General features: G+C 36.7%; 1 protein-coding gene across 1 annotated transcript; it reads right to left on the reverse strand.

Moving 5' to 3' along the window:
* Positions 1-7,192: 7,192 nt before the first annotated feature.
* On the reverse strand, positions 7,193-104,108 carry LOC145663958 (uncharacterized). The gene is made up of 3 exons (XM_081730189.1): positions 103,796-104,108; positions 15,903-15,992; positions 7,193-8,279 (listed from the first exon to the last, which is right to left on the reverse strand). The coding sequence occupies exons 2-3, from the start codon at positions 15,931-15,933 to the stop codon at positions 7,714-7,716; spliced, it is 597 nt and encodes a 198-aa protein (XP_081586315.1). The 5' UTR covers positions 15,934-15,992; positions 103,796-104,108; the 3' UTR covers positions 7,193-7,713.
* Positions 104,109-118,008: the final 13,900 nt, after the last annotated feature.

Here is a 118,008-nt window from a genome sequence, read left to right on the forward strand (position 1 = left end):
GTAGATGGGTCTCTCCCGATATTTGATACGGAAATGCCGTTGCACTCTAACCACAGACATGGTTACATGCTAACCAAGCACACAGAAAGTTCTCCAGTCAACGCCATTTTCCTTAATTGCTCGCTGCTGATTCTAACGGTAGAAACTGGAAACATTGCATGAAAACTAAACTCTGAAAGCTAACCTTTCGAAGCGCATGTCTCACAATAACATACGTTGATTAGATTTCAACGGGTCCATTATTTTGACTTGCCCTGTATAACATTATCATTATTGAATTATCGTTAGCATTTTCAAATCATTAATTTCAGTGTTGCCAATACTACTATTAGTAATTAACTTAAAGGAGCTGTTCCAAAAGTGCCCAATTTTCCCGTTTGAGTCGCATGCATACAATTTGGTGTGGGAAGAGGTCGTGGCCTAAGACCTTTATATATAAATAATGGTGGCCATAGCTCAGCGGGAACATGGCCAAAAATGGGTCAACCATACAATGGAAATACCCATAAAGCGCGCATATTTTTGACATGTTTTGTATATCGCCCAAAAGAAGGCGCGCGCTCCGTTGAGGTTTTAGTATAGGAGTGAGACTGTACATTGAGCTCTACAAGCACTATGAGCTTCATCGCAATCGAGCCTGCGTAACAAGGAAATAAATCGGGTCAAAATCAGGGGACATACCATCTCCGATGCTCCCATGGCTTGATATGAGACAAACACCTTACCTTATTCCTGCATATATCCACTCAAGGCACAGTAATCGGTAAAGTACTGCACTTTCGTTTTATACGATCTTGCTTGGGAAGGGGATGATTGCATTATAGGATATTTTTGTCAATGTGCAAATGGAGCATGGACAGTTGGATGTTGTGCACATGTCATGCTCATTATTTGGTACTTAGGAATAGACGAAGCAATTGCACCACGTCCGAAGTCATCTGCATTCTTGGATGATTTATTTTATTCACAAGAAGACGTATTTAGGCTTTTGAGTGATAACGACGAACTATTCCTGTCAGAGGATGAGAAAATTGACAATTGGAACCTTTTGCATACTTATGTATAACACATTCCATCGTTCATAATAATCACCCCAACTGCTGAGCGGTAATAAGAGTAAGAGAAACCTTGTAGTTCAGCTCAGGTAACACATCAATTATTTTATACCTTTCAATACTACGTGTTATGTTAGTGCCATGATCAGTTTTTTCTGCGAACATTCCTGTTTTTATGTATGTATTTATTTATTTTTTTTAGATATGGTCCACAATGTGCTAAATCCTAACTACCATTCAATTCCACTTATTTCATCTATAGCAATGCTACTCAGCGGAAATACGACACACGGTTACGGCATTCTCTTCCGAGAGAGTTGCCTCATATCAAGCTAGTCTGAGCATCGGAGATGGTACGTCCCCTGATTTTGACCCGATTCAATTCTATGTTCCGCAAGTTCGAGTGCGTTGAAACTCATAGTGCTTGTAGAGCTCAATGTATAGTCTCACTTCCATAAAACCTCAACAGAGCGCGTCCCCCTCTTTTGGGCGATATACAAAAATACGTCAAATACATGCGCGCCTTATGGGCATTTTCATTGTATTGTTGACTCATTTTTGGCCATGTTCCCACTGAGCTATGGCCACCATTGTTTATATATGAAGGTCTTAGGCCACTACCTCTTCCCACACCGAATTGTATGCGCGCGACTCAAACGGGAAAATTGGGTACTTTCAGAACAACTTTTTTTTTTTTTTTTTTTTTTGGTATCCTTTTCATGTTGAAAATGACAGAAAACTAAACTTGATAGAAAAGTAGTACAGATTAAACCCTGTTTGGATAGCAATAGCATGATAACCGACAGTATATTAAGTATAAACTGTATTTTTTCATGAGGCTCTTGTTCTTTATTTAGCATGGTTTCATACAATTAAATTTGACTGGGTAGGTTTTTCTGACGATTCAACTACTAACCTGTATTTTATCTTCACTGTTTTCTTTCATGTTCTGAAATAAATTCTTATAATTCGCATTATTTCTCACAATTATTGTTTAACTTATATTCCAGAAATCTATAATTGTGATGAAATTCGGTTCTTCTTATATAAAGTCTGAAAATTAACTTGCTCTATTACTGTTGAGATTAACAGTTAAAATACTGTAGACTATCAACATAAATCAAGAAAGGATGTAGATTTGTTATGTACTTTTCTCATAACTCCTATAAATCTGAATACTTATTTCTTAAAAATAAACAGATTCTCTCATATCTTTCCACATCATCTAATTACATCTTTCAAAATCATATTAGCGGAACACTTTGCTATTTATGATACAACACTTTGCTGTTTGTGATACAATATACCATATTTGCACAATATACTCGTAAGAGTATTCAACCTGTCCTCATTTTTATTTGAACGTCTAATTATTATTTGTATAACAATAATAATAAATGTTCAGATATTTATAACCGAATAACGAATACTCGAGCAGTTGTTTACATGATTTTAACAGCTCTTATTTATGACTTCAAATTACAAATCATGTTTTGCTTTGCTCATCGAGATGTATATTCAGTCGGTTTATGTTCTTAATTTATATATAATATCCTATTACTAGACCAAAGTCGTACTTCCGTAAATGGCCAATTGCGCATACGTGCACTCGACTGACTAATTATTAACTCCAGAATGAAATACTTTATTATTGGTCTATGGAATTGAATTTGTTTCGTACGTTATATGTCGTACAAGTACTTCGTGGAGAGCAGAAAATGTTAGTTTACATAAATTACGAGTTTCAAATTCTTACGAGTAAATAATAATAATACAAAGTCCAGTCAAAATTAGCATTAGATTTCACAGACAAAATTGCTTTCAGCATGTAATAACACTCTGGGAACAGAAGAACGTGAAAATAAAATTTGTACTTAAAACGAGTCATTTGCAGCAATATTTTTCCTTTATTCTTCAAAAAAAAAAAAAAAAAAAAAAATTACTATGAAACGGATTAGTGGTATGAGTTTTGGACATATTTTCAGCTGAAAAGTACAGGATAATATTACGATATAATGAGCTTAACATGTATTTGTCAGTTGAAAATGCAGCCAAAATTCTAGGTGCTCTGGTCTATCGAGCCCTTTTCACACGGGGTCCCCATCCAGGGTTGACCCGAATCAGCACACTTTCGTCAGTGCAAAGTCAGCGCTGATTCGTGCTGAATAAGATTTGAAACATGCCGAGTCAAAGCATGTTTGGCTCAGATAATTTGTGTGTACTAAGCTGTACCGTAAATGTCACAGTAATGTTATATAATATTTGGTCTGTGGTCGATGTTCGAGAATCTATATGTTTCTGCTGTGGTGGCTTGTTTTGGCTGATGGTTTTCATTCATTATACGGATAAAACACACAGCAAAGCAGGAATAACATATATTATGGCATGTCAACAGTATGGTAATGAAATGAAAGCTTTGATAGGAGTTTGGAAGGAGAAAAACAATCAAGATATGCTGAATAATTGTGTCCAAGGCCAAAGAATGTTTATTGCTATTTGTGTTTCGAACAGATTACGAGCACAAAACATTGAAAAGACTCCAGTGCAATATCGGAAGAATATAAAGAAGTTGAGTCAAGAATGGAGAACAGCGAAGGATCTTAGTAAGAAATTCAGAAACAATCATCCAACCTTTGTGTGGAAATAGATTGTATTTTTTCTGCCCCTGTTGCATTTTTCTTGAAGCTGGAAAGCCAGTACGAAAGATCGGTGCTTAGTCGTATTCGGGCAGTGTGCTCCGACCCGAGTCAAGTAATACGGAAACACCTTTGGTTTGTGAAGTCAGGCAGTGTTGGCTTTGCATGGTTGACACTAGAGAAAAGCAGATGGCGTCGTCAGTGTAATATCGACCTGAGTAAAACTGATGAGTCAAGCATAACATATTTCCAGGTCATTTGTTTCCGACGAGTTTCAAAGAAATGTGCTACACTTGGGACTTGTAAAGGTTATGGTTGTAATGCGAGAGAATAATAACTTTGATTTAAATTTCCTAAACAAGAAAACTTTAAGAAATAAATAGGCTCAGAGAAGTGCCCATTCCCCAGTCTTGGTGCTTCTCCCTTAAATTTACCGTTCTCTAACCCCCCCCCCAAATTCTTTGAAAAATGTAGTGGAGGAAACAGAAATTGGTTTTGACAAAACCACGAAAACTTGCTTGTTAGATTAGATTTTATTCCATTTTGTGGAATATTTTCAGTTTTTGAAAGCATCTTTATGATATAATTAGAAGTTCGATTTCCCATTTTCAATGAAAAGTTCTCCGGACGTATCCTATGCCCTGTAACCTGCCTATAAGCACTCTTAAATAGGTAATAATAATAATAATAATAATAATAATAATAATAATAATAATAATAATAATAATAATAATAATAATAATATGAAAGGTATTGCATGAAAATAATTGTTAATCATGTACCAGCCTGTGTTTTCTTTACGTAACAGCTACACTGTTTGGAACCGAAATTGCAATTTTCGGAATCTTTATACCTTTCGTTGTCACCGGAAGTAACTATATTACCTGGCTAATTACTTGGAGAATGGTCTCAAATACAATTGTAACGAACTGTAGTAAATATATATATCGCATATTTTTAGTATATGATAAGAAATATCCATATCCAAGGTTGCATATTTATATCAGACTCATTATATAGCAACAGAAATTTACAATTAATTATTAATACGGATAAAAGACGGGAGTAATATGAAAATCTACAAACTTTAAATTCACAATGAGTAGAAAATTGTTATAACAAGTGTATAAATTAAGGCAACAGCACCGAAATAACGTCCAGCTTAAATTAATCAGCTGAATTGAAGAAACTGGTTCACAAAAAAAAAGTACCTGCTTATGTGAGCATTGATATCATACCGAAAGACAAACATTCGAGTTAATATATTATGTTATATTATGTAGGACTGAAATGGGACTTCTTGAAATCGGAAGCCCTATCAACTTTGAAATACCGAGTACGTTAAAGAGTATAAGAAATCTGGAACTCCGATTTCTTTCAGACAAGGATGAAAAGCAACGTAAATGAAGGAAATTTGGATTTAATCAAATCCCATTGAGTAATCTTATTTTTTCCCTTTCCTTTGGTATTTTGTAAAAATATTTTCATATTATTATACTGTTATAATTTAGTTACACTTTCCAAGTATCTATATCTATATATATATATATATATCTATATATATATAAAGGCGCGGATCCAAGGGGGGCCTATAGGAGATATAGCCCCCTTGATGCTCAGGTATACACTGGATAAAATGGGCTTCAATCCTGCCATACACTGGATAAAGCTGCAAACTATGGTTTAGCCCCTCCCTTGATCATATCCTGGATCCGCCACTATATACATATATACTTCTGTACATCTGGGATTTCCAATATATTATGTTTATTGTAATTTTTCTTTCAATAAACTTTCAAATTATGTCGTCATTAAATTATCACAACCTATTTCTCAGTTATAAGCATGATTTGAGAAAATCTTACTATATTTTTCAGTATTCCTTGTGCTGTTGTTTTGTAACTAAGAAGCTAACGCACGTGGTCCCATGATTTCGGGGGTTCCTGGTGAGATGTGCACGGATAATATATAGAATAGTCGTTCGGATTCACTTTAAGCTGCATGTTTAAACCACATTCTGTAACAGTTTGGTCAACGCAACAAAAATCTGTGTTGTAGTTTGCAGTAATAATCGTCTCAGTTATTATGGATATTTTGGGTATGATTTGCGTTTCGTTACGCTGCAAAATTTTTGCGAAGACTGATATGGAATGAGACCCTTAGTCTTCTCTAGCTTTGGAGTTAGAAAAGAGACGTTAACTTTTATAAATTAATCGTAGTATTTTATAGTTTCTTGGAATTTATATTCTCCACATTTGTCTGAATTATTATTTAAAATAAATGAAATGGCACAAATTTTATTTAAAATTTTTAACATAGCATCCCTGGCAGCACACTTGGTAGACCCTATTAGGTTAATGGTTTTCTTGGTTGAGAATTGGTAACTTTGAAAATAAAGATCAAAACTATATTGGTCCAATGTAGTTTAAAGTATATGTTGGTCAATCTGTAACTTACCGTGATTTCTCCAATATTTTCATCATCACATTCCCAATTGCATTGTTCTTCCCTTCCCCTTAGGTATTACGTCAGTAATTGAGTTGGTAAAGCGGCCGACGTCGGAGGTTCAATAGATTACCGTTTCCCATTGCTGGGCCCACTGTCTACCACTGCTAGGGAGGATACTAGAAAACAATTTAACAAAGAATTTGTCGCGTTAGAGTGATAAAGTTATATAAAATATTGTTTTTTCTTAATTTTATTTGTAATTGCATAGATAAGAGTACTATCCTTTGTACTCCACAAACGGAAAGCAAAATATGATTATACAATCATAAGATTTATGCCTTCTACTACGTAACTCCTATTAAGATATTTACATAAAACAAAATTTGCATACTCTTTCAGCACTTGAACGCTTTCCACACATAGGCCTGTTTTATCATATGCACTATTATTACTTCTATTTCTGCTACATCGTACGAGAAACACGTAGGCTACCTAATCTTTTATTTAAATCCTAACATTTTATTTTTGTACTCATGTTTGCCTATAATGCTCTTGTTGAAACAAAATAATGGCGTACTTCTAATTTTAAAGTTGAGTTAGTTACTATTGACCAGCCTGATATGTCGGGAGAGTTCTTTGGGTCTTTAAAAAAGATATCCTGAGATCTAATTAAAATAAACGGGAAAAAACGGTTAAAGAAAACGTTTATCCGTAATTTTATTGTTCAATGTATTGATTTGAGCAACAACGCTTTCTCTGGCTTATTCCTCTGGCATAGTATAATCAAATCAGCTACGACCACAACCATCACAAAACACTACAATATAACAACACCAGCTTCTCGTTTGGTCCATCAACTTAATTTTCTTTTAAAACTCACTTTTTTTTTAAAGTTTATATTATTTAGTTTCAAAGTCTTTACAATCGAAGTATCGTGTGAGATTCTTATTATCTTCCCTTTCACCTTTAGGATTAAATCATCTCCAAATTAGCTACTTATCTGAAAGCTGCCTGGCAACTATGATTATTGCTATACCCGTAGTTTTTATTATCTCATTCTTCTCTTCTGTAATCCACGAATTCTCTACTTAAACAATTTACATCATATATCTGTGGATAATGTGTGCCACTAAAAAGTGGGTGAAAAGGAGAAGTTACAAATAACTCTCTGTTTAATTGAAGTATTGCGTCTCACTGGTTTTGAGCAAGTATATGATTTAATTGAAAGTGAACGTAAGTTACAGTTACAGTTTTAAAAATATTTAAAACGAAAAGCAATAACTGGCTATTTATTTCCCATTCAATTGGCGCGTTTACAACTGTAGCGAACTGGAAGAAATGAGAGATGTAGTAATTTGTTTCTAAGACAATCAGCACTGCGAGAAATAGGTTCAGGCTTATCTTCCATTATTACAGAGTGTAGCTTTTGAAAATATGTTTTTACTTTATTTTCGCTCTCAAAAGAAAATAAATATCACATCAAACTCTGGTACGGTTCAGGTAACTTTATTCACTAAGTCAATTATTCATTAGTGTTGTTAAGGAGATTTTTTTCTCCATTAAACACTTGTGCATCACACACGGCTTTCGCGTATCTCGCCGATATTGTCTTCTTCTTCTATTTCAAGAATAACAGGGGGAGCTGCATTGTGAGTATTCTGTTGTAGTAGAATTTCGTCATAGGATGGGGGCAGATCATCCCCTGGACCAAATATTGATTCGTATGACGGTGGAGGGATAATAGGGGATTCGCAACCCTCTTTATTTGTTTCAGAGTCCACCGTACTGTCCACTGGACTCGGGATCGGAGGCAGGGCTGGGGGTGAATTTCCCCCTGCGCGGCCTCCGCCTTGAAGGACGGTCTCACCGAGTTCCACAAGGTCAAGCCCACTCTCGGCCTGCAGCTGAGCGAACACGTTGCTGTCAACCACCACCATGCGGCCGTAGGGGAGCAAGATGATGGTCGGCTGCGACAGACCGAAAGGCGAATCTGGGAACTGAGATTCTAAGTCGTCACCTCGTCGACAGAAGGCTCGGCAACATGCGCCCCAGCAACAGTAGGCCACAATGAAACAGAGTACCAGGATCATTACCAGGAGAGCCACCAGGCCTTGGCCTCCTGACGAAGAGCTCATCTTCCCTGAAAATAAACATCAAGAAATTAGTGCCCTTGTAACAAGGAGTTAACATTTTATATACTATTAAATACGGCTTCTAAAAGCGTGACTTACTCAAATGTAACACGTAGTTTTGGTGATGTGAACAACGTAAAGCAATGTTAACAACGGTAGGTTACCTTCTTTAGTGTTGGTAATTGGTGATTGCTAAAAGTGGCTCGCATAAAATTCAAAATCTTTCTACGCGTAGGGTTTTAGAACACGTTCCATATTAGCTTGGTTAGTTAGAAAGCCTATGCAGTTTTATGCCTATTATATAGCAATAAGAAACCATACTTTCCAGTAACTTTTCTTAGGCTAGTTTTAGGCGGAAGCATTTATCGTAGCATTTCTCGTAGCAGATGTGCTGCCAAAAATCTCGTATAATATTCTATGGCATCAAAAGTATATGGTGCTTTTACAACGTAGCATTTTGATAAGCATCTTGTCGTGACGTAGCAAACAAATCACTGGAGAAGAGCGCAATTATGGTTCCGAAACTAAAGCATGAGGTAGCTCAGGGATTTATTTGTAGCCAGGGAAACCTGGGAATTTCCCCCCTTCTAAGTCTTGACTTCCCTGCCTCTAAGTTCAATCCAGTCTTCCTAGCCTGGAAAGATATTTTCCCCCTTTCATAGGCTACATAATCTGTTATAAAGTACAATAATTCAACTTCATGTTTTAGTAGCAATTCATTACAAATATTCCCCCCTTCTACTAAATTCACAAATAAATCACTGAGGTAGCTAAAGCTGTATTGGTTATAACAACAGTTCTCGCCGGTTATATTAAAAACCGAAAACCACAAAGAAGTATATGGGCAAAGAGCATCCCTACTCCAACTCATTTTTCTTTACTGCAATTCATTTTCCCACACAAAACAAAGAGCGTGGATATTTGGCACAAAATCTTTCGCTTCCTTTTAACACACCACGGTACTGCAATCGGACCAGAAATGCTGGTGAAAATGCTACGAAATAGAGCAGGTTCTATCGACAAGAAATGGCATAGGATATTCCATGGCATGGGAAATTCTATAGCATTTGCTACTTTACACGGTATGATATCGATGATAAGATTTTTGCTACGAGAAATGTTACGATAAATGCTTCCGTCTAAAATAGCCTTAGCCAGATCTTGAGATTTATGAAAATTCCTTACTGTAATTTTTTACTTTTTTTGGTACATAAGAGGAAATTACCAGGAAATATCAGAAAGTTCGTGCAATCACCCAGGAGGCGAAATACAACCCCTCCCCCTTCAGACATGTGTATTATATCTTGTTTGTTTTGAAATAAGCACAAAATATTAATTTGTAGGATATTTTTTTCTTATTTACCGGAAATAACTCAAATGTAGTGGTTGGAAAACTCCAGGCACAGTCGTTGTCAAATTCCTGAATCTCAAGGAGAAATTAGCAAAACAAATTCACGAGAATATGTAGCAGTTTAGGGAACGAAAACCTGCCATATGAAATGGTATCCAAGTGGAAATGACAATTTTAAACTGGACACATGATCACTTCAGATGCCCCTAGATCTGGAAAAGTATCTTTCACAGACGATGCTGTCCTGACGGAGAAAGAGATCATATTGGATGGTTGAAATAGATGTTAGTTATTGAATATAATTCCGTCTAGAATATATTTCATAACCAGTTACATCTTCAGAAAATGGAACTTTAGATATACCACGTGATTATCTCCATTTCGAAACAAGTCGAGACAAGACCGAGACTAGAGGGGCAGGCAGGAATTTAGTATATGAAATTTTGGTGCATTCTCCATTTTCAACGGACCTAGCACCAAGTGATTTATTTCTTTTTCCAGAAATGAGGTGTTCATTCAAAGGACACCGTTTTGACAGCAGGGAAGACGTCATTTTGTAAAGTACAAATGTAGTTTCAATCTCAAAATACTGACTTATTCAAGAACGGCATACATAGAGTGAAGGATTGCTGGCAAAAATGTGTCACGAAGCACGGCAAGTGCCTAAGGACTAATGCCATTTCAAAAGTGTGTACAATTGTTTTCTTTCAGGCGATTGCAAGGACTTTTTGATACGTTTTCGTATATCCTTATATCTTGAAATTGTAAATAAGTTTACGAACTAAAAATTATTTAATAATAACTATATTAAAAGTTTATCAAAACTTCAATATCGAAATGAATATACTCCGATAAGAGGACATATCCTAGAGAGAATACACAGAAAAACAAATCGAGCCTCTGTCAACATTAATATCACTCCATCGTTTCTGAAATTACATAGAAATTTTGAAATAAACTTATCTCCATTCGTGGTTTGAAACTACAGAACCTTCACATTACTGTTTCGAGTATTATATTATTCTTACTATAAAGCTGACAAATCATTCGTAAAAGCTGTATACGACGACTGTGGAAACATTAAATAATAATCAGCTGTGAACTCTGCAACACGAAACTAATTTCAGGACATACACCTATTCCTGCCCCTCCCACATACACATATACAGAGGAGAGAAAGATTAAATGGCGTTAAAAAGGAAAATAATGTTTCCCATTTATCAACTGAAATAGAAAACAAAAACAAAAAATGAACTCCATGAATGTTTTGCCTGTAGGGCCGTGATAATACTATTTTATTTTATTACTTAGGTATATAAACATTAAACAACCATTTTTAGGAAGACAGACGGGATAAATTATTACTAAAATTAACCATCTACAATTATGACAAAATGATGCCGTACTAGTGAACAGTAGTGACACTATTTGATTTGACTACCTATTTCTTATCCTTGTCATGAGGGACGTACGCAGGAATTTATTTTCGGGGGTCTAATTTAAATATAAGAATAAAAATTATATTAAAACTTGTAAAGTTACTCCTAAAATTAGACTAAATTTACAGAAAAGTCGGGATTTCGGGGGTCTGGACCTTCAGAATCTACCTCCTGCGTACATCACTGCTTGCTGTAATCCTTAATAATGAAATTAATAGAAATATTTTACTGCAAAGAACTTGTCATTGTATGTTTAATAAAACCTTATGAGCATATTTATAGATAATTATTGGTTTTGTTTTTTTTTCGTTCGGTTGATCGGAAAGCCGAGGGGAGAGACTTTGGAGGCTAAAAGGCCTTGTTACCTGATAGAACCCACAAAATATGCAGTGTTGCCAACATGAATAATATCTTTTAAATACAGGGTTTGTCCGAAAAGTGATAAGACTGGGTTCAGGAAATAAAAATTATTGATTCGATTGGTACAACTTGTTAAAATTCTTCGATATACTCTCCTTGGCTATCGACATACCGCTGCCAGAGCAATTTCATTGAAGCATCCGCTTCCTGGAAGTTAGCTTCCGACACTCGTTGTTACTGCTTGGGTGTCCAAAACATCATCAAAACGGCGACCTTTTAAGCTTCTTTTGAGATTGGGAAATAAAAATAAGTTCACTGGGCTCATATCGGGACTGTATGATGGCTGCAGCAACGTGACAACACAGATTCTAACCGTAATGATGTCACAATGGATGCAGTATGGTTTGGCGCGTAATTGTGATGGAGCCTGCAGCATTTGGCAATCTGGTAGGTTCCGATTGACTTGGCTTGCAGGAGTTTGAGGACTTCCACGTAGTAAGCTGCATTGATAGAAATTCTTTGTGTTTCGCTCCTTTCTTATCAAAGAAAGCAACGAGGATTATCTTGATCCTAGACTTGGACATCCTTATTGCCTTTTTGGGGTGCTGGAACGCTTGGTACGCCACTCAGAACTTTGTCGCTTGCTTTCAGGGAGGTATTGTAACATCCATGTTTCGTCGTCTGTTATTACGTTGTCTAAAAAGTCCGATTCACTCGTCACTTGCTCCAACACTTGACGGAAAATGCCAAATCACTTTTCCTTTCCCCGTCATCCAGTTCTTTTAGCTCCAATTTTGCAGAAATCTTGCACATATTCAATTTTTCACTAGTAATAATCTCGTGCACCACTGGCTTGGGTAGATACAGTTCTTCGGCCATCAAATGATGGTCTTGGTCTAAGAATACCGTCACTTTGACGTAATTTTCGTCGACACGACTAGTCGAAGGGCGTCCAGAACGTTCGTCGTCCTCCACATTTTCCCGTTTGAAGCTGGTGGAATTGTAGGTGGATGATTTCTGAAGTGCATGCTGTATTCTATATTAATGCCTTACATGACTGGTCATTATGGGCTTTAACACCCGCTTTGAGTGAATGACTCGCTATTTTTGTTTTATGGATGTCCTGCACGTGTTGTATTGCCTATCTTCAATCTGTTAAACCCCCGTTTTGTACCGTTCACTATTACCAAAACTATACTCAAGGCCACATTTTTACGTTTTTGCAGCTCAGGGCCGTACAAAATGCCGTATATGTCGTATAAATACAAAAATGCCGTATAAATACACGTAAATAACGATATAGAAAATTTGGGAGCATCTGTATCATTTTTAGCAACTTGGAAAAAGTGTCGTATTTTGAGTAGCAGCATAATTTCAGATTTTTTAAAAAAAGGGGATGGAGTCAAATGTATTGATATACTACTACTTGACTGAAACCGTTACGGAATGAGGCCCACTACTCTCACTGACGTTACTAGTATATTTATTATAACCGTAGCAAACGCAACCAGCATGATACAATAGGAAACACTCACTAACAACATATTACCTTCCCTTTTCCACCCTAATAGAACTTAACATCGATATTATGTAATTATTTTGGGTACAGTGTATTTTTATTGTAAGGAACATGAGTAATAAAATTGGTCTAGCAAGACAATGTTATGGGTTTTATTTTACAGTAGGAAATTTTGTATTGTAAAAGATTTTTTTCTTCTAACCTCTCAGATACTGCAGGGAAGTCAAAGGTGTTTTATATCAGAAGAATATTAACTGAGTGTGAAGTAACTATCTGTGAATTGAAACTGTAATTACTCAGTTTTGCTTCTCTTGGTACAAATTATCCTAATTCCCAATCCCTAATTTATTTCTGCTCCCAACTTCTAGCTTTTCATCACTGTTAAATCGTTAACAGAAATAAATTGGAAACCTTATCCCTATTCTACTGGGTTAGTTGCTACATTAGCGAAGTTCGGTAAGTGGACGAGCGAAAATACCCAGAAAAGGCGGTTTCTTTTTACTGCACAGTTCGTTTCTGTTTATTAATAATATGTACAGAGAATTATTATACATAGTACGGTCAGAAAGTTCCTGGACTGATTTCATAAATAAATATTACCTGGAGGAAGGTTATATCTTTTCAGTTTTCTACGTAGTTACCTCCTAGCTAGGTACACAACTTTGTCTTGTTGGTACAGTAACTGGAAGCGGTTAGAGAAGTAATTTTTTTGTATGCTATTTAGTTCCCCCGTTACGACCGTCTAATGTTCTCCATTTTCACAAACCTGTTGCCCATCAGGTGGAGTTTCAACTTTAAAAACAGGGATTTATCCTCTGGAGACAAATTTGACAAGTACAGTGAATGAACGATGATAGACATATTTTTGGGGGGGTCAAAACTGCCTGGCTATGTTGCATTTGTGTGAAAGTGTACTACTGTTGAGAAGGTTCCAATTGCTGGAGATGATGAACTATAGCCTGACATAGGCCATTTGATGTAGAAGTGGTTTCATGACTTCTACAGAGAACCTGCCATTGGTGGTCTGACTTCTGGAACAAACTTGTGGTGGATGAGACTCTTGACATCAAGAAAGCAACCAAGACTTGGCTAGTAACTTCCACAAGAGATTCTAGGTTAGTCTTGACTATCCTGGACTGACTGATAAGAATTTGGAATATCATGTTTTAGCCTGGGTAACAATGCTTTTGAGGAAATCTTGCGAAGAGTCGCTGTCGCGACAAAGTCTTTGCAATTTGAGTCTCGCCGCCTTTCAACATTTTGTTCCATGCCGAAATGACAGTTACTGTGCAGTGCTTAATACTGTTAAACTGCACTACTCGATTCCTGGTAGGAGCATGTTGAAAATTACTCCAGTTATTCGACAGATATGAGGTCTTGTGTGGCTGATGTTGTCCCTTTGATCGACCGATCTTTCAGTTAAAAAAAAAAATGAAAAGTGTATGCCGCCCTGTGTATCACTCGAAGTTTAAAATCGTGGACACTGTTCCTCGCGACATACCTAACATACTTGGGTCAACCAAATGCACACTCATAATTTAGCCTCTCTGAAAGGTCTCCCATTGTGTATCACCACCTTCTGTCCGCTTCAATACACGCTTCTCGCAGGCACGTAACCAGGATTTCGTAATAAGGGGGTCTGTGACGAAATGTTGTGGTTATCACACCAGGGGCTCGGTCGTTCTAAACTATTTTAATGGTAACATAATAATGGTTCGTTTAGCTAGGATTTCGTAATGGAGGGGGTGAGGTGACATGAAATACAGTGGTTGCACACCGGGGACTCGATACCAATGTAAACTATTTTACTGGTTACATTTCCATGTTGGTTTGTTAGGACAATAAAATGGGGATATGTTAGTAAGTATTTTAATAACAAACTATGAAGAAGTCTCGACTAAAACAATATTTTTAAAAAAGTATTGAAAAAGATATAGTCTTCCGAAGTCATTCGAACTCGGTTCTTCTTGTCTTCTTTCTTCTTCTTTTCCTTATATTCATCTAATGCTGTCAAGGATAGCAACGAGATCAATTTTGACAGTAAAGACATCATATAAAATGGATTAATGTTGCCGCGAAAATGAAAATCTCTTTAACAAGTGCAACTGGAATCTATGTTGCCAGGCTCACATTATTGGTTATTGTGGGCATTTCTTAAGTTCTACCTGAGAGACTATTTGATCGAACAGGTTTATTGATCGTCATTTGTATCCATAGGATTAGCATGGAGCTAGATATAACTCGGAATGCTTAGTTACAATGATATCCACTTTTAACTTGACCCCCACCTTTCCTGCGCACAGAATTTCTAATAAGAAAGATAACCAAACGCTTGTTGTAGATTTTTATTTTTAACGTTGATTCTTCTTTTTCTCGTTTCTTTTTGTTTTATCCTCCCTTAATTTGTTTTCATTTCTGGTTTCGAAGGGGGGCGGACCCGCCCCTTTTCTACGTGCCTGCCTACCGCCGTTCTACCCTACTTGCCGTACTACAGAGCTAACAAATCATTAACAAGGTCCTGCACTCAACAAATATCCTTACTGGTACAATTTCACACCTCTTACGTATTGTAAACTGGAGGTTCTTCCATTATTTTGATAACATCTGTATATATGGTGCGTGAGTGCAAACAGATTTGACTACCTTCTTTTTTTTTTTTTCATATTTATAATGTTTACAAAATTACAATTTTGAAAAATTATTTCAGTTTCATGCACGAACACTGACTATTAACTGAAGCATTAGTTTCAATTTTCCAAATTAATTTATGTCTTAAATAGAAACTATTAAAATTAAGATTAGAAAAGGTGCGAAATGATTTTCTTAATTTTTTCAAGGTTTTATTTTTTTCTTTTTTCATTTCATCATTCATTATGCAGCATCCTTGCTGATAAACTTTTTATTTTGCTGTCATGAATACATTTGTTGAGAGAAATTAACTTGAAAAACCAGAAGTACCCACCGTGCGAGTTGTTTTTCCTCAGAGCCTCCATATTCGAGAGTTTCCGGTGTTCGTGCTTCCGCCGGTTGCCTCACTCACCTCACATGACTCCTGCGGGAAGGAAGGAAGGAAACGATTTACAACTTCATTTAACATTCATAAGGAATCCAGGGAATGATGTAACATTCACGAAATTCATGCGGAGAAAAAAAAAATATTTTATTTTCCATATTTAATGTAAAGAGTTAACTTAAGTAGAACTTATTTTTAATGAGACCTGTTTTAAAAATGTCACCTTGCTGAAGATAAAACAATTTGATTACAGTAAACCTAATTACCAAATAGAACTAAAACTGTAACTTCACATTATTCGGGTTTACATTTTACATTAGCGGCATCATGAAGCCTGACTGGATTTTTCAAAGTTAGAAATAGTTCCTTTGTGAGTGTAAAATATTGATTTTGTGAATTTGCAATGTGATATCAGGAACAAATTTTGCGTTTTAGATAATCTAACACCTATCCTTCGCAACTTTTCTCATAGACTCACCATCACAATTCTTAGGTTAATTTTAGACGGAAGAATTTACCGTAGCATTTTTCGTAGCAAAAATCGTATCATCGATATCATACCGTGTAAAGTAGCAAATGCTATAGAATTTCCTATGCCATGGCATATCCTATGCCATTTCTTGTCGATAGAATCAGCTCTATTTCGTAGCATTTTCACCAGCATTTCTGGTCCGATTGCAGCGCCGTGGTGTGTTAAAAGGAAGCGAAAGATTTTGTGTCAAACATCCATGCTCTTTGTTTTGTGTGAGAAATTGAATTATAGTAAAGAAATATGAGTTGGAATAGGGGTCCTCTTTGCCCATATACTTCTTTGTGGTTTTCGTTTTTTAATATAACGGGCAAGAACTGTTGTTACTACCAATATAGCTTTAGCTACCTCACGCTTTAGTTTCGGAGCCATAATCGCGCTCTTCTCCAGTGATTTGTTTGCTACGTCACGACAAGATGCTTATCAAAATGCTACCGTGTAAAAGCACCATATAGTTTTGATGTCATAGAATATCATACGAGATTTTTGGCAGCACATCTGCTACGAGAAATGCTACGATAAATGCTTCCGTCTAATAGCCTTAAGCCTTCAGTCCAGCATTTAAATCCGTACTTCCCTACCCTACTAATGGTATTTAAGTAAAGTCTTGCTAGTAATGTCTTTAAAACTTCTTTCTAGAGTTTTTTTTTTAACTTTATGGATGGCAGAGCAGTGCCAATTTTTTTAAAAGACAGTTTAACGAGTGGACACTCAAGGTCCTATCCATAAGATAAGGTAGCCAATACTCGGGTTCCCGGTCGAAGGATTAAGAAATATTTCGCGTTGCGTTGCAATCTTGCTTTTTTTATTTTTATTTTTATTTTTATTTTTTTTTAAGCCTGGCAGCATGGTGATGTTAACATAAACATGTAAAATCCATACTTACAGTTCTAGTTCTGTTTCAGCAAGTTGAAGTGCAAATTTTGCGTTGTGATTGCAAAGTTTGCGAGACTCATATAAAATTATCTCCTAGATAACTGATCGCCAAACTTACCCCATCAGGATCCTGCTGCCTATAGTCCGACCATTTGTTCATGCCGACCAGATGCCGCGGTCGGATTGCCGGCGCCGAACACCGGCGTCTTTCCGCGCGATTTTCAACCGCGACTAATAGTTGCCTTGCTGAGCAGTCGGCAAACAGCCGGAAATGAGCATTAAATGCGCCGGCGCCGCCATCGGAAAGTTGCGTTGCCGAGCAATCGGCCAACAGCCGTAAAGGTGCAGTAAATGCGCGGGCGCCGCCGTCGAAAACAGGCCGGCATAAGGAGTCGGAAGAGGGTCGGAAAGAGACCTTTCCGACAGTTTTGCCGACTCTGACGGCAAAAGGCATTTTATTTTACGATTTTCGACCGCTTGCCGCCTCGGCAGAAGGTCGGCAACTTTGAACAAGTAGATCGTCGTGCCGCCGTGGACGGGTGCCGCCTCCTCCGGCGGCCCGCCACCGTCGACGGCGGCAATCCCTCTTTCCGACCGTGACTTCCTGATGGGGTATGAAGTTTCTGAGCTACCATATCGTTTTTAAACCCTACTGTGAGCTACAAACCAAAAGAATTACCAACTTCTCTTTTTTTTTTTAAATCTATATTTGTTTATTGCCTATAAGCTTACATTTCTAGCACATATGGAATCGAACTATCCAAGGTAGCAAAATTCTAATATACAGACGAAAAACATAACGTCCACAATCCCACGCATATACAATCAACTGTGAGATCAGGCTGACAATGGTAGTTGCGCGGGAGGTACAAGCAGTTGATGTCAGCGACTCCTGTAGTTAGCGTCAGCTAAGTGGAGAGAATCAAGGTTAGCCAACCAGAGCGTTAACGTGATCTACTGAAAATGTCCCCGCGAGCTACTAGTAGCTCGCGATCGACGATTTCGTGATCACTGTTCTAGATGACACTGTGTAGAAGTCCTGTACAATAATATCTGATGATAAGCCTGTGCAAAATGGCGGTGGGTCAAAATGTAAGCTTACAAGCGTCACTGAAAAGTCTATGGTCACTTCTGTTAATCGGAAACGGTGAGAGAGGTGTTAAAAAAAGAGAGAGAAAAAACTAGAATGTATCAAAGTAAAAAAAGAAATGTCCCAGGGTCACTTGCAGAATCCTAGACGGGGTCCAACTCAAAAGTTTCAAATGCCAAGGGGAGCAAATAAGCACATCATGTGAAAGTTCGTGTTAAATGATACAGAATTGGACTTTGGACAAGTCTCGACTGTCGATAAGCATCGCAAAATAGCTGCGGGTCAAAATATAGTCAGAGAAACGTCTATAGCCACCCCTGTAAATCTGAAACAGTAAGAGAGACTTGAAAAGAGGAAAATATTTGTTCCGTTATTCCATAAGTAGAGCACACTGAAGGATTTTGTTTTGTCAGAGACCCAGATTAGGTCCATTTCAAAAAGTGTAAGTAGGAAGAGGGTTTATCTGGCATATCGCTTAAAAAGTGTTGTTAAACACGAGATGAAAGTATCGACTTTCTACGAAACCCTTTGCAAAATGGTAGGGGGTCAAAATGGCAACACAGGTTTTATGAAAATGTGCATGGCCAGGCCTAAATATGTGAAGCGCCTTACATCCTACGGGAGGGGGGGATTGGAACCGTTTGTTTACTTTGATACGTTGTATAATACTTTTGCAATGATGAATGATTCGTTTTGTGACCTGTGGTTTTGGCGATGTGAGGGCCATATAATGCACCAAGGATCTTCGCTCATTCGATTGCATGATAGTGAGGTTTAGAGTTTCATGCAACGGGTGTTCCATGTCGTTGTTCAAGAAGAAGTAGTAGAAACACAAGGTTTCTAAACACCAACTACACTGGATGGAAATCTTTTTCATACAATGCTGATCACCGGATTTCGGGCGCAGGGTCATGTTTAGCAAAGCTAAAGGACAAGTCTTTGACTGGTAGGTGAATGCATCTGGCAAATCTGTGTATCCGCATTTCCCAAATGCATACTTCATCATGTCGCGGAACCTTTCAGACTGTAACTGGTTCCGAGTGACTCCGAGGAGATGCGCACTTGAAAAGCGGTTGGTCATTACTGTCTCACTGTTTCCGATTAATAGGAGTGGTCATAGACTTTTCAATGACGCTTTTGTTGACATTTTGACCCACCGCCATTTTGCACAGGCTTATCACCAGGAATCGAAACTTATTTCATTTCCTTTCACTTAAGATCAGCTTTCATACGATAATCAACTTGAGCCTCTTTCCCATTTCAACATTTTGAGTTGGACCTCGTCTGGGACCCGGGAACATTTTCCTTTACTTTGATTCATTATACTTTTGCAATAATGACATATCCGTGTTTTTGTTTTTACACCTATCCTACCGTTTCAGATTCATACGAGTGGCCATAGATTTTGCAATGAAGATTGTGTTGATATTTTAACCCACCACTGTTTTGCACAGGCTTATCGTAGAGAGTCAAGATTTGATTAATGTTCTTTCATTTAACACCAACTTTCATACGACATGCAACTTGACCCCCTTTTCCATTTAAAAAATTTTGAGTTGGACCCCGTCTGGGATCCTGCGGGGAACCCTGGGACAATTTATTTGACTTTGATACGTTGTACTTTCGAAATGATGAAAGACATATTTTTCTGTTTTCGTACCTATCTCACCGTTTCAGATTTTTCTGGGTTACAACGGACTTTATGGACACACTTAAAGATTTTAATTTAAAAAAAAAATGAGCAAAGTGCTGCCCCCACGCGGAATGCATGAGACCTCTCCAATTTAGGTAACCGGTTTTCATCTTACCTTGACCCAAGCTTTCAGGAAATATATAAATCAACCCCACTTTGGGGGTTCAGGTTCAAGTATATTCCTAGTAAGATAAATACAGAATCCTTTAGGTAGTTATCATAAGTAGGTGTCCCAAGGCAAGGGATGGATTAACCCAGCTGGAGACCCGTGGCTAGAAAAAATATGTGGCCCCTGTTGACTTCACCTAATATGTTTCTGTGAAAGTATAATACGAAAGTTAAGGGAATATGTTTAATATTTCTGGTCATATTTTATTTTATGATGATGATTGTATCTTTAGAATTCTTGATAGCCAGTTGAGATTTTGATCAAAGAGGAGACTCCTGTCCACCTGCAGGTCCGGTGCTATAGCCTCCTAAACTTTCCCCTTAATCCAGCCCTGTCCAAGGCCCAGAAAGCCAAGAGAATGATTCTCACAAAGCTCCATACAAGCTGACTGAGGTAGCCTAGGTTTCTCAGTGCTTCACAGCAAACAAAATGAGTTTGGAATCCCGCAAAGCTCCACAACAAGCTAAATGGGAAGGAACACCGTGAAGCTCCACAGCAAGCTGGTTGATGTGTGGTTAGGAATCTTTCAGAGCTCCACATCAATCTACGGGAGGAATTAAGTTCCCAACAGTGCTCTACAGCAAGCTAAGAGGTTTGGATGAGGTTGGGATTTCATCAGGGTTCCAGAGCAAGCTAAGAGGCTTGGGTTAGGTTAGAGTTACCTCAAAACTCCAGAGCAAGCTAAGAGAATATGAATTCTTTATGAAATTTTTACGTTTTATGTAACACAGTTATGCTGGCTAGGCTAAAGGAGAGACAAATGAATGAAATGGTGGAATCAAGAATGTGGGAGGAAACGGGAGAACCTAAAAAAAACACAGGGTGTTTGTCCACCATGAAGCTCAAAGCTGGGATCGAACCAAGGACCCCGTGCACCAGAGGCCCCTAAGAGAGTACGAGTGCCCACCAGAGACTGATGTCAGTTGTGGTTATTCTTGGAATTTTGTACCTCCTACTAGGTAGCGATCGTGCTGGTATTCTTCTTCCATCACATGATCAGTGGTGACGATGATTCCTGCAGTCAGCTTCGTGTAGTAGCTTGTAGTAAAACACATGTGGTGTTATTTACAAATAAAAGCACATGTTGATGTTTATTAATAAAACCATGTGCGGGATATTACAATGTATTAAGGGTCCAAAGGAACAATCTGCTGAACTGCCAACGTTGCTTTTCATTTAATATATGGAGCCTTGCTAGTGTGGAGGCCAAACAAATGTTGCAATTAGAAAAATACTACCATGTTAAGTTGAAAGCCACCTGTTTCCAATAACTTCCCTCTCTTTCTATTTTTTCGTATCTTTGCTCATAAAGGAGTTGGTCTATAAGTTTTGATACAACCTGTATTGTTTCCTATTACCATGTTATTCACGATTTCTAAAAAAAAAAAAAGAAAAAGAAAAAGAAAAAAGAAAAAAGCAGTTTGTCACCCTTTACTTCAAGTAGCTATCCAACTACTTCATGATAAATATCCAAAAATCTGTATCCCATCGTTAATTCAATCCAAAATATTGCCCCTAGAACATACATTGGAGATTTATTTATTTAAATTCAGAAAATTCTTTTTAGTGACAAATAATTCACTGTGTAATTTTGGGAAGTTCTAAATTATATATTTCTTAAATTCTGATGCTTTTTGGAGAAGTAAATGAAATAAAATAATGTATTTTACTTTCTTTTAAACACATATAAGAGCAGCTATTAATTATAAATCGTAAGTTTCTAATTAATGAATTATGAGTTGATTAATTCGGACTAATAATACCTGATTAGCAACCAGAGAATGACAGCAGTAAAGTTGAACGTCAATCCGAAACCCTTTTCGAACTAGAGAGTTCATATGAGTGCAGGGACAGATTTAGAGAGACGCTTTGGTTATTATTATTTATTTCACTTAGTCGTCTACTTAACGACCGACTTTGGTTCTGACTGCCCGGTCGTAAGTCGGCCACGTGGTAGCCTATTATTCTGTACAATAAGAACATTTTAATGAACCGTCAAGTCAACTGTTGTTAACAGTTGGTTGCTTGCAGGCCGGTAGCCAGCCCAAAAATGTAGGGGTGGGGGGCGGCTGAAGTTAGGGGGGCGATCCAACCATATTATAGTTCATTTGCAAGCCTACCGTGGAAATTTTAGGGGAGCAGCAAAAATTTAGGGGGGCCCAGCCCCCTAGACCCCCTGGATACGGGCCTGGTTGCTTGTATATTGTTTCCAATTATGCAACCATATTTATTTCCATAATCACAATAGAAACGTATAATGTTTTCTTATACAACATTGTTTACATTTCTATAATTCTACATAGTAACAGTAACTTTTCTATGTTAGTGATATACCTATTACTATTATTGTTGTTACTTCTTCTTCTTCTTCTTCTTCTTCTTCTTCTTCTTCTTCTTCTTCTTATTATTATTATTATTATTATTATTATTATTATTATTATTATTATTATATTTGATTTTTAGTTTAGAGCGCCTTTTTGCAGCGAGGATATATGAGACCTGAACCTACAGCTTAACATGGGATCCGAACCACATGTGCTCCAACCGGACGAAGGAGATTCTTCTTCTCCTTCTCCTTCTCCTTCTCCTTCTCCTTCTCTTTCTCCTCTTCCTCCTCCTCCTCCTCCTCCTTCTTCTTCTTCTTATTATTATTATAGGATGCTGATAATAACAACCAGCTAACTTAACCTTTCCAACCTATCGTAAGTGCCAGTGGTTTGACGATTAACTGTATTATTTTAATAATTAGCAACTGCATCATATTAAGAAGCAATTTCATCCAGCTTTTGTGGTGAGTTATAACTATTCATACTATAAAGAAATAGAAATCGATAACTTATTCAATGATTTGTCCTATCCAGATGAATCGTTCAAAGAACCAGTCACCGTTTGATCGCAAACTCGGATTTTTTTTTTCGTGGTTCGTTAGTCTTATCATCATGTCAATCAAAGTTAGTCATTACACGGCCTAAAATAGATTTTGTCGCAAACTGGATTGATCCCAAACTGCACAGAATCCCAAGAATAGGGCGGTTAGAAGCAGGGTAGTCATCTAGGAGGCAGGGGGCAATTGCCCCCTTGAATTTGAGGTTTATATAGATTTTATCAATAGAATGTTCCCCCCAAGGAAAATCTGAAATGACGCTCCTGGTTAGAAGCGGTGGCGTAACTACGTTTTATGCCCCCCCCGCAGAGAATACCCAGGGCCCCCGGCCCCCGCCTTATAACATTTTCTATGGAATGATAACTAACATAATAAATAACCATACTTCCCTGTATCTGTGAATAGTGAGTTAAATGCATGCAACTACTAGGCTTACATATTCATAAATGGAAACCATTTTGCTATAGGCCTACATATAATTTATTCAATAAACTTCACAATGAAAGATGGACTTTCCTTCTTGCGTCAGTGACGCTCGTCGTCATGAAGAGTAGGAATTAATTGAAGGTTTCCTTCTTGCTTTGCTGTCAGCAAAATCCTTTAGTAACTCTCGTATATCCATTTTTTTTCCAGCCTCGTCCGCATTTATTGAGAGCAGTGCTAGATTATTAAAGCTATTATGGCTCATTGTGCTTCAAAAATAGTTTTATATTAATTTCAATTTTGAGAACAATCTCTCCGCAGAACTAACAGAGACATGGGGTGTCATAAACAACAAATACACAGCAATAAGTTCTGAAAAGCTAGATCCCAATAACGTATATTTCAAAATTAAGAGCCTTGTAGGCAAGGGCGCCCATGTTGTGGTTTCCAAGGGGGGGGGGACAAGTATAACGACGTTTCAAATATACTTTCAAATTTTGCTGTAACTAATGCAAACATTCTATTGGGTTTTCGATATTCTGAAGAACAATTTCCTCTAGGGCGGGTGAGCGCCCCTTGCCCTCCCCCCCTGATGGGCGCCCTTTCTTGTAGGTCAAACAGAATTCTGAACACTTATTTCAGATTTCAGCTGTTTCACAAAGTGAATTACTTCCATCGTAAACGAAGAACCAATATCACAACTATAAGTTGTTTGAAGTATCTGTGCCTTCTTAGAATTTCATCATCAGTGAGATGAATTATATTGACAGAAAACAAAAAGGAAAATTTGGATACTGTATCACGCAAAGATGTAAAACGAAAATGGAACTGTGAATATAGTATATCAAATAGTTGTTAATTCTAAAGCTGGATTCAATATTTCCCGCTGAAGAAAAATATAAGAAGCTATAAAAGCCGACCGAATCGAATTTCCCCCCTTTTTTGTTCGCGGTGCTTGACCTACACGTCAAGCCTCCCAAAGATAGCCGGAAAAAAAGGGGAGGGTGAAAGAATATTGCCGAGTAATACAAAGTTCAAAAGCATGTTGATTCGACCTATTATTAAGCTAGGGCGAAGGGCTCCCTTGAAAGTGTCGACTCCCCACACACACACATTTCGGGGTTTCGCGCCATAGTAGTTACGCCACTGGTTAGAAGGGGACAAAATCAACCCGAAGTTGCAAGCAATATGGTGTATATTTATCTTTAGAGTTTTTTAAAACATCCTGATTGTTTTGTTGGGGGGTGGCTCAGTGGTAGAGCGCATACGTGGGGTTCCTGGTTCGATCTCCGGCTAAGCAAGTTTGTGGTGGACAACGTCATACTCATGGGTTTTCTCGGGATACTCCCGTTTCCTCTCACTTTCTCATGCTACCAATTCTTCCATCATTATTCACTTGCTTTAATCATCGTCTTCCTTCTAACAGACATAATCGTCGGACGTTAAACTCAAAGGGCCTTATGCAGAGTCATTCTGACGCGTGATTATTGCCATACTAAAGAGTTCAACTAACATTGTTTCCTGCAGTAGTCAGGCTTTTAGTATGACGCTAATCGTACGTTAAAGCGACTCTGCATAAGGCCCAAAGATTTCAATTTTTTACAATTGTTTTGTGGTTGAGGTTGGTCAAGAATAGCGGGGTGTTAAAAGGTGCAAATCGTTCACTTTTTTACATGCACTATGACTTATTAATGTGTGAATGTTTTTATTGGCAGCACTCAGTACACTCACGTCAAACTAAGTTGTTCATTACTTTGAGTATCTCCGACAGACATGCAGAATTTAAGGGAGATTATATGCTTTGCTAGCTTGACTTTTTTCAAAGTTTAACACTGAGAATAGACGCAGGAAACACACGCATCTAAGACGAGCGTGCAGGTTATTTAGCAATTCGTGCTCTCTGAGGAAAGATAATATCGCGGAAGTACAAATAAGAAAAAGTGTTAAGTTAAGCAAAACAGAGAATAACCACATATGAAAGAAAATAATAAATAGGACAGAGATTCGCTCTATTGTTTACATACAACGAAGGAGCTTCATACAATTCACACAAAAGGACACTCTTAACTAAGGAGTTATGGTAGATCTGATTAACTCTGTCGGTTGTTTTGAGTGGGTTGTTGTGTACAGAGTACATTGCATGACGGGAGCTAGTAGTTACCATGGTAACCAGTATTGTGTATTTAGGAAGCTGAATGTAAAACGCTACATACTGCAGATAAAATAAAGAGCTCCTCAATATACCTCAGTCATAAAGTGATTCTTCTTATCCATGACAGGCATTGCAGAACGAAAGAAAAAAAAATAAATCGCATTACGCATGAAGAAGATTAAACATTCTCTGCAAAGGATCAAGTTCTTTCTTTATCTGCGCATTATCTTTCTTCTTTGCAAAGATAATCCTAATGTATCTTGTATGAGGTTAAAATGTATTCAACCGCATAATTTTACATTTTAATTCTACTCTTGGCGATGATAAATCGCAATTGTATGTCAATCCTCCAGTTTGAAACAGTTCTTCTTCATGCAGAGATAAAATGAAGTTAGTTTTCAACCCTCTTTTTTTCCCCTGATTTTCTTTCTCGCAGATTATTCAAATACAAATGCTTATCGCTATAGAACATCGCAAAATGTCTGCAACTTGATGTTTTAGCAAGGTTCAGGAACAGTTAGTTTCTCCTTTAAATGCATACTATTTTAGATTGTAAAATTGACAGAAGTAATCATTGAGTCGTTACAAGATATCGCTGTAGTCAAATTACTGCCCTACTTATTAATGAGAAAGGTTTCAGTATGTCACGCTAATTCCTAATCATGAACCCTCACGCTAATCGGTGTCCCTACCTGCGCTGCCTGAAACACCAATAAATGTCGCTAGCACAATGACTACTCTGACAATTTAATTTGAAGTAATGCTTCAAGTTAATTATTTCAAAATAGAAACCATGGCCATAACCAAATTTAGATAAGAGTACTCATATTTGTGTATTTCTACATAAAGAGTTCGCCTCCTGTATTTGCAGGGGGCGCTCTGTGAGTTGTAGAGGTGATACGGTAGCGGAGGGGGCGGGAGTATCGAGATAGTGGTATTTATAGTTATTTTCAGTAGTCACAATGGCGTGGCGCGGTGAGTATCGTACGTTTGTTTTGGAGGAGTATATTCGTAATGGTGGTTCTGTGATTACAACTCAGCATTCGGCATTTTGCATTCGGTTCGGACTTGGCCGACATGATTCTGTTCCGGATAGAAAAACTATTCGAGTTTGAGTATCAACCGTTTGAGCAACAGGGTCTGCACTAAGAAAAGAATCGCTGGGCGACCTGTTTAAGTGCTGATCGCTTTGGAGATTGCTGGATGGACGCTCTCACACGCGCCACATTTTTCGGCGTTGTTACGGTCCGAGTCAGCCAGATGATTTTTTTTCTCACTGCAGAACATGTTGATCTAAAGTTTGATACCAAACCTTGGATAGTTTTTCTATCCGAAATAGAATCATGTCGGTCAAGTCCGAACCGAATGCGAGATGCCCGCTGAGTAGTAATCACAGAACCATCATTTCGAATATACTTTTCCATAACAAACACATGATGCTAACCGCGCGACGCCATTGCAACTACTGAAAATGGCACGTACAGCTCACAGATGACGAGAAGAACCCTAGCAGTAGTAGTGTGACGTAGGTATGGGCTCGCCCACTTTTCGCACGGGGGTTTCAAATGACACCACAGAATAGCACACAGATAACTACCCGGAGTAGCAGACGACATCTAAGTATAAACCACACCTCAAAAACCGAAAATAGACTTGACCGTGTCATTGATCTTTCCCAGCTTCCCCTGTTTTAGGGTTCTTCTCGTCATCTGTGAGCTGTACACCGCTATCGATCGATTATTCGATAGCATCTCCGCCTCCGTATCCCTACCACAATTCCCACAGCACCCTGTCCAAATACGGTAAGTCTTTTCGCCGGACCCTGTACTAATGCTTTAATTGCAAAATAAACTGTATTGTTTCAAAATGAATAGCAATGACAATATGAACTTGCTTTGCTATATTATTAAGACAAGCCAGTAACACATTTACGTTGATTTGAACATCATTATTTGTCTAATAGCATATTGGTTGGTCCGAAAATAAAATGTAGACAATTATAATTTTTAATAAGCACAATTTTAACCTATCGAGCCTAACTAGCAGTCTGGACAAATGCAAGAAGTACAAATAATGACAAAAAACGCAGCCATTTCGTGGGTTAGAAGTCTTTTCTATATAGATGTACGTGGAGCAGTATTGTTTTATATAGAAATCATGCACCCGGACCCTGGATTGGAACTGTTGAATGCCTATCAGTTACTTGATCACAACGGCATGATAGACTTGCCCATATGGAAAATTATGAAATCTGAGCTGTATGTTGTGAAAATGTGACACTTGATTCACCTTCAGAAGGCATAACTCTGATATGTAACTACGTATCACACTCGAGTAAGTTATGAATTTCAGTCAATTTGTTCTCAAAGCATAGAACCATGCAGCAAGTATAGCGCCCACTTCTGCTGCTAGGTTTCTGGTTCGATCCTAGGCAAAGTTATTTTGTTGTGGACAATATTGTGTCCTAGAGTTTTCTCGAGGTTGTCTCGTCTCCTCCTACACTCCCATTTCATCAATTATTTCATATTAATTCACTTTCATTAATTATTCACTTCTTTAGCCTATGGTGTAGAAGAGACGGATATTAAGCCATTTCATTATCTGCTGTATGCAGCAAAATCATGATGTCGATATACTAATACCTAATATTTATTTCTCTGAAGTATTTTAGTCACGTTAACTTCAAAATAGTACTCGCCATTGCACCTTTGGTACCCTAAACCTGTGTGCTACTCTACTATCTTCGCTCATTCAGGATCCCACACTGATTGACAATCCCTGAAAAAAGACATACTCGCTTGAAATAGGAAGAATACACTCGTAGTAGTGATAAATAGAATTCAATTCTTTAGCTATTGTTTACTAATATCGGTAGAGGGATTTCCAGTTTTTTTTTTAAACTTTTAAACTCAAGTTAACAAGCAATTTTTAACTATGTTTGAAAATAAATAGTAAATGAGTATTTAGAGTCAATAATGAAGATAATGAAAGTAATAAGTATGAACAGAGCGAAATAAGATATCTTTATGCCCTATTTTCTAAATATTTAAACAACACTCAGAAACAGAAAGCTCTTTTGTGCATTTGCAAATATCATTGATATTACAACCACTGCTTTCACAAATCACCAATCACTACTGCAATTTATTATTTTAGTGTGCAATAAGTATAAAATTGGTTGCAGCTTACAGAATGATACGCTTCTGTATTTTCTTCTTCTGCAGCCTTGATATAGCAATATGCATCGAATCTTTTTCCTAAAAATCACTATATAAAACAACGTTCATGAATTCACTGACGGATGGGATCTTCAAAAATTAAATAGATTTATTCCTGAGCTGCCGTAGATTTACTCTCGTGCTAAATGGGTTATTAAAAGAATATACTCCGGAGCAGTAAAAGATAACAGCAGAAATAACGAATTATGTAGGACTCTTTAACACGGAAGCACTGCGTGCAATTCGTCTAATTAAAGTGAGCGTAGCGAATTTCTAACGTTCAACACGACTTCCATTTCTCTTTGTGTGTATATGTGTGTGTGTGTTCTGCGATAACTGTCATAAAGTATATCCGATTTTAATGTAAATTGGCGTGTTTCCCTTTTAAGTCTTTCCAAATAGGTTTATTGCTTGGAGCTGAAATCGGCGAAGTAAAACTGGGATAAAAGTGGAGAGAACTTTGAAAATTTACACGATGTGTCAGGTCAAGAATTGCCATAGCAAAAGAAGCATTCGACAGGAAAAGATCACTCTTAACTGGCAGTCTTAGTACTGTGTTAAGGAAGAAGTTGATCAAGTGTTATATTGGAGCATTGGAATGTATGGTTCAGAGACTTGGACATTACGGAAGTTAGAGAAGAAATCCTTGGAGAGAACTTCGACATGTGGTGTTAGAGAAAAATGGAGAAGACAAAAGAGACAGAGAAAGAGAGTAACAAACGAAGATGTTTTAAAACGGATAGGAGAGAAGAGGACGTTTCTTGCCAGCATCCTTCGTAGGAAGGCTACTTGCATTGGACACATCTTGCAAAGAAATTGTCTTCTTCATACCAGAAGATAAGATAAGAAAAGAAGAAAAGATGGAAGAAAAGCGAGGAGTAGGAAGACCACAAGTGATCGATGATTTGAAGAATAGAATAAAATATTGGAAGGGAAATTAAAAGAGGAAGCTGAAGATCGAGAAACGTGGAAGAGACATTTCCAGGCCCAAGTCTTAAAAAAAAATCGTTAGTACCAGGTACTGTCAAAAGGCAGCATACTTAATAATAATAATAATAATAATAATAATAATAATAATAATAATAATAATAATAATAATAATAATAATAATAATAATAATAATAATAATAACTTTCGTAAAAGTCCAATTTTAGTCTCTTATGTTTTTTCTTAAAGTTTTCAATTATTTCTACTGCTTGGGGTTGAAATCATCAATAATAGGGTGTAAATTCACCCCCATCTTAAAAATACCCTTTTACGATAAATTTCGTACAACAAAATCTCCAGTTTCCAAGAAACGTAGCGTGCATTTGTTTAAATATTTAAGAATTAATCCTACTGATTGAGATCGAAATCAATCTGAAACAAAGGGGTGAATGTATCCTATTTTTTAAAAAATATTTAAGGGAAAGTTCCCTAAATATTTTAAAGAAATGTGGTGTTAACTTTCTTTGACGCTTCCCAACAAGTTACTTTGAGGTTAAAATTGGTAAAACGTGAAGTTTAAGAAAAAGCTCCCCTGCTTCTACAGCACACGGCACCACAAGTAATAATTTGAAGTGCTGTCGTGTGAACTGTCAACCCACAAGCATTGGCAACCCTGCAGTACAGATGCTACCAACCCAAGCAGATAGTGCAACCGCAGAAGAAAATCTCTTTGGATCTCTCAACACGCTTGGCTTTCCGAGACGGCTGCTTGCGAGTGTGGAATAACAATGAAAGCTTTGGATACATTACGCTGGTCTGGCAGATCGAGAGTTAGCATTGTAGAGGGCCGTGTGCCCCCATCATTCTTGATTCCATTATGCGTTTAGAATATGCTTTAGCAGAGTAAGCACTGAGGGATTCATGTGAGGATTTTTTGACTAAGCTTTCTAGGCTTACAACAGCAATAATACATCACAAGAAACGATTCAGATCGTTAGCTTCAGCTCTGGACGTGAGTTGAGTTGCAACCAATAGAACTAACTATATATAAGTTCAACGGAACACAACAAGGTGCTCTAATATCAACAACGTAAATTTTTAAAAATATATCTGTTAGATATGAACTGTGGATCTTCTACTCTGCAACTTTTGCACATGCTGGAAATGTGTGTGAGAGAGAGAGGGTAGTGCGAGACGAGAGGGTTTTGATGAGCTGCCAACTAAGGAACTGAACTGAATATTGCATTTTCTCTCAATCAGAAAGCTAACAAGTTCTAGTAACATTGTTTTATTTATACTTTAGGTGTCAATTCACAACATATTTCCCTAACTTAAGTTCTCATTTGTATAAGCTGTACTTTTTCCTCACAAATATAATAATAATTAAGGATGTGTCGTTGTTCATGATAAGAGATACGTACTTCTGACAACATAGTAGCACTTACTTCATCCATGTGTACTTGAAGCAAGGGTCAATACTGTCATTCAATTAAGTGGTGGGATAGTTACTATAGTAGTTTGGTTAACGTTGTCTGCCATTTCAATTAAATGGTGGAATAGTTACTATAGTCGTTTGGTTAACTTTTTGTCTGCCATTTTAACTAAGTGGTAGGATAGTTACTATAGTCGTTTGGTTAACGTTGTCTGCCGTTTCAATTAAATGGTGGGATAATTACTATAGTCGTTCGGTTGACGTTTTGTCTGCCATTTCAATTAAATGGTGGGATAGTTACTATAGTCGTTTGGTTAGCGTTTTGTCTGCTATTTCAACTAAGTGGTGGGATAGTCACTATAGTCGTTTGGTTAATGTTTTGTTTGCATTTCAATTAAGTGGTGGGATAGTTACTATAGTCGTTTGGTTAACGTTGTCTCCCATTTCAGTTAAGTGTGAGTGTGGAGCTTCTTGCAACTATAAAAGCATTGTTTTTCAGCTATTTTCGCTTAAAATGCTTAAGAATATTTGAGAATTACACATGCGAACACTTTTTCCGGAAAGAATAAACAAAACTTGAGGCTTCTACACGTGAAAACAAGGTAGATATACCTCAAAAACGAAGTTGATTCGCAGACACTATTGTAACGATAACTATGTCTTGGAAGTGATTTCAATAATGTTGTTTGTGAATAGATTAACGTACTGTCTCACCTCTCTCTTTGTAAAGCTTTCTAATCTCGTCTATGTATAGAATTACATCAAACCAAGATGAAACTTGTTCGATCAATTCGGATCTCTATTTCAAGACAAAGCATAACATTCCTCACGTACGATTGGAATAATATGGTCCTTAAAAGAGAATTGTATGAACCAGTTCTTTCTTTAAACACAACTGTACTTCAAGAAACTTGATTTTGAAGACGTATAAACTTCGAAGCTGTGTGTTCAGCGCAGTAGCGTCATTTCAAATTTTTCCGGTGGGGAAGGGGGAGCAAGATTGCTTATTGACATGAGTTTCAGATATTTGTTACGATAATAGTGTTCAATTTATATAAAAGAAACATGTTTCTCAATCACAGGAGAAAATTATCCCCCTGCTCTGCTCTTCCCAAATGACGGCCCTAGATTCAATGTTGGAGTGGTTTTGCATTGATTCTGATAGTCTCAATCAACGTGCATTCTTATTCTCATCAATCGACTAGTTTCCTGTATCATTGTTAACTGTGTTTAGTACCTACCTTCGCCATAGGGTTGCCAACTATCCGTTATTTTACCGGACAATTCGGTTTTTTTACCTCCTTGTCCGGTGTTTGGTACGACCTCAAAATCGGACGTTAAATGTCCGGTAATTTTTCATCTTACTAGTCCTATTCTCTGTTTTATTTAGGTTATTTTCGGAGCGACGAAAGGAATCGTTGTCGATGAACATGGTTAACCTAGAGCTTATAATTCGCTTTGATATCGACCTGTCGTGAGTGGAATTTGTGGAAGAGTTGAAGACAAAAACATTTACTGAACTTATCAGAAGTGCTAAAAGTCAACAAAAGTACATTTTCAAGAGCGCAGCTAACATTGCTTCATCCTCAGCTACATCTTCCAATTAAATAACGCATCCAGATCCAGTAGGCATTATGAGGCCTTACCAGCCCCAGTAAAGCCCGTAAGACTTATTTTTCCAAGTATATTTTGTGTATGCCATAATTATATTGTCAATTATATTTGCTTTTCTGTTCTAAATACCATGTATTATTGATGGTAGACTACAAAAATTACGTGTGCCGACTGAACCAAAACTGGAATAAGTTGGCCATATGCAGAGTCGTTTCGTCGTCTGATTAACACCATACTACGAGTTTGACTAACGGATGGATATCAAAATTGTATTCAGAGTCTCTGATTAGGACGTTGTATTTGACGAAGTTAATTAAATATGACTAATTAATCTAAAGCAGAGCCTAATCTTTTACCCATGGTTTAGCGTGCGACACAATATTTCGTATTTCGTATTTCGTATTTCATGTATTTTCATTTTTACAGACTACGCATGCGCTGATCTACTTTTCCGTAGTTGCCACATTTATTTTTCTCACCCGATGCATTGGGGTTCTATAAGTTAATCATACCCAAATCAACTTTTTAGCTGTACTCAAAGTAGACTGTGAATACCACACAGTGCACCTTCCTTAGTAAAGAGCTAGTATGCCTCTAACCAGTCTGCGACTAACTCTCGATTAACGAATTCTCTCTGAATATCGACCAGTAAGTTTAATGAATGCTTCGAAAGTAACTAGTTATTAAATTCGAACTCCGAATCGCTCAATTTTATGTGAAGTAACCACTTTCAGGTTGTCCACTTTTTGACGAGAAATGATGTCAAAATATTAACAGTGCACGTGCTTCAGGAGAGTGTCCGGTATTTCAATTTTGAAAAGTTGGCAACCCTACTTCGCCATATTTGGCCTATTGACTCACGAATTATTTTTTAATTTTTTTTTAAATTAGCTACAAATTTGATGGTTATTTCTCCTCCTTCAACATTAAATATTTCTTGATTTCCTCAGAATGAATTTTTACTATACATACACACATTTAACACTACGTAATTATTAAATATATAACAAACTCTAATTTTCAAAATTAAGGAACCATTTTAACAGATTTGAATAAGAAATCAGCATTGTCAAACATTAAAGTTACAATTTATTTCCAAGAAAACACAAAAAGTAATTCCCCTTATAAATAACTGAATTTAAAGACAAGGAATGTGTTGATAAGACTCCATAAGTACACTGTACTCCTCTGTTCATTGTATCACAAGAGAGATGAAACTTCAGATTCAGTATGAGAAGACAAACTTCAGACATTTCTTATGGTTATAGATGTTAAGACAAATTGCCATAAAATGTAAAGAGCAAAATGCGGTTATTATTTTCAGGCCACTATATCGTCACGTTATACGATTGATCACGATCACGTCACGTTACGTCACGTTATTGTTCGATCGTTACAATTTTTTAACTTCTCAAAGAAAATTGAATTGTCGAAATTCATTGTTTTTTTTTTTTATTTTGCAGCTTATTTTTTTAGAATAAAATAAAATGTAAAATTCAATAGCTTTAAATAAAGGAACACATTTTTATAACGTACTTAAGTGTTTCTTTTTTGTTACTCCTTTTACATTTAGATATTTGTTGCAATGATACTTTATAGTCATATACATAACTTTGCAGCATTGGAATAGCTAATGATTTAGGAATTGACCTTTTACCGCCTTCATGATATGCAACCATCATTACCGAGTTGCAACGCGCTATAGCAAACATCAAACCAACGTCGAAACGCAGAGATTTATATATCCAGCCTGAGAGTTATTAAGGCTATTGCACATAGGTTTATGTCGGACAGTGAACTGTTTTGTAAATAATATTATCTTTCATTGAATAAAAATTGTGAAGGTCCTAATGCAGTAGTACTAATCTTAGATTTCATTTCGAGTTAAATCTAATTTTCATTTTAGTGGCATAATTTTTATGAAATATCAGAAAATACGGAACAGTTTACTTGCAAACAATTATACGTGAAGAATTGAATCATGATGTAAACTCTCTGTTATACAATCATGTTCTGTGAGTTCGTCTTATGCGCTGATGATAACATCACTTATATAATTAGAACTCATTACAGAAATTTGGCACAGACATATTTCTTACTTCCTAAATTCCGAAATTTGTTGTGGAACTTCTGGAACCCGGACTCGGAAAAGTTTTTATTACTTCATGTGGCTTTACGTCACGTCCACGAGCTTTTAGATTATCAACCTCAGCAAAGATCCTGATATAAAATCTTTTTTTTTTTTTTTTTTTTTTTTAAGTAATTTTAAAGAGGGTTCAGTTCAGTCCAGTGGTACTCAGAAAGTAAATGACGCAAGATCTATGTTCGTTGTCATGATGAATATAACTAACAGTTCTGTACTCTTCATTTATCAGACTTCGATTTAAAGAGGCATTTCAAGTTTAACACCGCCGAAACGGGGGTGTTCGGCATAATCGTTACAGGACTATGATTAATTCGTCTCTGAGGTAATAATCCGCCGCCAATGAAGACCATATCAGAAATGGAGTTGAATAACAATCGAAAGCACGGAACTGCAATATTCATAATCAGAATCTACCAGGTATGTGTCAGGAAAATCTGTTTGTGTTAGGCTTTTCCCAGTGCATAAGTCAATTCACTAACATACACTTAAAGTCACATTCTAAATTAAACTCTATTAAAACTCTTTTAACTTTGATTTATGAGACTTCATTGTTATACCTCTCGCAAACATCCAAACTTAGAATCCACAATTAGGATAAATCTTATATATCAGCAATACGTTGCAAAGTTAATCCGGAAGAGCTCAAAGGCGCATCCGAGGTACAATCGCTACTTCTAACGTCATATCATTTACTGTGCGTATAGTATTTTTTTCTTTGTTTGTTTGTTCTTGAATTTTCCTGTGTTATTGAAATTCACATTTTGATTATCTGTTCTTCCTAAGCATCTTTCTTTCTTTCTTTTTTCTCCCTGAAAAAGTAGGCTATTTTGAGTAGTATGAAACAGACGAAAGGGAGCCTGTGAGGTCCTATTAAATCGAGGAATTCATGATTTTGGGGGGTACGATAGTTTAGAGGCAGAGCTGACTTCTGGTGGGAGGAGTCCCTGTTTCGACCCCAGACCATGTGAGTTTAAATTGGACAACATCATGTTCGTGGGTTTTTATCGGAATTCTTCCGTTTCCTCTTCTACATTTTCATTTCACCAATTCTGTCATAATCATTCATTTTCATTTATCATACGTTTCGTTAAAGTTTAAAGGGCGGTATTCATAACGAATTCGTTAATCAGGCGTTAATCACGTGTTTAGTTAGTATCGTATTAGCTCTGTACTAAGGATGCTATCCTTTTTGCCTGCTTGGAGCCTGCTTGGAGAACGTCTGTGAAGTTGTCCCGCCCACCTAACGAATTTTTCATTTTTTTTATCTACATCGTTAGTTTATCGTTAGTTTACGTTAGTTTTGCTAAAATTATCGTTAGTTTTGCAATAATAACGATTTTATTCGAGAAATAAATGGGCAGGCCAACTTCACGGTTCCCCACCCACAAACCAATTTCAAAAGTTTTTCATATCACATCGTTAGTTTATCGTTAGTTTACGTTAGTTTTGCTAAAACTATCATTAGTTTCGCAAAAATAACGATTTTATTCGAGAAATAAAGTTTCCCGCCAAATGTGAATTAGCCCGCCCATATTGAATTCTCATAAAATTCCAACTCATACCGTGAGCTCCTCCGTGGCTAAGCGGTTAGCGTACGCGCCTTTGGCGTGGGAGACCCGGGTTCGATTCCCGGCGGGAGCTCATGTGGTTCGGATTCCACGTTAATCAGTAGGTCCACGTCTCATATAGCCTCGCTGCTGAAAGGACGCTAAACTAAAATCAACTCAACTCAACCAACTCATACCGTTAGTTTATCGTTAGTTTCGTTAGTTTTGCTAAAACTATCGTTAGTTTCGCCAAAATAACGATTTTATTCAAGAAATAAAGTTTCCCGCCAAATGTGAATTAGCCCGCCCATATTGAATTCTCATAAAATTCCAACTCACATCGTTAGTTTATCGTTAGTTTACGTTAGTTTTACTAAAACTATCGTTAATTTCGCAAAAATAACGATTTTATTCGAGAAATAAATGAGCAGGCCAACTTCACGGTTCCCCGCCCACAAACGAATTTCAAAAGTTTTTCATATCACATCGTTAGTTTATCGTTAGTTTACGTTAGTTTTTCTAAAACTATCGTTAGTTTCGCAAAAACAACGATTTTATTCGAGAAATAATTGGGCAGGCCAACTTCACGGTTCCCCGTCCACAAACGAATTTCAAAAGTTTTTCATATCACATCGTTAGTTTATCGTTAGTTTACGTTAGTTTTACTAAAACTATCGTTAGTTTTGCAAAAATAACGATTTTATTTGAGAAATAAATGGGCAGGCCAACTTCACGGTTCCCTACCCGCAAATGAATTTCAAAACTTTTTTCTATCACATCGTTAGTTTACCGTTAGTTTACGTTAGTTTTACTAAAACTATCGCTAGTTTCGCAAAAATAATGATTTTATTCGAGAAATAAACTTTCCCTCCAACTGTGAATTAGTCAATCCATATTGAATTCTCATAAAATTCCTACTCATATCGTTAGTTTAACGTTAGTTTACATTAGTTCTGCTAAAATTAATGTTTGTTTTCGAAAAATAACGATTTTATTCGAGTTCCCGCCAAATGTAAACCCTAACAGCACATTTACATAACAGGCATACGTAAGATGTATATAAGGCACATACTGGACACATTCTCATGTACTGTACCTGAGGGAACATGATAGGCGTATGCCTGCTATGTAATTGTGTTTACATTTGGCGGGAACTTTTATTTCTCGAATAAAATCGTTATTTTTGCGAAACTAACGATAGTTTTAGTAAAACAAACGTAAACTAACGATAAACTAACGATATGAGTTGGAAGTTTATGAGAATTCAATATGGGCGGGCTAATTCACAGTTGGCGGGAAGCTATATTTCTCGAATAAAATCGTTATTTTTGCGAAACTAACGATAGTTTTAGCAAAACTAACGTAAACTAACGATAAACTAACGATGTGATTTGAAAAACTTTTGAATTTCGTTTGTGGGCGGGGAACCGTGAAGTTGGCCTGCCCATTTATTTCTCGAATAAAATCGTTATTTTTGCAAAAGTACCGATAGTTTTAGTAAAACTAACGTAAACTAACGATGTGAGTTGGAATTTTATGAGACTTCAATATGAGCGGCTAATTCAAAGTTGGCGGGAAACATTATTTCTTGAATAAAATCGTTATTTTTGCAAAAGTAACGATAGTTTCAGTAAAACTAACGTAAACTAACGATAAACTAACGATATGAGTTGGAATTTTATGAGATTTCAATATGGGCGGGCTAATTCACAGTTGGCGGGAAACTTTATTTCTCGAATAAAATAATTATTTTTGCGAAACTAACGATAGTTTTAGCAAAAGTAACGTAAACTAACGATAAACTAACGATGTGATATGAAAAACTTTTGAAATTCGTTTGTGGGCGGGGAACCGTGAAGTTGGCCTGCTCATTTATTTCTCGAATAAAATCGTTATTTTGGCGAAACTAACGATAGTTTTAGTAAAACTAACGTAAACTAACGATAAACTAACGATGTGAGTTGGAATTTTATGAGAATTCAATATGGGCGGGGTAATTCAAATTTGGCGGGAAACTTTATTTCTTGAATAAAATCGTTATTTTGGCGAAAGTAACGACAGTTTTAGCAAAACTAACGTAAACTAACGATAAACTAACGATATGAGTTGGAATTTTATGAGAATTCAATATGGGCGGGCTAATTCACAGTTGGCGGGAAACTTTATTTCTCGAATAAAATCGTTATTTTTGCGAAACTAACGATAGTTTTAGCAAAACTAACGTAAACTAACGATAAACTAACGATGTGAGTTGGAATTTTATGAGAATTCAATATGGGCGGGCTAATTCACATTTGGCGGGAAACTTTATTTCTCGAATAAAATCGTTATTTTGGCGAAACTAACGATAGTTTTAGCAAAACTAACGTAAACTAACGATAAACTAACGATATGAGTTGGAATTTTATGAGAATTCAATATGGGCGGGCTAATTCACATTTGGCGGGAAACTTTATTTCTCGAATAAAATCGTTATTTTTGCGAAACTAACGATAGTTTTAGCAAAACTAACGTAAACTAACGATAAACTAACGATGTGATATGAAAAACTTTTGAAATTGGTTTGTGGGCGGGGAACCGTGAAGTTGGCCTGCCCATTTATTTCTCGAATAAAATCGTTATTTTTGCAAAACTAACGATAATTTTAGCAAAACTAACGTAAACTAACGATAAACTAACGATGTAGATAAGAAAAAGAAAAATTCATTAGGTGGGCGGGACAACTTCACAGACGTGCTTGGAGATGAGCTAATAAGTTGATTTGGGTATGGTTAACTAATATAACCTCTGGGGGCCGCGGTGGCTCAGTGGTAGAGCGTTCACCCCTGGTGCTTGGGGTCCCGGGTTCGATCCCAGCCCCCGCCAAGTGAACTTTGTGGTGGCCAAACACCGTGTGCGTGGGTTTCCTCGGGGTTCCCCCGTTTCCTCCCACTTTTTTCATTCCACCATTTCATTCATTACTCATCATCACCGGCATAACCGTGGGACGTAAAACTCAAAGATTTCATTTCATTTTAATATAACCTCAATACTTCAAATGAGAGAAATAAATGTGGCAACTGCGGAAATCTAGACGTGTGCATGTGTAGTCTGTAAAAATGAAAATATATGAAATATGATATTCGAAATGTTTTCTTTGTGGTTTGACATCAAAACAACTTATAAATAGTTACGAAATAGGATTGTAATTAACTTGTTTATTTCTAAGTGATATATTTATGGCAGGAGTAAGTAGAAGTCAATTAATATTAGCGAACATAGAAGGATTATGTTGTAATTATAAGGGAAGATAATTTATAGATCAGTTGTATGTATCCCTCAGAAAACTCGAAATTTTCTACTCCTCTTTCACTATTCACTTTAAGAAGCAGTTCTGCTATTGTAGAGGACTCAGCTTAATAGTTGTTCCATTGTTGATTCGCCCGGTGAGATGAAAGGAAAGACAGGTAATTAATTGCCTTTGTATTCTCATAATGTAAGTTTGTTGTACCTAAACCAAGGTATCCCTTTCTTTAAAATGAATCAGATACATGTGATGAACTTAGTCAATACTACGTTCTAATCAGAGATTATTAATATATTTCTGATAACCATGCGTTAGTCAAACCCTTACTATGGAGCTAATCGTATGCCAAAACTACTCTGCGTAAGGCTCAAAGGGTTTAACCATGACGCTGAATTGAAGATTTCATTTCTATTTCAAATCATTCTCTTGGGTACCCACATATCGTTCACGATACCTCATACTCTCTCATCATAACAGCATTTTATTAGATTGTTATCCTTTTATTAGAATAATAATTACATCTATTGTAAAGAAATTCTGCATTAAGTACTCTTGTGGAAACACACTATCAATTTTACACGTCTGTGTAGTGTTTCATCAAGAGATGTAACACTGCAACACATTTGTTTTATTTTCTTTTTACATATTTATTTCAGTTCAAAACCAGATAATGTATGTTCAAAGAGTTAATGGATAGGGTCATATAGTGAAGCCTATATGTACGCATGTGCGACAGGGCTTCGGGCCCAGGACGGAAAATTTCCAAGGGCGGCAAATTTTCGCAAACTAAGGTGCACTTGAAATCCCGGCTATATTAGTAATAGAAAATTCCGCTGTGATGCTGGATTTTTAAATTGTAATTAGTGTGTGTTTGCTAGTAACAAAACAAGAAAATAATTTTCCTAATGGAATTAAAGGTATTGAGCTTGAATCCTAGAGACACTATAATATTTTGTTTTATCAATTTTGCATTGTTTTTGAATCAAAAGCTCCAATATATCTCAATCAAAAATTTTCTTGTACGCCTTATATCTGGAGAACTACATATAGTGTAGTGAAACCCAAACTATCACTTAACTCAGTATGATGTGCTTATTCCGTGGAAAATAGGAAAACCTCGATTTAGGGGTCATTCAAACATTTTGTGGCCCCTGATCGAAAAACTAATCTTTTGATCCATTTTTGATTTTTCTAATTTTCTTGTTGCTTACATACATATAACTGAACGGAGATAAAATTCTCTTGGGCTCCGGCGGGTTAAATACTTAAATACGGACGTGGATATAGTACATAACAAAAAAATAAATTATACATTGTCTTACTTTTAGCATTTTGCATTATAAAACATAATTTTGGTTCACTAGTTAAGAATTCTCCGTATTTACGTGACAACGAAGCATTCTTCCTTTGATGAATATTCCTTCTGCTAAACTATCTTACAAACTGTATTACATTATGTAATCGTTACATACAATATGTAGCAACAGCGTCTCGACTTATCGGATTGCATGTAATTCAACACGAAAAATATGCATGTTTTCTAAATTTTTTCGAGATAGAATAGATGCTATGGCATCTTAATCTATATTAGACCTCAATGTATCTAGCAATTTGTCTCTATTACTATCTGATCCATCTACATTGCATGTAATTTCAAATAAACGATTGCACAATGTAGTCCAGCTATTAGTTACCCTGTTCATGACCTACAATAGCTTGAATTTATTTCCTATGTATTTTCACTGCAGAATTATGAGAGTAATCATCCAACTAATGTTCTTTGTATGTTTGTAAGTATTTTTTTTACACCAGAAGCTTAGCATTTGTAAGGTTAACATTATTGATTTAAAAAATAAACATGAAACATTATGAACAAACGAAGTACTTATCCGTAACTGGAAAACTATGTATATCATAATGAGCACAGGTGCACATCCAGAATTTTTTTTTAGGAGAGATCCAAGCTTTTAGGGCGGGAGGTTCAATATTACAAGCCACTACATCTATGTAGTATTAAACGTTTGTTATTCTGCATCAGAAAAGACGATAAGTAATTGTAAAATACTTTCACCTATATTTTAAGTAATAAATGCTAGAACTAGATAGTTTTTTTATAAGAGAAATAATACAGATAAAGTGTAAGATTACATTTTCACGCTACATAAATTACTTCCTCGTTAAGCAAGTATAGTTTTATTGAGAAAGTCTACAAACGTATGTTGTTATAAATTTCTTTTGAAGGGGGTTGTGATCCGGTGGACCCCTCCCGCAGATGCGCCTCTGAATGAACTACTCAACGTGCCATCAGAACAATGTTACTCAATACAATATAATAATTATAAAACTTTTCCAAAGAATAAAGTCTTAACCGTCTTCAATATAGCATCTGTTGAGATGCTTTAAGGTCTAACTCCAAAGATTACCATTAGATCCTAAAGAAAATTATGTATAAGTATCAGCAAGGTACCGTAATTGCGGGCTACTTGGACCCTTAAGGGGCTACTTGGACCCATATCAAAAACTCGTTTAAAGTCCCATATACAATGCAATATTGAGTGAGTTCAGAGTAGATCCATTAGATGGGATTATAATGCAGGCGTACACACATTGAAACTAGTTCTGTGGTAGGCTATGAACGAGCAGCATTGGTGAGAAAGGTCGTTGACGAAAAGAGTGTATTTATTGGCCTCCAAACTTTTATGTGTGGACACTATTTTCAAGGAAATGGAATCAATGCTAAGTAAACACATAAGTGGTTATATATAGGTTAATGAAACTGAAATGGTAAACTTTCTCATATACAGTAAGATGCGTGCGTAAATGCATTATTTATGAAGTGTGTGCACATGACCTGGAAAACATGGATATTTTGTCCCACCTCATAATTTGTTATCTTTTATAAATGAAAAATAGAGGTCTGTTGTCACGTGTCACACAAGTAAGGACTTTTCATTTTTTCCTTAAGGATACCGGTACAAAACGGTGCATCAATATAAAAGATTGCTAGAGGTCGAAAATATGCTGATTTTTCATAACAGCCTGAAGAATGTTTAGCAGCAATTCAGTCGGGGAAAATGTCGCAAAAAGAAACAGAAGCTCACTTCAAAATAAGTCGTTCCACCATAGAAAGAACATTAAAAAAACAGATCAAGGCAGAATCCGGGCCATCTGAAAGTGTTCACTGTAGAAGAAGAATTAGCCTACGCTAGTCATCTTGATAAAGTTTCTGATTTAGGATTCCTCGTTGATAAACTTGATTTCAGATTTATTGTGAAGTCCTATTTAGCCATGCATGGCAGAACTGTCATTGCTTTCTAAGACAAACTTCCCAGTCAAGATTGGGTGAAATTATTTTAGAAACTGCACCTCCAGTCAACGACTAGATTCGCTGCTAATATAGATAGGGCTCGTGCAGCTGTAGAAGAAAACATAATCAGTCATTATATTTGATAGTACCTCTTAACATGTTCTCTTTGTGGTTTGCAGTAAATAAAAAGTGTAGTTCTTGGAACACCTACGTCCTTCTTAGTCTCAGAGCAGATTTCAATGGTTTTCTGTAGGAAAATATGGGGTGGGTTCAAGTAGCCCGAACGCGATTCTTACTTGGACCCGTTTTTTTTTTTTTTTAACAATAATCGCCTGTACTTTGTTTTCAATATATGTAACTAAAACTGTCCTCGATATGTTCAATAAAGCCTATAGTTGCACTTAATATGGGTTATGACAATAACTTTCGAGCTTTCGTGGATGAAAACAGGCCGAAAGAACGAATTTATTGCAAAATTGGGTCCAAGTAGCCCTCATCTACGGTATATTCTTTCCAAAAAAAAAAAAAAAGAATAATCAAAACTTGTGTGCCAAAGTCAAAGTTAGGCGTAAACACACCCACAGCATCAAATTGAATTAAAAACCTTTTCCTTTTTCTATTTTAAATTCAGTTTCTTTTTTAAAAAGTACATTCTTAATTGCTTACTGGTCTAATAATGTCCATTTTCCACCGAAGCACTTTTTATTTTTTTAGTTTCCATTCTACATTCACACACGTAGGTTCCACTGTATAATTAACTTTCATTAGAAATTTTATAGCATTCTATTGGATGGGACGTGATTTGTATGAATAAGTTCTAGAGAGTACGGTGGACTTATCAAAAATACATAAAATCAGACCAAAGCACTATTAACATTCACTTCTCGACAGAGATACTGTCTCTCGCCTACATTATTTCATATCTATCTAGAAGAGATAGTGGAAAATTGCTTAGGTAATGATACGGCATTTCGGTAGGAGGTAGAATGATTAGATGTATACGGTTTGCAGATGATATGGCGCTCGTTGCAGAATCTGAAGAAAAAAATCAACAAGATGTTTGAAAACTTAAGGGAGGGCTTTGAAGAATGTGGGATGAAAATAAATGTTAGAAAGACAAAAACCATAATGTTTAGAACGAGGGGGTTGGTGTCAAATATAGAAGTAGGAGGGGAGAAAGTAGAACAGGTGACTATTTTTCGATACCTGGGTAGTATTAAGTAGTGATGATATGAAATGTGAACGTGAAATAAAAGCAAGGATAGGAATAGTGAATGAAGCCTTTAGGAGTTAGTTATTTTGAATAAACACAAAATTCTTCGTATGGAACATTGTACTGTATCGCTCAGAAACATGGACGTTACGCAAAAATGATGAAAAAGACTGGAAGATTTCGAAATGTGGGGGTGGAGAAGAATGGAGAGAATTTGCTGAGTGGAGCAGAAAAAGAACGAGAGGGTGTTAAAAATGGTTGGGGAGAAAATAACAATTTTAAATATTAATAAGAAGAGGAAGAGAAACTGGTTGGGACATTGGCTAAGAAGGAACTGTATCATAAGGGACATCCTAGAGGGTATGGTGGCAGGAAAGAGAGGGAGAGGACAAACGACATTATAATTAATGGACGATATCAAAACAGAAAAATCGTACGTTAAAACGAAGAGGTTAGCGGACGATCTTGGAGCATGGAAGCTTTTCAGTTGTAGCAAGTGACCTGCCAATAAATCAAAATACCTACGATGATGATGATGTATACTATCTGATGACGATAATAATTATTAATATGTAGTTAGTACTTCGGTCAGGATTTTGTATTGGTTAGTTACTCCGAAATCGAAAGCTGTTATGAACAGCATATAATATACAAATAGCTACCAAAATAAGGGGAACACTAATTCTCAGTGTGAATAATTTATTTCTACTTACTATAACTTTCTCCTTCTCCAAGACTTCACAGTAAGTTACGAAAGCTATTCCTTATAGATAAAAAGAATTCGTTAATATAATAGCAATTCTTCAATGTTACTATATGGTTGTCTCAATCATACTGGATTTTGGGTGTTGCGAAAATAATAGTAACTTATTATAGCTGGGACAACCGTATAAGGATTCTTATATATATATAGGGCCAGATCCAGGATTTTTTGAGGGGGTGCACTAAATAACTGCCAGTACATTTGAATTAAATTGAAATTTTAAAATGCCTTTAGGCATCTATGGTATAAGTGAAGAATTGCCCTGGAAATGCAGTCTGCTTTCGATAAATCCTTTTCCTTCAACCTTCAGAAAATTGACTGACATTATTGATTTTTGCAAAACTTTCCGCCAGCTTCTCACTTTAGGTGGTGTGTATTTACAACGAAAGGGGGGTGCACGTGCATCTTTGTACCCCCTAAATCCGGCCCGATATATATATATCGGTGACACTAATTTTTCAGTGTATATGTGCAAAATTTTCTAGTAAAGGTGTAAATTCGCTATTAGAATACAACTGTTTTAGATATGTAGTTGAAATATGAGAGTTAGATATGTTGTTGTGTTGCAAAAAAATTACTATATTTGTAGTCACAATATGCATGCCAAGTTGTTTTCAATCTGCGCTCAATTCTCTATTAGAATAAAATTTGCTGCTATGTTTTGGCAGCGGGGGCGGTAAATATTGATGATGAGAGGGAGCTGTAAGGAAACCGCTCATGCAAACAAATTTAATGACACTCAGAGAACGATGGATGGTCCTATTTACAACTACGCTTACTGGGAATTTTCATATACTACATCTCGTTGGGAGCTTGTTAAGCTGAGGGAGATTTTTTTCAGTTTGTCACGCGTTAACATGTTTCTTAGAGCGTGAAAACCAGAGTTAAATTAGTTGGAAACATTGTGAAAATCAATTGCACAGGAATTTCTGTTTCAGCAGAACTCGCCAGGAACTTTAGCACCCGTTTTAGGCTATGAATTCCCATTCAAGACATGGTTTAGATCATCATCATTAATAATAATAATAATAATAATAATAATAATAATAATAATAAGTTTTGTGAAAAATTGTGAAGCAGAAATATATGATAGCACTTCATGCAATTACATTATGAATTACTATGAAGAAAAAAAAATATAGTCAAGTTTAAATTCACACAACTATAATAAGGAATATTGATAGATATATAGCCTGCTAACAAAATCTGTAGGCAAATATAGTGTTGTCTCAAGAGTTAAAATGTCTCAAAATTCGAACAACTTGGAATTTGAACGAAAAATTCGAGAATTTTTTTCCTCAAAATACAAACGCTGCTTTGCATTTCGAACGCCTACCACGTATTATGTATGTATTTTGTATGCGTATTTCCCTTGCGTTTTGTCGTCCTGCTCCTTGTTGGAAGCTGGAGTGAAAGCATCTTGATGTGAGTTTCTCTGCTAATTGTATGCTTCTGTACATGTCTCGGGTTATTATTATTATTATTATTATTATTATTATTATTATTATTATTATTATTATTATTATTTTTATTATTATTATTATTATTATTATTATTATTATTATTATTATTATTATTATTATTATTATTATTATTATTTTAAAATATAATAACAACTTAGTGTGTGTCATGGATCCTAAAATGTTTATTTTTAGACTTCCAGTCTATGCTATGCATATGTGAAGGGAACTTTGGTTATAGAACGGCATGTCCGTCCGTCCGTCTGTAGACAAGTATCGGAACAAAAATGGTAAGAGATATCGACAAGAGTTTTTTTTTTTCGAATCGATTCAGCATCCCAAGAATAGGTTCTATCTCTGTTAATTTTCTATTGAAATCAGAAGTGGTAGAAATCAGCCATTTCCGGTTTCAACCTTGATCGACATATAACAGAACTGGTAATAAAACCCACAAGCGGTTTTTTTTTGTTTTTCAATCTATTTAGCGTGTTAAGAGAACATACCATCATCACCCACAAATGCTCTATTTGAACCGAAAGTGGTTAAAATTTACTAGTACTTCCGGTTTCAATACTCACTTTCATAGACCAAAAATCGGTAAGAGACATCGGAAAGCAGTTTATTGTCACATATTCAGTGTCCCAAGAATGAGTTCTTCTACTGTGCCGTAATTATTAGGTGAAGGATAAATTTATGAAGCGTAACATACTGTAGTCTTACGCCACAATATTATGTTTCATTAAAATAATACGGAAACAAGTTTGTTGTATATATATATAACCCAGTGGGAAGGGGAACAATTGCCTCTACCCAAAGTGGCTTGCCCGTTAATACATGGGAAAAAGATAATGCATCTATACCAACCGTTTTATTTCTCTGTCTAATACAGAAGACCCGGACCGAACTTCTGATAAGATTGCGCGTGGTGTTCAGGATAAACTGTAGATCCATGTCTTAACAATTGGTGCTGAAAAGGGTATGTAAAATCCAGTCAATCAACCAATCAATCATAGATCAGATCCGCATTCTATTCAAGTCTTAATCAATCTTTTCATTCATCTAATTTAACTTTGGATTGCGTAAAGTATGAATAACATCTATCAAGGTGAGTCTCGTTCTTTAGAAATTTGAGGAAAATTGATTTCAATCAACTCATTACTTAAATTTACAGCTCAACTTCGAAAATAACTTATTGCAATCAATTCGCACAATTTCTTCTATGCGTAATAGCAAATTTGTAGTTGGTATGTTATCACGTTGAACAATCGAAAAAAAGAAATATTTCGTGTAACAAGGTTAACTTTTCCCTCCCACACTTGTTTATCCACGAATATTTTTGTCTTGTATGCATGCAAGGACATTTCCTAGTTGCATTTGCTTGTTTAGAATCAGTCATGCCATTAATAATAGAATGGCAACATTGTACGGATCGAATGAAGCCAACAATTGGTTTTATTCTCCTCTTGAATCATTTAGTAACTGGACTGAAAGCAAATATAACATTCAGCCCTCAGCCAGGTACGTATACAGGAATTTGTTTCGGGGGGGGATCCAAAGCTTTTGAGATGGGCTTAAATTCAACTTGAAGATAAATTTAAAATTTGTAAAATTGCTTCTAAAACTAGATTAAAATTACAGAAAATTCAATAATTCGAGAGATCCGGGCCCCCAGGATCCACCCCCTGTGTACGTCGCTGGCCCTAGCTACTGTACATGGACTTCAACCTAAACCTTTTAAGGGGAGCATGGTGGCTCAGTGGTTGAGCGCTTACCTCTGGTGCATGGAGTCCTTAGTTCGATCCCCGATGAAGTAAGTTTGTTTGGGCAATGTGTTCATGGGTTTTCTTGGGGCATTTCTGTTTCCTCCCACATTTTTATTCCATCATGATTCATGCCTTAATCACCCATCTCCCTTAGCCTAACAGACATAATCGTGAAACATTAAACTGAAAGATTTCATTTCATTTCATTCTTCAAAACATTTTAAACGTTATGATGCATACAAATAATTTGTTTGTTTACAACTAACGGTAAGAGAAGTGCACATTCTCTTGCACGGAGTAGATAACCCGAAACACAGTAAGGATGTTTGGGTTGCCTACCTAATAGGCAACGTGGCTCACTGTTCGTAAGTATAGGGTGTATGGTGCATACAAATAATTTGTGTATTTACAACAGAGCTGGATTAACCCATCTGTAGGCCCGAGGCTAGAAATATGTGGCCCCTACTGATTTCGCCTAATTCATTTCTGTGAAAATATAAGTTAAGGGAATATTTCATATTTTTGGTTATATTTTATTTTATGATGGTGATTGTATGTTTATGATTTTTTTAAATAGCTAGTTGAGATTTTGATCAGAGTGGAGGCCCGGGGTTACAGACCCAGCCCCCTCATCCCCCCTTGATCCTACCCTGATTTCTAAAAAAAACTGCACATTCATTGCACAGAGTAGATAACCTGAAACACAGTAAGGACTTTTGGGTTGCCGACCTAATAGGCAAATTGGCACACCTTTTATAAGTATAGATGTATTACAGCTACGTTCTCTTTACTGCAGTTAGCTAAAAATATGCCAAAGTAAAGGTATGGATTTGTATATAAATATAAACTGATAGAGACAAATATTGAAATATTGTAATTTTGTTACGAATGCAGTTAAGTACAGATAAAGAATAGCTATGCAACAGTTTGAAAATTTTCCGAATAAAATTCTCTTACTTCATAAAGAAAGACTATCCTCTGTAATACTCTGTAATACTTCCGCACACTGTCACATAAATTTTGTGCGCGACTATTAGATGGAAATCGAATCAGTTAGAAGTCTTCTTACAAACAATTGAATTCACGAGATTCCTTCAAGAAAATCTGATTTCCATTCTAAATAACGTATCTTCATTCAAGCTCCTTCAACCATCTCCAGTCAAATAATAACAGAGAAAGCAAACCGTGGTGAGTTCAGAGAGGTGACTTGGACTATTTTACATATATATATTAGATTTATTATTTGTATTATTAAAAAAAATAATTATTTAAGAAAAGATTATCGATAGTGTTTGAGATAAATTTATGTGGCAACCACATCCAATAAGTTAATTTAGTTTTGATTTCAAATGTCACGAAAAGGTTTTGTATTACACAATACTATATTGGTTTTGGTATTTTAATTACAGAATATCTGAATTTTAAAAACTAATAAAATGAGCAAACGTTCTGAAAGTGTCAATATTAGTAGAAAAAAAAAAACTTCCTACACCCTGGATGTGGTCTCTCATTTGCCTTTTATGAAACGCCGCTCCCAGATTTGGGCCAGAAGGCCCATCGATCCATCAGGAAGTGAGTAAGAGGGGGAGTTGGAAAGAAGAGAACCCTCGACGGCAGGCGTCACGTGAGTCAACGGACGATCGAGCGAGCGTTGAACCCTGGAGAGAATATGCTGCCTTTTGGTATATAAACATCTCTATCTCTTGACCTTGAAATACTTACAGACTCTCTTTTGAATATGCATATGTGTGTATGGATGGAGATTGCATGTGACACAAAAAACTGACCAGTTTTGCTTTACACGGGTTATTTTTTTCTCCTTTGAATTGAATGGATAACATCGTTGTTTCTCATTGAATGTGTATGCGTCGCGAAAGAAATTTTTGACTTAATTTGCAAAAGAGGGCATTAATTTACACAAAGTAGATGGAGAGTACTTTGTCGTTCAGTATCATTCTGAACAAAGTGAAGAAATGCACAATTAAATTTAACTGGTACCAGGGGCGGATCCAGGACCGACTTCTGGGGGAGGGGGCGGTGGGTTGTCATACTGCTACTTTTAAGGGCTCCAAACTTTGGGATGGGTTTTATTTATATATATAAAATAAGAAAGTTTCCTCTTCTGGGGAGGGGCAACCGCCCCGATCGCCCCCCTGAATCCGCCCCTGACTGGTACTCAATTACAAGTAAAATTAAGATAGTGCTGAATCGTTGTTTGTGTTAATACACAATCCTGCATAACAATAAATATATATCCCCAATCTATCAAAAACCTAATTTACATAAAATAATGACAATACGTACTATGGGGCTTATACATGCAGTGATGCCAACCTGAATCAATATGAAATCCCATGTCGAGAGGCAAAAAATCCTATTTTACGCGTGAATTTCCCACGTTATACTAATTAAAACTATGCTATAATATTCAAAATTAAATTTCTCTCTGTTAGTCACTTTTTACAATATCTAAATGAATAAGTCGTAAATTTCGATCTTCTCGAAAAATCCCATATATGCTGCTTATTATCCCTTTCCGAGAAAATAAGGTTAAAAACTCCCACGATATGGGATTTTTTTGACAATTTCTCGAATAGGGATAAAGGGAATTTTTGTAGAAATTGGTATTATATATGGGATTTTTCATACATTTAGTTCATTGACGCCACAAAATTTTCTATAGACGGGAATTAGACTAACGACTCTTCAATAAATGTGAAGTTAGTACTAATTGTCCAATTTTGTTCCTGTAAAATGAATGCTAATATGGAAGTGATTTATACAGTGACTTAAGAATCTCAAAAAATAGCGGTATGGAAGTTAACTACAACTCTGGTATTATATATATATATATATATATATATATATATATATATATATATATATATATATATATATATATATATATATATATATATATATCAAACAAGAAATAACCATCTTCCAAAACGTTCTACACAAAATTATTGGAGAATGAAGCTTGTCTTATTTAGATTCTTTACGTTCCATCGAAAACTACGACACAAATGTGTGATGCAAATACTAATTTCTAACAACAAAATGTGTTCGTGAACATTGTCAATTTTCTCTTAATTACTTATTCATAAACTGTTTGATTTAACATAAAAAGTCTAAATTCACTCGTACATTGAAGAAAGTGAATGACATACAGTAGTTTCACTTTTCATACTTTATACATTTTGTAGAGTGTGGGAAATTCAAGAGCAAACTGGGAAGTTCTCTCTCGAAATTACGAGATTTTATAACGTTTCAAGGTTGGCACCAGTGGCATTGAAAGTTATAAATGAAGCATTTTCTGAGGATCCCCCACATTATTAAATGAATGCATTTAGTTGTAATTTTGATCCTGTTTAGCAAAATGATCAAAAGTGTGTTCTTTCAAATTTTATAGCATGCTAAATGGTTTCTAAAATTAATATTGTTTTTCAATATTTGAAGCTGAAGTTCAATCTCGACAACTTTCGTATTTTTTTCAGTTCTAATTAAACTTGGCATCAATTTTCTTTGGGGAATTTCCAATCAAGCCTACTGTTTAGAGCTGAAACCGGTTTAAGTTAAGAGGATGAAATACTGTCTCCCGCAAATAAAAATGTTCTATAACACCTTCATACAAACATACAAAAAATATATACCATATTTCAAAAAAATATGGCAGGTTATTATTATTATTTAAAAAACATATTGTAGAACTTTGTCCCATATAGGTTATAGGTAGAGCGTTAATAAAAAAAGTGTCCGGAATCGACTCCCACTACCGGCTTTTATTATAAGGTTCCACTATAAAAAGTATTTTTACAAAATACTATACAATTAATCTCTCCAAATTTACAAGGTTAGTTATAGGTAGTCTTTGACCGTAAGGTTGCAGACAGGATCTCTGCAAAGCCCCGAAGCAAGCTAGGTAGAGTGGTGATAGGGATCCCAAAGCTCCGAAGCAAGCAGTGGGTTGGTTAGATGTTCACAGAGCCCCGAAGCAGGCTAAGCTGCTGAGATTGGGATTTCCGACAAAGCCCCGAAGCAGGCTAAGCCAGGAGAAAGGATAGGCGTAGTCCCGAAACAGACTAAAGGCCTGGGGTTAGGTTACTCCTAATGTTCCGAAGCAAACAATAGGAGGGGCACCAGTGAACTGGTACAGAATTGCCGTCGTCCAGCCAATGTATAGAGGTCCTTGGGTGGCGGTGGCGCTGCTGCTTCGTTGTTATTGTCAACTCCATGGGAGGGGCCAGAAGCCCGTCGTCTGCAGGTGATAGTAGATCCATCTGGCGTGTGGAATCCTCTTGTTAAACCACGTGGTGGTGTTTGTAAACACTGGCATGTAGAATTGTTTATACACAACACCATGTGGGACATTACAATATACAATCATCATTATTGTTGGGGGTTGAAATTTACCTAAGATTAGGGGAACGAATTGATTCCTAAACTTTAGGGCCACGTTGACTCAGTGGTAGAGCGTTCACCTCTGGTACTTGGGGTCCCGGGTTCGATCCCAGTCCCGCCAAGTGAACTTTGTGGTGGACAAATATCGTGTGCGTGGGTTCCCTCGGGGTTCTCCCGTTTCCTCCCACTTTCTTCATTCCACCATTTTTCATTCATTACTCATCATCACCGTCTCCGTTAGCCTAACCGCCATAACCGTGGGACGTAAAACTCAAATATTTCATTTCATTTCATTTTCATTTCTAAACTTAAAAATCAATTTTTCCATAATTGGTAAACTAAGGTTGCCACTTCTTTCCTCGCTAAATCCAGAATATTTTGAGAGTGAAACACTGCCGTTTTCTTAAAGGAAAATAACTTTCCTGAATGTAGCTTAGATTATTTCGCTTCAATTTGCTAAACCAGTTTAAATTCTATATTGGAACATATATAAGGCTATATCGATTATCGTCTGAAGTTGTTTACAGCCAGCACGCGGTGTTGGGAGCACACGTGTAGAACATTGAAATATGCTCTGTGTATCGACTTTACTTTCCACCATGTGCAAATTAGGAAACCTTTACAAAAGGAAAAAGAAAAAAGAAACGAAATATTTAAGAAGAAAATGACATGTTATGATCCTTCCAAATCAGACTCGCAGCCACAATAATGACAGGACTGGAGGGGTTAACCTGAGTTCATCTTACATTCATATAATTTCTTAATACGTAAACTATTGTTATGAAATACGATCTTCCTTGATGAATAACGTAGAAACAAAAACATTTGAAACGAGTTTAATGTGGTTTTAACAGCTTTCTGAAAGCTGAAAATTGATTACGAAATAAATACATAATTCTGTCAAATGAATATAAAGCACGCCTGCATGGAGAAGACAAGATCATCTGGAAATTTCATGAAAAGAAATACGGGAAATATTACATCAGTCAGATTAGCATTTAAAAAATGAAATATTGCTCCCGACAAAACAATTGTATTTTTGAAAACAAGTAGCGTTTGTGTTTGGAGGGTATGTTAGAACCAGATATAGAGACCCTGTAATAATAATAATAATAATAATAATAATAATAATAATAATAATAATAATAATAATAATAATAATAATAATAATAATAATAATAATACAGTAAAACCTGCCTTCAACGGACCCTTTATTAAACGGAAAACTGTCTTAAAGGGAAATATTTCATGGTCCCATGGATTTTGGAGTAAAAGACATGTAAAAGTCCCTTCATTAAGCGGAAACTGTGTTATGCGGACAACGGAAAGCAAAATAAACCTTTAACGGAAAATTCTGAGTTTCAGACTACATCGTTTAGAAAATTTTTAAACATCCTGTGAGAAGGTAAACATATACTGTCTGCGATAAATACTTCTTTCTTTTGTTAAATCTTTATGGGCAGTGTTGACCTTCGTCAATCACTACTCATATTCAGCTCCCACAATTTTTCGCTAGTCCTACGTAGCATGCCAGCTGTCAGTCTTCTTTGTAGGCGTACTTCTGTTCCGCTTGTGTAGCAACTAGCGACAGCCAACAAAAATGAGAAGAAACCTGATAAAACAAAGTTCTGGAAAAAAGGAATTGAGGTAAAGCAGAAGTTATATATCTCCATCACGTGTCGTGAAAACAAGGAGGAAAGAGTTCAGAGGACTTTCAAAATTCCAGAGAAAGCTTTTCTATGTGCTGAAGTATACCGCAGCCAAGTAGTAGCAATGTATGCAAAAACTCCTGCTTGACTATTGGGAAAAATAAAGGAAAGTGTGCACAGTATATTTTGTGTTTATTTTAAGTTTTTTTGGATATTAATCCGTAGAAGGAAAAAGTACTGTAATTGAACAAGTTGCGTACATCAATATATTTTCTCATTATGTCCGTTATAAGCATATATATATATATTTTTTAACGGAAAGGTCTATCTCCATTAAGCGGAAACTTGTCTTTAACGGAAATTTTTGCGAGTCCCGCTCGATTCCGCTGAAGACAGGTTTCACTGTAATAATAATAATAATAATAATAATAATAATAATAATAATAATAATAATAATAGGTAAAATTTAATATAAAACACTAGAATTAACTACCTGCTTCTTTGGGTTAAAATAAGAAAAATAATAATATGTTTCGTTAGTCAGTCACTTTTCCTATTACCGAAGCGCTCTCTGATATCGGTCATTTTCGATAATTATATATATACAGTTTCGGATTTAGGGGGGTGTACCGGAGCACGTGCATCCCCCTCCGTTCTGAATATACACTATCTAAAGTGAGAAACTGGCAGTGGAAATAGCAATACTTTCCTAAAATTTCATGTCATGTTTCCGTTTCGGGCTTAAAAGAAAGCGGTTTTGCTAAACACAATTGTTCATTTTTTCTCCGCGTTGCATTCACTTTGTTTGTGCCCCCTGGCGCCGCCCTGTTTCGCCATCACTTATGCATAACTGAATTCTTTGGATGGGGTTTCCTTTGATATCTTTCGACTCGACATTCCTATTTCTTTCCGTCACAAAAATACTGTATTCCTACATTCCGCCTCCCATAGTGTCCCTACAGCGTAGCCATTGTTGCCTTTGTTCATTAACATTTGTTGCTGCATGTTCCAAGTAATATCCGCTCCTATAATTTTTCAGTGTAAATTGTTCACTTTTGTCAATGTTTCATTCACTTTCTTTGTGCCCCCCTCTAGCGCCGCCACTGTTTGGCCATCACTTATGCATAATTGGATTCTTCGTATGGGGTTTCCTTTGATAACTTTTGACCCGACATTCGTATTTCTCTCCGTTCTTGCGCTATTGCAAATTACCGCCTCGGAAGGTGACATTTCAGATGCCTCTAGCGTCCAAACGAATCCGCATTCACCCAATGTTCATATGACATTTTTTTGCTTGTTTTTACCTGTAGATTCATCTCGCGAATTTTCCGTCATTGATGCACGACCACCCTGTATATATATATATATATATATATATATATATATATCCCCCTCCTCTACGTTGCACCGTCAAAGTAAAAAGATAAAAACCCTCCCAGTCTGAACCCTCATCTATGTTGAAAATTTGGTCGCGTAGTTCAAGAGTTATTAAGTCCAGTGATGTGCCGTAAACTATAATTTTACGTCTACGCGATTGTCTACTGTAATCTATACGTGATCTACATTACACCTTTTCCCGTGTAGACTATGTAGACAACCACTATCAAATGTAAGGAAGAATTTCGTTGCTCGTTTGTTCATATTTCCTCATTCAGTTGTTTTGCTTCGGTGCAGCGAAAGATTAGGGAAACGACTAACATATAAAAAGTAGAGGGAATTATCTAATCTGTATGTTTACTCTGCTCTGCACATACCACTTCCTTAGATTGTCCACTTCGAGCACTGCTTTTATAATGAACTTTACAAAACTAGTTCTCACCTGTGGGCTTTCAGTCCTGAATCTGCTATATTTGCCAATTTTTTTCTTGCATATTTTAAAAAAAATGCATAATATTTTTCATTTTCCTTCATCAAGACGAAACTAAATATTCGAAAGTTACTATTCGCTGGTCTAGACATTCTATTTTGTACGCAATTTTGCAAGATAACGACAAAAGAAAGCTCCTTTATTGTCCACGACGCCATATTAAATTACGTCTTGTTGACATATTCTACATAGTCTACGTTGTTTACATTGTCTACGCATAGTTGACACGTAAACGTAAACTATCGTTTTTTACGCGTAGACGCACATCTCTGGTTAAGTCTAAACAAAATCACTTTCATTTTTAAATATAGATAGATAATGGGGATAAAAGTCAATTAAGCAAGTAATTCTCTTATCACGATATTAGAATATTCAAGTTTTTAATCTAAATTAAAAAAAAAAAACTAAGAATAAGATCAGACAAGCAGTTTTAAAATTACGTTTTAGCTTAATATTGATAACGTTATCAATTAAAACAATCAGTTAAATCTCATGATGTCTTACTTGTTTAATACACTGTATCTTAATTTATATATTTACAGAATCTCAATCTCTCTCTTTTTCTTTTCTTTCTTTCTTTTTTTTTAATTTCGCATTTCCAATATAGAGGAACTAAAATTGTACAGTTTGTTATGCTGTGATGTAGCACTTTCAAACAATGTTTTATGAACAACATTTACTAATATAAATATGCACATATATATTATGCAATATATTTTCCATGCAAACTTTATGAAAAATTTTCCTTCTCTTAGTAAGGCTATCCAAATCCACTAATCATTTCAATAGTGATACCTATGTGAATATGAGTTAATTTACACTTTAAAATATTAATAAAGCACTTTCGCACAGATTTTATATGTTTATGAAAGTTGTAGAAGCTCTATTGCATATTACCAATCCAAATTCTAATTTTGGTGTTACAAGTTTTGTATAAGTATCTACGAGGTGTGTTCAAAAAATATCGAACCTTATTTTTTCCCGCGTAAACCAATGAAGCGCAGGAGCCTTCTTTTAGTGTAGGTTCATGCGCAGTCGTGAATTTTTTTCCCGCCTGCACATGGCGTCAGACTCTGGTAGTCAGCTAACGACTGAAGACGTGTGGTGAGCGGGTTCTCAGATTTCAGTTTTTGATAGAAAAACTTGATCAGCGATATTGCATCATATTTTGCCAAAAGTTTGGCGATACCCAAGCGAAAACCATTCGCAAGATCGAACTGGCTTTCGGGGACGAAGCCACGTGCACCTCATGTATAAAGAAGTGCTACAACCGCTTCAAAGATGGCCGCGTATCAGTGGACAGTGAACCACGTTCAGGTCAGCCCTCAACAACCGGAATGACAATATCGTTAGCAAGTGCGGACTGTGGTCTTTGCAGGACCGTCGTATCACAGTCCGAGAAATTGCTAACGATACAGAGGTAAGCATCGGATCGGTACATTCAATTTTGAACGAGAATTTGGGCATGAGGAGGGTGCCCGCGAAATTTGTACCGAAGCTGCTAACAATGGAGCAGAAGTAATAGTATCTGGACATCGCACAGGACATGCTGGACAACGCAAACAGTGACCAGCTTTCTGAACACCTTGATCACAGGTGATGAAACATGGTTTTATGGGTACGACCAAATTTGAGTCAAGAGAAGATATCGTGCGGAATACGACGGCACGGTCCCTCACTTTTCCAAAAACTGCATTACAGAATTGTTTCCAACAATGGCTGGAGTGCTGGGAGAAATCTGCGCATTACCAAGGAGACTACTTTGAAGGAGATTAGTGTTTCGGATTTCCAAATCAATAAATGTATTTTTGCCAACGAAAAGGTTCGATACTTTTTGAACACACCTCGCATGTTTTATATTTTTGAAATAATAATAATAATAATAATAATAATAATAATAATAATAATAATAATAATAATAATAATAATAATAATAATAATAATAATAATAATAATAATAATAATAATAAGTGTATTTCGTATCAAGCAAAATCGATTGATTGTTTGTCTTTACACGTACAAGTTGTGAGTAACAGAACAACTAAAACAACAAGACTTGAATGAAGAGCAGCAGAACGTAACACAAAACGTAAACAAAAGTTTAAAGACTCGCAACAAAGGGAGATTGAAAGAAGGAAACGGAGGAGAAAAGAATTCCGATGTAAAGAAGGGAAAGATACAATGAAAGAATCAATGGGAAAGAAAATGCGCAGAAATGGGAAGTTTTTTCTTCTCTTTTCGTTGATCGAAACTCCCTGGGAAACTCAACAGAAACAGCCTTCGTAAAGGATCAACGAACTTCTCGCCCTGCTATAGCAACCATATAAAATATGCAGTGTTGACAAAACATGAATGTTGCAAAGTGATGATAGCGCCACCTTAAGTAGCTTTCAATAACAAATTACTGTATTTTCACTTTATATATGTAGTTGCGACACTGCGATACATTCCATTTTCAGAATTTAGTGGCTTAAGCTGTTGATTTTGTTTCGCTATCAGCACAAAATGCTCTCAGCGCAAGAGAGAGAATTAACTCAGACATTGTGATATATGCAAGCTCGTATTTTTATCGTATAGTGGAATTTTAGGTTCTTAATGTATATGAAAATGACATATTTCTTGTTCTATGCTTTTCCTTCTCAACTAACAGATTGTTTTATGTACAATTGAATAAACAGGAATTTATTAGAACATTATAGAAATAGTACTAAACAGATCTACGAGGGTGATTCAGTAAATAATGCATAGTAACTTTGTTTACTTACATCTTTAATTATTTATAGTATCTTTTTACATACATTGAGTGCTCTCTGAATTGCGACCACCTACTTAATGCTTTTGTTTGTCCATCTTTCGCTCAGATGACAGCGTGGACAAGGCATGGCATGGATTTTCGTAGTTGTTAATATGTTTCCACGGGGATCTGACAACATATATTTCTTATGGCATACCACAATGAGTCCACAGATATCTGTGCAGGAGTCGTAGTGCGAAGAACTCGTTCCATAACGTCCCATAAATGTTCTATAGGATTAAGTTCCGGTGAGTTAGGAGGCCAATTCATATGCTACAGCTCTGTAAATTGTTCCTTAAGCCAAGCAATTGCAGTCCTGGTTGGTTGGCACCGTGCATTGTCGTCCTGGAAAATGCCATCTTCGCGTGGGTAGAAGTGTTGCATTATAGGGTGTACGTGATCCTCTAACACTTACGTGTATAGGTAGATTATTTGCGGAACAGCTGTGACTTTTGGCGCGAAACTAGTCAGCGAGACGGAACATGAGAGGGGAACGTGGGAGGGGAGTGATGAGTTGCGCACAGTGAAAGCGCTATGGTCACTATGCGTGAGCTGCTAGCCAATTGTTTTCTCGCTGTTGTAGAAACGTCATGTTGTGCGACTGGATTCAGAGGTGCACGTACGAATGCTCACAGCTGTTCCGAAAATAATCTATCTATACACAACGTATGTCTCGCTGTGGTCCATACACGAAAACGGTCAAAGTTAATGCCAACAGAAGCATCCCCAACCTACCTGTATAGGATGTACCATGCACAAAGAATTCATAGCTTCGTTCTCTTGGCGACACACATGCACACGCCCGTCCGAGAGGAGTAGCACAAACCGTGATTTATCGGAGCAACACACTCTCTTGCAATCGTGCACGGTTCAATTAGCGTGTTCCTATTGCCAAGCGCAACGAAGTCGGTGGTCACGCGTCGTAAGGAGTGGGTGACGAGTGGGTCGTTTGCTGTGGAATTTCATGCGTGCGAATGTACGCCGTATAATTATGGGAGATATGGGTGTTGTGCATCCACCATTGTATTGGTCACATAATTTCCGGAGACTGATTGTTCGTTTGGCTTTCACAAGCTGTTTGACGCGACGCTCGTCCCACATTTTGAACTTCCGTACGCCTCCGTAGTTCCGTCTTTTGGAGACCGTTACCCCATTTTCTTCCCACTCCTTGTACACCTTCACTTCACAGGAACGGGCGCATCCGACAAGTCGTGCTGTCTGGGTTGTTGACACACCTATTGCTCGGGTATCCACAATCATGCCCTATTGGAATCCATCTCCAACTATAATAGATTGCTGTCTGTCAACATGTAACCTCGAGTGTGTACTTTCTCTGCAATCCTACCAGTCGGGGTGGTCATGTAATTAGCTGGGCTGCTGGCCATACTTTCTTGTGTGGAGGAAGAAAGTACACAGAGTAAGTACACAGTGTATCTTCAATGGACTCTTCCTACTTCTCAATGACTAAATCCAAACTACATGCAAGCTACAATTATTATGAAGATATCACTTTGTTCAGTCGTCGAATGGTTCGAGTAATTGTGCTAGAAAGCTTTTCTAGGGGTAAACGAAATTTACGCGTACGTTGTTTCAACTTTGAGAATAGATGATACAGAGGTTAAATCCGACATTAAACTACTTTTGAGATCGTAAATTTATATCCGAAAGCTCTTAATGTTTTTTCTCTGTGGAGATTAATATTGAAGTGACCAGGGTGGTTCAGTGGTAGAGCGTTCACTTCTGTTAAGTGAGATCCCTGATTTCTGGTAAGTGAACTTTGTGGTGCACAAACACCATGTGCATGGGTTTTCTCGGGGTTCTCCCGTTTCCTCCTACTTTCTTCATTCCACCATTGCATTCATTTCTGATCATAGCCATCTCCTTTAGCCTAGCCGGCATAACCGTTTCATTTCATTAATATTAAAACCGGAAGTAGCATTAAACTTCTACCACTTTCGGTTTTAGTAGAGCATTGTGGGTGGAAGATGAAATGAAATATTTCAGTTTAACGTCATACGTTTATGCCTGTTAATCTAAGGGACAAGGCAAGTGAATGATGGTGGGAGAATCGGTTGAATGAGATTATGCGAGGAATCAGGAATACTCCCAGAAAATCGACGGACACTATCTTTCCACCACTACTTACTTGATCGGGGATCGAATCAGAGACCCCACGTCCCAGATTTAAGCGCTCTATATTGTGGGTGGAGACATATCCCCCCAATCTTCAAATTGGGGAGACTGTCCGCCCAATAATCTGATTTCAAGGTATTTTGGGGGGAGAAATGTGATGATCTGTCTCAGACTGTCACAAAGGAAAGTGAGATGAAATTGAAGTCCCTTGACCTGTTTTATTTTAAAAAAGGAATCGTATTCTTTAATATTTCAAACTGCACTTCGTGTCCTGGCGCATTTAGATCGCATCGATCTGTATTAATTCCGCTCCCTCTACTTGGACACAAATTGCAATAATTGGAGGAGGAGGATATAGGATATGTCCCTCCCCTCATGTTGGAAAATTGTCTCAGCAGTAGATACGGGCATAAATCCCTGGGAAATGGTGGACATATACCTACCAATAATCCTCCAATAATCCGATTTGATATGTACCATTACTTCATGTACATCGCCTGATATATAATATGCAACAGGTTCACCTCAGAAAACAGATTTATTTAGCCTAATATGAGTCTAATCTCCACCCTCACCCTCCGAATAAGCTTCAAATCTGCCCTACTCCTAATGTTGAAGACAACTCTTCTCCCTGATTCTCCAGAGGATTGTTTTTCAACTTCATAAATATTTTGAACATCCCTCAAAAAAAAAAAATATATATATATATATATATATATATATATATATATATATATATATATATATATATATATATATATATATATATATATATGGGAACGGTCTTACCCCCCCCCGTTCCCAATGTTGAAGACATATTTGTGTCATTGGGTAGAGATGGTATCTTTTCTTCAGAAGCTCAAACGATTCCAACAATAGCCGTTTTTAGCTATATATTATCGTGTTTGTTGTATGGTGATGAACGTTGAAACTCGAAACGATTGATTACCACCAGTTCCATTTTGATTTGATTTGATTTTATTTCAAGTTTAGCGTTCCATTCAGGAGCAAGACTATACAAGAGGTGTACTTACGCTTAAGTTAGGATCCGAACCACATGAGCTTTCACCGGGAATCGAACCCGGCTCTCCCACACTTCCGTTTTGAATCAAGGGTTAATGGATGGAATCTATTCTTGAGACGCGAAAACAATTCCGATAAAACCGCTTGTCGATATCACTTAAACACTTTTGCTCTGACACCTGTCAACAGACTGACAGAATCGCTCTATAAGACTTCCGATACTTATAGAAGTTTAGAAAAGTATGAACGTGTTTAATTGAGAAGAAGTTTTCTTGCTTGAAAATCTTCCTTTTCTACAACGAAAACCGATTAAACATAATTATTGATGTCTAAAACAGTCTGAAATTAGAATGCCTAACTCTTACAATTAAAACTTTAAAAGCAATCAACAAAATGAAAGCGTGAGGACTCTTTCACACTGCATATTTATGAGTAGGAAGGAAGGTTTATTTTTAGCAACCATGCAATGATGAGTCTGCTGAAAATACGCTTTTGAAGACCGAAACACTTTTTTTTTTTTTTTAAAGAATGTTTTATGTACAAATAAAAAAAGCCAATTTGTCTTTATGTCATGTGAGTGAGCGTTGGTCGGCTGATGTATTTGCGAATGTCATGTGACTGTCACAAACACGCAAGCACTCTATAATATATGAGGTTGTTAGAGCTGGAGAAACGATATCTTGATGTTATACAGAGCAATGGCCGTCCTGTGCTGGAGAGTTTGCTACTCGCATCTAGGCTATTCAATGAAAACAGGGAACATGATTTCGCAATTAGCATTAACTTATATTGTGATAATACTTATAAAACATTAAAGAAATAAATCTTCATTTTTTAAAGTATTTTTACATCGTTTTTCATAATTTTCTTAATCTAATCCTAATAGACACAGTACGTCGGAAAAGTAACTTAACTTTTTCTTCACAGATAACCACTAGCGCCATCTATCGAAGCAAAATATCATCGGAAAGCTAAATATCTGCTAAACAAAACGAGACCACAATCATGAGAACCGATTAACGAAGTGTCAAGTTATAGCCAGAAAAGTGAGTATATCTGGTCTCACCTCGTCACAAAAACACGATGGAGCAAAGAGCCAATATTAAATTTTGTTTCAAGTTAGGTAAAACATTTACACAAACATTGGAAATGATGAAACAAGTGTATGGTGATGAGTGCTTATCTCGTACACGTGTGTTCGAGTGGTATACGCGTTTTTGGGACGGTTGGGAGTCCTTAGAAGATGACCGAAAGCCAGGCAAACTAAAAAACGAAAATCGCGATGAGTAGATGTCGTGAAGTGATCGCCCACAATGTGAATTCGACTGTAAGATGAATGGCGGAGGAATAAAATACGACAAAAAACATGATTCAGGAAATTTTGACAAAGGTTTTAAAAGAAACGGAAAGTCTGTGCTCGATTTATGCCGCACACCTTAACTGACGACCAAAAAATTGCTCGCGTTGAACATTGCAAAGACCTGATTAAAACAGCCAAATGGAACAGAACATTCCTGGAATCAATTGTAACTGGTGATGAGACTTAGTGTTTCAAGCACGATCCTCAAACAAAACGTCAAAGTGCTACGTGGAAGTCCCCAGGTTGTCCGAAAGCGAAAAAATTGCCTTTTCAAAAGTCACGTGTGAAGACAATGTTGATTTGTTTTTACAATTCTAAAGGTATTATACTTCGGGAATTCGTTTCACTTGGGTCAAACTGTTAACGGTGAATATTATCTGAGTGTTATAGAGCGTTTGTCGAAGCGAGTCGTTCGGTAAGGCCCGAGTATCGAGCACCGAGCGCGTTGGTCTTTGTTGGACGACAATGCACTATGTCACAGAACCATCGTAGTTCGTGACTTTTTGGCTAAAGAAAATCTGTGTTCCCACATCCTCCGTATTCGCCTGATCTACCGCCGTGTGACTATTTCCTATTCCCAAAATTAAAATTGAAGCTGAAAGGAACATTTTATGACAATGCTACACACGTCCAGTCTGCCGTATCAAGGGTCATTGAGGCGAATCCGAAAAAGAACATTCAAAACTATGCTAGCATTGGTTGAACGTGCCCAGCGATGAATTGATACGAAAGGGATGTATTTTGAATAAAAACAACTACAGTTGGTAAAATATTTAAATCTTTTATTATTTTAAAAAATTACGTTATTTTCCCGGCATACTGTGTAAATTATCTAATTAACAATCAACATAATATAATTAATTAAACTCTCTCTATGCTCATACAGGTAAAAAACAGTTTTCCATCAATTTATCGATACGTACATCAATGCTACTCGCACCCGAGCAACTTATACTTAGGAGATGAAATAATCCTCTCTCAGCGTGGCGTACAACAAGGCGACCCTCTTGGCCCTGGTTTGTTCGCACTAACTTTACAATCCATCGTTAATAGTATCAATACAGAACTGAACATATGGTATTTGGATGACGGGACTATAGCTGGAGACAAGGATACAGTACTAGAGACATTAGAAATGATCCGTAGACGGGCTAAGGAGATCGGATTACAAATGAATTTCTCCAAATGTGAGGTCAGCTTTCTCGGAGTTTCCAATGAGCAGTCTAATAATCTCTTCAAGCTGTTTGACGAAGCCGCGCCTGGGATTCAAAGAATTTCGACAGATGACGCCAGCTTATTAGGAGCAGCATTATCTAATGAGGCAAGACGAACAATATTAAAAGACAAAATTTCTAAATTAGAATTCTTCTTTACACGTCTTTCCTTGATTTCAGCTCACTCTGCCTTTTACCTACTACGTGCCTCATTGTCCATGCCAAGGCTGCTATACATTCTTCGCTGTGCTCCTTCTTGGCGGGATGCTGATCTACTGGAATGCTATGACAACACCTTGAAAACCGGTCTAGAATCTATCCTGAATTGTTCACTCAACAATAACTCTTGGTTGCAGGAGTCCCTTCCTGTTAATCACGGAGGTCTCGGCATTCGTCGCGCCATGGATCTGGCTATTTCATCCTTTATGTCTTCTTTCAATGGCGCTAAGCCATTGATCGAGACCATTCTCCAACAAGATCTTAGCCTAGTATCAGATTCGGATGTCAACGATAGCATTGCTAAGTGGTCATCTATAGTGGGATCAGATCCCCCTGATCTTGATAAGAGAGGACTACAATCCTCTTGGGACGATCCTCTTATAAATCATAACTTTTCAGCTCTACTTCAGTCATCCGATAACCCAGAAGATAAGGCCAGACTTCTAGCTACATCATCTCCAGAAGCAGGCGCTTGGCTCCATGCTATCCCGTCACCTTCTTTAGGATTACATCTTCCCAATGACAGTTTTCGAATTGCCAGTGCACTGCGTTTGGGAGCAGAAGTTTGCGAGCAACACAGATGTCCTGCCTGTAGAAGTGTCGTAGACAAGAAGGGCCTTCATGGACTCTCCTGTGCCAATAGTGGCGGCAGACATTCACGCCACTCCAGCGTCAACGACATTATCATGAGGGCACTAATTTCAGCAGGCGTTCCTTCTATATGTGAACCGTTGGGATGCAGTCGTGCAGAAGGCAAGAAGTCAGATGGTATGACCCTAATACCGTGGAAGAAAGGAAAAGCACTTCTATGGAATTTTACTTGTTCCGACACCTTCGCCCCTTCAAATCTACATTCTTCCTCAGCACAAGCTGGCAACGTGGCTGCTCGTCGGGAAACAGAAAAGCGCAGGAAGTATAGCAATTTACTCGACAAATATCATTTTGTCGCTATAGCTATCGAATCGGGTGGTTCGTGGGGTCCCGAAGGCCTTAACTTTATAAAAGAAGTTGGTCACCGCATTTCTTTATCGTCAGGAGACGCTAGAGCAACCTCTTTTCTGCTGCAACGCATCAGCATGGCAGTACAAAGAGGGAATGTTGCATCAGTTTTGGGAACGCTACCCTCTGGTAAGGAACTGGAGGAGATCTTTTGTCTGTAATCTCGGCGAAGGTTTGAGGATGCTGTTGCGAGGCTTATCACAATAACGTGTATTAGTGGATAATTATATTTTGATATTCTATAAAATGTAAATTGTGCACTGTTCAAGGAATGTAATATTTTGTAGTTTTGCTAGCAGACTTAATGCAAAGTGGGTTCTTTTACTGATATAAATATTCATTTTTTGTTAAATTAAACAAAAAAAAACTACTATGCATACACACACATAAATTTAACTCTAAACAGTAGAAATACAGTTAAGAAAGTTCCTGAAAAAATATATTTTGTAGTTTTTTGTTTAACTCAATAAGGAAAATAAAATTCTTGCTATAATAAAAAAATAATTAAAGCATCATCAACAATTATATCTAAAACAGCCAAGAAACAATCTCTATCTTATTGAGAAAGCTTCTGGAAAGCTAAGTAAGAAATTTCAAAGCTAAAATAAGGAGTAAGGACTATGAAGATCTATCAACTTTGTAATATTATTCATTTAGAACAATTAGACTATAACGTGAGAACACAAATTCTACATTTAAGAAATGTGCTTGAAAGATTCTAAATATTGTTTATACAGGGTGATTCTTTATAGGATTTACAACTTCAATCTGTTATAATTCTCTATTGGAACCACATACAGATTTGTTTTATGTGTCATTATACTCCAAAACACTTCAATTTTTTTGTGACAAATATATTATGTCTCAATGCGTTTGCACCTGCGGTCATCCTGGACACATCCCAACAAACGTCGCTTTCCTGCCAAACAGTAGCCAGCCAGGCCCGTATCCAGGGGGTCTAGGGGGCCGGGCCCCCCTAAATTTTTGCAGGCCCCCTAAAATTTTCACGGTAGGCTTGCAAATGAACTATAATATTTTTGGATCGGGCCCCCCCTAACTTCAGCCGGGCCCCCCCTAAATTTTGGGGCTGGCTACCGGCCTGTAGCCATCATTTCAGGGGTTACGTCCGCGATGGCTGTTGTGATGGGATATTTCAATTCATGAACATTATGAGGTAGGGGAAGGGTGTACACCTTATCTTTCACAACCCCCCTCAGAAAGAAGTCGAGTGGCATATATCTGGAGACCGTCGCGGCCAGGCAATTGATCCGCCACGACATATCCACTTATCTGGGAAATGCTGATCAAGAAATTCCCTAACGTCTATCAGGTAGTGCGGCGGGGCGCCATTTTGTTGCCACCATAAGCGGCCATAGTGATTACCTTCCTCTAACTGTGGAATAAGGAAGTTCTGGCGCATATGAAGATAGGCGATGCCGGTGATGGTGGTCTAAGCAAAGAAAAATGGTCCATACTCCTTTACTAGAAAAATGGTCTAGTAACAGCGCAAAACACGTTCACTTTGGGGCTGTCACGAACCAGCTCCACTTGCGCATATGGATTTTTCGTGCTCCAAATACCATAACTGTGTTGTCGACTCGGTCTGAAAGATGAAAAGTTGATTTGTCACTGAATACCACATTGTTCAAGAATGACTTATTACCACTAATACGATCAAACCATGGTAACACAGAATTCATGTCGGGTATGTTTATCCGCTTCACTCAGTGCTTGAACCAAGGACAGTCTGTATGGCTTCATGGACAAACGTCTACACAATACACGCCAAACGGTGGTCTGAGGGATACCAGTTTTTTGTGATGCACGTCGTATAAATTTTCGAGGATTGCGGACAAAACTCTCCCTAACTGCTTCCACCACATCGTCAGTCACGGATGCGCATCCTGGAGCCCGTGTGTGTTGCACAGAACAACCTGTTTCAACAAATGTCTGGTGTCATTTGTAGACTGTTGGCCTACTGGGTGGTTCCTTGCCGTGTTGTGTGCGAAATTTACGCTATACAATCGTTGGTGACTTCGTTTCTTCAAATCAAAACACGCACTTTACTCTTTCCGCACCAGTGAAAGTCTCCATTTTCAACAACAGACCGATGACGCCGCATGTGGTCAACTTCGCAACTATTCACTACGTGAGTCAAACTTGAAGTGTTTTGCTGTATAATGACATATAAACTAAGTCTGTATTGGTTTCAATAAAGAATTATAACTGATTGAAGTTGTAAACCCTATAAATAATAGTTATATATATATATATAGTTTATCCGTAAAGTAATGAGACTGGCCGCCGCGGGGCGCTCCACGGCGAGGAGATTTGTGGTGCGAGGTCTAAGCGCTAAGCAACCAATTTTCGTAGTTTGAGGGAAATTTCGTAGTTAAATTTAGCAAAAAGGGAAAAAGGGATTTTTTAATAAAACGTGAAAATCCAGGGAAATTCTCGCGTAGATCAGTTCTCCAAACTTTTCTTTGTTCTTCACAAAATAACGAACGCCATAACAATAGTTTCTCTCTCTCTCTCTCTCTCTCTCTCTGTGTCTGTGTGTGTGTGTGTGTGTATGTTCAAAGCAGCATAATTTGTACTCATTCTTGGCAGAGTGTATTTTTTGTAAAAAGAAATGAATGAAAAAGTAAGAGAAGTAAGCAGATAACAAATTAACAAAATAAATGTGATTGACGCTTCTTTTAATAAATTAAAATTAATTTTATCACGTAACTTCTGTCATAGGTATTGGAGACTCAATAAACTAGGGAAAATTTGATAAGAAAAGGGAAAATTTTGTGTCAGTTGGAGGAAATTTTCTTAACCCTTTAACTACCACAATGTATTAGCAAAAATTATATCCCTGGGGCCAAAACGTAATTTTGGTTTTTCTCATTTTATTTGGACCGATTTTGCGTACTGCATGTCTATAATCTTCGAAAATAAAAAAAGTGTGAGGCATCTATAAGTGCATACCGCATAAATTTATAAAAAAAAAAAAAACAGTGAGGCGTAGCGTTGATGTCTCATGGTGGTTAAAGGGTTAAGGAAAGCTACGAACACCATAAGCAATGCACCGGGCGGCAGTCACGTCCGAGCTCTAACGCAATGAGGATCACGAGTGGCGCAAAAACTGTTTTTGAGTTTTAATCACGGCAGATATTCAAAAATAATTTTACGAACTATTGTTTTGTACATGTCGAGGTCTTCGGCGATTAATCTTACACTCAAACGACGGTCGGAGTTCAGGAGATTTTTCACTTTGGTCATATTTTTTTGTCCAAACCATTCGTTGAAGGGCGTCCAGATCGCTCCATGTCTTCAACGGTCTCCCGACATTTCTTGAACTCACTGAACACACCGAAAAACTTGGTCCCTTACAGGGCATCGTATTCGTAAACTTCCTTGACCAAAGCAAGCGTCTCGGAAGCGATTTTGTCCAGGCGAAAGCAAACCTTAATGCGAAGGCTTCATTTGTCACGTTTTTGCCGTGACAAAAACTCAAGAAACACCTTTTGCGCCACGCATGATCCTCACTGCGTCAAAGCTCTGCTGACGCGACTGCCGTCCGGTGCATTGCTTAGCTTAGACCTCCACTACAATTTCCCCACCAGGGAGCGCACTGCTGGTGACTGGAGCATCGTGTGTCTCTTTAATTTATGGACGAACCTTGTATATATGTAAAACATAAACATTATTTAAAAAAACGATAGGAGACATTAATTTATTTAGGTATTTTCTTATATTTTCTGAAACTATTAATTGGGCATATGCAATTACTGAAACATTAAGCTTACTGTGAAAAATAACCTATCAACGATCATATCTTTCGCCATCAGATCAACCAACTTACCATTTAGTACAATAAACACTTCAGCAGACGAACTGGAATTACTTCCGAGTTTTAAAAGTAAATATACAAAACTTAGAATTTAGTTTGTTTCATTTACGTGGAACGTAAGGAACTCTTGAAAATATTGTTGTTTTCTAGCTTGGCGCAGCAGTGTTCTACCTAGTAATAACTGTTGAGTTGATGAATAGATATTATTTTTCAATCCATTATTTTCTCTTTTATGTCAATTTTATTAAGATAAAATACGAAAAAGATGTCCATTTTAAAAGTAAACCAATCAATGATTTTTCCTTCAATTTCCAAAGAGATTCTTTGCTTGTAGATGAATCGTTTTTAATTACTCTTCTTGAGTATTCAAAGAAATGAATATTGAAAACAACTCAAACTACTCGGATTCATTTCGGAATCGGAATCCAAGGACTCAAAAAGTATTCGTTTGGATTCGGATGTAAAGTTAGACTTATAATCCCTGGAATCAATTCACAACTGGATTGAACAGATTGATAAAAAACTTGGTAACGAAAATTCATACGAAACAGTCGACGAAAGACACGTTGAAAGCACATAAAGTAATAATATGGTATAATAAGTTTCAGCTGCTCTTCCCACTGAGACTGTGGCGCCGCCTCTCAAGGAAGTTGAGTACTACGAACTACTAAAAGCAATAACGAATCAAATCATTCAGAGCGCGTGAGTCTGATAGAATTAGCCAATGATACACTTAGCTACTGCCAGTAGCAGACGATGCACTTAGTTACAACTCTAGCCGGTAGTGTCGAAGAGTCACTTTTGTTGCATTGTGGGAACGATTTGAATTTTCATTAGGAATATAGGGAGTCAGTGTTGCCACACTTGCTACAATTGTACCAAATTCAGCCCTTTTGTCATTCAACAGCCCGTTGGTACCACGCTGGCATTTTCAGCCCCTTTTGTGAAAAAGTTGGTACAATTCTACCTAATTCAGCACTATTTAGCAAATACTTGTGACATTTTCAAAAACATCAGTACTATTATCCTCCTTCGGTCGTAAAATAAGACCTCGGAGATGATTGACTTGTTCCTTGTTTTATATATATTTTTGATATATGACCATAATACCGTTTTGGTTTATTGGTCACTTTGAAATAGAGGCGCGTTTGGTTTCCTTACAATACATACCAAAGATGGTAACTGCCTTCCCTTTTAATTTGCGACCTCTTTTATGCTCCCTATATGCGAGAAAAGTTTCATCTACTTCCACGGTTGTTCGGGGTCCTCTTATTTGGATGTTTCTAGAAAGTAATTTTTGAAAAGAGTAATTTCTTGATTTTGACTCTTGGAGGGCGGGGGGGGGGAGTGTTCTAGAACTTTACCTCTTTTAGTTTCGTGTTATAAAGTCATGTATTACATCGGTATAAAATAATGGATTGAGCCCTTTTTGTTTCAATTTGGTACTATTTTTCAGCCCACTCCAGAACTAAGACTGTGACAACACTGTAGGGAGTGGCTCATAAGGGTAATCAGTGTTGGAAGCATATGAGCTATTACAGTGCGCATGTGTTAAAAAATATTTATTTTATTTAGCCGCCCCGCAGTTATACACAATAATATCATCTATCAAACTATTCGTGGCGGTTCTACGTCAGGTGTTCATTAAAGAAGAATGAATACAATTATTTTGCCACCAATTGCCTAAACATATTCTTGCCTTCACTGCCCCGAAGTAGCATTCTACTCGATTGCTTTATGAATAGTGTGCTGCCGAAGATACACGAACTGCTACGAAACCAAACAATACACTGACCAAAGCGAAAAATAAGTTTTTGAAAAAGCGTTTGAGTATGGGTATTCAGAATTATAGGAACGATAGAAAGATACCCAAAAGGCAACTAAATGCAGGGAATCAGAGCTTTCGAGGGACACATGCGTCTTTGGAATCAAATTAACGGAAGTAGTCATTACTTTTTATGATTCCTTTCAAACAATGGATTCAGAGGAATCGAATACCAAGAAGGAGTCATAATTCCCATCACTACCTGTTTGGGTCACGTGACAGAACCATACTAATACGGTTTAAATCACCAAATGGTAATACCATTATTTTCTTATTGTGCACAGTGTACAAAATTTTCCTACTATATAAAATTTATATTAGATGAAACTACTGTCTGTTAAGCCAAAAATATTGATGATGGCGGCTCTGTTGACAATACATCACTCAGCTAAAAGCTATCTAATTGACCATTATCATTTCATGGATTGAAACGCCACGAAATTCAATTTTAACGAAAGGGAAAAAAATATTAAGGTAAAATCATAAATGAGAACTTATTTAATTAATCCAAATCATTTGTCTAACTGGGTGAGAGAGGGGGGAAGCACTGAGACAAAACAAAATTTACAGTGGCTATTCTGTGTCCTAGTGTCGTCCCTGGATGAAGAAGATCCCCTTGTGAAAATAGAAAGTTAATATGTTGAGAGAATGGGAAGGATGGCGTTTGAATAAAATACAATAACAAAGTACTTGTTGATGCTCTGTACAGAAATGTGGTCAATTTTTATTTGGTATTTTTTGAAATGAAATAAAAAAAAATAAGTTTTACGTTCCACGATTATGCTGGTTAGGCTAAAGGAGACGGCGAAAATGAGAAAATGAATAAAATGGTGGAACAAAAAAGTCCTATAACTATTCTATCAGGCCTTGTTTCCATTTTGTACTAATACACAATAACACATTGGGCAAGGCTATGTGATAATATGTATAAAACAGTATCACGTAACGGTTTCAACACAATAACTGTGTCTTCATCAGACTTGCACTCCTTCTGGCAGCTTGGGAGTTGGTCATCACTTATATAGTCTCCGGAGATCAAGCTCCGCCCCTTCATTAAAAAGGAACACTTGAAAGTGAAAGACAGACAAGTGTTACTTTTTAATGGAGGGGCGGAGCCTAATTAAAAGTTGATCTCCGGAGACTATATAAGTGATGACCAACTCCCAAGCTGCCAGAAGGAGTGCAAGTCTGATGAAGACACAGTTATTGTGTTGAAACCGTTACGTGATACTGTTTTATACATATTATCTCATAGCCTTGCTCAGTATGTTATTGTGTATTAGAACAAAAAGTGGGAGGAAAGGGAGAACCCCGAGAAATCCCACACACCCTGGTGTTTGTCCACTACAAAGCTCATTTGGCCTGAGCTGGAATCAAGCCAAGGACCCCATGCACCAGAGGTGAAAGTTACTAAGCCACTGCTGCCCGTTGATATTTTTTGATAGTACTGAAAATAATAAAAGTATATGTATGCAAAGCAATTCTTTGATTCAGGACTTTTCAGATGAAGGGGTCAAACATCTATGAAAAGTTGAGTAGGTTTATCAAGATTCATTCTCAGTTAGTGAAATAAGGCGAATTTCGGGAAAATGTACCACGTTTAATCAGCTTCGACAACTAATCTTGAAGGAGTCAGACATAAAGTTGCAGACTTGGCAATTGTGAACACAGGACAGGATAAAAGTTATCTAACTCCCCAAAACATGTATTCTCTGAAATAGTCTTTTGGAGAATGCAGACTAGCCTCTGGACATCGTATGTGACGCAATAACTTAATGCTCTTGGGATGGGAAGCTTGTGTCAAAGCAATAAAAAGGAAACAATTCTAAATAAAATGTTCCAAATAAAACAGAAAATAGCACAAACAAAGCGTGCTTTGTATTTAGAACAGCCGTGGTACGATATCAATTTGTTTCATTCAGTTTTGAAATTTAAAAGATCGGGGAAAGGATCGAGTTTAATTTTTTAAAATCTTTTCTGCGTAGGTTCTGTTGATTGTGACTTGTCTTTAATATAAACTTTTGCCCAATTCTGATGAAACTTCATTATTTTATGACCTTGAAAACAAAAATCAATCGGCTACTTCGACCTTTCCTCTCTAGTTAAAAATTAAAGCATTAATTTAAGAATAATCCATATTTAAAAAAATCAACAAATTTTATCAACCAGAGTATAAAACTAAAAAGAATAAACTTTGAATGCAGAAGAAATTATAACATGATACCACGTAGATAGTTATTCAAAAATTTTCTGCTTTCAGACGAAGTATGAGAACATGCAATGCCATAGTGAAATAGGACTATGTCATGAGGCATAGCTTTCGAAAAAAAAGAAGAAAATATTCTTTTTTTAAAAAAAAACAACGAAAAAATGCATATGGACGGTATTTACAGAAGATTCGAGTCCCATGCGTGTCCACCACGGGTGGCGTCCTCTCAAGGTCGAATAATTCCAATTGCGTGCCGTGTCGTGACTGCAATGGCCGACCGGAAGTCTCTGTGTAATGAACGATTAGAAATGCATTGCAGCAATACTTCATCGACTTGTTACTACTTACCTATTTTTTTTATTAATTGTATTTTTTTTTTTAAAAAGTTAACTTTTTGCTTTATGATGTAAACAAAAGATGAAAATTAACGATATTACTATGGCTTTCAATATTAGGTTATGGCAAAAATAGTACAAATGTACTTAGAATCGAAGAAGAGGAAGATTATGTGCATACACTTCAATATGCATTGTGTGTCAAGGACAACGTGTGACTAAAATAAAACCACATGCAAGGTCTTAATGTTTTACTCCTTAATGACACATAATATTGTTATTTCAAAAATCATTGATCGTTAATTATCTGCGATTATCTCCGATATTTTTTCTCACAAAATTTTAAAATGGTGGGTTGTTTTTCGTTTACTCTTTGCCTTCCTCCTTCCCTCAGTTTTCTGCAGGCAGTTATACCATTTTTGCATTAGACTGATTTTTGATATTATATAATTTACTATATATTTTTAACCTACTTAAATAAAAGGAGGTGGTTTTCAATTCAACCCCTTCATATGTATAGTCTAGGGGCCACTCATAGATCCTGTTGGATCGAAAAGGTCGAGAGGTAAAGAAATTATTACTGGACTTTATCTAATGGTACCAGTGGATGATTTCTGGTTTGGTCACATGTTCTGAAAACTGTGATTTTGTTTAGCAATATGACCGCCAATGTCAAAGGTCGCCGAAAAATTATCTTACATCAGAAATCTTTAAATATGTTTAAAACGGTTGACTTTTCTTTAATAACAGTCTTCTACAAATGTTTTTCAGAAAATTAAATTTTCAGCAAATTCACTATTTTAACTTTTTTCCCCAGTGACGTAGCGTGATCAAAAATTTAGGGGGCACTATTTCCTAAACTATCTTATAAATATTTGGACCATACAAATATCCATATGAAAAAGAGGTAAGTAAATATTTCAGGGGAGAAAATTGGTACATGTATCTCCCTTTTCCACCCTCTCCCCGTACGCGACGCTCTGCCAAAAACCTAGCTTTATCGCAAAAATGCGTGCAAAGTTAAATGCTGATATTATATATAACGTAAATGTGTACGCTACATTCTATTTTATTTACTCTTAGTATTTAGTTAAATGTAATTCATATAATTTCTCAGAGGTTTTATTTTAAGCAGAAGTACTCTTACTGTATTTAGTAAAGCCAGTATTAACTACTAGTTCTTTTGCACATAACCTACATTTTTATATGTTCTTTCTCTAATACGTGTTCTGAATATGAATCCTATTTATTTAAAAGAAAATAATTTTAATTTGCAAAGATCCTTAAATTACATTCTTGCTATGTGAAATTGAAGACTGAGATACAGCAATAATTACGTTCGCATATTGAAGTTTCCAATATTATGCAACCCATGATCCATTATTTCAATTCCCTTGTGGACGACGAATGCAATAAGTCAAAATTGTTCCGTTATTGGAATATATTCATCGATGTTATGTTTCCAGTCTTAAGAGATATGATTAGAACTGACAGAGAGCTTCGTGTGTCTGCTCTCCGACAGGCCCTTCCACTGTTCTTTGCGTTCGGAAAAATTAATTACTGTAGATGGGGCTTAATTCATTTGAAGAATTGCTCGAAGCTTTAAGAAACACACAGAGCATCCATGAGGAGTTCATGAGAGGTCACTTTGTTGTCCAACAAACAGATCGAGACTTTAGTGGAGTTGCAATGGACCAGGCACTGGAGCAACTGTACAAGAAACCAGCAGAAAGTCCAGGAGGAATCATTGGGATCACAACAAGACGGAAGGAAGCTGTTGCCCAACGTGGTTTATTTCAACATAAAAAGCAGGGGCGGATCCAGCGGGGGCAATCGCTCCCCCCGAAGAGGAAACTTTCTTATATATATATATATATATATATATATATATATATATATATATATATATATATATATATATATATATAAATCCATCTCAAAGTTTGGAGCCCTTAAAAGTAGCAGTATGACAACCCACCGCTCCCCCAGAAGTCGGTTCTGGATCCGCCCCTGATGAGAAGACCAGCATCAAACACTGCCATCGTAGGATGTGTGGGTTCTAAGAAAATGACGAGTACACGCTTCACTACGAATTCTCATTAAGTGTCACTTAATCAGACGCCGATTCTGTGAAAAAAATGTGAATTTTATCTGTGAAAGAGAGAACCCATTTTATTTAAATGATTGTAGTTTGCACAATCTAGTAACTGGAAAACATTCTACAGAAACCGACGAGAACTTCAAACTTACGTGCATGAGCATTGGCGATAGAGAATACCTTAAATTTCTCGACGATAGATTTATTAAAAAAAGACAGTAAGTTGTTCAATCCTGTGGCGCGAATAAAAAAACCGAAGACCCAACAAGAAAACAAGTGATTTGACATCATAAGGGAAACATTTGAAAGTATGAGGATTATTGACATAATTGAGGAGAGAGAATACCTACTTGATCGCTTATTGTGCTACGAAATAATTTCAACTTCGTTCTTCCTAATAAAAGATGGTTTCCTGTCCAAATCAAACATATCTGAAATGATACAGGAAATGGAAAAAGAATGGCCTGAAATGCTCACTTCAACTCTCTTTATGCCTTTATCAACTTCAGCAGCATTTGACTTAATGCTTCATGTCCGTGTCATTGCTGCGTCGGCTGGAAAGTCGTTGATGACGTTTGGAGATTTTGCACATCATATTTTGCGTATTCTATCGATAGTACAAGGATCAAGCAGAATAGATATCATATTCGATGTGTATAAAGAGGATAGTGTAAAATTGCACGAACGCCTCAGAAGATGTGAGAATCATCCCATTGAAATTACCATCAATGGCACAAAAACCCCCAATACCAAAAGATAAGCATGCATTCTAGGCATTTTCCCAAAATAAGTACAGACTGTAAATGTTTGTCGCTGACTATTTGATGAAATAGTGTCATCAATTGCGATGGATGGGTTTGTATGTCAGTGGGTTAGAAGTTTGTTGGGGAAGAAGCATTCGCATATGAAATGAGGAAATAAGCGATGTTCCTGACTTGCAAGCGAGCTAGAAGAAGCTGATGAGAAAGTATTTTTTCATATTAAGCATGCAGTCTCCAACTCGAGCATTAAGCGCCCAATTCTTTCATTCTCTAATGCTGATGCCTTCATTTCTGCCTTGCATTAATACCAGATAGACTTTAGAAGTCACGGATTAGTAGAATTATGGGTATTATGTGGGGCTGGGATCACTTCATGGTATGTCCCCATCCATATTCTTGCTGAATGTTTGCGGAGTCCCGTGATTGATGTCTTACCGGCAGCTCACGCTCTAACTGGATGTGACACTACAAGCAAAAGTTGATACGGAGTATTCTGCTGTTACCACTGCAAAGAACATGGCGCAGTATCTGACTGAATTCGGCAAAGAAGAATTATCAGAAACTATGATATGTCTGCAGAAACCTTTCTAGTGCAGATGATTTCAAATAAATTCTCATCGATGGATAAATATGGAATTCACAGTATCATCGCATGAAGCGTCTGGATTTCTCCAAATTACCGCCAACCTCATCTTCGATACATATTCACTTCAGAAGAGCTTTTCAGTGCTACAAGTGGTACCACATACTTGATGAAGTCCCCGAACTTGACCCATCTCAGTATGGCTACACAGACAATGATGGCGAATGGATAAAAGAAATGATGCTCGGAACTCTTCCTTTCGACTTCCCATTCCCTGGCACTTGCAAAAAAAATACGCAAGAAATACATTTTGTAAGTGTCGCATTAATCTAATGTTCTGCTGCCAATTCTACAGTTGTGAGAGCAACGAATGTAAAAATCCGTTCACGTAATTTTGATGTTATTGACTCACGTCTATTTTTATAAATCACATCTATGTCCATCTATTCGTGTAAAAAATGTATATATTCTAAACTAAATAACACCTCAGTATCACTTTATTTTTTTTTTTATCGATTCCAATTGCATTTCAACTTAGTGTTGTACCTTGTAAAAGAAATGGAAATAAGGTCTTTGTTTGTACGTTCAGTATATTCAGTATTTGAAGTGATGGAAGAGAAAACAATTCATATAATTAAAAAAAATAAGAAACAAATATCAGTATATAACTTCAAAGTTAACATGGTAATAAGCGAAAATGTAATTTAAGTATCTTTGCTGAATAAACTTATTTTCTAGTAAGTAAATAGGATTTATATTCAGAACTCAGATAAAGAAGATATAAAAAATGTAGGTTATACACACAAGAACTAGTTGTTAACACTGGTTTCCCTAAATGCAGTAAGACTACTTCTACTTAATAAAATAAAATCTCTAAGAAATTACATTACTTACATTTAACTAATACCGCAAAAGTAAATAAAATAAAACGTAGCGTATACGTTTATGTTAAATATCAGCATTTAACTTTGCGATAAAGCTAGGTTTTAGAGAAGAGCGTTGCGTTTGGGGTCGGGAAGAGGAGGGTGGAACAGAGAGGAACGTGCCCCAACTTTTTTCCTTGAAATATTTAATTACTTCTTTTTCATACGGATATTTGTATGGTCCAGATATTTATAAAATAGTTTAGGAAATAATCCCCCCCTCTAAATTTTTGATCACGCTACGCCACTAGACAAAATAGTAAATATAGTGAATTTGCTGAAAATTTAATTCTGAAAAAAAAATGTAGAAGGCTATTTTTACAGAAAAGTCAAACGTTTTAAATATATTCAAAAATTTCTAATGTAAGGTAATTTTTTCGGCGACCTTTGAACTTGGTAGCCATATCGCCAAAAACTTACAGTTTTCAGAACATGTGACCAAGCCAGAAGTAATTCACTAGTATCATTAAACTAAGTCCAGTAATAATTTGCTCTCGACCTTTTCCATCCAGCAGGACCTATGGGTGGCCCCCGCACTAATACATAATCGGTATGTTCACGCATAACTTTCACAAAGTTGCAACTTGATTATTCTTTCTTTTGTTAGAAAGAGTATACGTTTCTGGTGATTTCATATAGATTTCTTTAGGGTCTGATTATATCTTTATGGATAAACTATGAAACGCCTTAAGGTGCTTAGTTAATTACGGTAAAGTAACGGACTTATAGGCAACTATGCATTCTTAAGTGTGATTGTGGTTGCATAACATCACAGGGGTTATACTGCAACGTTTCGGAACACTTTAATAGTAGATTGTACTGACTATTTTTGTAAAATTTAAATAAGTGGCTTAAATGGGTGAAATTGACTACGATTTTGTTTTAAAAAGGTTTTATAATTATGAATGGTAAAGCAGGTATGCGCAATGTCTAGGTCATTATTTAGTCAGCTAGTACATGCTATCTACATTCAAGCATATTTGATCATGAGAAGGGAGTAAGCACGAATGAAGGGCAGCCACTTTTTCAGAAGCTAATCTAATATTGTGAGTGGGAAATTTTCAATTTTCCTAAGCACATAAAAGATGGGTGGCCCTTTATTTCTTGAGTGAGTCTACCAGGGAAGACACGGCTCCTAAATGAACATGTCTGCTTTGGTAGACGGTCTACACCAATCATTGACTCTGGTAATGTACGGTGTACCTCTACCGTAATTAGAGGAAGTTTTGTATTGCTTGGACAAACCTATCGGGAAAGGAATGTTAGATTCCTGCCTGCAGGGGGAGTGAAGGGCGCCTGGGGAAAAGTCCCAATCCCCAAGTATCTAGGTGACGCTTTCTGATCCCAGTGGAAGGAAGGAAGAAGCTCTGTGGGATAAGGGCTGACATCAAACTCAAATGGTAACTTAACTCGTACCGTTGGATTCGGGATGAGGTACGGGGATATCTCGACGTGTGCGTGATACCTCTACGCGCGAAGGTGGTTGATGCCGAAAGAATAGAGGTAGGCAGAGCCAGGATTGAACAAGCCCCCTCGGGCATGCCCGGGGTTCTCGGATTGGGCTGGACTTTGCCAGGTTTTGTGATACCGAGTGATTCGGTACCACATGGGAGCTAATCCCAAGAACCTGGGTAACGGCGAGCGTGGGCGGGAAGTGAGCTTGCCTCGAAACGCTCGGGCACCATGCCTGCAGAGCATGGAAGAACTGACTCGCTACCAGTCCGCCTCCACCAGTAAGTGACTGGTAACCAGGACTCCGATCTTACCACGCAGTGGGCATGTCCAATTTCCTTAGAGAATAGGGGTTACATTGCTAAGGCGAGTCAAGATCAGAGGGCAAATCATGATGGCGCACTACGTCCAAGTTTGAAGAATTAGGGACGGGTGTTTATCCTAGTAGTAGTGGTTCTTAAATGGGCCCAACGATCGCAGGCACGCCCTCCATGTGTGCACCAAATCGTGATGGTACACCACTAAGATCCTAATGTACATTCGTCCATGAGATCACAAAAAAACTCAAAGTTGGATATTTATATTCCACATTTGAAATCACTTGTCTAGGAATTCTATGAACGAATATACTTGAAAATAGTTCCATTGGATTCAGAAACCTCGAATTAGTATAAAAACTAGAATTTGAAACGTATCCAAGGGTGGACAATTTTTACTAGTGACAGTAATTTTAGTTCTTTCCTACTTAATTATTTTTTTAGCCCATATATTCATTTAGTATACATTATTGCTTTGCTTTTATTCCCTAATGCCATCTGTACTGCAATTCTTCAAAACATTTGGAGCCTCAACATACTTCATCGACATCCATTGTTTATCTGGTTATCTGTGATAATTCTTACACCTTTCAAGGACAGCTCTTAAATGTGTCGCAAGAACTTCAAAGTTTACGTAACATGACTGACACACGCCGTGAAAATTATTACCGATTTAATGATAAAGCCTATAATCTTTCTCAAGCTTCTTTTCTTTACCATTTCTCTACGGTACACTTAACCTCCAAGGACGCGCTTCCATTGAAGTCAAAATAATAACAACACTTCTACGAGTGTCACATGGTACTCTTAGTACATGCAATGGGAAGCAACAGATAGTTTCATGCTTTTAACACGCTCATTCCGTACCTTTACGTACCATTAACTCCACAACAATAACTGTCAATTCAGATTTATTAGCAGTCACAAGAAAAGATTGCAACAAAATTATCCTGTGAATTGCATGCCACATTAATTAAAATTTGTCTCATAAAACACAGTCTCTTTCTGCATGTTTTATCTTTTTACAAAGTTGATAAAACTTTTTATTTTATAGCTTCATGTTGGGTGTTTTAGGCTTCGTTCCTTTAGTTATCTAGTATATTATGCTTATACTTGAGTTTATTTTGAATTGGTCAATCGGAATCAGTGACCACGCGAAAAGGGTTCCAGGCAGGGTCGAACCTAGCCTAGTTACCGCCCCATGGAATGTCATCATTTGCCCCCTCCCTTCTCCAGAAAGAACAAATCTTAAAAACCACGATTTTAAGTATCCTACCCCAACATGAAAAAACGAAGGGGAGGGAAAGTGCACTCGCACTCAGAAAAGTCTAAACACTACAAATACAATCTCGTTGTGTTTGTTATTTTTTCAAATAATTATCTATTATGTTAGTGAAAAATAAAGCAAACACACTCGGAGAGGAAAGATGGTCATCCCACTTATGGAATTCAATATCAAACTTCAATCTCAATATATCAGTTTGCAATTCCACTGCAATTAGATCTTTATTTCTTGATTTTTCTTCTATATCTATTAATTTAAAAAAAAAAACTTGTTTCCACCTTCAATGATAAGGAACTGTTTGCGTCAAAAATAAGATTAGTTTCCGTATCAAAGCTGTGATAGTTAACTAAATAGAATAGGTATTCGCTACTGTTCGAGAATTGAGTTCTTGTATTTGACAACAATCAAGCAATTCATGCTGGATTTGCTTGACCATTTGCTTTAGCACTGTCCATGTGACTTAAACTAATACAACCTAAACATGATTTATGAATGTAGTGTTCAAATTGAAGGTCAGCTTAGTAAATTCAATTACAATAATCATGAAGTCAGTCTCCAACAAGAAATGTTTATTTTAAATAATATAGTTATGACAGATTTTGCCGCCCAGTGCAAATGCACGTGTTACACATATACTAGAGCCGGCCCTGGTTTCTGACTTTAACCCCGCCTTGAACAAGACATAAAAAGAAAACATTTACCATATTAATATATGAATACAAAAACTCTGAAATGATATGAACTCCTTTCTTCCCTTGATATGAAATTATCTGTACGACACTGATCGGAACTCATGTTTACAAATTCCAAATAGACCTCACGTTGACGAAGTGGTTTAACTGAGTTATTTAAACTCAGATGACTTTATTCAAATTTCATGAAATGTATAAATTGTCGTATACTCCAACCCAGTCTTGGATGTAATGCGACAAGAATAACGGGTTTTTGCTAAATAATGATACAGGGTAATAGATTATATCATTTCTGAAGTAATCTTTACAAATAACGAGTTCATTTTATGAACAACCGTAATGAATTAGTGTTTAAACTGCATAGAAAAAGGACAAGAGTCCCTTAGAACGAAAAATAAAAAAAAATGTACAATTTCCTTAAAATTTCCGTCAAGAATGTCCAAAAGCAAGTACAGGGGATGGACAAAAACATTGAAACGTTCGACAAGAAGTGGCTACCTTGAGACTAACATGGCATAGGACGACCTTTGGCATGCAGAATTGCTTGCAGTCTTCTTGGAATGGATAACTGCGAGTCCTGTGTAGTTTTCAAGGGGAATTTTGTACCATTCTTCAAGCAAAATATGTGAAAGTTCCTTTAGTAATGATTGTGGTGGATAGCGTACTCGAACATTTCTCTCGAACACTGACCACAAGAGCTCAGTAATGTTGATATCAAGTGATTGGGGAGCTCATGGCAGGTGTGCAACTTCTTGATGCTCAGAGAATTATCCCTATGAGTTATGTGAACAGAGGCATTGTCATCTTGGAAAATAGCATCACCATCAAAAAAACATAATTTGCGGCATAGAATGGACCTGGTTGCTCAAAATGGTCACATAGGCGTTTCTATCCCTCCATCCGCCGCCATCCAGAGATAAATTCGACCAAAAGTTGGAAATAGTATAAGTGTCGAGTCATTTGACTAAATGACCTTATGCCAGTATTGAAACGTCTAGGTTTTGCAACTTTGGCACTACTTTTTCCTATTCGCATCAATTTGTCTTCCTGATGAGAGGTTTGGGAATGCCGACTTGTCCATAAATACCTTGTTTGTGGAGATACCTTCGTACTGTTTTGGTGCTGATGGGGTTTCGAAACACAATATTCACTTCAGCAATCACTTTTGCTATTTTTGACTTATTTTTCATTATAACTCTGCGTAATGTTCGTCAGTCTCTATCAATCAAAACCTTTTTTTGTCCACGCTTGCACTTGTCCGATGCGGTTTTTCCAGACTCACTGTATGCCGATATAATCTTCGATACTGTACCTCGTGATACGCCAAACACTTCTGCTACCTTGAGCACCTTCGTGGCTAAGCGGTTAGCATACGCGCCTTTGGCGTGGGAGACCCGGATTTGATTCCCGGCGGGAGCTAATGTGGTTCGGATTACATGTTAATCAGTAGGCCTACGTCTCATATAGCCTCGCTACTGAACGGGATATTAAACTCAAAATCACCTCACTTCACTTCCGCTACCTTGCTTACAGAGGCACTCACCATCCAGCTCCAACAAATTAACCTCGATGAAATTCCGTCAGCTCTGACATGATTCCATGACAAATGCATAGAACACAGTCTCGACTAGAAACGAACCTTGTCATGTATTAAGGAAACTATACAAGCGGTTGAATCGGGGAAACACAGTAGCGCCACCTGCACACTCTACTATGAGGCAACTTTAATATCAGATATCCTTATACGGGGGGTTTCCATATTTTTGTTCTTCCGCTGTATTTCTAATTAGTAGTTAAATGGCATCGATATTTTCTGTTTTTCAAGAACCATGTGTCATCAGAATAAATCATAGAGTGTTTATTCTTCCAAATGATTTGTCAACAGCTCAAAACTATTTTTTTTTCATGAGAGGTGCATTGTTTTTTTTTTTTTAAATTTGCTATATCAAGTCAAGATATCCTCGTGTGTCACTTTGTGGCATTCAAGAAGCCATATTGTGTAAGCAGACACTAGATACCTAAGCGGTTATTAAGCATGGAAGAAGGATGAAAACTTGTTCCCTTGTCTAATTTAAAAAAGTTTTCGCATAGCGGAGAGCAACGTAAAAGAAATTAACTTGAAAGTAAGACGCTGCATCCGTGTAGAAACAAAATAGTTCATATTTCCTAATATAGAGTGCACGTGAATTTAAGGTGCACCCCAAAACTATAAAATAAAAGTAAAAAAGCGTTCGAGAATATGAGCCACCCCCCCAAAAAAAAGATATCATAGAACCTAGAAAATGGTAGGAAACTGATGTGACAATACATCATTATTGTCGGTATCGTGTTTTACTGTGAATTGTGTTTCAAGTGACAGTTCCTGTAATAACACTGATGAATATACGAGAATGCGAAACTAGGAATTCAATTCATATGTGACAACCAGTGGGCATATTTAGGGGGTGGGCTTCCGGGCTTAAGGTCCCCACCCCCGAAATTCTATTTACTATATTAAAGTAAATGAAGTATCTTGCAGAATCTTCGCATTTCCAGGTATAAAGTTAGCAAAGTCCCTCCCGAAACAAAATCGTAAATACGCCACTGGTGACAACGATTGTCTCAACGTTTTGCGTTAGTACCCATTCACGCTTCGTTTTATTGTAGCAGCACATAAGACAGTTCCTGTAAATTTCGTAGCTTAATATTTAGACCACTTCATTTTTGTATGTTTATAACAATAAATGAGATTTCCTAATGCATCCTTAACATTGTCATACCTTGAATTTCAGTTGTCATTGTTTCAAGATAAAGTCTACCTGATGTTCAAGAAAATATTGTAGTTCCCAATTGCGAGGAACATTCGGTAAATTTAATAGAACATCAAAAGATGAATTCGATTTATTTAACTTTAAAAATTAACAAAATCTAACGCGATATAATTTAAGTAACTGTAACGCCTTGTTCTTCCCGTGAGGTAATGTAATGATAACATGTTAATTTTCATGGTAGAGTAACGTAATAAATAACGCGTTACTTTAATGTTAAAGTAACGTAATAATAACGTGTTACTTTTGATGATAAAATAACATAAATGTAACACGTTATACTTTTTCATGATAAAGTAACGTAAAGATAACGTCTTACTTTTATAGTCAAGTAACGTAATAATAACATAGGAGCTTACGTAGTTCGGATTCCACGTTAAGCTATTAAGTCCACGTCTCATGTAGCCTAGCTGCTGAAGGGAACGCTACACTAAAAAATCGAATCAAAATCAAACTTTTTATGATCTAGTAAGAGAAATATTATCTTTTTACTAATTTAGGTAAAGTAACGTAACAATAATAACATGTTACGAGGCGCATGTTGGCTTAGTGGGAAAGTACTCAGCTCTGGTGGACGCATCTGGTTCGAACTCATCTGGACGCATCTGGTGATGGGCCTAATGTTTACATTACCTACATTATCATTCCACCAATTATTTCGTGACTCATCCGTCTCTTTTATTCCAAAGACATAAAACTAGACATATCGTGAGACATAAAACTAGAAATCTCATTTCATTCACTGAATAAATGTTACGTTAATTGTAACGTTACGATAACGCATAAGATTTTAAGGTAAACTACCGTGAAGGTAAGTATTACTTTTTGTGCTTAGGTAATGTAACGGTAACGAAATACATTTTTAAAAGGTAAATTACTCAAAGCAATTCGAGCTCACAACCTGATTTGATTCTATCTCATGCTAACGAGGTAACTCAACTGTAATTCATGTGAACTCACCTTGAATTTTACGGAGTGATGCAATTAAAATACACTCACTCAGTGTAATTCGTAGGGAAAGGTATAGAGTGGGGAAGTTTCCTGGTACTCTACGTCACCATAAGTAAAACTGAGAATTTAGTTCTTTCTCTGCGACTACGGAAACTGCAATCCCTTCGATATGAGTTATCTTTCTTCGTCTTTTTTACAATTGAGTTATCTGCGTCATTCATATAACTGATGCTGGAAGAAAAATTTGTGATTTACAGGCAGCGAAACTATCGTCAAGACATTTCAATCATACACAGAGAAAAAAACGCATGAGGAGTACGTAAAACCGTAGGTTACATGTGTAAATCCTGTAGTTTTTGAACTTAACGTACATCAAACATATAACTGAAAAAGTATATTTCATACGCACTTTTCGCATATGTGTTCCGAATAAGCTTATCTTCCGTACGAACGAAAGAACTGTATATAGGCAGTCAGGATCTCACATACAGATGAACGTATGTAACATATAGCCGACGTATGTGACATACGTATATGTATGTAATATATGGAAGACTCTTAGATGTCATACATCCTGCAACGGTAAGATATAACATCTAAACGGGAAAAGTATGTAGGATATGGATAAGGTATGTTCCGTACTGATTTCCGTAGTAAACATAAGGATTCCGTATATTTGCACAATATACTACTGTCCGGATAACGGATTTTTCTCAGTGTACTTTACATAATGGCAAAACTATACTGTAATATGACACAAATTATTTGATAAGAGTAAAAGATATTTTATTACGTAATTATCTTAATATTTTGTAAATTTTTCATACATTTTTAAATAATCATAAAACTCAATTGCCAGTCTGGTGCTGTTAGGTCGTTCACATTTTAAAACAATCAAAAAAGTCTCCTAATTACTGAAAACTATATTAGATAAAAACATTCCTTTTAATAAAAAAATAACTTATGTTATGTAGCAATGTGTCAACTCAATAACAAACACTTCCTATTTCGAATAATGAGGAAGTTCTTGTAATGTGTAGGTAAGCGAAAAAGTAATGACATCACCAAAAAACTAAGAGAAGGTAAGTGAATAACAAAAAAGTAGTAAATTAAAAAAAAGTATTCAAATAAACAACACAAAATAATCAATTGGCGTTACAAAATAACTTTTATGGTTATCAAATAATTAGTCATATTACAATACAGTACATGAATTTTTGTATATAATTATAACCACAGATTACAATTAAACTTCCTGTACAGGAAAACATCCAAAGGCAAAAATGGAAACTCATTCTGAGTCCCAAATAAATAGTCCCTCGTTCGTGGGTTATTGCTGCGAGAAATACTGGGTTTGATTCCAGACTAACTGAGTTAGTGGGTTTTTTCGAGATTTTTCCGTTTTCCATCATATTCTCTTTCCATTTATAAACATTCACTTTCATTGTGTTAATTTGTGCTCTTTAGACTAAAGAGCATAAGCGTTGGATGCTAAAGTAAAGCGTTCCTTTCATTTCATTTCTTTTCAAATTTTCCTGGATTTCATCTCCCAAAAGAAGGAAATGAAATTGAGTTTTACGTCCCACGTTTATGCCGGTTAGGCTAAAGGAGACGGTGATGATGAGAGATGAATGAAATGGTGGAACGAAGAAAGTGGGAGGAAACGGGAGAACCCCTAGGAAACCCATGCACACGGTGTTTGTCCACCACAAAGTTCACTTGGCCGGAGCAGGGTTTGAACGCACAAAGGAGGGGATTTTTATTGTTATTGCATATTTCCTTCCAAACTCTAAAAATGCAGGAAACTAAATTTGGTATATGATGAGTTATTTATGTAAAGTAGTGTTTCTCAACCGGCGTGTCGCGGCACCTTGTGTCGCGCAATTCCAAAGAATGTGCAAGCGAAGTATTAAAACTTGAAAATAGTGAAAACATTTACTAATCAGTTAAAATATTTTTTTTTAAAGACAGATTGTAGAGTTAGCGACAAAAGTTCTTTTCGGGGAAAGTACATAGTTTCACCGAGTTTCAAGGTTGTAACGGACAGAAAGTTATTTTTTTTTAATTATTGAAAACTGTACTCAAAGTGTCCTTAAGAAACTAATTTCAACAGACGGAAAGAACTTTTTTCACTGACTGTACCAGTCATCATCTTTAGTGGTAACAACAATTCTCAGGCACTACTTCATAGAAACTTTATTAATAATAAAATTTCAAATAAGTCTGTCGTGATGTCATGAGCGTCGGTCCAAAAAGTTTGGGAACCACTGCTATAGAGATCACGAATATACAATTTGCTTGCACGAAAGCAATATGGATGAAGTAGAGCAAGAGAGGGAGAAGGATTATAAGGAAGGCTATGTTTGTAAATTGCATTGTCACGTGCAAACTACTTTGTAGATAGCAATGATTTTTTCCTTTCATTTTGGTAACATAATAAATCACTAATTGGGAAAGGTTGTCGTTAAGGTTAGATTTCTATGGACAGATTCCGTAGAAAATAAAGGTAGAAACAAGGCACTAAATAAGTCGATTTTTTTTTTAAAAAAAAAGCTATTTCTTTAAACTAGTTTCACAATTACCTTTTTATCTAAATGAAAACAAGTTAGTAACTCTCCATACACATCTACAATAAAACTATGAGTTTCCGTATGCTTAAGCCGAGAACTGATAAATTACCAGGAGGGGCCGCGGTGGCTCAGTGGTAGAGCGTTCACCTCTGGTGCTTGGGGTCCCGGGTTCGATCCCAGCCCCCGCCAAGTGAACTTTGTGGTGGACAAACACCGTGTGCGTGGGTTTTCTCGGGTTCTCCCGTTTCCTCCCACTTTCTCCATTCCACCATTTCATTCATTACTCATCATCACCGTCTCCTTTAGCCTAACCGGCATAACCGTGGGACGTAAAACTCAAAGATTTCATTTCATTTCATTTCAAATTACTAGGATATCTGGCCCCGCGTAGAATAGTCGCTAACCCTCTCGCCTTTTAATTGCTAACACTCTCACCAGGAATTAGCAGTCCTGGGTTCGATTCCCGGTGGGGACACAAGGTCGAAAAGGTGTAATAAACTTTTCAGGCCAGCAATTCCGGGTGAAGTTTTCTTGGGTTCCCCTTATTAACACTAGGCAAATGCCGGGATGGTACCTAACATAGCAGTCTCAGGCCGCGCCCTTCCTTTTCCAATCCTTTCTTTCTTCCCTTTCCTTAGATAGTTTGATTGCCGAGAGATGTCATCCCTCATGTCTGACGGGGTAACATGACCATAGGTGCCGAAAGCCCAAGAAGTCCAATTCCTAACCCTAAATCATCAGGAGAGTATACATCGTACGCGATCGAAGAAGTTCAGCCGATCTTGACCAAACTTGGCGTGGTGGTGGACGTTTACGAGGTTAGCATGGAGTATTATAGTGTAAAGATTTGCAGTTTACGAGACAAAAGTCTAGTCTTGTAATTATTTTTTGTCGAATTCTTGTCTCGCGAAATCTATTGTCTCGAGAAATCTCTAGCCTAGTCTCGAAAAATTATAGTCTCGCCTCAAACAAATCTAGTCTCGTGTCGAAAAATTTGTAGTCTCGTCTCAAGAAATCTCTAGTCTCGTCCCAAAAAATCTATTGTCCCGTCTCGAGAAATCTCTAGTCTCGAAAAATTATAGGCTCGCCTAAAGAAATCTACAGTGTCGTGTCGAAAAATTTGCAGTCTTGTCTCAAGAAATCTCTAGTCTCGTGCCGAAACATTTATAGTCTAGTCTAGAAAAATTATAGTCTCGTCGAAAAATTTATAGTCTCGTCTCAAGAAATCTCTAGTCTCCTCCCAAAAAATCTATTGTACCGTCTCGAGAAATCTCTAATCTCGTCACGAAACATCTCTAATCTTGTCTCGAGAAATCTTTAATCTCGTCTAAAAAAACTCTAGGCTCGTCTCTAAAAAAAACTAATCTAGTCTCGAATTTAAAATTGCATTTCTCGTTTCGAAAACGAGAAGGGATTCAAAAGAGACGAGAAATTTTTGCGCAAAAAAAAAAAAAAAAAAGAATTGAACTATTACTTATATAGATTAGATAAAAAATAGTGGCAACACTTGTCTCACGTCAGAGGGCTGCGCCTCACCACTATAAGAGTTCCGTAGCTGACAACAGAATGTCAGGTGATGAAGTCTGGCAAATGGTAACGACTGTGTGTTATTCGGTCAAACAGTATCACTGCCATAAAGTAGAGAAGAAAACTCGAAGAGCCATAACAATACGTTTCAGAAAGATGAACAACGTGCGTAGATCAAGATTAAAGTGACACTCGACCGCAGTGCACAACAATTGTGTTCAGGGACTTCGTGACGACTTTTTCGTGAAAATGAAGGAACCATTTCGCAGGAAACACTACGAAACAAGGGAAGCTGTCATCGATGCCATATGACTATCCCTGAACATAGGCAAAAATTGAAGCACTGACGGTGTACGAAGACACGTGTGGTAGAAGGTGATAGAGAGGGGAGGCACCACATTGAAGGAATGTAACAGGTGTTGTTCTGCGCATAAAGCCAGGTAGGAATATAACAATTTTGCCGCTATGTTTTAACCAGCCCTTAAACAAAAGTACATGGAAAGCAACTGTTTTTAAAAGTTAATTTATAGCCTAAGAAAGTGAATTATAGGACGGTTAATTTAGCTAGGGTCTAAATGCAACTTACCGTATATTTTATAATAAACATTTGCTTAAAGGAAAGTAATGAGGGGCGGTTTTTCCCATAATAGGGATAGGCATCTTATCACTTAATAGGCATCTTATCCGAACTGTAGGGATATCAATGCAGAAACATCAAGGAAACCCAAAACTGCTCTTATTCTTCAGTGGGACTCGAACCCATAATTCATTGCGCCTCGTAATCTGCAGCGTTTGACTGTAGACCATTCGGCTATGGCTACTAGCTCCAATAGGCAACGCCCATTTCGTACAGGAGGACAAAAAAGAAAATATTGTCCGAGGTACAATTAGGGGCGGGGGAGCATTTAACAAAGTTAAATACAATTGTAGGCATTTAAGTAAGTTGTAGAGAGTTTTTAAATATTAAATGGAAGAATCAAAAGTCATATTTTCTAGCAATAATTATTATCCCTTCAGTGGCGTATTTACGATTTTCTTTCGGTGGCTTTGCTAACTTTCGGGTGGGGGCTTTGCCTGAAAATGTGAAAATTCTGCAAGATATTTCATATACTTTACTATAGTAAGATTTCGGGGGGGCTTAAGCCCGGAAGCCCCCCTAAATACGCCACTGTATCCCTTGAATATCCTAATGAATGTTATTTTTTTAAAACATATTTTAATATCAACTCAACTTTGCTTTCATAATTCCCTTCCATAGACCATTATGCCCATCGATCTTTCTTTAAGTGAGCAGTAGCCAAGCATTTTTCATATCGATTCGCATATTGCGTGGAAACAACCCATGACCGTGCTTACCAAAAAATTCAAGTCTCGTGATTATAAGAGTTAGAGAACGGGCTTTTTCTCTCTGAAACACGGATGGATGGTCCGGCTTTATAAAGGTAATGTTTTAACCACTTTGGCAACAGAAACTCTCCCAACAAAAACCCAAGAGATTCGTGTTCGATTTTTTTTGTATTTCTTTCTTTCGTTATTTCGTTTGACGTATCAGAACAGCATAATCGATAGATGAACATCAAGGTTATATACAGGGAATTATGAATATCCTATAAAAAGTGTTTATATGTATATATATATCCTTCTTCTCGAAACATAAATAATGTCTCTTTTTCTTTGTTTTCTTTTCTTTTCTTTTTTGCTAAATACGTTTAGTTGTGGAGAATATAAGGATGTGCGGAGTCAAGAATTAGAGGAAAATTCCTTATAATTAAGTAATTTGTAATAAAGAAGGACATTGAAAATGAATTTATTCAATATACTGTAGCAAATTTTAAAAGATTGATTGAACATTTAGAGGGATTTTCCTCCTCCACCTTGAGCACATTTATTACGTACATACAAATATGCAGGCTTTCTTACCCACAGAAAGCAACAACAACATATCTACGACACGTCAGGGTTATCCAAGCTCGCATAAAAATGAAATGAAATTTGTATTTTAACCTCCAACTTGAGGCTAAAGGAGATGGACGATTAATGGCATGCATGATTATTAAATAATTTGTGGAATCAGAATGTAGGATGCAACTGGAAAACCTCGAGAAATCCTACGGATACAATGTTGTTCACGACAAACTCAGATGACCTGGGATCAAACCACGGATCTCTAGCTCCAGAAGTGAGCAGTCTATCGTGAAACCACTGTATCCCGGTTCAGGCTTGTAGTAGAAACTTAAAGGATAGTGGAAATATCCACTGGATTTTCCTTGGATTTCAATGGGATGTGTCTGTCACAGTAGAAACTTTGATAATAATGGGAACGTTCGCGGAATTTTTATTGGGTTTCAATGGGATGTGTCTGTCACAGTAGAAACTTTAAAGGTACTGGAAATACCCATAGGATTTCCCTTGGATTTCAATGGGATGTGTCTGTCACAGTAGAAACTTTGATAATAATGAGAACGTTCGCGGAATTTTTATTGGGTTTCAATGGGATGTGTCTGTCATAGTAGAAACTTTAAAGGTACTGGAAATACCCATACGATTTCCCTTGGATTTCAATGGGATGTGTCTGTCACAGTAGAAACTTTGATAATAATGGGAACGTTCGCGGAATTTTTATTGGATTTCAATGGGATGTGTCTGTCACAGTAGAAACTTTGATAATAATGAGAACGTTCGCGGAATTTTTATTGGATTTCAATGGGATGTGTCTGTCACAGTAGAAACTTTAAAGGTACTGGAAATACCCATAGGATTTCCCTTGGATTTCAATGGGATGTGTCTGTCACATTAGAAACTTTGATAATAATGGGAACGTTCGCGGAATTTTTATTGGATTTCAATGGGATGTGTCTGTCACAGTAGAAACTTTAAAGGTACTGGAAATACCCATAGGATTTCCCTTGGATTTCAATGGGATGTGTCTGTCACATTAGAAACTTTGATAATAATCGGAACGTTCGCGGAATTTTTATTGGATTTCAATGGGATGTGTCTGTCACAGTAGAAACTTTAAAGGTACTGGAAATACCCATAGGATTTCCCTTGGATTTCAATGGGATGTGTCTGTCACATTAGAAACTTTGATAATAATGGGAACGTTCGCGGAATTTTTATTGGATTTCAATGGGATGTGTCTGTCACAGTAAAAACTTTAACGGTACTGGAAATACCCATAGGATTTCCCTTGGATTTCAATGGGATGTGTCTGTCACAGCAGAAACTTTAATAATAATGGGAACGTTCGCGGAATTTTTATTGGATTTCAATGGGATGTGTCTGTCACAGTAGAAACTTTAACGGTACTGGAAATACCCATAGGATTTCCCTTGGATTTCAATGGGATGTGTCTGTCACAGTAAAAACTTTAACGGTACTGGAAATACCCATAGGATTTCCCTTGGATTTCAATGGGATGTGTCTGTCACAGTAAAAACTTTAATAATAATGGGAACGTTCGCGGAATTTTTTATTGGATTTCAATGGGATGTGTCTGTCACAGTAGAAACCTTAACGGTACTGGAAATACCCATAGATTTCCCTTGGATTTCAATGGGTTGTATCTGTTACAGCAGAAACATAAAGGATAATGGAAATATTCACAAGATTTCCCTTGGATTTCAATAGGATAAGCCTGTCACAGTAGAAACTTAACGGATAATGGAAATATCCACAAGATTTCGTTGGATTTCGATGTCATGGTCTGTCACAGTAGAAAGTTTAAGGGCAATGGAAATATTCACGGGATTTTCCTTGGATTTCAAACGGATGTGTCTGTCATACTAGACAGTTTAAGGATAACGGAAATATCCATGGGGTTTCCCTTGGATTTCAATGGGATGTAGCTGTCACAATAGAAACTGTAAGGATAATGAAAATTTTCACGGAAATTCCGTTGGGTTTCAATGGGATATCTGTCACGAGACAATATTTGGATGTCCAAAAGTTATTCTGTGATTATCCCATACGAATCACGAATCAGAATTATCAGAAACGTCTCAGACGAATCTAGCGAAAGTTCTGTTTCAGAGATAGACATTTGGAATTCTAGAGGATGTCCAAGCGATATCTACTGGTAAAAATGGGATTAATCATGGACATCCTGAGACTAACTATCCTTGGACCTCCAAAGGATGTCTCTGTGTTATGTGTGAAGCTCTGTTCAACCATATAACACAGGTTCAGCTTGATGATGCGTGATTAACATGACAGCTCCGGATATCGTTACGTGTTTATAGTTTTCCTGAACCCGCATATTCGTACTTCTTAATTCATGCAACTCTGCAACTACCTAATGAAGTAACACCAAATATTTTGTGCTACTACTGGGAATCGAACCACGAACAGCATGCATAAAAAATTACTTGCGCTAATAAATAGGCAAATCTGAACAATAAACAGAGATAGAGCAATACATACTGATCAAAATTTATTGAAGTGTAATGTCTCTTTCTAACATCGAAAAGAAAACACCAACACATGAAGCTACAATTTAATACGGACTGTGTATCACACGAACTCCTCGTCAACTGCTCATTTCAGCGTTATATACTCCTACACTTACAAAAATATTACGAAAAAATTCGCTATTCCCATTTATTTTCAAAAACTCTATTAAATGATAATGTTTCAAGCAAATAAAAGGAGACAACTTTTAGCGATCATTCCTCGCCTCAGATTTGCATCGCTGAAATAAATACTAATAGAAAACAGAACATATTTGATACATTTGGATCTCTTTAATGAGTGAGATTTGATTCTTGTGTTAAACTCTAAGTCAGCATCTCATATAGCTTGGGTGTTCCAAAAGAGACTTAAAACTAATATAACTAACTAACTGTATGGCTTATGGAAACCGGAGATTTAATGCCGCTTCCACTAAAACTCTCCATTGACTTATATTCTTAGCCAACTGGATCCAGTTTCTACCTATTTCTGCGAGATCCATCTTAATATTGTCCTTCCATCTGCGCCTAGGTCTCCTAATGGTCGTTTTCCGATTGGTCTTCCAGTCAAGACTTTGAAAGTGTTTCTACTTTCTTCCATTCTAGCTACATGACCTGCCCACCTAAGCCTCCTAGACTTGACGACCCTAACAATGTTTGGTAAATCCTATAAATTATGTAGTTCCTCGTTATGAAGTTTCCGCCATTTCCCATTCCCGTTCCTCTTGGGTCCGAATATTCATCTTAGGATCTTGTTCTCAAGTACATTTCAGTCTATGTTCTTCTCTCAGAGTAAGCGATAATGTTAAGCAAACCATACAGAACAACAGACATGATTATCGTTTTGCGTATTTTAAGCTTCAAATTCCTCGACAGAATTCGCGACGACAAAAGATTTTGAGATGAATAATAACATGAATTCCCTTCTTTTAGTTGGTATTTAATTTCTTCGTGAATATATATATCTTTTAAGCTACATACTGGAAATTTTGTAGTATAAATAGTTTATTTCGAATTGTCTCGTAAATACAAAGCTCTTATTGCTAAAATGCATTTTATTTTATGATTCAGTAAGTGAAATAATAGGGTGAATAATGGAGTTACAATAAACATAACTTTTAATCGTTGAGCCTAATAGGAAAGTAATATTTATCACATCTAAGAATATAGGTTTGTATGTTTCTTTATTCCCTAAACGAGGTCATGGCAGCTCAGTGATAAAGCGCTTACTTCTAGTACTAGATGGTTCGATTCTCTTAAAACATCAGCTCTTGGTGAACAACATTGTACAATACGCGGCAAAAAACCTGCAACATGAGCATATAAGTTTATTGTGAAATGACGAAGTCTTTTGCTCCAAAATAAGCGTGCACGCGAGGAGGCCGAGGTTTATCCTGACGTGATTCGTTCCACTTAGACGTTATGTTCATTCCCTGTGCTGTTAGGCGTAGTTTCACAATAAACTTAGATCCTCATGTTGCAGGTTTTTTGCCGCGGATTGTACCAGTAGATTTCCTCGACGTTCTATTTCCTCCCATATCCGCATTCCCGAGTCTTTAATAATCATTCAGTTCCATTAATCATTCCGCTTTCTTTATCGTAAACGTGGGACGTTAAAGTAAAATATTTCATTTTCATTTTTTTAGTCTCTCATCGACTTAAAGAAATTTGAAAACTATTGCATCAATAAATTTGTTATATATGATCTAGAATTATTTGTTGTCACATGCAATTTAGTAGAGTAGAAACAAAACACCATGCTAAAACGCAAATGGGTAAAGGGCGTTATACAGAATTCAGTAGAATACACTCTAAAGGCCATGCATAAAATTCCAAAGGACGGACTTTATAGCCCACATATAAAATTTCATAGGACGGACTCTAATAAGTCATATACAAAATTTCGTAGAATGGAGGGCAATCATTATATTGTTAAAACGTAAAAATCTAAGATAATAAAATATTATGTCTTAGGTACCAAATGAGAGTTCGGACACAAGATTCCAAAAATGTATGTGTTTTGAAGTTTTATTACACATAACAACATAAATAGATGAATAAGCTTTTTAATTAAAAACAGTTCATAAAATATTTCTTGAATATTTGAGGAAGTAGGCCTACTTGATTTTACGCAGCCCATGATTCTTTAAACACACAATTAAGCACTTCATTTTTCACTAAATGTATTGTGTTAAGTGTCATTCTTTTAACAAATCTATGCAAGAAGAACTAACTGGCTAGGGAATACTGTACTATACATTCTAGACATTGTATAATAACATAAATTAGAAGATTAGGAGTTCTTAAAATTTTGCTTTCGCTAAGAGAAGTCTACGGAAGCTTTGAGTTATACAACCCAAAGAGCCAAAAAGCGTTTTGGGTTGCATAACGGTCAGGTGAACACAAATATTTTATTATTTTCTTCAAGAGAACGTTTGGATATTCATCAGAAACGTGTGAATCAATTTGTGCGACTGACTGGAGTTACAAAAGACGGAACTTAAAAGAGAAGGAGCAAAATAACAGAGGAAAATGAAATTGGGAGATTGGAAGGGGAGTTCGACACGAATGTTATCTTTCTATATACTGTATATTATCATTTGTTAAAGTCTGTTTGTGTGACTGTAACTCAATATTTTCCGTAACTTTTACCCTCTATTCCATATTCAAATCAGGAGATGCTGATGAAAATGAGATAAAACTTCTAACGATAAGTTAATTGTAAAAAAGGAAGCAGATATTGCTAACTGAAACCACCTAGCTGGATTCACGTGATCCCACTACTGTTGACAGGACTTGTAAATAGTCTGGACTAGTTCCTGCTTTGTTTTGTGGCTTAACAATCTACTTGAAATGATATAAAGCTACATTTTCAGGTGTGATAACATTGTTTAATTCTGCCTCAATTTGGGAAAAAAACTCATTTAGTGTAGAAGAAAAGGAGGGTCCAGGCAGAATTCATTTCAGATTTTACCCAGAAGGAATTTCAATCCACTGGGATTAAAGCAGCACTGCGTCAAAATGCTGATAACCCACCTTGAGCCCAGTAAATATGCCTCGGGAGAGGATTTCGTTGCTCCAGAGCGAAGGAAATCAACCTTCGGGTCACCTTCTAAAATTATCACTACCTACAGGAATATAATGAGTTTTAGCTCATATCAATTTGTTTCCTGAGTCAGAAGGTCTGAATACGGGTGAAATGATCGCCCCTGAGAAGAAGTATTCACTTCGCACACTGCAGCTACACATAAACTATTTCTATAAGTAAACATATAGACAAGTACACCTGTATTCTCGATTGTAATGTTCTTAATATTAAGAGAATTAATCTACAGAATTAGTCTTTCGATCAGTATAGAGAACATGAAACATTTCGGAATGGTAATGACCACGATATATTTAACAGTTATCACATCCTTTGCACCTATCCACTTCATTAGGAAAAAATAAATTTAGTTTAAATAAGTTCGTTCGTTCGATAAATCTTAATATTCTGTCATTGGAAACGAAAACCTACACAAATGCAGTCGCTTGAAAAAGAATCGCAGATTGTGATAGAACAACTGGTATCTTTGGTACATAGATTCTATCAGCCTGGAAATTTCCTTGAGACAACAGCTGCATTAATTATATATTTCAGCGATTGGAATTTTTTTAAAAAAAGAAAGCATTTGAAACAGTAATAATGAAAATATCAATTCTTCAATCAACTCAGAGCGCAAACACATACAACTGGTAGAATGAAAATTCTAATTCTTACATCAGCTCGAATCACATTAAGAGAAAGCATTTGAAACTGTTCGAATACAATTTTCAATTCTTCCATTAGCTCGAAATATTTCGAAAGAAAACATGTGAGCTGCTACAATGAAAATTTCAATTCTTGTATGATCTCGAAGCACATGAAAAGAAAGCATGTGAAACTACGACAACGGAAATTTCAATTATTGCATCAGCTCGAAGCTCATGGAAAGAAAGCACGTAAATCTGGAACAATGAAAGTTTTAATTCTTCCAATAGCTCAAAGCGCATAGGAAAATAGAAGCATGTAAAGCTCCAACAATGAAAATTCCAATTCCTACGTCAGCTCGAAGTACATGAAAAGAAAACATGTATAAATTCTCCAATAATAAAAAAATTCCATTGTTGCATCAGTTTGAAGCGCACGTGTCACTTTTCATTGAAGTTCAGTGTAGACTTTGGAGGCGAACCATCTAAGATGATGAGAATTTAGCCACCGAATTTAAATGATAAAAGCACAATATATGGTATAGCATAAGATGTGTTATTACGTCAAAAATAACTTAAGCATCTGTTCAGCATTATTTGCCAGAGATGCTTCACAAATCCCTGATTATTACCATTTTGATTTAAATAGATAAAATCAGGGGTAAAACTGAATCTGAAAAGGTAGAAAGACGCATGACGGCACGCCGCGACCTCCCTTTGCGGTCCAGGTCCGTATCCAAGGGGGTCTAGAGGGGGCGGACCCCCCTAAATTTTTGCTGGCCCTCAAAAGTTTTCACGGTAGGCTAGCAAATGAACTATAATATAGTTGGTTTGCCCCCCCCCTAACTTCTACCGGCCCCCCTACATTTTTGGGCTGGTTACGAGCCTGTTGCGGTCCCCAGACCCTGTCTTTGCCCATTGTATTATTTTAGGGAGTGGGGGACACCATATACCTAGGTATAATTTTGGGAAGTGGGGACGATTCCCTCGCGTTCCCCCTCACTTTCACCCCTGGATAAAATAATCCCTCTTCTTTCTCATTAATTTATATCGTTAACCGCATTTATTCTTTGAAAACAAACAGTATGGTATGCCAATTAAAATCGTGAGACAGTAAATACATAGTGAAAAACCTTAGAAGAAAAAACAAGTAAAACTAACAAATCGTTCTGGGAATCTCTTTTAAAATACTCCTGGGGTACATCAGTGTAACTAGCATAACAAAAGAATAAACGTAGAAGCTCTTGAAAGTAAATAAAAATGGCTTCTATTCTTTTAAAAATATGTAAATATGAATATGAATGAAAATTGTATTTTATAATGCAATTCTGATGGAGATAATATATACATTTTTTGCCAATTCTTTTTTACCTTGATTCTCTAGAAACGCTCACTGCAAAACTTCCTGCTTTTGTTATCGTTCATGCGACAGTATTGTGCAAAAGAAGCGATATCATGTCCAATCCAAAGCACTTATACACACAAACCTATAATTATGCGCACGCCCGTTTGGCCTTGTTTAATATTTTCATCAAGGCTATTGAAGAGTGGGGGGAGGGTGAATGGTGATTATATTTAACCTTCTTTTACTACTATTTCTGTTGTTTTCTATTATATAATTATGGATAATAAAATAATGAAATCTTTCCGTTTAACGTCCCACAATTATGCCGTTTTAGATTAAGGGAGACGATGATTAAGGCGAGTGAATGATAAAGGAAGAATTAGTGGAATGAGAATGTGCGAGAAAATGGGATTACCACGAGGAAACTTAGGAACACGATGTTGTCCACCACAAACTTACTTGGCTAGAGATCGAAGGAGGGATCCAACGTATCACATGTACCCCTGCTCTGCATCAAAATCAAATTCATCTCAATAGATGGCGTGGTTGTTGTTCAGCACCCATTTTTAGATTTAGTAAAGAAAGAAAAAAGTTTTCCTCGAAAACTACACATTAGGATTTTCACATTACCTATGTCATTTTTTTGTTCAGCTCGGTAAAATCTATGGATTGATTTGGTTTCATCTTTGGATATTTTCCTCCGTTTTTCGTGGATAATCTTTTACAGATTTTGTGTGTGATATTTGAGAACATTGAGAATATCACAAAATTATTCTAATGACAACTTCACAAAAGAAAATTATATTTCAGATAACGTGTGTTAAATACGGTATGTGGATTAAATAGAACGTTAAACAAAACACTTTTTTGTCAAGATCTATACAAGCATTAAGTACAGCAGAAACTGAAGAAACAACACGCAATGTTATTTTAATAATAATAATAATAATAATAATAATAATAATAATAATAATAATAATAATAATAATAATAATACGACGGGAAACATAATGTCGAGACAAACTCAGGAGTAATTACGCCACTTTATCTCCGAATTAGATCTTTAAGACTATAATCATGTTCTCGTACATTTGCCTTTTTTTTTTTTTTTTTTTTTAGTTGCTTACGGTAATGCTTTATCCTATGATTATGCTCTAAGGTCGATGAGGATCTAATTGAGGCACACACCAGAAACTTTTATTGGGGGCGGACAAGCTTTGGGGGAGGTCTAATATCACAATCCACTACGTCTATGTAATATTAAACGTGTATGTAATTGTAAAATACTTCCATCTATATTTTCAGAAAAAAAATTGATAGAACTAGATTGTTTTTATAAGAGAAAGAGCAAGTATATATTAAGTATGTGTACAAAAGTATGTTGAGTTAAGTTTTTTTTTGCGGGTGTGTGTGTGTCCAGACTCGGGGGATTCCCCCATCGGTGCACCCCTGATCCAAGGGCGCCCATCAGTGAGGCTAGGTGGGGCGCTCGCCTCCCCTAAGAGGAAATTGTACTTGGGAATATCGAAAACCCAATAGAATTTTTTTTACATTAGTTACAGCAAAATTTGAAACTATATTTGAAACATCGCTTATACTTGCCCCCCTTGGAAACCAGAACATGGGCGCTCTTGCCCTGATCTAATCCCTCGCCTGACTTTTATATCGAAATTCATGCTCATTCGAAGCTCTTCTCGAGCAAGTGTATATCCTGTTAACAGAATCAACGAAATTGTGCACTAAACATAAGAAGCGGTAAGTAAATATGGGTCCAAAATGGGCTTATCTAAGACTATTTCTGTCTGTAATTATTTAAAATAATATTTAGTAAAATAATTTAATATAAATAGAATACAATTAAAGTTAGACGATTAGACACAATGCAATCCATTCCAGCAGGCTAAACATTTGAAAACTTTTGCATTTTTTTTTTTTGAATAAAATTAAAATTTAAAAATCTAGTATTTCACAGGTGGCAAACTATGTTTCTATTTGGTATCAGTTTTACCGATACATTCATTTACGTTTTAAAATGAAAGTAAAATTTTACGAAATTATTAAAGGTTTTTACTTTTTTAAATGAGTAAAGCTTACATATATAACAGAGAATGCCTTCGTCTAAAACCATCTGTATTATGATGCTTACAGATACATCGTTTTGGATTTCCTTTGGGGTGAGGGGGGAGGACAAGATCCTCGATGTAAATAGATGATTCCCGTTTTTCATTGGTATATTATTTTTCTATTGATTAAAATGCATTTAAATCTCGAAATCAGGGGGAACAATTGCCCCCTGGATCCCCAAATTGCGCCCTGATTAGAGAGTTCCAAGGGATTCTTAAAACAAAATAGGAAATTTTGATTAATGTTTCAAACAAGAATTTTAGGAAAGATTCAAACAATGGATCAAAAAAATTGCGATCTGGGCCAATAATTATTTTTTTGGATCAGGGGACACAAAATTTTTGAACGGTCCCTAAATCGAGTTTTCGTATTTTTTGCGGAATAAGCACATCATATTGAGTTAAGTGATGGTTTGGGTTTGGCTACCTGTATGTAGTACACCAGATATAATGCGTACAAGAAAATTTTTGCATGAAATATATTGGATCTTTTGATCCATAAAAGGGATCACTGTTGAATTCAGCCATGTTCAAGAGGGAGCTGAGCACCCCCTCCCCTAGAATATATATGCGTCTCCTCTAGAACATCGATACACATGCATTGAAATATTTACTTTTTTCTATTTATTTTTTCGGAAATTAAAGTTTTAAAAGCAAAGATTTTTTAAAAAATAAAATTAGTTTCATCTTTTGCCCAACCAAATTGTTCCAATTAATTCGTAAATATAGAACGAAAAGGGGAAGGAGAGCTAGGATTGGCATGAAATGTTGATATAAAAAGGTTGGGAGTTGAAGCACTATAGTAAGGACTTTGTAAACAAAATAAAGCAGCCCCGAACAAGGTTCAAAGTAGCCATCATCTTCTTGACTTATTCTTCACATGTCTGTATGTATGGCGTAGGTTTTTGAGACTTGCTGTTTTAGAATAAGTCAAGGGAGGAAGGCGAAAGTCGAAAAAGAGAATCTCTCACATGGAGGTGTAATGTGAGGGTTTTCCACACTGCTTTTTAAAGAAAGGTTTTTGTGTTTTGTACTTTTTATCCGGCATTCGCCTGGTGGGACTAAGGAAATTCTTTGGAAAATTTTGGGTTAGAATAGCCTTGCCGGACCAAATCCGAAAGTATTTTTAAAATACCCCTTAAATTTTTATTGCTCCTCCTTGTACAAAGGTCTGAATTCAACACTGAAAAGGATATACCTAGTAATTGCATCTCAAATGTATGACATCTCTTACCATCACAAAAATACGAAACGATTTCCAGATATAAACTTCTATTTATAGTTCTTAAAGCATTTTTTAAAATTAAATTTTAGTTTTAAAAGCATTTTTAGACTAAATTAATATTTGGGGTCCCATCTTATAACAAATTTGAAGCGTGACGCCCCTCTGGGAGAGGAGAAACTAATATCTGTATTACTTATATTAAGGTACCTTCCAGTAGTTCATTTTGTATTGCTAAGGAAAACTTTGTTCAGTAAATAAGCAGCAGTAATAACTAAGTAATTTAGTAAACAGTGGCGGCGATTGACACGAAGCTGGGGGGTGCAATTATTTGCCATTGTCAATTAGCTTAACAATAAACTTTAGACCATTATGACGGGTAAACATGTGGAAGGGCTAATTTCTTCGTATGACCTACTATGAAGTCTTGAGATGATTACGAGAGAAAAAAGTTAATTTTTGATAATATGTACGGGAACGCTTCCTTAGAATTTTTTTTCTTTTTATGTGAATGAAATGAATGACGAAAGATGTTCATTAATGCTGACCTATTTCACACTAGAAATAAACAATGTCAATACTTCTCGCCACGTGTTATGCAAGAACTCCAAGAACGCCTTAAATCTGCTTCCTGCTTCATTGGCTACTTACTTTGCGGGCGACGGTGTTCCCCCTGCGTCGTCTGCTTGGCGCCCACCGTTGCTGCATGCCAAGGCGCTCTCCCAACCCAATGGTGCCGCACAGACAACTCTTGTCCTTGAAAACCGTTTAGCTATCACATGTCCAGCTTGCTTATCTGTATTTGGCCACTGATGGGTACGTTTTTTTTTTCTTTCTTTCTTTTTTCAGTAGTTGTGAAACACAAGTAGTAATAGTTGAAGCTTTTGAGACGCTGAGTGCAAGTAGTTTCCACCCACAACACACATTACTGTATGCGTCGTCTGCTTGTAAGAAGCGATAGCCTGGCACGATCCTGCAGGATAGATCATGCGCAATGACTCACGTTGTGTGTCCCTCACACATACATGTTTACGAACAGGAGCGAAGTGATTTTTCGCTATTGACCGCAATTCTCCTCTCTTTGTAGCAGCGCGCTAATGCAATGAATGGAAGCTGGAGAGGGATACAGGTGGTGTTATTCAAAGAGATTAGCTGCTAATTAAAATTGTTTTACACACGTAAATAAATCAAATAGGAGATACATTTAAACAGCAAATGTTGCATCTGTTCCTTTTCATATTATTATCCGACCTCAAACAGAGAGAGAAAGAGAATGGGAAAATTTACTGACCAAACCAACAACAACTAATAGTATCACTAAAATCAATTAACTACGAATCAATAAACAATTAATCAATAAATTTAATTAACTATTCGTACTCGAGACATTTCTATATCGCATTATGAATTATTTAACATCATTTTGCACTCTCATATGTGATTATTACTTGTAATCATACCTTTCTTTGATGCGTTTGGACTCGGGTTCGATTCTCGCTGGTACTACATAATTTTTGTTGTTTACTCAGTATACTGAAGGAATTGACAAACAGCGATATATATATATATATATATATATATATATATATATATATATATATATATATATATATAACAGATATAGCAGCAATGAGCCAATGTGCTAACCACACATTACCCGACTAACATGTAATTTGGCTGCTTTGTGGTGGTATTATTATTACTTTTTCGAACACACTGAAACAAATATTCCCTTATCGAACATCCTTTGAAACAGATATTCACTTTTCGAACACACTGATACATATATTCCTTTATCGAACATACTGAAACATATATTCAATCATCAAACATACTGTAACATATATTCCCTTATCGAACATACTGAAACATACATTCCCTTATCGAACATACTGAAACATACATTCCTTTTTCGAACACACTGAAACACATATTCCCTTCTCGAACACACTGAAACACACATTCCCTTCTCGAACACACTGAAACACATATTTCCTTATCAAACACACTGAAACACATATTCTCTTATTTTTAATGAAGAGCTTATATAAGAAATTTTGCATCTCCAACTTAACGAATTATCACATTGGTTACTTTCTGAATAACGAAACGAAAATTGGAATATAATAGAAATTCCCTTTCCCCTTCAGGAGCAGAATTTAGGAAAACACTGTAACACATATTCTCTTATTTTTAATTAAAAGTTTCTATACTGAAATTGACATCTACAACTTACGTGAATCCTTACATTGGATACCTTCCGAACAAAGAAATGAAAATGTAAATATTTTAGAAACTAATCCTCTCCTTTTCTCTCTTTAGGAGCAAAATTTTCAGAAAAGCTCAAACACATATTTGATCATTTCTAGTAAGAAGTTTTATGCCGAGTTTCATCTCCTTAATTTCAGATATATATTCCTGACATAATCTTTTTTTAAAAAAAATAATCCTTTACTTGCCTTAGGATAAGTACTAAATACTTTATTTTATCTCTTGCTTTTGTGACAAAATTAGTATTTTGTCCAAATTTTACATTCCTAATATAGTTGTATGGCTTGAGCGTTGTGAATGCTGATGAGTGAGTCACTTTTACTCTTTTATATACAGTTGGATATCGATAACTCGATTTCCTTGATAACTCGAATTTTTTCACATTCCTTTGAACTCTCCATAACACTCAATGTTAAAATAACCTCTATATTTCGAATATTAAAAAAAAAAAAACATTGATAAGTCGAATTTTAAGGGTTTTATAATCATTTTTTTTTTAAAAAAAAAAACGTCGGTAACTCGAACTTTCGTATCTGCGAACCTTTACAAGTCGAAGTTTACCTCTATATGTCACCTCGATAACTCGTAGTCATAGTTCTATGCTCTTACGTAATTGTCAGTGTTGCTACTTCTGTCAGTTTTGCTAATGTGTACTGTAATTGTGTTTTATTCATGTCTCCTCCTTTATTCATGTGTTTTATTCATGTAGACTTGAAAGCCTCCCTTCCTCCTGTTTCTAGGTCAATAATTCTTCTACTTCCTTGGAACTTTCACAATTTTGAATTATAGAGGTTGAACAAACATACCGTACTTCGAGTTTTGGAGCTTATATAGTCATTTTTAATGAGGAACACGTAACCTCGGTATCTCGAATTTTTGTTGTGATCACCTTGATAACTCGAACCTTGATTACTCGAAAACTTCGATAACTCGAATTTTCATCTATTCCCTTCAGTTTCGAGTTATCGAAGTCCCACTGTAATAGCATATATTGCATTACCACAAAAATTTGATTGATAACAGTCCAACATTGATATGGCAATTGTGTTGCTCGAACAGGGCTATATCAGCAGTGGTGGCTGTCCTGCTGGGAGAGGGAACGAACGACTCATCGCCCCCTTCTGGTTACGCCTATGACAATAACTTGCAGTAGAATGAAGTATACACAGCGCACAGTGATTGGAATTTTTTGGTTGAGGGATAGCGGGAAAAAGCGAATTCTAGTGAAATTAATAATTGTTCACAAACTTTTTTTTTTTTTTTTTTTTTACAGTGAGAAAAAAGTGAGTGGATCGAAGTACGGGAAGTATATGAAAAGCGGGATTTTGAGCATTTGAGGAAGGGAGAGTGTCCATTGAGGAAGCGATCTCACAGTGATTGACTAGTGTCTTTGACAGATGAAAAATTATCAACAGCAAGTGAACGAAATCATTGTAAAAGACTATGAATTTTCCTAAGATCAACTACTTTCCGCTGTTTAAAACTTCAATCGTTATAAGCGGTGTTTTAGATGCGATAACATATCCTAGCAGCACACTTAATGGATTCTGTATAGGTTAGCAATCGGCAACGAGATTGATAACAGCAAAAACAAAATTGACAAAAATCACGTTGGCCAAACGCATTTAAAATGTACTTAGACCTATATGTTGGCCAGCCAACAGTTCGCCATCATTTATCCAACAGTTTCTACCTCGTACTCAGAACCGCAATTTTATTTCTTTCTTTAGATGTTACTTTAGCGACTGAGTTGGTTGGCTAGTGGTTGGCAAAAAATTCAATCACAACATAGGTCCAACGTTGGCAGTTGGTTGGCTAATGCTTCGCAAAACGTCAAATTACAACATAGGGCCAACGTTGATAGTTGTTTGGCTAATTTGGCAAAACATCCAATTATAACATAGGTCCAACGTTGGCAATTGGTTGGCTAATGCTTGGCAAAGTATTCAATTATAACATAGGTCCAACGTTGGCAGTTGGTTGGTTAATGATTGGCAAAGGGCCAATTACAATATAGGGCCAAAATTGACTGTTGGTTGACCTACCGTTTACGATTGCTGTTTCATACCTAACTCAAATAATAAAAAAGCAACGTTGCCAGTTTAGGAGGCTATTCCTTTGGACCCCCATCATACCGACAACACGAGGTATTCTGGGTAAACTTACACAACAGTGTGCATATTTCTCGTGACAGTTTTGCGTGCCCGGATATTTCCTTCGAACATCTTGTTAAACTGGAAACGTTGCATTTTCACTTAACATAGGACATCTTCCCAATGCGGAATCCAAACACTCGGAGTGATTGAAAAAATTCCACCAATTGAGATTGAAAACGCTTTTTTTAAAAAAAAAAAACTTTCTCTTATTTTCTCGTATCTTTACACGGTAGCTCAGTGGTAGCGCGCTCATTGCTGGTGAGTGGGTAACTCTTTTGATTCTCGGCCAAATAAATTTGTAGTTGTCGATACCGTGCCCGTGTGTTTTCTCGGGATACTCCCATTTCCTCCCACATCCTAATTCCACTAATTCTTCCATTATCATTCACTTGCCTTAATCATTCATCTCTCTCAGACTAAAGAACATAATCGTAGGACGTTAAACTCAAAAGATTTCGTTTCATTTCATTTTCAGTATCACTGACCTTAATACATGTCATGGTTGTCGTTTACCACTAATGTTTAGGCTTACAAAATAAATTTTTCCTGAAATTTCTCGAAAATTACGCATGAGTTTTTAATAGTATATGGCTTTGTTCTACTTATTGACTTCTACCGATTGATATATGCTTGATCTTTTCTTTCTTTCTTTTTTCTTTTTCTTTTCTTTCCTTTTTTTGCGCCCGTTAGACGCTACCAATATTACAGAGTTAAGAAAGTGAACAAATATCTGTCGAATTATGAGCTTTCTTTGGGGGTAGGAGTCCGGATCCGGTGAATCTCCCGTGAGTGTGATCCTGTGTAGACTCGAACCCAGAATAGGTAAGTAGGTCTCGTGATCACCAGCCTGACACCTTAGACCATTCTACCACCCATCTGACTCTAACGCGCAGAAAGGGGCTGCGGTGACTCAGTGGTAGAGCGTTCACTTCTGGTGCGTAAGGTTCCTGATTCGATCACAGTTCGCGCCAAGTGGTCTTTGTGGTGTATAAATACCGTATTTGTGGGTTTTCTCGGGGTTCTCCCACTTTCTTCATTCCACCATTTCATTCATTTCTCATCATCACCGTCTCATTTAGCCTACACGACATAACCGTAGGACATGAAACACAATATTTACTTCCCTTTTTCTTCTCTTTCTGCTCCTTTTTGACAAAATGTAGTTTTAGAAAACTTTAATTACAAATAAAGAAGAGTGTATTAACACGAAAAAACAAAAACAGTTGACTGATATTTTAAATTTATTATTTTTATTAATAATTGTCTCAAAAAAGTAAACTAACAAACGTGTAAATACGGAATTGAACAGTTTATCAAGTCATTGGACGGGATAATGTCATAGTGGTGTAAGTCACATTTTCTTCGTTTGCCAGAAATTAATGTAAGCTACTGTAATAAACTCAGGAACAAAACAGTTCCTTTATTGCTAGAACTTGCACCGCCATCTGTTGGCAGTATAGTGAAACTGTTGCACGTTTTCCGTATCTTGCACTGCCACCTATTGGCAGTATAGTGAAGCTCTGAGACGTTTTCTTTAACTTGCCTGCAATCTGTTGGCAGTATAAAGAAGCTCTGACATGTTTTGTGTCAACAGATTGACTTATCAATATGGGATATGTTGATCTTTTTCTTTTCGAAAAAAGTTGCTTATGCCACTCTAACTTTTACCTGTTATATACCTTGGCTCCTACACAGTAAATAAAAATTATTCGAAAGCATTTTCGTTATGATTTGTCGTTTTTCGGCCATTTTGTGTAGGCCTATTCATGGTTGCCACGCGTCCCAATTACGGATATAATTGGAGTTTGTTGTGTTCAGGGCCGTGCCGTGAAAAATCAGCGCCTGGGGCGAGAGTATACGGCGGCGCTCCCATACATATATTCCAAGCAATTTTTCCTCTTTTTTACTTTTTCTCCTGAATTTTTCGCCCCCTTACTTTGGCGCCCGGGGCCGTCGCCCCGCTCGCCCCTTCCCACGGCACGGCCCTGATTGTGTTTATGAAATATGAACAAATCGCGTTAGCCAATTTTGAGAAAATCGTCTAAGAAAGTGCTCATCACAGAAGAGTATGCTATCCTTTCTGAAGTCTTCAGGAGCAGGTCCGTAGCCAGCCCAAAAATGTAGGGGGGCCCGGCCGAAGTTAGGGGGGCCCGATTCAACCATATTATAATTCATCACTATATTATAGTTCATTTGCAAGCCTGCCGTGAAAATTTTAGGGGACCAGCAAAAATTTAGAGGGGGGCCGGCCCCTACACCCCCTGGATACGGACCTGCTCAGGAGAAATGATTTTATGACATATTGTAAAGTTGTCAATAAAATATTCATTTATGAAATGTGACCAAAATTACCTGATTTTTTTTTATTTTTTTTTTTTAACGTCCAGGACGGACTTACAGTAGCGATCTCCAAGAGTAAACTATCCCGTCTGGATTTTTTACACAGAAAAAAACAGACTATATTATAGGGTTGCTAATGAACTATTGATTCAGGATGGTTACGGTCAGAGATATCGAGATGCGATTTCTTCAATCGATTCAGCGTCGCAAGAATAGGTTTCGTCTCCTTCTTTAACCATCTATTCAAACCGGAAATGGTTCAAATTAGTCAATTCCGGTTTCAACGTTTATCGTCGTAGAATGAAAACTATAACAGATAGCGAGAAGCATATTTTGCAACCAAGTCAGTGTCTCAAGACAATGTACTATGACTATCTCGAACATTGTACTAAAATCGGAAATGATTCGAATTTATTGCTACTTCGAGTCTCAAAACTGATTTCCATAGAGAGAAAAAAAAAAAGTAAATGATATCGAGATGTAGTTTTCTGCAATCGACTCATTGTCCCAAGAATATGTATCGTCTTCTACATTAACCATCTATTTAAACCGAAAGCGGTTCAAATTAACGATTTCCGGTTTCAACCTTTATTGCCATAGAACAGTTTTTCTCAACCTGGGGGTCGCGAGAGGATTTCAGGGGTTTCGCGAAGATAAGCGGAAGAGATAAACATAATTAGAATCTAATATTGGTAAATATTTTTAAATACTATTAGAATGTTGTTCTGATAGGCATATTTTTTTTTTATTTTTGTACGTATAGCCTACTGTTAACCCTTTGGGGATCTTATCGTACATTTTGTACGATACGCATTTTTCACCGTACATTGCGTTATTTCTCTTCTATTTGAGCTTTTTCGTCCGAGTTTTTTTTGTTTTTCAAGTCCAGATACATTGTAGAAGACATTACGTATGGTTTCAGACCGTCCTGCGTCCAGACATAGGAGGTGATGACGTCATAATTTTGAAATAGAAATTTTCCCTTATGAACCCTAGGTTCATTATTTTTGTCGGGCTTCTTTTTTCACGTAGAAGATTGAAATTTTGCACAAACATTCAGTCCACCGAGTAGTATTTACCAGATTTTTTTGTTCCGATGTCAGTGCTAAAACAGGGGGGGACCAGAGGGCCAAAGGGTTGAAAAAAGGGGTATTTTTACCAAAAAAATCCCGTTTTTCAGGATTTTCCCGCGTCACATACATGATGGGGACACGTGAGTCATACCGTCTGAAAGGCAGTTCCATTCTGAAGAGAATGACGGTCGAATCATTATCCTAGGGTAATTAGGGACGTCTCAGGGATTTTTTGAAAAATATACTTCTATATAGGGAAAAATGAGGCATTGTCGGTATATATATTTTTTGGCGGGCTTATTTTTGAACGTAGAAGATTGAAATTTTGCACAAACATTCAGTCCACCGATTAGTATTTACCAGATTTTTTGTTCCGATGTCAGTGTTAAAACAGGGGGGAACTAGAGGGGCAAAGGGTTAGAAAAGGGATATTTTTACCCCAAAAATTCCGTTTTTCGTCATTTTCCCGCCTCACATACATGATAGGACCACGTGAGTCATACCGTCTGAAAGGCAGTTCCATTCTGAAGAGAACGACGGTCGAATTATTATTCTAGGGTAATTAGAGCCGTCTCAGTGTATTTTTATCCAAATATACTTCTGTATAGGGTAAAAGTGGGGCATGGTAGGGAATTTTTTTCTGGCGGGCCTATTTTTTCAAGTGGAAGATTGAAATTTTGCACAAACATTCAGTCCACCGAGTAGTTTACCAGAAGTTTTTTTCGATTTCTGCGTAAAAACAGGGGGGTCCAGAGGGGCAAAAGTTGAAAAAAGGGATTTTTAGACCCAAAAAATCTCTTTCTTCGGGATTTTCCCCCTTTACATACATGATAGAGACACGTGAGTCATACCGTCTGAAAGGCAGTTCTGTTCTGAAGAGAATGATGGGCGAAACATGACCCTAGGGTAATTAGGGATGTCTCAGGAAATTTTTTCCCTGAGATCATAGTGTTTTGTGGTAATTTGGGGCATTGTGGGAATTTTTGATAAAATTTCTCCTGCCCTTACTATTCAAGATAGAAACTTCAAATTTGGTACACACATTTAGTTTACCAAGTACTATTTATCAGATTTTTTGGAGGTCTCTACGTTCACACAGGAAGGGGGCAGGGGGGCCCAAAGTTGGACAAAAAAATTTCCCCTCAAAATTTTCCCTTCGACATCAATTTTCCCTCTCCTGGTATATGGTATGGGTATGCAAGTAGTACCATTTGAAAGCGAGCTCTATTCTGAAGAGAATGAGGTATGAACCATGATCCTAGGATAAATAGTGACGATGCAGTAGCTGCTTGACTGAAAGTCTAAAAAATAGCCCAAAATGCCAGGATCCCCAAAGGGTTAAGGAACAACAAAAAATAGATCTACTAAACATTTTCAACAGGTGCAGAGTTGTTTAAACGTCAATTTAAATGAAAGAGGTACGATATAAAATTAATGAAAATTGCATATTGAAATACCAGAAAAAAATACAAATGCAACAAAACCTACATGTTGAAATACAATTAAAATTGAAAACTAATGAGATACCTGAGCATGGCGTGATTTCACTAGTGAGGCAATGTCAGGTTCAATCTTCGTGACGCAATTATTAAGTTATTTTCAACTGATAAGCGATTTCTTGTCTTTAATTCTTACCATGAAAGACAAAATCATTTTCGCACAGGTATAATGTAGCAAATGGAATTATTACTGTTAAAGCAGGAGGTACCAGATCATGATACTCTTCTCTCCTCATCAGGCAGAACTTGTCCTAGTCTGCGTTACAGAAAAACAGTTGCAAGGATTTGTCGCACGATAATTCTATTAGTTGGTCAAAAAATTGTGGACTTAGAAAAGCTACTTTGATGGCCTCTTCAATGAGAGGTTTAATATCCATCTTGAACCAGCACTTTCATCGTAGCGAATATATGACTGTTACTGTATCTACTATATACAAGGAAAGGATACTGTTATAGAAATAGATAGATATCGTGAGATCTCCGCGATAGGTATATTAAATATCCCACATAAGCTTATTACAATACAAACTAGATATCATAAGGGGGTCGCTAGAAAGAGGATGTGATAAAATGGGAGTCGTGATAGGATTTAGGTTGAGAACCACTGCCATAGAACAAAAAACAGTAAGGCATATCCAGTAATGGCTTTTTGTTATGGGTTTCAGTGTCCGAGAAACAGGTTCAATCTTTGATCTTATTAATTTACTGCATCTGGTAGTTCTAGATATACTACTTCAAGTTTGAGTATTGAATTCACATAGTTTGGAAGTCGACTATAGTTTCATACTGTGAAACGAAACCCTCTTATTCCCTATACCCCTAAAATCCTAATCCTACTAACAATATAACAACATACGTATCACTATGATTTATGCCAAGCCTGTCACTGGCAGAGTGAACGTCAGAAGCGAATTACCACTGACATAGAATTATGGCCAACAGATGTAGAGTAAAACTTCATGTCAAATTTTTCATACTTTGATACTTAACGTATAACTATGACAGAAAATTGTAAGGTAGTTTATAAGTACTTGTTATCCTTAGCTTCAATATTAAATGTATAAAGAATACAAATATTATCAATCTAATTTTATTTTAATCTCTTCATATGACCTATATGAACTTTAGATAAGAATCAAATTAAATACAATTTATTTCTACGTGTGTCATTCTCTAAAAATAGGTTGATACCATTATTGTCAATTTCTATTTATTATTTTTTTTCTAATAACAATGTGAATAATGCATATCCGTATATGTTTACAACAGCACAAAATGAGAGAACGATATTACTAAAGTCTGTTCCAGGAAACCTGATAGGAAACTCTCCTACCTCCCACCATCTACCACTGAAGAAGGGGAAAGCAAGTCGTTGACCTTCACAGGGAGGGAAGCTTTCCTAATAAACAGAATCGTGTAAACTCTAAATTCTAAATTCGTACGTCAATTCGTTCGCACCTGATGTTGAGAAAGTACTGTTGTTCCTTTTAGCTATCAACTCCGAGTAACAAACAAGTACTGTTTTTAAGTTCTGTCTTGTTGAAAAGTATTGCATATTATTTATGTACTCAATTTAACTCTACTGTAAAACATTTCATTGTCTTAACAAATATTGAAAACATTAAAATCGGTAAGAGTTCAATCTACCCAATTTTGTATGAATGTGGAAGTTGATCCCTAACACGAATACAAGAACGGGAACTGCGGGGTTCCGAAAATAAAATGTTGATAAAAAAAAATATTTTTGGGGCAAAAGAGGCATACATTCAGGTGAATTAAAACGCTATATAAGCTTTTATTTCACACTACCAGTGACAGTGAAGTTACCTAAGATAAGCATGACACGTTGCTTGTATGGAAAATACGCACCAAGTCACCAAGTCCTATTCGAAAAGCCCAGGAGAAGGAGGCTATTAGCTGGGCGAAAGAGAAGGCTTCCGGGCAATGTAAAGCAGGATCTTTGAAGGATAGTTGATAACAAACATGATACATTGACTTTTCGCACGTTAAAATCTAATGGAAAAATTTGTTTGTGCTACGATGAGCCTTTGAGCTTTTTCAGTCAAGGTTAAAATCTAATGGCAAAATTTGTTTCCGCTACGATGAGCCTTTGAGCTCTTTAAGCCAAAGCGTTCGTTATTTTGTATAATTGAACGAACTCTTTCTTATACAATACTCAACTGTTGTTACAACATTAGACTATCCTGCAGACCTGGGCCGTGGTGGCTCAGTGGTAGAGCTTTCAGTGTAGTGCATGGGGTCCCTGCTTCGATCCTAATTCGCACCAAGTGAACTTTGTAGTGGACAAACACCGCGTACGTGGGTTTCTTCGGGGATCTCCCGTTTTCTTCCACTTTCTTCATTCTACAATTTCTTTCATTTCTCATGATCATCGTCTTCTTTAGCCTAGCCGGCATAACCGTGGGACGTAAAACTTATAAAGGCTTGATTTTATATTATGAAATTATTGTATTAATAAGTAAATACCAATTAAATTACCAACCCTGCCATCACTTGCCATTCCAACATTATGTCACAACCCCGACTGCAAAAGGAAGGAAAATAAACAGTACAACTGTTCAATAAAATTTCCATTATAATAACACGTGTTACTTACCCCACTAATACAGGCAAATGTAATTGTTTTAAAATACGTAGTGTTATTATGAAAGTTGTAATTTATTATTTAGACATATTTAGGTACACTCTATACTTCCGTGTGCGGGGCTGATGGTGGAAGACAGAACAGCAACATTCACCTGTACTTGAGCGTGGTGGGGGGAAAACTTCTTCTTTTTCCTATCAGGTTACGTGAAACAGATTATAATGACTAAAGCTCGGAATTAATGGCAAAATGCCAAGAGTGCCATTATTGAAATTTTCATGATATTTTCACAATTTAGAAACAATTTGTTGCCATTGTCACAGGTTTTCTCTTCCACTACTCTTTATTTACTCATGAATGATAGCATACCTCATATATGAGTCGCTTTTATCTGACCGAGCGATCTCGGTGTCTGATAATACTGGTCTACTCCCGTTGGAATGTGACAAGTGAAGGGGCAGGGATGCTAGTACGTATTCGGTTCTTGGAATCTTGAAGCAGTGTTCGGTTCTTGGAATGATAAACGAAGATGCTTACTTTCAAAAAGTAGCCAGGTGGGCATTTATTGTGAATCTTAGGCGTGCGTGATAGAGAACTGGTATTTATGTGCGTTTCAGTATTTCAAGATACCGAAACTTGGTCTTTCTAGGCAACATAAGTTGGAAAAATTAGTGAATGAGTTTGGGCGTACTGTGTTTTCAACAGACGGTTCTGTACTGTTTTGTAAGTTCTGTGAAACTCTGGTTTCCGCTGAAAAACGTCATTTTGTAACACACCATATAAGCATTGCAAAAGACAATTCTGCAAGGACAAGCAAATCAGCTGGTGAAAAGGTTCAAAATCTTCTTGGAACAGTTACGAATCCCGCTTCGCGTACTAACAGTTTTGCGAATGATCTGTGTGAAGCTCTAATTTACGCAGACATTCCTTTATGGAAGTTAGAAAATCTTTCCTTTAGAAACTTTCTCGAGAAATACACAAAACAAAAAGTTCCAAGTGAATCATCTTTGAGAAAGACTTACGTTGAAAGCGCGTACGGTAGAACTATTGACGATATTCGTAAAAGTGTTGCTGACAAAAATATATGGATTTCAATTGATGAAACTTGCAAAATTCTAGGACGTTCCATTGCCAACGTTGTAATTCGAATTTTGGGAGGGGAAGAAGGCACACAAACATTTTTGATTGCATCAGAAATTCTGGAAAAAGTAAATGGCACGGCAATTGCACAGGTTTTTACAATATCGCTGAGTATCCTGTGGCCAGAATGTGTAAAATACGATAAGGTCCTTCTTTTTGTCACAGACGAAGCTGCATACATGAAAAGCGCAGCAAAAGCTCTTAAGGTTCTATTGCCACGTATGGTGCATGTCACCTGTCTGGCACACGCGCTACATAGAATTGCAGAGGAAGTTCGTTCTCATTTTCCTGACGTTGACCTTGTGTCAAATGTGAAAGAGGTGTTTCTAAAAGCTCCCTCGCGAACAAGTGCGTTTCACGAATTAGCCTCCGAACTTCCGCTTCCACCACAGCCTGTCTGAACGAGATGGAGTACATGGATTACAGCTGTTCTGCATTATGCTAACAACTTTGAACCCATCAAAAGAATCATTGATACTTTTGATGAGGATGATGCGTCTTCAATTAAGGTTCCTCAAAGTTTGCTTAGGAAGAATTCCTTGAAAAAGGAATTAGTCTTCATTGCAATACATTTTGCAAAGTTACCAGATGCTATTGCCAAGCTTGGAAACAAAGAACAGACTCTCGCTAGTTCTCTGAAAATCAATGATACTCTCAACGATCTGAATGTTGTACCTGATGACAAGGGCGAGTACATTCGGCGTAAGTGTGATCGTGTTGTAAGTGTTATGAAAGACATCGCTAGTGTTATGGAAGGTGATGCTGATACAACTGTTGACAGTGACATAGATCCTTCCCAAATTACATGTTTAAAGAATGCTCCAGTGACATCTGTAGATGTGGAAAGATTATTTTTACATCTAAAGCGAATTCTTTCTGACAGGAGACAAAGTCTTTCCTTTGAAAATCTTAAAAAGATGTTAATAATTTCAGAGAACAAAAATATGAAAAACTTTTCGTGTGAAAATAAACTGCTAGTGTAGTGTAAAATGACTTCACGTTAGTATTTCTTGTGCTTTGAATGTTTGTGCTAATGTAACCGCGTGTGAATAAAATGTGATAGTGTTTTTAAGTTATTGATTCATTGTTACTACTGAAGAATGGCGAATGAATTGTTAGATATCGTCCCTTCACAGGTTGTGCAAGTTTCCAGAATTTTAAGTGGTAAGTACAAAGTGCAAAATGAAACATTTTATTCGATTAGTAAACGAATTATAGCCTATTATAGCTTTTACATAAGCCTTATTTTAGTATCTATTTTCCCCTCAAACTTCGTGATTGCTTGTTTATTTTATTTTGCCATTTTACCTGCCATTTTTGGGTGTTTATTTTGCAACTTTGCCAGCCATTTTCGGGCTTTTATTTCGCCATTAATTCCGGGCTTTACTGATGACAACATGTTTTACCTACCTATACATGTTTTCTCTTCATAAAGATGCTTACCACAACTGCATTTGATGAAAACATGAAATTAACAACTGAACGAACACACTTTTTACTCAACATCAAAACTAAATTATAATAAAGTTTTTAAATAAAATTAGAGTGACCAAAATCATGAAAGGAAAACGACATTCCTCCCAATTCTCGAAATGATTACACTCCCTCGTGGAATACATTAGAACAGATTAACTAGAAATATACAAGAGAAAATTAAGGGAAACAGTATTTATTACTACACAGATGGATATAAACACTGGCGCAAATCCTGGGGGGACGAGGGGGAAATGTCTCCTCCAATCTCGAAACTGGGGGGACTGTCCTCCCCAATAATCCGATT

Source organism: Thermobia domestica, chromosome 11, assembly GCF_964235325.1.
Source record: "Thermobia domestica chromosome 11, izTheDome1.hap1.1, whole genome shotgun sequence".
Lineage (NCBI taxonomy): Eukaryota > Metazoa > Arthropoda > Insecta > Zygentoma > Lepismatidae > Thermobia > Thermobia domestica.

Bases quoted from the DNA above. Each gene is read 5' to 3' on its own strand.
- LOC145663958 (XM_081730189.1), bottom strand. From the start codon at position 15,933: ATGGAGGCTCTGAGGAAAAACAACTCGCACG. The intron at 8,280-15,902 runs GTGGGTACTTCT...GTTTATTTTCAG, and splicing joins GAGGAAAAACAACTCGCACG to GGAAGATGAGCTCTTCGTCA.